Source organism: Tenrec ecaudatus, chromosome 10 (assembly GCF_050624435.1).
Source record: "Tenrec ecaudatus isolate mTenEca1 chromosome 10, mTenEca1.hap1, whole genome shotgun sequence".
Lineage (NCBI taxonomy): Eukaryota > Metazoa > Chordata > Mammalia > Afrosoricida > Tenrecidae > Tenrec > Tenrec ecaudatus.
In genome coordinates, this window is record NC_134539.1 from 14,249,144 (window position 1) to 14,393,322 (window position 144,179).

Sequence of the window (144,179 nt, forward strand, 5' to 3'; positions counted from 1 at the left end):
TGTCCCAAATTTCTACTGGAACAGAAAGAGACAGAGTCTCGAGTCAGGGCAAATTAGGTCTACCAGCCTTCACAAAGTCTAAAATAAATCTTCATCAAGGTCTGCAAACTATGTCTGAGGCAGGAGTTGGAGGTGCGGGGAGGAAACCCAGCTAGCCATCTGTTTTTGTACGTAAGTGTTGTTGGATCTCAGCCACACCCAATGGTTTGTGTAGTGTCTACGACTACTTTCACACTATTGGGGCAGAGTTGAGTACTTGCAGGCCCAGTAAGACTGAAATATTTACTGTTGGACACGTTTTCCAATCATGTGTCTACAGGATCTAGGAGCTCCATTGAGGGTTTATTTGCCAGCGGGAGAAGTAATGTGCATTTGAATTAACTTGCATCTCTAAGCGCCTCTACAATTTCTCATCCACATTGACATTCCCTCAAAAATTATATAAAGTGTGTTAAAAATAGGGGGGAAAACTGCCAAGAAACCAAGAAAAACAATTAACAAGAGACAGATCTTGTTTCTGTTTTGATTTAGATATTTTAAGTAGAAGACAAGAACTTTATTTTTAAAGACTTTTTAAAATATCATACATTTAGAAAAAAGTTATAAAGACTTCAAAATTTTCATATCTTTTTCACTCTTCTTTCCACATTGTGCCCATCTTATATAATCAGAGTACATTGTTTATTTTTTTTCTACATCAGAAAATTATCTTCGAAGGAGTAATACTAACTGATCTCAGAACTTATTTGAAGGTCACCTTGGTGGCGCTGTTGGGTTAATGTTGGACTGCTAGCTTCATGTTTGGAGGTTCAAACCTGCTGCTTTGCAGGAGAATTATGAAGCTACTTGGCTCATCTGGGAGGGTCTGGGAAATCCTAAATAAGGACACTTTGATTTAGAATTGATGTGTGGCAGGGAGTTTGGTTTAGAACTGTTCTTATTTTCTGGTACACAATTCAACCAGGGTTTTTCATTGCATGTACTTTCCTCTAATTTCCTCGAACCTGGGACAATTTTGTCAGTATTTGACACCTTTGTGTTTCAAGAAATTAATTTTTTTAACTGGCTTATTTATTTAGTAATATGCCCTTCCATTTGTTTTTCTGATATTTCCTCATGGCTGAAGTGAGGTTATTCATTTCTGGCAAAAAAATACCGTAGAGGGGTGCGTCCCCCTTCATGTGCATCACATCAGTAGGGATATGATGTCAGTTTGCCTTTTATTTTTCTATGTTAACTTTGATCACTTGATTAGGACAGTGTCTTCCAGGTTTCTCCACTGTGAAATGACTGCATCTTTTCCTTTGTCATTAATGAGTATCAGGTGGGGAAATGCTTTGACAGTATGCATATGCCCGTTTATTATGATACTTTGACTTACTAATTTTAACATCCATTGATGATATGTTTTATGGTAGTGTTTGCCAAATGGGGATTTCCTGTTCCTATCATTTAATCTCAGCACTCATCTGTCAGGCTTGTCATAGTGTGGTTGCTTGCCTGTGGACGTGATGCTGGAAACCCATACCACTGATGTTTTAAACCAGTAGGTTCACCCATGGAGAATGGGATTCAGTGGAGCATCCAGGTAAGAAAGAGTAAAAAGAAGAATTGGTCCATTTCTTAAGGAATAACCAGTGAAAACTGAAGCCACTGGACATTGTCTGAGACAGTGCCTAAAGATGACCCCTCGTGTAGGACGGGATTCCAAATACCACTGAGAAAGCTGCCTCCTCAGAGCAGTGTGGACACTAATGATGTACAGAGAGCAAACCTTTCAGAATGGTGATCTGTTGATGGGGCATGGCTAACATCAGAGGGTGCATCTGCAATCGGCCCTGAATAATCAGGAAGTGGAATGGGTCAAGTGTGAATCTATGAAGTTGTAAAAAATGAAATGGAACCCCTACAGATGTCTATTCTAGGCATTAGTGAGCGGTAGTAGATTTAGATTGGCAATTTTGAATAGGGCACTCATATGGATTACCATACTGGGGATGATGAATTCAGGGAAATGCCATCATATTGATCATTAAAAAGAATACTTCAATATCAATCGTGGTATACAAGGGAAATCAGTTAATACAACTATTATTTAATTGTATGTACCAATCACAAAAAATAATGAAGAAATGTGCAGAATTTTACCAACATCTCTATTCTGATATTGAGCAAACATATAATCTAGAAGCACTGACAATTCCTAGCAATTATAATGTAAAATATGGACGCAAAAGAGAAGAATCAGTGGGCGGACAATATTGCCTGGGTGATAGAAATGAAGCTGGAGATCTTGTGGCAGAATTTTGCAAGAACAACAAATTCTTCCTAGTAAATGTATTTTTTAATAACATAAATGGTGAGTATACACGTGAATCTCTACAGAAGGCATGCCTAGGAATAGAACTAATTATTTCTATAGGAAGAGACCATGGAGAAGCTCAATATTATCCGATAAAAGCAGAACAGGACTGAATATGGAACAGAACATCAGTTTATTTTGAAATTCAGTTTGAAGCTTAAGAAAATTAAGACAAGTCCATGAGAACCAAAATCCCACCTTGACTATATAACACCTGAATTTAAAAATCATCTCAAGAACAGATTTGACATATTAAACACTTATGAATGAGACAAGGTGTGGGATATTATCATGAATATCATACCTGAAGAAAGCAAAAGGGCTTTCAAGACAGGAGAGAGAAAGAAGCAAATGGGAAAGGGGACTTTGAAAGTTGGTCTTGAATAAGTAGTGTAGCTAAGATGAATGGAAGATTATGAAATAAAGGATTAAACAGAATTTTTCAAATGGCAAAAATACTTTACACAGTAAAGTATCACAATGAAATGTGACAAGACTTGGAGAAAACCAATAGGGGAGAACATCATACTCAACCTGAAAGAACAGAAGAAAAATCCAAGTCTCTAGTTGTAATACTGAAGGATTCTGTTGGAAAAATATTGAATATTGTAGGAAGCACCAAAAAACATATAGAAAAGTACACAGAATCACTGTACCAATAAGAATTGGTCAATATTCAACCATTTTAATTGGTATCATATGATCATGGTAAAGGGACCCAACAGAATGTGGAAATCATCCAAAAAATCATTAATATCACATGCAAGTGAATTTTTGCTGATGATCATTTATAAATGGGTACAATAGTACATTGACAGGAAGCTCCCAGACATGCCAGCTGTTTTCAGATGAGGACATGGAATGAGGAGTATCATTGGAGACACCTGATGGATTTGGGCTGAAAGTAGAGGAAATCAGAAATATGTTTACTTGTGCTTTATTGATTATGCAAAGACATTCAACTACATGGATCATAACAAACTATGGAAATCATTTCAAAGAAAAGTAATAGAACACCTCATTATTCTCCTGAGGAAGCAATGTCTAGACCAAGAGATACTTGTTCCAACATGGAAAGGGAATGTTGTGGTTGAAATCAGAAAAGATGCCTATCAGTATGACCTCCTGTCACAATATTTTTTCACTATGGATGTTGAGCAAATAATCCAGGTCAGTAGACTATCCAAAGTAGGATGAAATATTAGAATTGGAAGACACCTCACCTGTAACCTGTGGGATGCAGATGACATAATCTTATTTGCAGAAAATAACAAGGATCTGCAGTGCTGATCGATAAAGATCACAGCCTACAGCCTTCAGTGTGAGTTACAACTCCGTGTGGAAAAAAAAAAAAATCTTAACACCTGAACCAATAGGCAGAATCATGGTAAACAGAAAAAAGATTGACATTTTCAAGGATTTCACTCAACTTGTTTCAATAGTAAGCACTCTTGGAAGCAGCAGTCAAGAAATCAAATATTGAACAAATCCAATGGACAAGACCTCTGTAAAATATTAAGGAGCAAAGATGGTCACTTTAAGGACTAAGGTGTGCCTAACTCAAGACATAGTATTTTCAATCGTCACATATGTGCTTGCATCCTGGACAATGAATAAAGGAGGTCAGATAATAATCAATACTTTCTAATTATTATTTTGGTGAAAAACATTGAAAGTACTATGGACTCCCATAGGGACAAACACATCTCGTATAGCCAGATTCTCCTTCTAAGCAAGGATGATTAGTCTTAGTGCTGCTCACTTTGAGCATGTTATTAAGACAGAGCAGGCTCTGTAAAAGGACTTCATGCTTCATAAAGTAAAGAACAGCAAAAAAAATAGGAAGATCCTTGCAAGATGAATTTTGACACATGGTTGCAATGATGGACTCAAACATAATTACGAAGATGGTTTAGGACAAGCAGTGCTCCTCCCTGTTGTACAATTGGGTCACTCTGAGGCAGAACCTCTTGATGGTACCCGGCAAGAGCAGCAGAATTCTTCAAAGTTGGTTCAGTATAGTTGTCCTCTAGGACTAAGCAGTATTTCTTTCTGTTGTCCGTGGAGTCAGTATGGGTTGGAATAGACTTGATGATACCTAATAACAGTATCAAGAATAAGAGCAAGTAATATCTGGATCATTATTTGTTTATCTAATGAGCTATTTATTTATATCCACATAATCTCTAGAATACACATTTGATTTATTAGTTGTAATCCATCATTGTCATTACATATTTTGTTGTTTAAATGATCTCATACTTGGTCACTGGGAGTTCATGATGATTTGAGATGTCACACCAATTTTAACACTTCCTTACTTTCTGGAATACAGTATAGCCCAAACACAACTGAATTCAAGTACCGAGAAAATAGCCAAATTGAGAGACAAGAAAACAAAACAAAGAGCCCAGCAGTACATAGTGTAAGAGACATGGAAGTAGGCACAAATGACATGGCTATGGAACTTGAAATCTAAAAAAAGAGGCCAGAAGATGGAGCAGAAGCAATATTTAAAAGCAATAGTAGCTACAGATTTTCCTAAACAGATGACAGAAATCAGACTACAGATTCGGGAGAGTTTATGTGGTTGCCGCTGTAGAGTTGGTTCTGACTCGTAGTGACAATGGAACAGAACACTACCCGGTCCTGCCTCATCCTCACGATTTTTCTTATGTTTGAGCCTATTGTTGCGGCCATGGCGTCAATGCAACTTGCCAAAGACCTTCCTCTTTTCGGTTGCCCCTCTACTCAGCATGATGTCCCTCTCCAAGGACTGGTCTCTCCTGACAACATGTCCAAAGTATGGGAGACTCCTTACCTCTAAGGAACATTCTAGCTGTACCTCTTCCAAGACAGATTAGAGAGTCTAACCCTAAGGTTTTGTTGTTTATGTTCCTTCAAAATATTTGATGACTCACACTCACATTACTGAGGGTAATATGCTTTACTTATGGCCAACTGATTTTATCAGACAAGAATGTAGAGGATTGTTTGGCTAAACAACTGGGCACCATAGTCTAGCCAAGTTGACACATAAAATACACCCTCACAAAAACATGGGAAGACATTTTATAACCTTAGGAAATTAAATATATTTTAAATAGCTTATAAAAAGCACCGATTATAGAAGTTTTAAAAATGATGAATTGGGTTTACACATATCAAGTTACATGAAAAATTTCATTACGAAATGAAAATATAAACAACAAACCACAAGCGACATTAACAATTCATATGTATATCAAAGGACTAATAACTGAAGGACAGAAATTATACAATTCAATTAGAAACTATGTGAATAAGTAAACTTTTAAGGTGCAAGAACTTGAATAGAAAATCAACATGAGTGATGTCCAAGTAGCCAATAAAAACAAAAAAATATGTCTTGAGCATCATTACTCCTCAGAGAGGCTAAATTAAATCATAATGTGATAGAATTTCTAACATATTGACCAGTATGTGAGTTAACTGGAGTTCTCATTCATCCTTCTACACGTGAGAAATGGTAGAAGGACTTTAGAAATCTCACCAAGCCAAACTAAACCCAGTGCTGTCGAGTCAATTCTGACTTACAATGACGCTGTGGGACAGGACAGAACTGCCCCTGTGAATTTTGAGACTATAACTATGAATGCGAGTAGAAAGTCTCTCCTTTCTCACGGAGGGGGGGTGGGGGCTGGCAGCCCAGTGTGTAACCACAACACTACCAGCACTCCCAGGAAATCTGGCAATTTCTATTAAATGCAATTGTGGATGTTTTCTATGGCTCAGAAATTCATTTCTCAGGTATATACCCAAGATAAATAAGCATTTGTATCCATCAAAGACACGTAGAAAAATGCCCATAGCAGTTTGATTCTGAAAGGCCCTGTATTGGAAACAACCCAAATTCCCATCAATAACACAATGAACAAATACATTGTGGTATAGCCATACAGTGAAATACTACAAAGTATTTTAACAAAACAAACTACAGGTACATGGCACGACATGGTAAAATCCCACAGATATTATATTGAATGAAGTAAATGGAGTAAAACAGAACAATATGAACTGTGTAGTGTTACATACATGAATTTAAGAGCGGTGAAACTAATTGATGATGCTAGCTATTGGATTAGTGGTTAGCACTAGAGGGAGGCATAGGCTTGGATTAGGTGAAAGAAATGTTCCATGTCTTTGGAATTTCAAAGTAGAGTTATAGGTTACATAATTAAAATTCATCAAACTTTACACTGAAAATGACATGCCATATCCCAGTTTTTAAAAAAGGAACAGATAATCACAATAAATGTACATGGATAAAATTTATCAGTTAACATCTATTCTTAAGTTGAAATGTAACAGAGAGGTAAAGATTCATCATACAAAAGAGTCGAGATAAAAGGCAGTCTTCACAAAGAAGGTAGAAGATATGGAGGAACCAGGAGTATTTGATCTATCACACGATTTACTATAAAGTTATGGTACTATAGTTATTAAGATACTATGGTATAGGTACAGGGAAAAATAGCTTCATTGCCCAGAATCAGAAACCTATATACACATATATGCAAAATTTAAATTATATGAGAACCTCCTATATACCCAGGAGCTTAAATTTTCTGTATTAAGTTGATCGTCTGTATTAAAAGTATATATGCTATTTCTAACTCACACTATATAACTATATATGTAGATTAAAAGCAAAATTTCACAGTTCATGAAAGGAAAAATACATATTTAAATATCCTAGACATATATTAAATAAGCTATAAAGAGCAGAAATCACAAAGAAAAAAATTATGAATGAGTATCTTAAAAATTACAATAGGATTAAATGAATGATACTAATGAAATTTTCAGTCACAATGGGGAAATATATTTGAAACCATTATACCTAACAAAGGATTAATTTCTAAGTTTTATATATATTGAAAACAAATCAGTAACAATAAGTCCAACCGCAACATTACTGTGTTTGGGTCGATTCTAACTCATAACAACCCTACAGAACAGAGTAACCTTGTTCCCTAAGATGGCTGAGGCTGTACATCGGTACTGAGCAGACAGGCCCAACTTTCTCCAGCCTAACAGCTGGTGGGTTTGAACTGATAACCTTTCATTATAGCAGTCCACAACCCAACCCCCTACACTACCCTCCTCCAAAGGAACGGCAAATTCATGACAAAAATCCAAAGATGATAATAAAATTAATATATATGAAAATAAGGTAACTTCACTAGCAGAATAAAATGTAAATTAAAGTAGTGAGAATTCATTTACATGTATTAACTAGGCAAAATTAGAGATTTTGTTAATGTGGAGTGTGGGAAGAGCACATATGCATTTTTAGAGTGAGAATAATTAGAACAACAGTTTGTAAAGAAAGTTAGCCATGTTCAGTAAAGTTGAATATGTACATATGCTATGAGCAATGTGGGAGGTGGAACAATAGAATCTCAAAATGCCCATGCCCTCACCCTTGGAATTTGTAAATATGTTAATTTTATAGGCTTATGAGGAGTCTTGGGGATGCAACTGTAAATACTATTATTTCAAAATAGAGGGGGACTCCCTAGAGTTCATGGGAAAACTGGAATGGAAAAATAATAACATTTTAAAATAAATTTTTGAAGCCCCTTGGTTTAACTGCTATGACATGCCTCCTGATCTTTATTGACACTCATTTTAGATTGGGGTGGAGAATCTGTCTTTGTCAACTCTTTCAGGCCAAACTGTATGGCGCACTACCATTTTGGGTTGTAGGTGACCATGTAAAAGCACCACGTAGACAAAGCACTGTTTTGTCATAGATTTCAGTGTGTATATTTCTGAGAGTTATTTCTGAAATGAAACACAAATAAGTCAACTTCCATATTCTGAATTTTTTTCTTTGAGGTTCTCTAATGTTCTTGTGGTAGTATGCAAAACACAACTGACAATTAAACTTGGTACTTGACCTCGATGTAACAAGTAGCACCAACTCCCAGCCTAGGATACTCAAACCTAGCTCTCACTGAGTGGATTCCAACTCACAGCACTCCTGTAGGACAAGGTACAACCGCCCCTGTGGCTTTCTGATACTATAACTCTTTACGGGACCAGGAAGTCTCCTCTTCCTTCCACAAAGCGGGTGGTAGTTTTGAACTGCTGACATTGTTGTTAGCAACTCAACTATAACCACTACCCCACCAGGACTAGGATACTAGACCCCTCAATATAGTCTAACCCCATCTCCAGGTCAAACAGCCAAGTTTACACATTACTTGTCCCAAGTCCTCTTCTGAATCCAACCTGAACCTCTGGCTGCTCCCTGTTAGGTACTGCTGCAATCATGTTAAACCATCTTCAGCAAAATTTTAGTTGCCTGTGTTATCAGTGATGTTGTTCTATAATTTAAGGATGATCTTGTGTCACCTTTCTTTGGTGACACATGGGTACAAATATGGACCTCTTCCAGGCAGTTCGTCGTCCAAGTGGCTGTCTTCCAAATTCCCTGACATAGACGACGAGTGAGTGCTTCCAGTACACATCAGCTTGTTGAAAATTGTCAATTAGTATTCCATCAATTCCTGGAGCCTTGTTTTTGGCTAATGCTTTCAGTGTAGCTTGGGCTTCTTGCCTGAGTACAATTGGTTCTTGCTCATAAGCTCCCTCCTGAAACTGTTGAATGTAGAAAAATTCTTTTTAAAATAGTGATTCTATATATTCTTTCCATCTTCTTTTGATGCCTCGTATATAATTCAATATTTGCCCATAGAATCTTTCAGTATTGCCATTCAAGGCTTGGATTTTTCTTGAGTTCCTTCAGTATAAGATATGCTGAATGTGTTCTTCTCTTTTAGTTGTCTAACTCTAGATCTTTGAATAGTTCACTACAATATTTTAGTTTGTTTCCTTGAGCTGTCCTTTGAAATTTTCTGCTCCGCTGTTTGACTTCATCATTTCTTCCATGCGCCTTAGTTACACTAGGAGTAAGAGCAAGTTTCAGAGACTCTTTTGACATCCACTTTGATCTTTTCTATCTTTTCAGTGACCTTTTGCTTTCTTCAGGAATAACATATCTGATTTCACCCCACAGCTCATTAGGTTTTTTCTCATTAGTATATAATTCATCAAATGAATTCTTCATATGATCTTGAAAATCTCATAGGGTTTAGTCAAGGTTGTATTTTGGCTCTAGTGGACTTGTTTTTGTTTTCTTCAAATTCAGCCTAAACTTACATATGAGCAATTGATGGTTTGTTTCACGGTTGGCCGCTGGTCTAGTTTTAGCTGCTGTTATTGAGCTTCTCCATTGCCTCTTCCCACAGATGTACTCAATTTGATTTCTGTGTCTTTGATCTGGAGAAGTCCAGGTGTATAGTTGACTTTTGTGTTATTAGAAAAAGTATTTGCTATGAATGGGTTGTTGGTCTTGTGAAATCCTATCATATGATCTCCAGCTTCATTTCTATTACCAAGGCTATATTTTTCCAGTACTGTTTTTTCTTCTTTGTTTCCAACTTTTGCATTAATTATCAATGCACCTTGATTGCATGTTTGATCAATTTCCAACCAAAGGCATTGGTAGAATTTTTCAATTTCTTAATCACTGGCTTTAGTGGTTGGTACATAAATTTGAATAATGGTTGTATTGATTGAATTTCCTTGCATGTCTGCAGGCATCCTATAATAGACAGTGTTCAAGATAGATCTTGAAATGCCTCTTTTGACAATGAGTGCAGTGTTACTTCTCTTGAGTGTGTCATTTTCAGGATAGTAAACAATAGTGTTTTCTGATTCAAAATTCTCAATATCAGTCCATTTCAGCTCACTGATGCCTAGAATATGAGTCTTTGTGCATTCCATTCCATTTGGGGCAAGTTCCTACTTTCTTAGACCATATTTTTGTACCTGACAAGTTCCAATTACGAACAGATGTTCGCAACTGCTTCTTCTCACTCTGAGTTCTGCCCGATCAGCACATGAAGGTCCCCACGACTTTCCGCCATAAAGACTTTCCTCTATCCACGCCATTATGGTCTCCTTGACTTTGAGCAGTCAGCTCTTCCTCAGTCATATTTTGAGTGTCCTGAGGGGCTTATCTTCTGGGGCTCTCTCCGACCATGTCTGGTTCTGTTCAGTAGGCTTTCAGTACCTGGCAATGTAAAGATGAAATTGATAGAATTTTTAATGGCTAATTCCTCAGCAGTGCACAGCTTCTTCCTTCTCCAGAGACTGCTCTTTGTCTAGAGCAGGCATCCTCAAACTATGGCCCCTGGGCCACATATGACCCACCGAGGACATTTATCTGGCCCGCCGGGTGATTTTGCCCCGTTTTGTTTTTTCACTTCAAAATAAGATATGTACAGTGTGCATAGGAATTTGTTCATAGTTTTTTTTAAAACTAGAGTCCAGCCCTCCAATGGGTCTGAGGGACAGTGAACTGGCCCCCTGTTTAAAGTCTGAGAACCCCTGGACTCTAGAGCATCTGTTGAAACCTGTTCACTTTGAGTGACCCAGGTGTCACAGCTTTCAGCATCACAGCAACACACAAGCCACCACAGCATGACAAACTGACCCACCAAAACACCACGGAGAAGCCACACAAGCCACCATGGCATGACAAACTGACCCACCAAAATACCACGGAGAATCCACACAAGCCACCACAGCATGACAAACGGACCCACCAAAATACCATGGAGAATCCACATAAGCCATCATGGCATGACAAACTGACCAACCCACCAAAACACCATGGAGAAGCCACACAAGCCACCATGACATGACAAACTGACTGACCCACCAAAACACCATGGAGAAGCCACACAAGCCACCGCGGCATGACAAACTGACCGACCCAGCAAAATACCACCGAGAATCTGCATTGTCGATGAAAAGTCAAGGGACCATGCAATGACAGGTATTGATTAGGTCATTGGCATAATCTTTCAGTTGATTTTGTCAGGAACATTTATGGAGAATGAAAGTGTTATTCAGACGTTAAAGCCTTCAATGCATTGGGCTAAGGAGGAAATAAAGTTAGACAGATGGAAGCGCCATCCATTGATTCACAGACTACCAGACTGAAAGGTCACTTTGGGTGATAAATCTCTGAGCCCAGCTTTGACTGCACCAAGTCTGAGGTGCTTGGGCCACGTCCAAAGAAGACAGAAGCCACATAAATTGGAAATTCAGAAAAATAACCTATACATTAAGAAAATATTTTGAGACTGATGATGGCAACAAATGTACAAATGTGCTTGCCACAATGGATGGATGTGTGGATTGTGATGAGAGTTGTACAAGCCCCCAATAAAATGATTTTTAAAAGAAATTATAATTAGTGATATAAGTGAAGGAACCCTGGCGTCTCAGTGGTTAAATGCTAGGCTGCAGGGGAAAACCATGGCCGTGGTTCAAACCATCCATCACCACTCAGGAAACACCCGGCAGTCTGCTCCCATGGCAATGTGTAATTTTGAAAATCCCATAGAGCAGTCTGCTCTGTCCTACAGGGTCACTGTGATTTGAAATTGAGCCAAGTCATCACATTTTACTGTAAATACAAGAACTAGAGTGAGGTAAACCAAGTGGATTGTACTGATTGTTTAAATTCAGTAAGAAAACCTCTAAGTATCAAGGTTTCTTAAATTTATAGAACTTGATGTGTGCTCATCACTTATCTTTTCCTTATGTGTTATAGACACATTCATGGAAATATATCCAACTCCTTCAACTGAATGATAAGTTGGGAGTTTTTTTGGTTTTTAAAGTTCAGCCCATATTTTATCATTGATTTTGTTACTATAGTGCTTAGTAGAAGACTGTGGACATCATACTCCACTTTTTTCACCTACTCAACGTGTGTAGCTGTTTCATGTTTTGAAAGTTGGTAACATTTGCTGTGCGATTTCATTCTTTCCTCTCCTTCCATCTCTCTCATTGAGCTATAGTCTGAGGCAATTGGCATATGCACCTTGTCTATAAGTGCACTCCCTTTCCTCTTCTTACTGAATGAAAGAAAAAGCAAGACCAGTTGGGAATGTGATTCTGACTTAGGATGATGGCAGTACTGAATTCTACCAGGCTTCCAAGGCTGTAACCTTTTAAATTGTCAGGGTTTTGTGAATCTCCTCTAGATAGGTTCAAACTTCCAACCTTTCCATGGTCAAGTCCTTAAATGCTTGAGCCACCACACATTCCTCTCCTGCATCCCAGTGGAGCATGAATTATTCTGTTGGTCATATAATACATGTGGATCAACAAGCAGGCTTATGAAGTCAGCAATGTCATTAGCAAGGAGGGATGATGAGCTGATCCATTTGTGTTTAGAAATGGACTTTCAAACTTACGTGTCCTGACCTTTGACTAAGTAAATAAGAATGAGCCTGAATTTCCACAAGCATGATGAAATCAGTATATTCATTTTCTCACTGTACGTAAGAGCCATGCCTATGGAACCAGCAATGAACTTGAACTCAGAAAAACTTGTTATCAAGTAGCAGTACTTCATAGTTACATGATTTCTGTCAAATCCCTGCCTTCTTACTTTGAAAAAAAAGAAAATAAAGAAAGAAAATGAAATTAAGTGAAAAATACTAAACTAGATTACTTGGCTTACTAAGATGTTTACTTGCATTCATTTACACTGTGAAGGCATTTGAGATTGTGGAGACCCTTGAAAAGAATGGACTTCCGGAACACTTCCTTGTTATCACTCCAAACTTGTATCTAGATCAAGAGGCAGTTGTGAGGACAGAGCCAGGGAATTCCACAGGGGTTGAAATCAGGAAATTTGTGCACGAGGGTTTTATCCTCTCAACAGACTTGTTCAATCTGTATATTGAGCAAATCATCAGAGAAGCTAGCTTATATGAAGAAGAGTGTGGCATCAGGATTGGAGGAAGACTTATTAGCACCCTGAGATATGCAAATGATGCAAGATTGCTTTCTGGAAGGAAGGAGGATTTGAAGCACTTGCTGAGGAAGATCAAGGTTGCAGCCTTCAGGATGGATTGCAACTCAGATAAAGAAGACCCAAATCCTCACAACTGGACCAATAGATGACATCATGATAAATGGTGAAAAGGTTGAAGTTGTCCAAAGTTGTGTCTTACTGGGATCCACAATGGATGCTCATCGAAGCAGCCATCAAGCAATCAAAAGACGTGTTGCAAATCTGGAGCACAAGCCCTCATTAGGGTTTTTAAGAGCCATGGCGTGATTTTGAGAGCTGAGGTTCACTTGACTCAAGCCATGGGATTCTCCATTGCATCATTTGAATGTGGAAGTTGGGCATTGAAGAAGGAAAACTGTAGAACTGATTCATTTGCATTGTGGTGCCGGAGAAGAATATTGAAAATACCATGGACTGCTAAAAGGATTCACCAATTTGTTTGGAAAGAAATAAGGCCAGAGTACACTTTAAGGTAAAGGATTACAAGGCATGATCTTATATATTTTGGACATAGTGTCAGGCGAGACCAGTCCCTGGAGAAGGACATCATGTTTGGTAAAGTGAAAGGGTGGTGTCAACGAGGAAGGTGCTCAAGGAGTGGACTCAGGCAGGGGAACGCTTTTGAGGAGGGAACAAAACTGAGCAAGGTTTTGTTCTGTTGTGCAGAGGGTTGGTATGGGTCAGATCTCACTTGCTGGTGACTAACAACAAAAACAGGTTGCGTGGGGAATTGTTTTGCTAGAGGGTAAGCATGGTTAGAATGAAGGAGCGCAGAACAGTAAGTTTCTTCTGTGTCCTCACAACTGAATGGTGATCTTCATCAACATGTGAGTGCATGTTAAAGATCTTCGTTGCTTCCAGGAGCACTGACAGCCAAGCAAAATTCACCATCGCTGAGTCATTTCTGACGTATAGCCACCCTATAAAACAGCTATGCCCCATTGGGTTGTTAAGAGTTAAATCTTTGTGGGAACAGACTGATTCAACTGTCTCCCTCCGATCAATTGATGGATTTGAACCACTGATCTTATTATTAGCAGTTCAATGTATAGCATGCTATGCCATCAAGTTGATTCCAACTTATTGTGATAGATACCTTAGATATGTTAATAAGAGACTCCAGCAGTGAGAAAGCTAACAGCTCACTCAATAAACCAGCAGGAAGAGAGAATGTTCAGTAAGTGTCCTTCCCCATCAGTGTTTAAAATAAGCTCCGCGCCTCAAATAGCGGCCACTCAACGCTTGTTGTGGTGAGCTGAGATAATTAGTGACCCGGCTCTTCTTACAAAACACTCTGGGTCTCATTGCCCTAAAAATTAGTCCTGCTCTTTCTCTAGTGTTTGGTCAAGACTAGGTCTGCTCTTAGCTTGAAGTCTGCTACATGCAAATGGTTTTAGCATTGCTAATTTAGGAGCAAAAAACTTGAAGTGGAACCTTTGAGAAAACTTCAATACCCACACCTGAATTCCCACATCAACACCAAAAGCAAACAAGCTCATTGTCATCAAGCAGATTTTGATTCATAGCAACCCTACAAGACTGAGTGAAACTGCCCCTGTGCGTTTTCATGTTGGTAAATCTTTACCGGAGCAGAGAAGCTCACCTTCCTCTCCTGAGCAGCCATGGGTTCTCACTGCTGATGTCACTGTCAGCAGTCCGACTTGTAGCCCCTTGTGTCATCAAGGGTCCTTGAATTCCTACGTGGCTTGTCTGTGACTGACTGCAGTGCATTTTCTAAATCAAGGGGTTGTTACAAGCAGGATGGATCCATAATTCTGGGCCAGAAGGACTGATATAAAAATGCATACAGTTTTTCACTCATTTATGACAGTCATATTTATCAAAGCGGTTCTAAAACGTGGGAGCCCCTGAAATACGAGCTATGCAGATCAGCGTGAGATCTAACAAGAAAACCTGTGCCTTCATTTTTATTCATTTTTAAAGTTTCATTTATTTTGAGTTAATGCAACAATTCATATCAAGATTTTGAAACGTTTTCTAAGGGGAGAACTTACTTAATTGGAACATCCAACAATTTGTGATGGGCATAGCTCTATTCAAGATCCCTCGCCAATCTAAAGTTCTACGTAAGGGAAGACCTCATAGAATAAGTCTATTCCCTTTGGCATTTCAGACAGTCTCCTTCTGATTTTAAGTATTTGTCTGATTTTGTTATTTTATCCAAAGGAGTGCACATTCGTTAAAAAATATTTTAAAGTCAACCTGGGTAATATTCATATAAGCTTCAATTTGATATTTCTAAGTCAGAGAACATCAAAGATTTGTTTCCTTCAACATTAAGAGTCATAATTTCCCCATAAGCTTTAAAGGCCTCTAATTAGTCTATATTACACCTACTGGTCTGCTCAAGCTAAGTTTCTCATTTGTCTACTCTTCTTTATTTATTTATTTATTTTAAAATTGTAGTGGGCATATAGTTCACATATCCTACAACTTAATCATTCAATTATACTAAAGAGAATTGTGCAATCATCACCGCAATAAATTTCAGACCAGTTTGTTCTCATAGTCATTGTTACAGCACCCAATTTCCCCCCAACTTCCCCTGCCATGCACCTAGGTAAGTATTAACCCAGTTACTAGCCTTATAGATTCACCTATCTTGGATTTCATATTGAGAAAACCATGCAAAATGCAGAGAGTGAACTGAACCCAACCAAACAACAACAACAAGTCAACAATGACTAGACCAGAGAAAAATCTCAAGCAAAAGGAAAGAAGAAAATATTTAAAACTAAAACAATTTTAAGATGGGTCAAAAGGAGATCACATGAGAAGGCATTACCTTTGAACCTAACTACATCTGCCCCGTTCACTTCATCATGCCCTCTGTCTGAGAGCACAGCTGTGTGCTTCCCTGGGCTATTGTCAGAGGGAATTCACAGACGCCTTAATTGTGGGTGGACTCTATGGATGGACTTTGGCCGTTGACGATCATTCCCTGCTTTCTGCAAGCTGGGTGCTCATCATTTAAACTCTCGTCCCATTCCCTCCTTTGGCTTTGGAGTTTGGGTCACACAGGTCAGTGTGCTTCTTGATCATGGACTTGGTTGATGCCTCCCTTAGATAGATACTTGTTTTAGGACAAGTCTCTAAGACTAAGATGCTGCTTTATTTTGTAAATGGTCATACAAACCTGTGCCTTTAAGTGAAGGGTTTAGGTTGATTTCGTTAGAGGGTTTGTGAGTGGTTAGATTTCCCAGAGGGGCCAGGGGCTTTGTTTTCCTGTTTGGATAACAACGGGAAGAAGCTTGTTTTCCCCACGCTGAAGGTACTCCGGATATAAGAAGTGCTCTGTGTTCTGGAGGCGGGCAAGGACGGGGAGAGGGAGGCAAGCGGGGGAGTTTTGCCGGTGTGCTCTTCAGGAAGTTGCACTTCACATAGATGCAGGCTTTACTGTGTTCCTTACTTTTAGCTTGGGACACGTCTTTCGAGCAGAGAGGGTGAAATTACGCTCCCCCTTCCACAACACCCCGCTTCCCCTACAGGTTACAATCATTGTTGTTCATTAAATTAGACAAAAATTGTTTGCAGACTCCTATGGATGACCCAAGGAGCCATGCTGGCCCAATGGTCAAACAGTTGACTGGTAATCGAAAGGCTTGTGGTTGCAACCCACCTAGTGGCTCCAGGGGAGAAACTCCTGAGGAGCGGCATTCCTGAAACTGACAGCCCGGGAAACTGTATGGGTCCAGTTCGGCCCTGCCACACAGTCTTCATGTGCGGGAATCAACAATGGCAACGGGGATTCACTTCCGGAGAAAATATCCGTCCTTTGAGTGTTCTGATTGAGTTGAAAAAGGCTCAGTGTTACAGTGTATATCGATATTTGTTTCTGGATTGGATAAAGACATCGATTGAAACTTCAAGATTGAGAAATGTTCCCTTTAGCATGCAGTGGAGTTGGAGGGAACATTGATTGTCTCGGCTTTGACAGTGATGTGGACAGGTGAGACATAGGACAGTAGAAGAGATACTGAAAAATTGAAAGGGGCAGTATGCTATTCTCAGTTCTTCTCAATAATCGTATCAGCAGAAGCCACTCATGTATCTGCATACAATTGAATTACTTGCTTATACAATTCCACAGTAATGTGCATTATGCTAGTGTGGCACCTTGGAAAAGTCACTTGACCATCCTAAACCTGTACGCTCAAATTCATAAGATGATACTCATAATACCACTCTGCTGGGAGTATGAGGAGATTGAATGAGGATGTGTATGAATGCATGTGTGTGTGTGTGTGTATATAGAGAGAGAACGTTAAATGAGGATCACATGTATATAGATATATATGTAGAAAGCCTTTCATAAGAACCTGGTACAAGGTAACTGTCATTTGAAGATTGTTAATTGTAATGATAAATAATGCAATATAAGTCTTTATGATATGAATGTTCTAGTAGCTATTTCAATCTCAAATTAATTTATTAGTGGGTCACAGAAACTATTTAACTATGTCACAAAACAAAATGTGTGTGAATGGTTAAATGGGAAGTGAATTTACTTGGTACACTTTCACCAAAACTATAAGAAAATGTGTGTGTGTGTTTTAAGGAACGATGGGGAGAAGGAAGAAATAAGTGGGAATCAAAATTAAATAAAATGCTACTTCTCAATGGATCTGCCTAGTTTAACTGTCAACCATATCAGACTTTTCTTTCTCAACTAAAAGTTGCTAGCGTGATTTGCATGGGGAAGTAGAAAGCATTAACACGAAGCATTTACGGCACTCATGATGTTGCACTTCCTTTTGAGCACAAGTCCTGGATGTAGCACGGACCCAAGGAAATTAGTGCAGGCAGGATTGAATTAAATGATTCACCGCAGATAATCTTTTCACTTTTCTATTGTGTGTGGAAAGAGAAAATTCAGTATTAGAAAGAACATGGCTTTCAGGGGGCGACAATACAAACATGGGAGTGCTTCTTTTTCAGTTAAATGCAGATGACACCTTGGTCAGCACACGGTGGAGAAGATCATGTTGTACCCCAGTCCCAGTGCTTGTCTTGACGCATTTAATTTGTAGGGAGTTCCTGCCCCACGCCACCCTTCTTTCACCAGGTGTGTTTTTGGCACATGAAAGAAAAGAAACAGAGAGAAAAGCACTTTTCCTAAAGCTGAGAAGTTATGTGCCTTTGGGGTAATTAGGCCATGATACTGTGACTCTCTCAATATGGATTATTAAACTTGAAGTCTTTCAAGCCTGTACCAGAGGCTTTGAAAGGCAAAGCTAATATTTCACTGTTTTCCTACCTGGAGACGTCCCTACCTCAAAAGAGAGAAAGAAGGAAGAAGCACTTCCACTTCAATTGTTGATGAGCCTCTTCATATGGTCTATCTGGAAAGCAAAACATACACACTGCTAAAGAATGAAACACAGGCAGTGTGGGAAGGCCCCATCTAGCTCACACAGGCATATTTTTACATATTTGTTTCCAAATGTACAAACAGGATCTGCTCTACAAAATGCTCCGGGATAGTATCTGTTTCCAGTTCCCATAATCAGCCAGGCTGCAAGATGGCATTCAAAGAGAAACCTAAAGAGGTGTGCGATTCGACTCTCCTAACTAACATCCTCTCTCTCTCCCTATGGGCCGATGAATAATAGAGATGAAAAACGCCTCACGTCAGACAATGCAGCAAGATGCGGAAATGTCTTCGTGTTTGAAAGCATGGTCATGACTAAAAGATAAGCCCCAGCTTGGGAAAGAACCTTTTTGTATTAAGAGGAGCGCACAGCTAAAGTGCACGAGTTTCTTTCTGGCTGTTGTGTAGAGCTTCAAACCTGTAAGCAGGTTTCCACATGGTGACTCACGCAAACTATCACTGGGGTTCCATTCCTTAAAGTCCACTTGTTGATCAGGATCAATTTCTCAAAACCACCTCACTCGTACGTATTCATTTCTATGGTCGGTTGGCAGGCTGGGTCTTGTCCTAAATACAGGCGTCACCCTTCAACACGTGACTATTTGAATCCCAAACTGGCACGTGCAAGCCAAGAAATGTGTCTTTGTGGGAAACCAGTGCTTGCCAAATGAGTGGCTGGCATGGTCGCCCACTTGCAATCAGACCACAGTTCTTTTATTTACAAAACAGAGCTGGGGGAAATAAAATAAGATCCCCCCAAACTAGATTATTACAGGACTTCCACTCTCATAGTGTAGTGCAAAGGGTCCCAGCAATTCTAAACATAAATGTGTCTCATTAATATGATTTAACATTTCCAAAGATAGAGATTCTTCCAAAATAATAAAACTCCTTGGCTGGGCTGAGGACCACTGACTCATCTTTTATTAGGGAGCTCTAGTCTTTCCTGAGTTACTGAAGTTGTTACATATAGTCACAATTAGCACCGTTGCTGGCTCCAGTCTCAGAGAGGTAAGAGCAAACACCTGACAGAGCAAGACAGATGGGATATAGTGATAGAGCAAATTATCCTGGTGGGGTGGTGCATTTATAGCTAAGGTGTGAATGCACTGCCTTCCTACCTGTGCCGACCAATTACTTTTCTCTTTGTTCTTCCTGGCAGAGAGGGAGTTTTCCTGTTTAGTTTTTTGTGGTTGTCTTGTTTTAAAACATTTGATTGCAAGTTGACACTGTAGATCAGTGTCCCATATGCATTTTGTTTTGTGACCCTCTCGATGCAACAGCACCTGTCCCACTTCCTCCCATTTTTCCCAACCCTTCTTGCTTTCTGAACTTCGTTTTTGGGCAAATGTTGCCCTTTGTAATCTTGCGTAGCTGGTTGGTCTGAGAAGCACATTTTTCACGGCTATTGTTCACCTTCTAGGCCTCTATAGTTTGGCAGAACCGTCATCCCCAGGAATGAGTTCCTTTCCAGGCTTGAAGAGTGTCTACGGGTCCTAGTCTTGGGCGTTCCGCTAGTCTGTATCAGATCACAAGTCTGGTTTCTCTGAATTTGGAGTTGGTTCTACATTTCACTCCCCCTCTGTCTGGGCCCTTCTATGTGTTCCTGAGCAGAGCCATCGGCAGTAGTAGCTGGGTACCATCTAGTGATTCTGATCTCAAGCTAGTCAAGCGTGTGATGGTTCGTGTGGCCTATTAGTTCTTTGGCCACATTTTCTCTCGTGTTTGGTTCCAGACTGGGAGAGATCAATCGTTATGTCTTAGATAACCACTTGCAAACATTTAAGAAACATAAAGAGGTGGGATATCATCTTTATGGACTATGCCCTCTGAGACTATGCTCTTAAATGCCAAACCTAGTGACACAGCCTCTCTGTGGTTCTGGCCTTCATCTGTCCCCAGTGTGTTTGACTGAGTATATTTGCAGCATATACAGATATATGTGTAGACATATACTCTGACAAATTTATATATGCTCCTGAGTGTTCTTCCATACCTGTTCAATTTGCCTATGTGTGCATTCATAGATGATTGGTTGTTATTAGTATTTGTAATGTAATTATATTTACCAACGTCACCTTTTATTTTTACATACCTGCTAGTATTTTCCTTTGCCCAGTTCGTATTGTACTCATTGGGAATTGACTTTCCTTTCATCTAAATCAATGCATGCTCAGCTAAAATTTGGACTGCTAACTCCAAGGTTAGTGATTCAAAGCCATCAACGCCTCAGGAGAAATATGAGGCTAGCAGCTTGCATGAAGGCTATGCAGGCTCACTATGAGTCAGAATAGACACTGGCAATGGGCTGGTTATTTTGTAGTTAGTGATTTTCCCTCTCTCGTTTTGAATTCTTGGTAACTATCAAAAGATGTTCTTTTCTGTGGCTAAATATTTTCATGACTTTTAATTACAATGGTTTATACACTATTCTTTGGTGATTGACTTAGTTTACTTGCATAACATCTGCCAAGTACATCCCAAGTTCATTTACAGATTCATCATTATTCTCTATCGCTGTATATTATTCCATCTTTGTATGGATGGGTTTTGTATGTATTTCTCTATGCTTGTTCATCCTTCCATCCACTGATGGTCACTTCATCTGTTGGCATATTCATAGTTTTAATAGGCTTCTTGCTCACATGTAAAAATCCCTTGCTGATATGACTTTCATGAGAAAATTACTAAGATTTCTTCACATCAAAGGACAATGCAATATGGGATATCTTTCAAAGAGAATAATTAATAAAATAAGAAAGGTCATGCTAATAATGGAGGAAATATATTAAATACCCAAATTATTTTACATTAGTTTTCATGTTTGGTGAAAATTCTGCTCTATAATTGTCTGCTTTCTGATCACAACCTAGTCTCCAAATATCCATCATGGGGTAGTATTTGTCTTTTCTTTTTTTTAATTAAATACTTTTATTGGGGGCTCTTACATCTCTTATCACAATCCATACAATTATTCATTGTGTCAAGCACATTTGTACATATGTTGCTATCATCATTTTCAAAGCATTTTGTTTCTACTTGAGTTCTTGGTATCAGCTCCTCATTTCTCCCCCCCTCCCCCACCTTCCCTCCCTCATATACACTTGATAAATTATAGATTATTATTTTCATATCTTACATCATCCTCTGTCACCCTTCACCCATTTTTCTGTTGTTTGTCCCCCTTAGAGTGGGTTATATGTCAATCCTTGTGATAGATTCCCCCTTTCTCCCCCCACCTTCCCCTTATCCTCCTGGTATCTCTATTCTCATTATTGGTCCTGCGAAGTTTATCTATCCTGGATTCCCTGTGTTGGGGCTCTTATCAGTAGCAGTGTACATGTTCTGGTCTAGTCTGATTTGTAAAGTAGAATTGAGGTCATGATAGTGGGGGAGAGGGGGAAGGAAGCATGAAAGAACTAGAAGAAAGTTGTATGTTTCATCGATGTTATACTGCACCCTGACTGGCTCTTCTCTTCCTTGTGACCCTTCTTTAAGGGGATGTCCAATTGTCTACAGATGAGCTTTGGGTCTCCACTCTGAACCCCCACCCACCCCCTTCACATTTTGCTCTGGGCCTTAGATGCCTGATACCTGATCCATCAATACCTCATGATCACACAGGCTGCTGTGCTTCTTCCATGTGGTCCTTGTTGCATCTCAGCCAGATGACCGCTTGTTTATCTTCAAGCTTTTAAGACCCCAGATGCTGTATCTTTTGATAGCTGGGCACCATCAGCTTTCTTCACCACATTTGCTTATGCACCCATTTTGTTTTCAGTGATTGTGCCATGAAGGTGAGCACCACAGAATGCCGAATTATTAGAACAAAGTGTTCTTGTGTTGAGGGAGTACTTGAGTCGAGGCCCAATGTCCATCTGCTACCTTAATTCTTAACATATATAGATATAGGTACATACATCTATTTCCCTCTCATTATGTATAAATATATTTACATATGTACATGCCTGTATTTAGACCTTTATAAATGTCCTTTGCCTCCTGGATCTTTCCTCTATTTCCTTTTACTTTCCTCTTATCTCACCATCATGTTTGGAACTTCATTTGCGTTTAGTTATTCCTCGCTGTTATATTGCCTTTGTTTAAGCCCCACTAGGCATTTTATGCCCTTCTCTCCATTGATTTTAGTTCACTTGTTGTTCCCTTATCCCTGGGTTGGTTGCCCTACCCCACACCCTGCCTTTCTCCCACCTCCCTTTTTCCTGTATTCCCTGGAACCATAGGTTCTGTTGCTTTTGTCTCCAACTTCTTTATCTGACCTATCTTATCTTGATAGACATGCAGAGATATTAATAAACACAAAACCTAGGCAAAGCCAATAAAACAACAAAGGAATACAAAACAATACCAACAACAACAAAATCAAAAGAACAACAACAAAGAGAAAACCAGTGACAAAAAAAGGAAAAACATAAATAGATCCGATTTGTTTTTTGACCTTTAGGAGTGTTTTCCAGTCGAGCTTAATATGGTGTCACACTCTGTCTCCAAAGTCTCTTTTTGGTATTCCCCAGGGATTTCATCGCTTTGCTCCCTTTGTTGCTCTGTTGCATGCCCTTAGTGTTTCACCCCAGTGTGATGGAGTCAGACTGGGCACAGTTCCCACAATGTGTCTCCTCCTGTGTTGTCCCTTGTAGCTCTATGGTTCAGTGAGAGATGTCATGTCTTGTGGTGGGGCTGGCCCTATGTGTACTGTCTTCTCTGAGCAGGAATATTGTTCTTGGGGTATTGTTTTTCACAACTCTGAAACCTTTCTTTCATGCTTAGATAGCTTTTAAAATTCCTATGACTTGAATTATGAGACAGGATTTTCTCAAATGTATTTGAAAAAGAATAAGACAAAATTTAATTGGCCTAGAAAGAGATATAGTATATAAAATCCATTCTACCAGCAAAATAGATAAGCTAGCATTACAGTCTCAGAAATCTACAACAGCAGTTCTAGTCGGTCTCATAGCGTCATTGTGAGTTAAGACTGAATCGATGGCAGTGAGTAGCGAGTAAGCATCACTGTAAACAAGAGATTAAAAAAATATATATGAACCATGACCTATTTTGTGTTGTCATTAAGCCAAGTGTAGTTCTTATATTTGTACAAGGTTGTCACAAAACAAAGCACAAAGCCAAAGAAGTATGCAACAGAGACCATATGTGACCCACAAGTCTCAAATATGTATTATCTGTTCCTTTGCAGACACGGTTTGCAATCTCATGTCTAAGAATTTCATAGGCAGCGAGTATCTGAACTCCTCTTACTTCAGAGAGAGGAAAAATCAAACTCAATGTCAGATGAAGGCTGATTCCTATGAAGCAGAGATGAGATATGCCGCCACCATCTAACCTCCTTTACCACTTCTGATACCCTCCATCCTGGATAGGCTATCCTATCTTGTATCTTATATAAGATAAGATAGCCTATCTTATCCATGTATTATACTGACCATACAGAACACACACACCATACTCACAATCATAGGGTTCATTAGAGATGTTAACAGGTTGTAATTCGGGATCATAAATGCCCAGAATATAATTCTTCATGGGTCAGGACATCCTCTTCTCAGCTATGCTAGCAGGCATACTTCTTTCTGGTTATCCACTTCTTAGCCCTGAGACCTCTTGGTCTCTACCCTGTTTAGGCAAGGTGGCAAAACTCTTTTAGTACTTGAGATAAATGCCCAATGGGTACAACTTCCCTATAAGCATCAAGTTAAAAAATAATCAAAGTTCACCGATGACTTTAAAAAGTAACCATATGAGGGGAGGGAATCTAAAATATTAAAAAGCTCTGTCAGATATGATTGAACTATAGAATGATATGTCTGTTTTGGGGGGGAAAGCATCGTGAATGCATCTCCTAATAGAATTTGTAATGTGCCTACATTGCCAATTAAAGCAAAATGTAATATCATTTTAAAAGTTATGTTACAGCCCAACTATGTTTTCTGATGATCTGGCATTCAGGATTTCTGATGGATTTTGATGAGCTAAAATTTTTGGTTTCCTGCAAACAACATCACTCTTCTAATGATCCAAGTGACTTTTAACAAGACCTTACTTTCTTATGCCTCACTGACGATATTTTCTGTCCACCTTTAGTTTCCTACAAAACCCACCAAAAGAGAAAGCAAATTATTCTCCCTTGCAGGCAATTTCGAAATAAATCTTTGACATGTGCTCACAAGCAATCCATCTGAGAAGCTGCTTTAAAAACAGGCATGTATCTATTTTTCATTGTAAGAAAACATACGGCAGGATTTATTTTATGATTGAAGCTACCTTCTTGTAGTCAAATCCAACTCTCTAATTAGAAAAGGTAACAGAGCACTGGAGAAGTAGGAGGGGATAGATGGCTAAGCCTACAGCCATGGAAGACTAGAATTTCACTTGAGTAGTTGGTCTTCGCAGACCTGTCTGTGAGATTTCAAGTCTCAGCCTGTCCACTAGTTAACATAGGCAGGGAAGGTCTACAGCCAACTTGGTGATGGAAAGTTTTGTGGGGTCCTCTGAAAATGGGGAATGTCAACCCCATATTTGAAGAGCCCCTTGCACACAATCAAAAACCACCTAAAATATTTTAAGGATATCAAACCTAAATAAAAAGATTTTCTTTAGAGTTTATCAACTGCAGGAGTGTTCAGCTGAGAGTAAGTTGACACCCACCAGGGGACATTTGGTCCTGTCTGCAGACATTTTAAAAAATGATTATTATGAAGAGTCTGGACACCCTACTGACATGCAGTGAGTGGAGGCCAGCCGTGCTCGTAAAGTGCTACAAGACAGGACAGCTCTTCAGAAACACGAATTCCCTAGATCACATGTAAGAAGGACCCAGGTCAAAGAACCCTGAACTGAAAAATTAGAGGCACTGTTTACTGATCACAGTGACAGAGCTGGCTTGGTTGAGTGTGTGGAATAGGATGAGTGTGGCTAAAAGGAGTGACTCATAAAAGAACTAATTTATGAATTTTAAGGATGTGCCAAGAAAAGCCTTAAGGAAATTATGTCATCCAAACTCAAACGGGACTTCAAAAATATCTCCGTTAATTAGTGATGCTGCAGCAAACATACAAGTGTGTGGCTTTAAAGAACAGGAATTTATTGGCTCACTGCTTCACAGGCTGGAAGGCCAAATCAAGACAGTAGCTCTAGGAAAGGATTGTTCCTTATCAGGAGCCCTGGGAGATTCTTGGTGGTCTTTGGCAACCCTTGGCAATGTGTGTGTATGTGTGTGTGTGTGTGTGTGTGTGTGTGTGTGTGTGTGTCGGGGTGGGGTGGGAGAGTGTGGGGGGTGTTTGTATAGGTGGGTATTTTCGATGGTTTTCTACAAAGCACTTCTCAGATGTGATTAAGTTCAGGAACCTCCCTAGTCTGTTATAGACTCATTAATATACAAAAAATCCCATCCCCCCCAAAGGTCACATGTATAGATACAGAGGTAGGATTTCAACAAATATATGGGGGTATAAGGGGGGGGGGGTAGTGTAATGTTTAACAAAAAGACCTAATTGTCAGATCATGTTTGTTAGCCAACGAGGGAGTCAAACCCTCAACTTAGCATCAAATGGACCCCCAAAGAGGTATCACATTTGGTTCAAGAGGATGAATTGCTAAAGCCCCCCCACCCCCACATTTTAAGGATTACGAAGTGTCGAAGGACTCACAGAGAGTTTGAGCAGGACTGGGATTAAGTCAAGTGGTTAAACGATAGAGTGAGAGGGAGAAACTCGAACAAATAATAATACACAGAGGAGTTCGGCAGGTCGATTCTGGCTGTCTGGGGGAAAAGGCCTTTCCCTAGTGGAGGAGACCAGTGAGCAGGTTCAGGAGAGTGTCGAATGAAAGTTGGATTTGACACTGGAGGGGCTGTGAGTGGGAGCCAGGGTATCAGTTTAAGGAAGTTGAGGGCAGAGATGCCAAGATAGCTGGCTGACAGTAAAAGATGCTAAAGCAAAGCCAGGATAAGCAGAGAGTCACATGGAAAGATTCAGCACAGGAACCAAGTGGTACATTTGGCAAGGGTGTGAGAATCCCAGGAGAAACTCTCTGTGGCTAAGTCTGTGGGCACAGCCACATTCTGGAGCTTGTGCCCAGGGCCCTCAACCACTCTCCCCTGGCTCATCAGCGCTAGTCTAATTTTATCCCAATGAAAATGGAAAGATCTCCTTTGACATTCCCTTGGACGTCCTTGTGTAATGTGTAATGAACCCAGACAGGAATAAACCTTGTTAAGGTTCAGTTCTCCCTGGAAACAGCTACCTGCTATACTCATTCTGAGCCCCAGCTTTTTAATGCAAATATATGGTGGGTCCTTCAGTGCAGCCCTTTCTCTACTGCAGTACCTTGAGAATTGTTTTATCCAGGTACTTATTAAAGCAACACAAGGATTGATTGAAAATGACGGGACCAGAGGATTTCACTCTTCATTGATTTCCCTCCTAGAATCATCCAGGCTACCCTTATAAGGAAAAGGAAAACGAAACAAAACTCCAAGAAAGTTTAAGAAAATAACTGCCATTAGTAAACCTCAAATCTAAACAGAACAATGGGCATTTTGGTTGTACTAGATCTTTAACAGATAAAATTGAATTGAAGCAGTAGCATGGGCCTTGAAGGGTGCACATTATAGGCCTTTTCTATTTTAATTGACCTTCCAAACCATCAAGGTCAGAAAAATAAATAATTTTTTTTCCGTGAGCAAACAAAATTACAAATCCTGTAAGTGGGCACTAGGGCAGCAAAGCACCCGGCAGAGCAGTGTATTCCATGTACAGGTGTTATCATTTGGGGGCAGGGAGAGAACTTCCGGTGGGTGTCAGCTTTAAATAAAAGGATGAGTATTTTGCTGTGATGCTGAGATAATTGAACAATGCAGAGAGGATAAGCTACCTTCTCAGTTCAAAGGCTCTGTTTAGTACAAACACTTAAGGCACGCATTTCCTGCCCTTGCGAGGGACTAGAACTTTTTTCTTGGACCTTTGTTAGGTGCTATTCAGTTGGTTCTGACCCAGAGCCACCCCATTCCCCAACAGAATGAAACACTCCCTCGTCCTGTACCATCCTCACAATTGTTTCCATGCCTGAACCCATTGTTTCAGCCACAGTGTCAATCCATCTCCTTGAGGGCTTTTTGCTGCCCCTCTACTTTACCAAACAGGATGTCTTCCTCCAGAGATGCGTCTCTCCTAACAACATGTCCAAAGTAGCGAAGTCCTGTCACCTTTGCCTCCAACGGGCACTCTGGCTGGAATCCACAGTGCCCTCCATATTCTCCGGAACCACCATTGAAGTGCCTCAATTCTTCTTCAGGTTTCCGAAGCCATTAAAAACACCCTGGCTTGGGCCAGTTTCACCTTAGTCCTCAAACTAACAGCTTTCCTAGGGTGACTGTGAGTCAGCGTAGACTCAATGGCAGTGACAGTTGCGAAGGAATGTCTTGAGCAGCACATTTAACTAATACAAGGTGTCTTTTGATCTCTTGACTGCTGCTTCCAGGAGTATTGATTATGGATCCAAGCAAGACCAAATCCTTGACAACTTCAACTTGTTCTCCATGATTGTGATATGTTTCATTGATGCAAGAGGCCGGGTGGCATAGTGGTTATGGAAAACACCAGCTGCTCCTCTGGAGAAAGACTTGGTTTTCTTCTCCCATAGTTACAATCTCTTAGAAACCTATTCAGGGGCAGTGAGTCTTCCCCCGCCCCCCCTCCCTTATTGGTCCAGTTGTGAGGATTTTGGTTTTCTTTACATTGAATTGTAATATAATACATACTGAAGTCTGCAATCCTCGATCTTCATCTGCAAGTGCTTCATATTCTTTTCCCACTCAGTAAGCAAGTGTGTGTCATGTGCATATTGCAGGCTCTGTTAAGAAGCTTTCCTCGGATCCTGAAACCACGTGTATCATTATATCACCCAGCTTCTTGGCCTCTTCTGTAATGAAAAAGTTGAATTTGTTCTTTAAGGCACTTAATTTGGGAGATCAATTTAATATAAACAATAGTAACTTCACCTTCCCTAACTAATACATTTCTCACCTACCAAATCGATAAACTTACTTCTACCTAGCAATTTAATAAACTTACTGCTTTATTCATGCAAGGGGACAAGGTAGTTGAATAAATTAAGAAAGAGAAGGACCCAGATGAGAAAACACACGAACAAAACCAAGACTGGGAGAAACACGGGTGAAGATAATTCAGGAGAAAGGCTGAGTGGCATGTGTTGCTGGGCTGAAGACTAAATAATGGCTGAGAAATCCTCCTGAGAGGAATCTGTGAAATGATGATTACTACAAAATCCAGCAATTGTCTCTAATAGGCTTTTTTTGGGAGGGGAGGTGTTTACAGAACTTACTGAATTAGCAATTATTGCTTATTTGTATGAATTTATTAAATAGCTGTCTCCTCTTCAGATTTATAAATGGCGTGAAGGCAGGAAACAAGTCATTGCCTAATGCAGGACCTGGTGACTTATAAGGAAATTTGTTTCAAAGCAGAATTCTGGGGGACAGAAGGGAAAACAAAGGCAAGGGCCTAGACCAGAAATCTGCTGGCTGACTCTTATGACTTGTTCTATTTGATTACATTCATCTCTTCTCAACCGCATTGGTAGACTTAGGTACGGCTATATTTTTCTGCTAAAACCATGAATTGTGTATCCCCCATCCTGCAGAATCTGTTGCTAAACATTGGCAGAGCACTACTGAAAATTGTACACCTGGCTAGGAAGGCTGGATATTATTTTTTATTTCTAAGTTCATTTTCAGGCTTCAATTCAACATTAAAAAGTCCAGAAAGTTTTATTTAATATTATGATTATCTTTCTAAAGCAACACTTCCAGAGTCATTGATAAGAATAATCAAGGGATTTTTTTTTAAGAATCATTGTGTACAGGAATAACCTACCCCATAACCTATTGAGTCAATTCCGACTCTTAACAATCCTATGGGATAAAGTAGAACTACCCCATCTTGTTTCCAAAGACTGCAATCTTTATGAGATGCAACCTCTTTCTCTTCGGGGATAGCTGGTGAATGAGTTAATCACTGCACCACTGGGGGCACTTGAAGATACCTAAGTACTAGCTATTTCAAAAATAATATGGGATGCTAAATAAATATAGACCTGGTTACATATGTTGAAACAAGAGCATTAAGTAGAAGCTCAAGTACTACTATATTTGCTGAATTCTTGATAAGTAGAATAATGTTATTGAGACTCTCAATCCTTAGTCACAGAGGCCATCATGCCATTATGTTTGTCGAAAATTCTTACCACTGCAAACTATTCCCAGGCCCTTCCTCAAAAGTGCAGACTCTTCTGAAGTACCCTGTCACGGGAGGTTAGCTATGTGAGAATCTGCCCAAACATGACTATTCTTGCCTCTGCTATTTGGCTTTTGTGACATATGGGCTTATGATTGTACTTTTGTAAATACATCCTTGTGAGTTTGGCAATGAGGGAGAGGTAGGGAGGGGGAATTACCCAGAAAGAGCATTTGCTTAAGCTAGATGTCTTATTTGTCCAAATTATATTACAACTCAATGTAATGTTGACGGGTGCCATCCCATTGTTTCCAACTCATAGTGACCCTACTTACAATAGAATGAAACACTTCCTGTTCCTGTGCCATTCCCTCCATTGTATCTTGTGTGCGCCAATTTTGAAGCCGCTGTGTAATTAGATATTACTAGATGCCGTCAACTCAGTTATAAGTCACAGTGACCCAGGAGGAGACATTGCTCCAGCCTGTCTATCTGCAGAAGTGTTGGGAAACTGAAGCCCGTGTTGTGGACAAAGCCAATTCACTGTATTAATGAGCTTCCTCTTTTTGGCCGACCCTATACTTTAACAAAAGAGATGAGATGATATCACATATCAGATAATACATATGGTCTATGACATAACACCATACCTTCTCACACTTTTATTTTAAATCCATTGCTTTCCTGTTAATGAAGTTAATTTTCAGGCAGACAAAATTCTCATGCAAATGTACATAAGCCAGTCAGAAGAAACTTAAATTCATAAAACATATTATATATTTTATTTTTTTAATCATTTTATTAGAGGCTCACACATCTCTTATCACAATCCATACATACATCAGTTGTGTAAAGCACATTTGTACATTCATTGCCCTCATCATTCTCAAAACACGTGCTCTCCACTTAAGCCCCTGGCATCAGGTCCTCATTTTTCTGCTCCCCACCACCCTCATGAATGCTCGATAATTTATAAATTATTATTTTGTCATATCTTGCCCTGTCTGATATCTCCCTTCAAACACGTTTATTTTGTCCATCCCCCAGGAAAGAGGTCACATGTAGATCCTTGTAATCGGTTCCCCCTTTCCAACCCACCTTCCCTCTACCTCCCAATATCACCGATCACACTACTGGTCCTGAAGGGATCATCGGCCCTGGGTTCCCTGTGTTTCCAGTTCCTATCTGTACCAGTGTATATCTTCTGGTCTAGCCAGACTTGCAAGGTAGAATTGGGATCATGGTAGTATTGGGAGCGGGGGAGGGAAGGAGGGGAGCAGGAGGAAGCATTTAGGAACTAGAGTAAAGTATTTTTCATCATTGCAATATCGCACCCTGACTGACTCATTTCCTCCCCGAGACCCTTCTGTAAGGAGGCGTCCAGTGGCCTACAAATGGGCTTTGGGTTGCCACTCCGCACTCCCCCCCTCATTCACTATAGTAAGACTTTTTGGTTCTGATGATGCCTGATACCTAATCCCTTTGACACCTCCTGTTCGCACAGGCTGGTGTGCTTCCTCCATGTGGGCTTTGTTGCTTAGGAGCTAGATGGCCACTTGTTTACCTTCAAGTCTTTAAAACCCCAGACACTATCTCTCTCTTTTTTTTTTTGACTGAAAACAGTGCCACGTGGGTTTATTTGTACAACAAACAGCACAAGAAGACACTATCTCTTTTGATAGCTGGGCACCATCAGCTTTCTTCGCCACATTTTCTTATGCACCCATTTGTGTTCAGGGATCATATCAGGGAGGTGAGCACACAATGATATGATTTTTTGTTCTTTGATGCCTGATAACTGATCCCTTCGGCACCTTATGATCACAAAGGCTGGTGTGCTTCTTCCATGTGGGCTTTTTTGTTTCTGAGCTAGATGGCCGCTTGTTTACCTTCAATCTTTAAGACCCCAGATGCTATCTCTTTTGATAGCCAGGCACCATCAACTTTCTTCACCACATTTGTTTATTCACTCGTTTTGTCTTCAGCCATTGTGTCGGGAAGGTGAGCATCATAGAATGCCAATTTAAAGGAAGAAAGTATTCTTGCATTGAGGAAGTACTTGAGTAGAAGCCCAATGTCCTTCTGCTACCTTAATACTAAACCTATAAATATATGCACATAGATCTATTTCCCAATCCTCATATATAAATATATTTACATATGTACATGTTTTTATCTAGACCTCTATAAATGCCCTTTGCCTCTCAGCTCTTTGCTCTATTTCCTTTGACTTTCCTCCTGTCCCACTATCATGCTCAGTCCCCACCAGGGTTTCAGCAATTCTTCTTGGTTACAGTACCCTTGATCATGCCCTACTAGTCCTCCCACACCCTCCTCACAACCGATTTGGGTCCCTTATTATTCCCTTGTTGCTGGGTTTGTGAACACCACTATCTTTCCCACTACCTCCCCTCTCCCATGTCCCCCTGAAACTGTCGGTCCTGTTGTTTTCTCCTCCAGGTTGTTCATCCAGCCTATCTTATTTAGACAGACCTGAGGAGATAACATGCACAAAAACAAGACAGAGCAAAACCAAGCAATAACATACAACAAAACAGCAACAAACTAATGACAAAAAAACACACACAATAGGAAAAAGAGCTTATAGTTATTTCAAGGACTGTTTGTTGGCCTTTAGGAGTGTTTTAAAGTCCAGTATTTCTCTCTTTTTCCATTTCTTAATTATTATTGTTATTATTTTTCCTTCCCCACCTCCTTTTCAGTTGTCTACCGTGTGTATCCCTGTATGTGGTCTGGTCCCTGCCATATTACCTGGTCCTCATCCCAGGAATGTTTGTATACAGTAGCTTTTTCCCTGTGCCACTTTTGCATTTTTTTTAAGCTTACCTCAACAGACTCATGTTGTACTTGTCCTTTTGTGCTTGTCTTACTTCGCTTAGCATGATTTTCTCCAGTTCTTCCCATGCAGCAATGTGCTTCATACGTTCATCACTGCTTTTTAACTATGCGTAGTACTCCATTGTATGTATATACCACAGCATTTTAATCCAATCCTCAGTTGATGGAAATTTTGGTTGTTTCCAACTCTTTGCAATTGTGAACTATGCTGCAATGAACTTTAGAGCACAAATGTCTGGCCGTGGTTTGTTTCTTGCCTCTTCTGAGTGTATGTCCAGTAGGAGGATTGCTGGGTCATATGGTAACTCAATTTCCGTCTGTTTTAGATATCGCCAGACCGATTTCCATAGTGGCTGTACATACTTATTGGTCCACCAGCAGTGGATGAGAGTTCCTGTCTCCCACAGTCCCTCCAACATTTGTGGCTTTCTGAGTTTTTGAATTGGACTACTTTTGAGGGTGTTATGTGGTACCTCATTGTTGCTTTAATTTGCATTTCTCTTATGGCTGAAGATCGGGAACATTTTCTCATGTTTGTTGACCATTCAGATTTCTGGCCCTGTGAAACCTCTGTTCAGGTCCTTTGTCCACTTCCTCGGAGGGCAATTAGTTTTTTTCTTTTTGGAAGCTAGCAGAGTATTGTAGATTTTAGTAAATAAGGCCTTTTTCTGATGTGTCATTGCTAAAGATGTTTTCTCAGTCCGTGGACTCCCTTATTACTCTCTTGGTGAATTCTTTCAATGTACACAGGTTCTTTGTCTTCAGTATATCCCATTTGTCAATTTGTGTCTCATCTGTGTTCATGTCCTTCCCTATTTCTGATAGCCTATGTATTCCCTGTGCCAAAGTTATCAAGTTGGTCCCAATTCCCTCATTGATGACCTTAATAGTTTGGGGTTTAACTTCAAGATCTGTGATCCACCTTGAGTTTATTTTTGTGTAATGGAGTGAGTTAAGGGTCTTGCTTTATTTTTCTGCAGATAAATATCCATTTTTTTTCCAGTACCACCTGTTAAAGAGGGCATCTGCTTCCCATTGGATATTTTTGGGGGCCTTATCAAAGATCAGTTGTCTGTATGCTGATTATTTTATTTCTGGGTTTTCAGTTCTTTTCCATTGGTCTGAGTTTCTGTCATTGTACCAATACCATGCAGTTTTGACAACTGTGGCTGTATAGTATGTGCTCAATCCAGGTAAAGCAAGCCCTCCCATTGTGTCCTTCTTGAGTAGTTCTCTGTTAATTCTGGGCATCCTCCCTCTCCATATGAAGTTGATAATCAGTTTTTCCATTTCCTTGAAAAAATATGAGGGTAATTGTATCGGGATTGCATTATTTTTATATAGTGCCTTTGGCAGAACTGACATCTTGACTTTATTGAGTCTTCCAATCCACAAGCTTGGGATATCCTTCCATTTGTTGAGGTCACTCTTGGTTTCTTGTAATAGTGTTCTGTAGTTTTCCCCATATAGATCTTTTGTTCTTTTAATCAGGTATATCCCTAGATATTTTAATTTGTGCTTGGCTATTGAGAAGGGTACCACCTTTTTTATTTCTTCTTCTGTGATCTTATCCGATGTGTATAACAGTCTGATAGACTACTGTTTGTTGATCTTGTATCCTGCCACTCTGCCAAACTCCTCTATTGGTTCCAGTACTTCTCCTATAGAGATTTTGGGATTTTCCATATATAAAATCATATCATCTGCAAATAGCTAGAGTTTCACCTCTTCCTTCCCCAGATGAATACCTTTGATGTCTTTTCTTTGCCTTATGTAGTTAGCTAAAACCTCCAGCACGATATTAAGTAAAAGAGGGGATGAGGGGCATCCTTGTCTGATCTCCTTGTTCAGTGGGATTGTGTTAGTCTTTTCTCCATTGACTACCACGTTGGCTGTTGGTTTTTCATATATAACTTGTATTGTCTTGAGCAATTTTCCTTCCAGTCCTATTTTCTCACATGTCTTAAACAGGAATTGGTGTTGGATGCTGTCGAATGCTTTTTCTGCATCTATTGATATTATCATGTAGTTCGTATAGATTTTCATGTCAATGTGATGAATAATACTAATTGTCTTTCCTATGTTGAACCATTTCTGCATCCCTGGTATGAATCCCACTTGGTCATGGTGAATTATTTGTTTTATATACTTTTATATTCTTTTGGCTAATATTTTGTTAAGGATTTGTGCATCGATGTTCATTAGGGATATTTGCCTGTAGCTCTTGATTCTTGCGGGATCCTTGCCAGGTTTTGGTATCAGAGTTATACTAGCTTTATAGAAGGAGTTCGCGAGTTTGCCATCTTTTTCTATGTTCTGGAAAAGTTTGTGTAGGATTGGTGTTAGTTCTTCCCTAAATGCTTAGTAGAATTCTCCAGTGAAGCCATCTGGTCGAGGGGATTTTTTTCTTGGTAATCCCTTGATAACCTTGTATATTTCTTCTATTGCTATGTGTTTGCTGAGATTCTTGACGTTCATTGAGGATAGTCTAGGGAGGGATTATTTTTCCAAGAATTTGTCCATGTCTTCCAAGTTGTTGAATTCATTGGAGTACAATCCTTCATAGTTCTATGTAATTATCCTTTTCCTATCCTTAGAGTCTGTTGTAATGTCCCCTCTTTCATCCCTTATTCTTGCTATTGAAATTTGTTCCTTTCTTTGGTTAGGTTTGCCAGTGGTCTGTCGATTCTGTTTATCCTTTCAAAGAATAAACTTTTAGTAGCATTACTTTTTTCCATAGTTTTATTTTCCCTTTCCTGAATCTCAGCCCTTGTTTTTATAATTTCTTTTGCTATTAGTAGGATTGTCCTGCTGACTCTGTCCTAGTTGTTGTAAATTGTGTGCCAGTGTATCAATCATGAGTCTATCTTCCTTTCTCAGGTATGCATGTATTGCTATGATACTTCCTCTGATAACTGCCTTTGCTCTGTCCATAAGTTTTAGTACGTTGTGTGTTCATTCTCATTGGTTTCTAGAAAATTCCTAATTTCATCACTGATCTGTGCCGGTATGCACGCCTCTTGCAGTAGAGAGTTATTCATCTTCCAATTGTTTGCTCTTGTTTTATTCCTCTTCTTTATATTGATTTCTAGCCTTATGGCACAGTGGTCAGAGAGAGAGGTCTGTATGATATCAATGTGCTTAAATGAATGTAAATTCACCTTATGCCCCAGCATGTGGTCTATTTTTGAATATGTGTGATATGAGCTTGAGAAGAATGTGAATTTTTTGTATTTGGATGAAAAGCTCTGTAAATATCTATCAGGTCAAATTGTCTAATTGTCGTGTTTAGATATCTAGCCTCCTTGGTGAGTTTCTTTTCCTGTGCTCTATTTTTCTCAGAGAGTGGTATGTTGAAGTCACCCACTATAATAGTTAGGCTGTGATTTCTTTTTCATCTTTTGGAGTGTTTGGTATTCAGCGGGTCTCTCATTTGGGGAATATATGTTTACAATGCTTAGTGGTTAGTGGTTCTTTATCTACCATTCCCTTGAACATTATATAGTGTCCCTCCTTATCTCTTTTTATGGTTTGCACTTTGAGGTCAATTTTATCTGAGATTAAGAGAGAAACTCCTGCTTTGTTTGAATTGTTATTTCCTTGATATACCTTTCTCCAGACTTTGATTCTCAACCTATTTTTGTCTATAGCCTTGAGATGTGTCTCCTGTAGGCAGCAGATTGATGGGTTGTGTTTTCTAAGCCAGTCTGCTAGCCTCAGTCTTAATGTTCAGGTGATTGATATTCAGGGTTATTATCTCCATCTGTGAACTCTGTGATGTCATCTTACACCTTTTGTTTGGGTGTTTGCCTTCTTTTCTTTCTCATTAGTGTGTTGTGCATGTGTGTGAGTGTATCATTCTTCACTTCTTTCCATCCTTAAGTCAATGCTATCTTGGTGTCTGTTTTCTCTTTGTTGCCCTCTGAGTGAGGTTGTTCTATGTGGTGGTCTCTTATGGTGAATGTTGTTCTTCTCCCGATACTGGGTCAGCAAGGATAAGTTTGTAGGGCTGGGTTTCTTCTAATGTATTCTTAGAGTGTTTCCTTGTCAGGGAAGACTCTTACTTCTCCATCTATCTTGAGCGATAATTTGGCTGGGTAGAGTATTCTTGGGTTTGCATTGTTTTCCTTCTATTTTTGGAATGTTACTCCACTCTCTCCTCTTCTTCATAGTTTCTGCTGATAGGTCTGAGCATATTCTTATTTGGGAACCTCTATATGTGATTGCTTGTTTTTCCCTAGCTGCTCTCATGATTTTCTCCTTTTCCTCAAAGTTGGATAGTTTAACTTTTATGTGCCTTTGTCACTTCTTCTTGGGATTCAGTATAGCTGGTGTTCTTTTAGCCTCCTGAATGGATGCTGGTTTTCATTCATTAAGCTGGGGAAATTTTCCCCCAAGAATTCTCTCACTATTGTTGCAGATGACTTCTTTGTTGTATCTTCCTCCGGTAAGCCAAAAGTTCTAATGTTGTTCTGCGTCATAGCATCAGACATTTCTCTTAAGTTTTCTTCAGCTTCTCAGATAATCTTATTAGATTTTTGTTCACGTTTGTTAAAGTCTGCTTGGTTGTCCTCCAAGTTACCGATGCGGTTCTCTCCTTCCTCCAGTTGATTCTTGATGTCTGTGTTTATGCTACTAGTTTTTGTTATCTCCTCCCTAAGCTCTTGTATTTCCCTTTGGTGTGTGGCTTTAACTCCTCTGTCATTTCACCCTCTTTCTGCATTGTTTCCCTCATATCCTGTATGACTCCAAGCAGCATTCTGAAAAATTCTTTCTGTGGTAGCTCAATGTCTGCTCCTTCAATGTATGTCGTTATGTTCAGGACATCTTCTGCCATTGCCTTTTGTTCTCCTGTGTTTTCGTTGAGGTCTTTGGGCCTGATGGCTGTTTGCGATGCGTTGTTTTAAAGGAGTCAGGTGCCATCTTCCAGGGAGTCGAAGAGCACTGGCTCTCTCTGGGAGACTTGTAGGAATGCTTCGTCGGACTGCCTACAGCTAATTTCACTATGGAATTAACCTACTACTTTATCCTTCTGTGGCTTCCCTCGCAGGGGAGTGCCACAGAAGGCTGGTGGCTTGCCTGTTTTGGTGTTATGGAGGTTGGGTAGAGGTTCCTGCAGCAGCCTGGAATGTTGATGAGTGTAGGCCAAGCTGCCATAGAGCCCCAGGCACACAGGCAGGAATTCCCCAGTTAGAATTTGGGCAGAGTATTCCCTGGTGGAGGTCAGCTGGGTTTCTCCCAACCTCAGGCTATCTATACAGGGTGGAGCTCACCTAGCTAGGTGTGGCACAGGCATAAATGTCCTAGGCTATAGGGAGTGGTCTGGAGGTCAGCAGTGGAGTGTGAGAGAACTTGAAAGAGACAAAGATGAGAAAATAAAATTAAAAAGTAAACCCGCTGATCCTGTGCAGGGATATAGTGAAGAGAGGGAAACAAAAGCAACAATGTAGTTGAGTCCTGATCCCTGCCCATGGAGCTGAAAGGGTTTAGTCCCTTCCCAAGGAGGTGGTGGTGACAAGGCAGGCAGGGGCAAACTGGCTGTGTTGAGACCAAGTCCCCCTACGGGCTCCAAATGGTTCCAGTTTCTGCAATGACAGTGGTGGGGCCAAGGTCAAGCTCTAGCCGGCCTCCACTGAGCTAAGCCAAAAGCCCCCAGCCCCGCAAAACCCCATGGATCTGTGCCTACTTATCTTTATGATGCTCCTCCTGCATTCCAATAGTGTTAAATTTCCCTCCAAGCAACTCTCCTGGGCTGAATTCTGTGGAATCCCTCTGGTATGTGTCACTCTGTCGTCATCTTCCCGGAAGTCAACATATTATATATTTTCATAGATGCAATTGCACATTGTTGCTGTGTGCTGTTGAGTCTATTTCATATGTAATCATGCTACACATACGTTTTAGAATAGCTGTTATCTCTGGGGAATAACATGGGGGAAAGATGGAGTCAGTTTTAGTTCTATCTGCATTATTTTATTTTATTTTCAAAAATAGGATCTGAAGCAAATATAACAAAATGTTAACATCTGCTAAATCTGGGTGGTCAGCATTTTGTCTGCGATATCATGCTCTGACCTTTTCAGTGTAGGCCAAATAGTTTATAATTCAAAATAAAGGGGGAAAATTAAAAGAGCTCTTATCAGAGAATTTTGGCCAATGTTGTTTAGGCAGCTAAATAAATTTAATTTGCTGATTTTCCCCCCTCAGGATTTATTTTCCCAGTCATACAATCCAGTAGATTAATCTGAGATGATTTCTATTATTTTAAAATTTCTCCCCTTTTTCATGCACATAAGTTGTAGGAGTATGTTGAGAATTTTACAATAGATGACACATATCTAAATTTCAAACCCCTCATCAAGGGAGTGGAGGCATATTGGGCAATTAAAAACCAATGAGTCAAGTTCTTGGTTCCTGACAGCTGCCATTTATCCTCTCCCTCCTCTAGTTAGCATATATTTCCATCACACCTATTCCTTGCCATCACTGGGACACTCCCAGTTTGTGAGGACAGACTTGTCTGCTCCAGTGATCCTGTTAGCCAATCATAGGCTCCCTCACATTGACTCAACAGTTAACCTTCCTCTGCATCTTGTAGCCAGCCAGCCACCCGATCTTCCCATTCGCGATTTGACATGCCATTTATAGAGACCATGCAGGGTCAGAAGTTGAGTTCAGTGTTTCATTGCAGTTCTGACTTGCAAAAATAGTGAATAAGTCTTCAGGGCAATAACCTCAGAACTTGTAGCCCACAAATTTAGCTTGTGAAACCTGGGGAAGAGAGGAAGTAATCTGAGATAGTTACGGTTTATTTTGCCAACTTGGCCCATAAACACATGTAAGGTTAATTGAAGGGAAGAGAGATAAATGGCTCTCTGAGCCACCCCTTTCTAGTTCTTGGGTCTCTTGCTTTCTGATGGTTAGAGCAGGGTGCATGCAGCTGCCTTAGCCAGTTCCCTGCTTCAGCCGGCAAGGCTCACTTTCTGCAAGACACCCCTGAGGAGAAGTCACATGGACCTACCTCTGATGTAGCCCTGGGCACTGGAGCAGCTGAGTGGAGACCCCTGCCCGAGCTGAAATGCTTACATGCTCAGTGATTCACATTTCCTCCTGCAGTTGGCGTTATTGTGTGTGTTTTGTGAGATTGAGGAGGACTTTGTAGATCAGTGTTGGACATATGGGCTAATGCTGGACTTAGGGCTTGGGCAACACTGCGTTGGGGTGCTTTCTTAATGTATACTTACCCTTTATCTAAAACTCTCTCTTGTACATATGCGTTTCTGTGGAATTGTTTCCCTAGTTTACCCAGACTAGCACACAGCCCTCAGAGTAGTCTTCTATATTGACCTGAACATAAACCTTAGTCAATGATGCTGTCATATTTAGATGAATGCTGTTTGGCCTAACACCTTGCTAAGGAACCCTACAACTCAAACAATCAGCTGCTTATAGGTGGGTAGTTCAAACCCAACCTGGTAGTAGCATGGTAGAAAGACCTAGGTTGGTTTTTTTTTACCATTAAGATGATTGCCAAGGAAACCCTATGAGGAGTTGTACTGTGTTACATGGTCTTCCAGCCACAAGGCATGCAACAACAGCAGCATCACCTGGATTAGCTTCCACCAATTTTCCAGATACAAAAAATAAATAAATAAAATTCTGAATTACCATTGTGTAAGTCTTACCTCTGACTTTCTTCAAAATGATCCAGCATGCTGTTGTACAAATGATCTAAGCACAGTTTGCCCATTCACTTCGGCACATCTTGCGCTTTTGGCATGATTTGTCTTCTTCCATTTCACCTGACTCTGCCAAAAGTCTATGTTCAAGTGAAGGATGTCTTAAAGTCTTCCGAAAGAATGACTGAGGCCAAGAATTGATTGAGTCTCTGTGCTAACTTCTTCATCATTGTGTGATGGATCTCTTTCACCATTTCCATATCATTGGTATTTAGCTGAATTCCTCACTTTAAATTCTTGAAAGGACGGCATATCATGGTTTTTGCTGTGGCTTGACAAGTACCTCTAGAATTCTTTTTGAAACAATTTAATTTTGAGTTTTCATCTCACCCTCCAGGTTCCCTGGGCTCTCTTGGGAAATCCTTTTGCATTTGAAAAGATCATTCCTCAGAATAACTTCTTGAGTCCTTCTAGGAAAGCACACCGCCTGTTGTTTGATAGCTGCACCTTGAAATGCAAGGTGGCATCTCTCTTTCTCATCCTGCTAATGCCTAAGAGGTATTCTAAGAATCCTCCACATTTTCTGCAGGTGTTTGAATTATAATGTAGATTACCAAAACAATATTCTCTATATTATTATAATTATATAGGTAATATATTACTATGTTAGTCTGGATAGACTAGAGAAACAAATCCATGGACACACCTATGTGTATAAGAAAGATATATTATACACACACACACACAAGAGAAATTGAACATTGAGAAAACATCCCAGCCCATTCCAGATCAAGTCCATAAGTCTGACATTAGCTCATATATCTGACAGCAATTCATAAAGTCCTCCTCAGACTTATGAAACACATGCAATGATGCCTAACACAGGACAATCACAAGCCAGTGGGCAGAAAGTCTTTGGGTCCAGTGGCATTGTAAGCATCTCAGTGCTGGCAGGGGTCTCTCTGTGGCTTCTCCGGCTTCAAAGGTCAGGTTGCATCCATGTGACTTGTCTTCTGCAGATATCTCCCAGGGAGTGGCAGAGAAAGAGAAGTGTCTTTCACTTCCAAGGAGGAAGTACCAGATTTCCCAGAATTCTCAGGAGAAGGTCATGCCCACACAGAAGTCTCATTGGCTATCTCCAGACTGACAGCCTAGACTCCACCTCTACTCTCTTAATCCTTAACTTGACACCAAATTAGGTGACTCCCACAATTACCATTCAAACATACACACAGATTATTAAATTTCTATGATAGCTTCTACTTCTAAAACTGAGCAAACATTCAATGGTTTCACTGTTGTAGTTTTTTTTCCCTCTCTCTGACATATTGAAGAATTTGTGAGAACCTTTAGAAGCCCATCCCAGCAGTTTGTGAACTGTTCTTTTTCAGTACTTAGACCCTAATCTGGTTGAGGGACCAGTTAGTTGTTGATGAGGCTTCAAATAATACTCAGAGGCTTCAAATAATAAGCCTACTTAATACTCAGAGGCTTCAAATAATAAGATTACGAGTCTCAGGCCAACTGAATACTTTTGGTCTATGGTCAACTGCATATTGAGTAGGTAGCACTAGGTACGGCTCTGTCAGTTATTTGGAGGTAAACCAGTTGTCAACTGGTCTAGGATGATCTTGGCTAAGACAATTGGAAGTGTGTTATGCGGTCTCTCTTCCACCAGCAAGCTAACCTCAGCTTACTTAAATAGTGGTCAGAGAGTTTCAAGAGAGAAGAAAGAATGAAATGTATTTTGTGGCTTTGTGACTCAGAACTGGCAAAGAGTCACTTCAGCCACATTCTGTTGGTGAAAGCAACCTCAAGGCCAGCCAAAATTCCGGAGGTAGGTACATAGCCTCCGGAGAAATGTTATAAGAGCATATTGTAAGACGTGAAGCTACGCAACCATAGCTAATTTATTTTCTTCTTGATTCTAAAATTCAAAGTCAACCAACCAATATTTATTGACACTTACTATGAGCAAGACACCTTACCGAGCACTAGTAAGGTCCCTATCCTCAGATAGAATATAGATAGAATATAAGAAGATGAAAAGTTAAGCAATATCAGCAGTCTTGATTTATGGGTAGACTGTGATTAAAATTTTCTTTGTCCAAGTTGATTATTTCTTTTCCAAGCTGAGTATCTGGAATGTATTTTCCCATAAAACTATACATGGTAATTGGAGATGAAGAAAAAGCCATTTGTAAGCCTTAATTTATGATATATAATATAGTACTCCATGATACCATAAATATTATAGAAAATAATTACCTTTGTGAGAGGTTATATTTAAACATTTGTTCCTTAATTAGAGCTGAGAAAACCACACTGAGTGTCAGCATCCTGCTCATTCCATAATTGGGGGGTGAAGTCAAAAAATGACTCACTCTGAAGGTAGAAGAACTTTATTGCATATCTTCTGCTGAGAACTTTTATGTCTTATTTTCTAACTGTTAACACTATGCTTTGCAGTATTAGCATACACCTTTTTAAAAAATAATTTCATTGGGGGCTCACACAACTCTTACCACAATCCACCCATCCATTCTAGGCTTTCAATTCCTATAGAGTTAACAGTCTTAGAAACCCAATTCTAACCTGTTGTTTATAGTGCTGGTGCTGTCCACTTACGAGTGGCACATTGAGCAGAGTCATCAGTCAACCAAGCATGAATTTTCTGTCCCTCAGTCAGCTTGCCATAAGGAACTCCCCAGGGGCCGTAGGTGCAGACTGGGAGCAGGAAGGTACTGTGACAGGACTGGAGACTGTGGACATTTGGTCACTTCTTCACGCTGCTCACTTGTCCCTTCAGGTCCTGCTCTAGCCTGATCTCGGATATCCCACTTCCATTTAACAATGGAGTGTTGCTGTGCATGTCCAACTTTATGACTCTGTGGGCCAGACAATGCCCAGTTCATGATGGGCAGCTCAGGCCTCGTGGTGACATGGTGGCCCATAGTGAGACGTTCAGTTTCCACTAAGGCCCAGTAACAGGCCAACAGCTGTTTTTCACAAGGGAAGTAGCTGTCTACCGAGGAAGGCAGACTTTACTCCAAATTCCCAAGGGTCTATACTGTGATTTGTCAATAGGGGCTTACCAAAGACTTAACACTGTGTCTCTATCTATGACTGACACCTCTCACACCATCGGGTCAGCTGGATCATATGATCCCAGTGGCAAAGCAGCTTGCAAGGCAGCCTTAACCTGTTGCTGAGCCTTTTCTTGTTCTGGGCCCCACTAAAATTGAAGGCCTTTCATGTCACTTGATAAGTAGGTTGAAGTACAATACCCAAATGAAGGCTATGTTGCCTCCAAAATCCAAGGAAGGTCCACTAGGTTTTGTGCCTCCTGTTTAGTTGTTGGTCGGGGCCAGATGCAATTGATTATCCTTCACTTTAGTAGGAATGTCTCAACATACTCCACATCATCTGCCCCCTAAACATTTTACTGAAGTTGAGGGTTCCTGAGTCTTCATTGGGTTGACTTCCCACCCTCTTGCATGCAGATGTTGTTCCAATGAATCTAGAATCTCTGACACATCTTCCTTAGTGGGCCCAATCAGCATAATGTCAGCAATATAATGGACAACCAGTGTGACATTTTGTGGAAGAGACAGGAGATCCAGGTCCCTTCAGACTACATTAGCACAGGGTGGAAGGGTTGATGTACCTCTAGAGCAGTTGTAAAAGTGTATTGTTGCCCCTGCCAGCTGAAGGCAAACTGCTTCCAATGGTCTTTTGAGACTGGTATCGAGAAGAAGGCATTGGTCAGATCAATAGCTGTATATCAAGTCCCAGGAGAAGTATTCCTTTTCTCAAGCAGCAGGGTGGGTCAGCTCATGAGCTGAGCAAATCAGGCCTGGATGGGAGATGAAACTCAAGCAATGGAAGGGGACAGGACCCACCAGCCTCAAGGTCAAGCAATGGATGCATCAGTAGGGTGGTGAAGCAGGTCTCAAAGGAGCCTCATGTTCTAGCAACAAGATCCATGGGTTGGCTTGTCCCACAGGTGGTGTATCACACAGGTAATAGGCAGAGAACTAGCTAAAGCAACAGCATGCTCGTCCAATCACCAGAGAGCAAGAGAGATGGGAGCGGGCTTTGTAGAGCCATTTTATCTCTTTGCCCTCCATTCAAACTGTGACGTCATTGATCCCACATGTTGTTATTAGCCAGGTTGGCACAATAAACCTAACTATCACAGCACCTAACAACAATTCAGAATTAAAAGTCAGTTCTTGCAAAATTGAACGTCATGGTCAAAATGAGTGATCTCAGCAAGGTGCTTTTCTCATCTTTATGACTGTAACTGCCCTGACAGCACTGGAAAGCAAACTGGAAGTGGAAGGCAACCGTTTCCTTGTAAAGAGACGAAAGAGAAATTCTACAATTCAGTTTCACTCCTATTTCATTAACAAGCATTTAGTCACGTGGTCATGTTTGGCTGCAATCTAGCAAATACGTTTTAAATGAGTAGTCAGAGCCCCAGTTAAAATTCCAGAGGTTTAATTATGAAACGAACATTGGATGTTGGAAGACGTTTCCCAGTCTTCTGCATACCATTCCAGTGAGGCCAGCAACACCCCTTCCCTTCTAAAGATGTCTGCAGAAATCCTCTGCCCAGACTTACAGCGTTCACACTTGGTGCTGAACGTCCCAGTCTCCAGGCAGTAGCTGGCGTTGCACTTGAAGAGCATAGCTTACCCCGAGGCAGCCTATGTGGGAAAGAACAAGTTCCGATTGGTTTTACTGAATGAGGTTATTTATTATTAAGATCCCTCAAATTTCACTGACTTTTGGAGCTATGGTATATATATATATATATGAATTTTTCAAAGTTTCCTTCCCAAATTTCAAATTATTTGGTATTATCCAAACATACCCATAATTGGTGCCATAATAATTAGATTTTATTTGTGTACTTTCATTTTTTAATCCATTTCTATATCTTTCTGTCAAGGCAACTCATAAAGGCCAGAGTAGAACTGCTTCCTGGTGTTTCCTTCTGGCTGAAGCCCGCTGTATCTTTCTCCCACAGACCAGCTAATGCCTTCAAACTATTGGCCTTTCAGTTCATCAGCACAGTGCTCCACCACAATACCACCAGAACTCATTTCTGGGTTTTTGTTTTTGTTATGCAGCTGTTACCCACTGGACTACTAACCTCAGGTCACTGGTTCGCAACTACCAACCACGCTGTGGGAGAGAGATGGGCTTTCTACTTCTGTAAGGATTTAGAGTCTCAGAAACCCCCAGGGACAATTTTACCATGTCCTGGGAGTTGGACTTGACTCGATAGCAGAGAGTTTATCTTGAATTTAGAATTTAGATGCTGAAACTGTTACAATTGTGTTTCCAGATCCTGTTATTTAAATGTTTATTAGCAGATTTGAAATGGCACTGGAAATCATTTAAATTTTACAAATAACATTCTTCATTGCACAAGATTTTATGAAAGTATATTTAGAACTAGCTACAGAGCCAGTTGGAAGAATGTTGGAGGAACAAGCGCGGAGGTGGGGAGTAGATTCTTTCAGTACATGATTGGACTAGGGGTCTATTTTCATATGCCGTGGGTGTACCAGTTAAAAGACTAATTGTTAGCAAGGGAGAAAAAATGGAGACAAGTTGAAAAACAACAAGATGAGAATCATTGATTAGTTCTCTTTTTCAGTAGCAGCAAGTGTGATTTAGGTGTTCAAACCTTGAAGCAGAGAACACACTTATTAAAAGTTCTCAGTAGATATTCTTTTACCTCTACTATATTTAGTATAAAATCAGTCACTATTCTTAGCATAATTGTTCCATTCTGCTCCATATAATTTCATTGCTCTTGGTCTGAACAGTGACAAACTAATTTCTACCCAGATTTTCGAGGCTTATCCACTCAATGGATGAACATCTTTTTTACAGGTTACAGCCCATCACCCAATATTGAGAAGTATAGACTCTCCAGGATTGAGGGACAAGCAGGCTTCAGTTTAAGCTGCTTTAGTCTATGGGTGAAAATGGAGTCGAACTGATCTCCAGATCTCTATATTTGAATCTCAGGCTCATTTGGCCCAAATTTTAGAACTATAAGACCTAAGCAGCTCTCTGAAGGTGCCTTCTTACAGATGTGTGACTCTCCAGATCACATCCGGCATGAGCTATTTTTCAGTGGTGTCATGGCTCAGCTGATGCTGGGTTTCTGGGTTCAACGGTTAAACCGCAGTTCTGTTCAAACAGTTGGTAGTTGAATGACTACTGTGTGAAAGCCCTACAAATACAACTGGGGATATGCAATTGTTGTCCAACAAATAAGTAATATAATTATAAAGGATGTTCAGTACCTTGACTATGGGTCAAGGGAAGGGAAAGTGAATAAGGGTAATCAGGTCACCTTGAGGTAGTGACATTTTGACCTTGACCAGAAGGAGAAAGGAAAGCAGAGCATTTCTTATACCAGGCAGATGGCATAGTACATGCAAAGACCCTCAGGTCGGGAAGAGCGTGGTCTATGGACTGAGTTGAAGTGTGTTTCCCCTGGAAACAAGTTCAACTCCTAATGCCTGATACTCACGAATGTGAGCTTTTTTGGAAATAGGCCTTTGCAGATGCAATTAAGCTAATGATCTAAAGAGGAGATCATTCTAGATTTGGAAATAATATGCGTTGCTTATGGTGTTCTAGCTGTCATCCATAATTCATCTAGTCTTCTGTCTTTAATGTTCAGTGTGGCAGATGATTGACCTAAGCTGCTGAGCAGAGAACACACCATCCCTCCCATTAAACTTGGGAGCCATCAGCACTTTTTGCAGCTCTTTCTAGGGCTATTTTATCTCACATCTCTCGGTCTTGCTCATGGTGTTACCTTGTGCTGGGTTCAGTTTTCGTAAAGTCTTGCAAATCCTTTAAAAGACCATTGAAGTGCTTCCTCTTCTATGACGCTTTTCCAGCACCTCTTGGCTGGGCTGCATACCGTCTCTGGCGTTCCCATCGGCAGATCATATACCCGGCGTCAGCATCTTGCTCAGTTTATGGGTTGTCTTGAAGGTAGAAACTGTTTTCTTCATTTTATACTTGCCCAGTGCCATGCCTGAGTCACAGAGGATGTTCAACAAGTTTACACTAAGTATGGGGATGAATGCCACTTCCAAGATTCCTTAAACATAAACCTTCTACATTCGTAGCTATCATGGGTCTGTCAGTGAATTGAGCCTCCATTTTCTTCTGGTTCATTTTCTTTTGTACTTAAAATTTGTTTCTATACCAGTACCTCCTAAGACTCAGAAGTCATTCCAATCTAACTCGACTTTCTGGATCCACCAGTCTAGAAGATTTAAATTTCAATCTGTCAATCATTGATCACTGACTTCCAACTCAGCTTGTACCCAGCTATTTTACCTAAAATGGCTCAAGGAAATCAGAACCTTTCTCAATCTCTAGCAGATAGTTTGTACCAAATAGTACACCGAAGCTTTGTTTTAGCCTGGATGCCTTAGATTGATGCCCAAGTGTATCTTCCTGAAGCACCACAGTAATATCCAGGTGTCTTTAGTTATAAGGTTCCGTGATTATGGTTCCTAATATAGTTTACAATATGTAAAACAGGTGTTGTCTATACTGTGCACACCTCTGCCTCTCTCTATTCAGTTCTGTGCAAGCAATGACATTGGGAATGTATAAATAGACTTGGTCAAACTAGCAGGCTCAGGAATCTATTCGTGTTTGGAGTCTGTGACAGGAGCTTTCTTCCCAGCACAGCATATGTTCAGGATGATGTGCTTGGAGAGAAGAGGCGGCTCCTTAGACTAAAGGATGACACTGTACAGCCTGTTCTGTTCTGAGATAGGACCCAGCAAGGTGTGTCCATTCCTCTGCTACCCTCTGTGGATATTTGGGGGACAAGAGTCAGGGCAGGCTTCATCAACAAAGGGTAGTCTCTTTGTGCCAGTATTTGAAGAGGAACAAAAATAGGTGTTGGAAGAAAAATAACTAAGTAAAAATGAGATTCTTAAACCAACTTCAGAAAGGCTTTTTTGGATGTCTCTCTGAACACAGCCAAGCAATGCTACCAAGTCAGGTTTACTGAGAACATGGGATTTCAAACACAGATCAGTCCTCTTGTGGTTGGGAGGTGCTTTGGAACTGGTTCCAATTCAGAGTGACATTAGCAGAAACTTAACAAAGTAATTCCTGGCCCTGCACTCTCTTCACAGTCATTGCCAGGTGAGTGTCCATGGGGGCTGTCATTGTATCCATCCTTCTAGTGGATGGATTTCCTCTTTTTCACCGACCCTGTGTTTCACCAAATACACTATCCTTTTGCAGGGACCAGTTCCTCTTGACATCCTGTGCAGAGTATGGGAGATGAAGTCGTGCCAACCTCACTTCCAGGCGATTCTGTAAGTACTTCTTCTAAATGCAGTCTTACTTCTAGCAGTCCCGTTTAGATTGGAATCAGGTCATGGAACAAGTTGGTCTTCAGGTGACTTGTTAAACATGGAAATGATCTTGCTTACTAAGCTTACAGGAACGTGTGTTTAGGGTGGAGGGTAGATCCTGATTTCATTTTGAAAGATGAAAGACAAAGATCACTAGTACTGGGCTTGGATTCTTCATGCTGTATAATCACGAGAAGGGGGTCTTTCCTAGAGCTGTGAGTGGTGAGCATCTTCCTAGTGGACTGCGGTTCTGCGTCTCTCCATTGCTTTTATTTCTTCTATCTGCATAGTCACTGTATGACTTCTTAGATTACTAAAAATATCATTTCTTTTAGAAGGATTGGGATAAGCCTGGTCCCAATAGGTGGAAGTTAAAGATGCCCCAAATGTCGGATTTTTCCTAAATGCTATACCATTCCATTATTTTTTATAGCAAACACTACTTATTCTCTCACGTATCTCCCTCATATCCCAGGATTATTCTATTTGCTTCCACATCTCACAGAACTTACACATCATCCTGGAAGTGGGTCACATGATTGTAAAGACTCTCAAGGCCCTAATCTGAAGTACGGGTGTCCTTCTGGTGAATTCTCCTCATTCCAGGGGCAGGATTTTGACTCATAAGCCTGTGAAAGCTGGTGATCCAGTCAGGCAATACATAGGGGACTGGCTCAAGTCCTGAAAACACAGAGGTCAGCTGGAGGCAAACCAGGCACAAGAGCCAGAGAAAGAAAGCAAACTTTTTCAAAGTTGCTCAGCACACATCAAGATGGCAACCTAGGTCTATGAGCAGTAGGTTTCTGAGTAGAGTAACTGGCATTTGATTGGTGTTCACCACTGGGTGTGTCAGCAATCGTCTCCTGAGCATGTTCAGTTGGGAGCTGGAAGCCAGGGGGTGGTCAGAAAGTTGCCATCTTGTCCACATCCAGGACTTTGATAATCCTTTCAGACTCACTGCCATCAATTAGATGGGGACTCACAGTGAACATAGAGGACTGAGTAGAACTGTCTCTGTGAGTTTCCTAGACTATACCTCCCACAGAGCTGTCGGTGAGTTCAAACCACTGACTGTGTGGTTAGCAGCCCCGTGATGCACCAGGACTTCGGGAGAGGGGTGAATCTTGCTTTCTGGCATCAAAAACGTATTTAGGTAGAGGACAGACACGCCAATCACTTGTGTGCATCTTACTTACGTAAGCCACGTCTGGTCTCAGCTAGTGAGATGTTTCCAATCTCCTGCATTTTCTCAATTAAGCAGACAGCTGGTAGTTTGTCTATTAAATGCACAACTAAAAACTGGAAGTTAGTTCTGAATTTTTAACTCAGATATCAAAGATGAAGGCTAATCTACATACCATGTCTTCCAGACAACAAAGGGTATGGCTGAAATCCTACTTTCCAGTAAGGCAGTAGCTCAAAACATAGTTAACTTTAACCCTGCATCACTCGCTTATTAGACAGCTCATTCCCAAGGGGACTGCCGCCAAAGGTGTTCAGGCCATGGAAGACTGGGACTAGAAAACCCAGAACAAGTACTTAGCTACCCTGCTGCCCGTGTCAACGCTCTTATGACTGCGAACATTAACCTGGTGATCCACATGGCTGCCCACACTGATAGGGTCGTTTTCATTGAGCTTTCTGCAAGATGGGGAAAGGCTTCGTCGCTATAAAACTATAAATCTAAGGATTTTATCCTCATAAAAATATAGGGTTATTTAATTCATGTTAGAAGACTCTTGATATTTCTTGTATTGCCAGGGTGGAAATTGGGCATGAAGGAGATGGCCCTGTCTGGTATGACAGGTACAAACTTTCCATCTTCAGGGAGAAGGTTGTAGAGCTGACTTAAGAATGGGTTTGGGGAGGAAGGATCCTGCACCCCTTGAAAGATCCAAAGTAACATTCTGAGACCTTCTGCCAGTTTATACTCTGATATATTTTAAAACATATAATTTTCATATGATAAAATACATATCAATATAGAGGTTAAGTTGTAAAAGTATTGCTACAAATCCAGACACATTTATTAAATTAAAAAATGTTTCTTGACATTGTCCATCTAGGCCTCTACACTTCTGAAGACAATATTTCCATCTTTCTAAGCCTCCCTTGAATACTACTTTGATTTATACCACATCAAAGCGAAAGCTTGGACATTCTCAAAGAATTCAAATGATAATTCTTCCCAATGTTATTTAAGCTTGGGAAACAAAAGAACTTGGAAGGGACAATATCTGGGCTGAAAGGCTGATGGGGTAAGGCTTCCCAACAAAATGATCAGAGGACAGCTCTTACCGTCCTAGAATAATAAGCGGTATCTTGTCAGAATGAGAAGAAACATGCCGCAGTATAACCTTCCTGTCTCTTTGCTCACCAGGGCAGTTTTTAATTTTCCCGAACTTCTTCCTATTAACTCCAGCATCCTGTGAACTGACCTACCTGCCTTAAAAGTAACTGGTCCACCAATGCCCTCAGGAGCCACTGTTTTGATTGGGCCTTTCTTTGAAAGTACCTTAATGAGAGAAGTGTTTAGCTGAGAGAAAGTATCTGTAGTCATCCACAGATCTTAGAGACATGCTTAACCCATTTTCTTTGGAATCAGTCCATGCATGCATGAACTAGAACCCTAGCAGTAATACCTTTTAGTTACCTTTGAATAATACATATATGCATTTTATAAATTCATATACTTATAGTCATTTTAACCTGTCCTTTGATTTGCCTTTTTATTAAATAAAAAAAGGGCCTTACCATCAAAATTGCGGGAGAAGCCAGAAGCGTAGTTCACACATAAATGGGAATTGCAGAGTTTAAATCCTAACCACTAGGCTTTTGCACACAGAAGGAGCACTGGAGAGTGTGACAATGGCTGTTACTGCATGCCAGTGGACAATGCATTATGTCATCCAAAGCATGAGTCCTAAAAGACTGTCTTGGAACATGTTTATGAATGCATTAAAAACAGGATGAACAGTGAAATAACTCGGGGAAATTCTTGGTCAAATTACACTAAACATTTTTTAATCACCTTTTTGGGGGCTCGTACAACTCTTATCACAACCCATATATCCATCCATGTGTTGAGCACATTTGTACATCTGTTGCCATCATCATTCTTAAAACATTTGCTTTCTACTTGAGCCCTTGGTATCAGCTCCTCATTTTGTCCCCTCCTTCCCTGCTCCCCTAAACATTTTTAATCTGAAAATATCCATAGAACTTTTATTTTGATGATATGTGTTAGAACTTTCTAAGAAAATAATATATTTTAAGGTCTTTATATCATATTTATAAACAAATTGTTTCATGGAGACCTGTAGCAGTTACACACTGGGCTCCAATCGTCAAGGTCAGCAGTTCGAAATCACCAGCCACTCCTCAGGAGGAAAATGAGCTTTTGACTCCTATAAAGAGATAGAGTCTCAGAATTCTACCCTGTCCTGAGGGTCTCTAGGAGTCAACATTGACTTGATGGCAGTGAATTTAGGGGATTTTGTTTTAGTAGTAGTAACAGTTTTTTTTATAAAGAAGGAAAAAAACAATTTGGAGAAGTGCTGTCAGAGAAAACTAGTTTTGGTGGAGAGGTAAGTAGGGAGGGAGGGAGGCATAGTCAAATTGGCCCACGCTTGACAGGTCTTGGGGCCAGCATAACATGATTTGGTTATCTCAAAAGCAAAGAACAAATAAAAACAAAGGGAGACAAGAAGTGGACTTAGTTCACGAAAGTGTGCCCAAGGTCAAAGCCAGAGAAAAACAATATGTCATCAGGCTCAAAGATTCGGGGTCTGAACCTAAAAAATGAGGAGTTAGCCAAGATAAGGACAGTAACAAGTGCTGCATAAGGTAGAAATTAAATGAATGGGTCAAAGCTTTTTACCATAAACAGAGGTACAGGCACAACATTTCCTTATATTTAGTCATAGTCATTTGGTATATGAATGCATTGCCTTGAATGAAAGGAACCAGGTGAAAGAAAGGATGTCTTGATCTCTTCCCAGCGTAGAAGTTGTATTTTACCCAGATCAGAAGCTGTTTTCTATCCCACTTACAACCAGGGTGGTGTAGAAAGCCCCACCCGCCATAGCCTTCACTGAGATAGGACATCACTCCAGGGGATGGGCAGGCAGCTGCCATCAGTCATTGGCACAGAACCACACCTTCTTAAGTTCCAGAACACATGGAACTAAGCTTGAGCAATTAGAAACCGAAATAGCCAGAATTATATAAACACAGACGTTGTACTTTAAAATCTGAACTTTAAGCGACTGCCGCCAAGGAGAGAGTAAACTTTCTGCTTCTGGTGGAAGGGGACCAGGGTTGACAAGCGAAGGGAACCAGGCCCAGGAAAGAGGCATTTCCCTTTGCTGTTCTTGGCTAAGGATTGTACCCGTTCCCAAGTAAGGAAGGACTGGCGTTAACAACAGAACCTTTCTCTACTGAGATAAATTTATGCTTAACCACTTAAGGAAGACAGAGATTATTCCAGAGAGTGAAGTCAGTCATTTCCAAGTATTTCCTCCATTTTATAGGATTCATGTCCACAGACACAATTACCATGCCAGTTGACTTCAGGTCAATGTTAAATACTCTCAATTGCCATCGGGATTCTGACAAGAGTTGAGAAGCCAAGTTAATTAATTAGAATGAGAAACCCAGACAAGGTCTCCCTCTTGCTTTACTTCATGACAGTGGACTTGGCTTTGGTGGTCTTTGCACATACTATTCTTCTACCGGGAGCACTTTTTTGTAGCCAGTTCACACGGGCCATTTCTTAGGTCTCACATCTTCAAGGATCTTTGATCTTAGATCACCTTTCCTATAGTCTCCTCTCATAATATCATTTTTATGTTTCCTTCACCTGGCTTATCAGGATTTCTAGCAATATCTCTATGTTGTCGAGTAACTCATTTGAAGTCTTTTTTCCTTGGAAGCAGGGCCTCTATTTCCATTACTCACCAGTCCATACCTCATGGTAGTCTCGGGTTAGTGCAACAAGTTAACGCATTCAGCTGCCAGCTGAAGGATTGAAATTACAAGTCCATCCAGAGGTGCCTTGAAAGAGAGGTTCATTGACCCACTTTTCATGAGCATCATCCATAGAAAACACTGTGGGCCCTGTTGCAGTCTGTCACCTCTGTGGTGGCCATGGGTTGGCGTTTATTGGACAATAACCTGTGATCTGGTAGCACATTTGGAGTCCTGCGTAGTCCCTGGTGCACGCAGGGCTTTAAAGCACTTTGTGCAATCAATGTGTACACTGCTACTTATCCCACACTCACATCAAGAGCCACATGAAGAAAATCTATGGGGACGTGACCAAGCATTGGTAAGACTGGAAAGGGTACATCATGTAAGAGTTTGAGTTCATTTCCTTGCCATGACTGTAGTGGTTGTTCAACAAATGTTGACTTGTTCTTTCATCTGTTATTTATTTATCTATTTATTTAACTTATCCTCCCAAGTGCAATGTTCATAGGATTAATTTTTTTAAAGACACTATATTTCTCATAATAAAATGTTAGCCAAGGAGCAAAAACTTTCCCATTGGCAATTGGAAGCGTTCTCAAAGAACAAGAATATCGTATTATATAAATAACCTATGCACTCAAGTATAAGGCAGACCGAATATAAGCCGAGGCACCTAATTTTCCCTCCCAAACTGGGAAAAAGTATTGACTCGAATATAAGTCTAGGGTGGGAAATGCAGCAGCAACTGGTAAATTTCAAACTAAAAATGCATATCAATAAAATTACATTAACTGAGGCATCAGTAGGTCAAATGTTTTTGAATATTTATCTCAAAGAAAAACAGAAAACTAGCTCTATAAGTGGAAAACAGGGTCAACAAAAACAATATGGTATCAACAATAACTTTAAAAGTATAAAAACCTTAGCTCAATCAGCAACCAAGCTGAAACACAAGAGTTAAAATCCTTCAAAACTGGATTCCTCCTCCTCATCTGTCTGTCCAAACAGAACTTCAGCCTTAGCTGGTGTGAGGTTATCAGCACAGACATGGTCATCCTCACCGAGACCACAGTCACCACCATCCCTGCTGTCCTTATTCACTGCCATCCATAGCCTTACTGATGCCGCATTTCTTGAAGGCGCGTTGCATCATGTCCTCTGGAATCTCTTCCTAAGCATCACAAACCTACTTTGTTATCAGTTCTATGTTGGGCTTCATCAGATTTCCAACTTTTGTCATTTGGGCTTGGCCAGATGACATCCATGCATGCCACATCTTTCACACACGGTCTTTGAAAGGTTTATTTAAATGCAATCTAGGGACTGCAATACAGATGTAAGCCCACCTAGAATAATGGCCAAAGTCAGAAGCAAGCGGGAGAAGAAGAGCGGCTGTATCCGATATTCATCTGAAAGGATGCGGTGCGCCCCAGGTGCCAGCACACAGAAGTGGGCAGGTTCTTGCCCAGGATGGCACGGGCAACACAGAGGCCGCTGGTGTGCAGGAGAAAAGAAGAGTGGTGATATCAGCAGTCGTGGGACCACCCAGAGGCTGCAGGGCCCACAGATGAGCGGGGGAGACCAGAGAATACCTGTACTGCACAGGAGAATAGATGAGTGGGACCCTCACTGGAGTTTAAGCCAAGGGGGGCTTTTTTAGCATAAAAATGTGCTGAAAAACTCAGCTTATACACAAGTATATATGGTACATAATAATCCCCCCAAACAAGCCTTGGTCCAATGTTGGCATTAGTGCCAGCTACCAGGCCATCTTTGTAATGTAAAAATCAGATGAGGAACAGAAGCCAAGGTATCTTGTACTAAGAAAACCATTAACCGCGCGCTCTGACAAACTAAGAATTAGAGTCAGCTCTCTGACTCTCCAGTCCAAGCTAGTGATTGTTTTACCTAATGAAAATATAAAATTAATTTTGTTCAGATGAATTTTAATTCCACTGGACCTGAGACACAAATTTTGCTTCCCTCACCTCCTTTTAGGATATGTCCTACAAAATGCCATTTTTTTCTCCAACTTACTACCAACAAACGTTCTGCCAAGGAAGATCTTGACTAGGATCTTTCTGTGCCGGTGGGACCTCCTGCTACCCGATCAGTTATAAGAATTGCAGGACAAACTATTAGTATTACTAATGTCCTTGGTAGCCGTCCATAAATCTAGAAGAGTTGTCTTGTCCTTAAGGGGAAAAATGTGATAATAAATTACAATATTGTTAATTATGCGGTTATCCTATCATCAGAGAAATAAATACAAAATAAAAAATCAGAGATGTTTCTTTTGAAAAAGCCAGAAGCGACCACAAGGATATTGTACAATCCCTCAATTTGCAATAGAGGAAACTGAGGTGTCAAGAAATAATGTGAATTTCTCCAAAATCAAACAACAGTTGAGCAACTACTCCTGTCCAACCCAAAGTCGCCAAATCTACAGGTCTTCTGCCTACACGATTTCTTCTCTTCCCTGTCACCTACGTTTCCACGTGAATGACTTTCCCAAACTCCTTGCCATCTAGTTTCTTCTCTGGGACCAGAGTCATTACCAGATGGTCCGGGGAGTAAAGACTAAAATAAATGAAAATCATTCTTGAAAAGTGGGTATTATTCATTTCCATTATTGCAAATAGTGCCTTTTCTTTCTGATGTACATGCTATGGGGACAGTCACGCTAAAATCAATCCTCAATCAAGACTATTCTCACAGCGTCCAGGAATAAGAAGCCTCGAGGCACAGAGAGAGAGAGAGTCTTCTCATTTCCTGCACAGATTTCTTTTTAGCAAGAAGGTCAAGTTAGATGGAAAATAATGAGATTGTGGAACCTTGGGCTGTCAAGTGGTCCCTCGTTACCCAGCGCAACGTATTCCTCCACAAATTCTCCCATAAAGTCAAGAATCAAAGAGCAACCCACAAGGAATTCTGTGGTGGGAAAGCTTATAATTGAGACCAAATTTATCAACTTTTAGTGAAACCGCTCTGTAGGGCAGTTTCTTATTTTTTCCTGCTCTTTTACAAGGCAGAGAAAGAGTAGCAATGGAATCCTAGTCAAAGAAATGATGTCCAATGATATTAGGGCAATTTTGCTAGCCTGATTTCCAAACTTAATTCCAAGTTGATATTCCATCAAGTTGAGATTGTGATGGATCTGAAAAGACTTCAGCTGCTAAGTCAACAGATACATGTTTAGTACCCATAATACATTTGGTCCGTACAGGGACTCAAGACCCAGAGATCAATAGGAGAGACAACTTTAACCTCTACCTGAGGACTCCCCATGGCTGCAAGCACGTTCTCTCAGCATTACACTTGTGCTAGTCTCCTTGAAGTGGCGCCATCAGTGAGAAGCCTTTCCTCGCCCACCCTACACCCCTTCAAACTTCTTTTCATTCCCCACATTCAAAGAATAGTTCAAGGGTACACTGTTTGAGTCTCTGGAGGCTGCTAAAGTTTTGGTTTGATATGGTGTGAACAGAAGAGCACAGAATACTCATTCTCATACATTTATAAGTATTCAAATTACATGTGAGCAGACTGGAAAAATTAACATAAAATATATTATTTTACTAAGTGCTCGAAGTGCCCTGGCACTTAACATTTGTGTAATTTTTAATTAATGAAAAGTATCATATGTTTAATGTATACACACACACACACACACACACACACGGAGAAACTTCAAAAACGTTCCTGCAAAAATTCCATTTATTCAGAACTGTTTTGAAGTTTCTCTGTTAGTGTGTGTGTGTGTGTGTGCGTGTGTGTGTACATACTGGAGAAAAATGAGACTTTCTTCCTCTGTAAAGACTTAGAGCCTCAGAAACACATAGGGGCAATTCTACTCTGCCCTCTGAGTTGGAATTGCCTCGATGTCATTGAGTGATATAGACATAGAGTATATATGTGTGTGTATATGTGTATTTATATATATATAAAATGTTTTTATAAAGATGTGTTAAACAACCAGATTATAACATAAATAAAGGGGGAAATAATAGAGGGAGAAAAATAAAGACATTAAGTAAAACAAGGAAATCAAAGCTAAGATACTATTTTCCAAGCACAGGCGATTTAAATCTTGTTAGTTGCAGTGGGCTACAATTCTGGCTCAGAGCCTACAAAAAGACGGAGACATGAGTCATAATGACCACAAGATAAAAACAAACTAACAGCCCAGGAGAAGTCCAGCTATTCTTGGTTTTGGGCACTGAGAGATATTTTTCCCATGGGTCCATATGTAAAAGACCCAGAGAAGTATGCTGAACCCTATCTCTAATAATACCATACAGTAAACTAGACTCTGCTTTGTGTTGGGTGGTTGCTTATGTTTTTCATGTGGGGATAATAAGAAAGCACAGTTCTGTAGAAGCGATTATAAAAGGGTCCAGCATGATATAGACCAGACGAGGCAATGTCATATGAGTAGAATAGATATTCTCATCATTTCAAAGCAGAGGAACAGGGCTGTGGTCTGGAAGAATTCAGAAAGACTTCATGGAGAAGGGTATTTAGCTGGGCTTGAACAAAGATCAGAGAGCATCAGTTCAATTGGCAGGAATAGGAAGCTAGTCCTTGTTGTAAAGGGACCAGTGCAAGCCAAGGAGTAGAAAGGAAGTACGTGAAAGGAAATTTTATGGAAACTGTAAATAAGCCAGGCTGGTTCGAGATGAAAGAATGAGCAAGGAAGCTGAAATAGACTAGCAGAAGGCAGACCATGGAAGTATGAAAAATGTAAGCTAGGAAGTTAGGTCTTTATCTTAGAGACAAAGTGCAGGGGGTGGGGGGGCAGTGGTGGAGGGTGAGACGCTGAAAACAGAGGAGCATTATGATCAAAGATAGGCTTTAGGGAAATTAACCTGGCTGTTTGGAGACTGAAATATTCGCAAAGAAGGAAAACCAGTTTCAAGCTTCTTCCAGAAGGGCTCTGTAGACAATGGCTCATTTTACCTGTACACAACATTAACGACTGACTGAAGGTAGGCAACAACGAAACCACACCCAGAACCACAAGTCCATTTCCTCAACTGGGCGAGGTTGAAAATGGAGGCTGTGGTGAGAAACAGCAACAAAAAAGCAGCAGCAAGGGACACTGGGGAGGAAGTTTTGGACTTTTCTCAAAGGAACATGGAAACGAAGAGCGAGATGGAAAACAAAATATTTTGGAAGAGCGTGGAAATGATTACCCACTTGTGTGGCTACACGCAAGAAAGGCTTGGACGTAAAAACCTGAGAACAGGACTGCCTGGCTCGCCAACATGCTGAAAGGTGAGATATTGTGCAAACTAGTAAAAAAGGCAAGTCCCTCCCTCACATAGCTTAAATTTCTGCTTACCAGAAGAACACTCAAGATCTCGATTATCTTCCTACAGAGAAAAAGCCTCCCTCCGTGTACTTCTGAATCTAATGCCAGTTGCCAGCAGTCATAAGCACATAGCACCCCAGGTCCTCTTTGGTCTTTTGCCATGTTGACAAAGACAGTTTGCCTCGCTGAGCATATTCCCGGGACTATACCTTGAACTGGACCATACGCCACTACCCAGTGGTTATTCGGTCATACTGTGATAAATTACATGTTTCTGTGATGCTATAAGTGATGCTGCTGGAATTTCAGGGTCACCCCAATGGACACATTTCAGTCAAGTTTCCAGACTAAGAAGGAGTAGGGTGAGTGACTGATGATGCAATTCCAAAATGTTGTCCAGAAAAACCCCATGCAGAAAAACAGAGTACTGTGTGATATAAGATGAGGAGAAAGCCCAGTAGGTTGGCAAACGTGCAGAAAACAAAATGGCCTGAACACAGACCTGGATGATCGCTGATGGTGCAGGAACCGCTAGTGTTTCCTTGTGGGCCCACGAGGCTCACCAGGAGTTGCAGCTGACTCAACAACAAAGAACAACAGATTCAACACAAGATTCTTGGAGAAAGGTAGGCAATAAGGAAATGATTATTGAAATCATCACATAATTGTATCACACGTACTCTGTGAATACTCCAACTCCAAGGCCAGTGATCATGACCTTCCCACTTAGCGATTGAGGAAAGGTGAGACCAGGAGTAGGGCCTTAAAAGAAGCCTTACTTCTGCTCTTTTTACTCTGAGTTGTTGATTAATAATATTTATATTGCAAAAAGAAAGACCAAAAAAAAAAGCTTTTCTCACTTTTGGAAATGGCCATGACAAGAGGCTTCACTGGGTGTGGTATAGGGACTTTTCAAAAGCTGAGATCCATCACGGAAGACAGGAAGGACCATCCATTCCAAATCTTCCTGGCTGTAAGTTTTCTGCCCCCTAAGCCACCTACTACTAAGTCAATTCACACTCACAATGACCCTGTAGAATGGAGTCGAATCACCCTACGATGTCTCAGAGTCTCTACATCTTCATGGGAGTAAGCTGCTTCATCTTTCTCCCTACAAACGAGGGGTGGGTTTAGCTTCACAGCCCAGTGTATAACCTGCTATGCTATCAAAGGGGGTCTGGATGGCACAACGGGGTAAGTGACCAGCTGCCAGTTGAAGAGTTGGTGATTTGAACCCACCTGGGCACCCCAGGGATGAAGGCCTAGTGACCTGCTCCTGTGAAGACTACAGCCAAGAACACCCAATAGAGTATGAAGCAGGTTTCCCCTGAAAGATAACATGTGCCATGGTACCCAAAACATGGCTTAGTTTCTCTAGTTCTCCACCTGGTCGAATGGTTTAAAGGCCAGATACTTCTGGTTCTATGGAAAGAGCTCTTGACTAAGAATCCAGACCATTAATTCTCTCAAACTATCTCTTCCCATTGGGCAAATGCTTTCAAGTTTTTCAACTTTACGTTGGGAGTTACAGTCCTTTTCATTTGCACCTTGCAAGCTGGTGTTAGGATTTACCAGGACCATGATGAAGAATACGCATGGATTCCTGACTAACCATGAAGCCCAAACACACCAACCAGAGAAGCAGACTTTTAGCCACATGGAGTTTGGTTTTGGAGAGGGAGTTTTAGGAAGATCTCTTATTAGAGGTAAGTTCTATAGGGTTTGGGAACTTTGTCTACATACAGAGATTCGTCAAGTCACGGCCTCAGTGCGCCTTGAACCCCATTCTCAATGGAGGCGATTCCGACTCATGGTGACCCTACAGGACAGAGTAGAATGATTCTTACTGCTCTTGTGGGTTCTGGGGCTGTAACTGTGTAGAGCAGTCAAGAGCCTCACTTTTCCCCTGATGAGCAGTTGGTGGTTTTGAACTGCTGACCCTGTGGTGACCGCCACACATCAGCACTCCTCACTGTGAGCACTAGCAGGGAGAAATGAGCTGAGGATTTGCTGCTGAAGAAACCCTCCAGGAAATTCTCCCTGTGGGTTTTCAGTCCTTTGTTGAGATAAAGGAAGAAAAGGGACCCATTCTCCTAAAGTTGTATATTGACCTTTTCCCATCGGGCCTGTCATGCAGATCTGAGAATTTAGAGGGCATTTAGAGGTGTTGGAAGATTGAGGCTGACTTAAAGGATGAGCCGAGAGCAGTTCTGAGTTTAAAGACCTCCCTCACAGTTGCAAAGATGGCCAATTGAACTAGTAGAGTTCTAGCGGTCAAAGACATCTCGATCTAAACTTAGCTGCACTCGGGGGACTCTGGGTAGTTCTGAGAAGTTACTCACCTTCCAATGACTTTGTTTACTCATCCAAAAATAGATATGAAAAATGATCCTACCTCAAAGGACTCTCGGGTAGTCTGGGGAAAAAGAGAAAGTGCTTTGCCAATATATCTCTCATTGAAATAAAACATTAATTTCTCTAAAAGGAAGAAGGCACTTTTGCATTAAAGCCAATGTTTTTAGATAGTTACTTTTAGTAATATATTTAATTTAATAATATATTAATGTGCTATAGTGCAAGTATAATACACTTACAAAATATCATAATTAGTGTTATGTATATTGGTATCTGAGGATATAAGGAGACCTGGGGTGCAGTGGGTAAGCATGGCTGCTACCTAAAAGGTCCCAGTTTTAACCCACCGGCCACTCGGTGGACAAAAGATGAGACAACCTGCTTCTGTAACCCTTGGCAGCCTCAGAACTCATCTGTAACTATTGACAGCCTCAGCAATTCTCTCGTCGGTCTGCAGGGGCGCTGGGAGCTGGAACCAACTCAGCGGCAGTAGGTTTCTTTGGTTTATCTGACTATGTAGCCTACGTATATGAAAATTGAATGTTTTTGAGAAATCCTTTATAGGAGTACACACTTAGGTGTATCTATATAAACTTGAACCTATGGACAATGTGCAATAGGCATGAAATACAAGACTATTTACTAATAGTTCACCACCAACTCAGACAGGACTGATTTTCAATAATGATGAAGCATGCTAGGAGCTCCCAGAAATCATTGCTTTTGAGAAGGAAGTTCCAGTAGCTCCTATTATTTCAGCTCCAAAAGCATCAATGGTGCAAAGTGGCGGGTAATGGAAATTGCATTTGCTTCTCTAGTCACAACCTACCAATAGATATTCTATGAACATTACAGTGCTCTGCTTGCCCATATTCCTAAGGGTCCAGTTCCTGGACATTTTCAAGTCTGATCAGATCCATGATTCAGCATGTCAAGAAATGGCTAGACAACTCTGCCCATCATGAACCAGTACTCACAGGGATGGTTCCTTCATCTCTACTCCAACCTTGAACTTTTGTATCTCATATTAGAGTGCCCTCAGTCCCCAAATACTATATAATCATTGGTATTTGATTAAACGGTGCTTCAATACTATGTAATCATTGGTAGTTGATTGGTCGGTGCTTCCCATCCACTCCTGAGGTCTTCGACAATGAATCTATTCATCCTCAAGTCTCTAGCATTCAACCCGGTGAAACTCAAAGTTCGGTTTAAATCTCAAAACAGTATAAAGTGTGAATTACTCTTCCTAATCTACCAGCCAGGACACCAAGATTCAGAGGGTTTGTTGTGTCCACAAAGATTGGGGGAAGAGGGGGATTTGAAGTTGGGTCTGTCTGGTTCAGTGGCGGCCTAGTAACTGGTGTGCCACCAGTTCTCCGGGAAGCAGAAGACCTGCTCGATGACATCTACTGATTCTCATCTCATTGGTTCATATTCTCACTTGTATGTCCATTTTAATTTACCAGCAACCCAGCAACGAACGTAATATCACCCAGCTCACAATGAAACAGCGACGTGCTCAAAATTCCTAAACGTTAAAATATTATCCTTTTCAAGTTGGCATCAGCACACAACTGTTTTGACTGCAACTAAGTCTTGGTGTCTGGATCTCTGGTTTGGTATCTGAGACTGTACACTGAAGTGCAATTGGCCTGTGTAACCTCTAACTGTCGGCGACCCTCTACTCCAGACTTCAGCCACTGGTCTGTCTTCCTTCCCCAAAGGTCAGCCACCCACTGCTACTTGAAGACATCCATTAAGCACAAGGCTTGCAAATAATGATCCCCAAATAGTTGATTCTCTGGATTTTTCCTTACTTAAAAAAACAAACGAGCATACAAATAAGCTATCAAAAGTGACACCCATTTGAGAATTGACCAGGGAGGCCTTTGTTGGCCTGCACCATCATTTTGTGATGGGAACAGCCTGTAAGAAGTTGTGTTCATAGTCAAACAGCAATGCTATTTTGTGAAGTCATTTATCTTTCACGTCTTCAGTCTGCGGGGGAAACCGGTTTAGAACACCTCCGCGAGTCCCCCAAGTTTTCTCGGGACTGTCTGGGGCGCCTTGGAATGCTCATGGAATCCATGCAGGATGATTAGTGGGGAAGCTGTCGGCACTCTGAAAAACTCTCACGTTATTTTCTCCCTGGGGATGCAGCTGGAGAACATGCCGTCTGGGGAGTGCAAAGCCGCGAGGTCAGTGGAATCATTTCTCTGTGACTTGGGGGTTTCACAGCGCCAGAAATGTTCTCTGAGCTTCATCTCTGTGACTGAGGAAAATTGCATCAGCTGCTCACGGGATCACAGACCTCAGGGTGCGATCCGTTTCAGCAGTGCCCTGGATGGCAGATGTTGACGCCCGAGTACAGGATGTACGTGTGGCTAAGTGTACTGAAGCCGGGGTACTAGCAAACATTTCCAAAAGTATTTGGGGAATGGCCATCTGAGAATAATATGATTTTCAGGAGGAAAGTAGCACTATATAAGTATGCCTGTGAATATACAAGCTAGTACCTGTGCCATCTGGGTAAACATGTATGTGACTTAAAAGCAACCAAGATAGGCAAGGGGTGATGTGGAGCTTTCCATTTAAGATCAGAGACCCCGTTTATTCTTGAGCTGCTCGCCTAGCCAACTCTATGTCCCGGAATTATTACTTATCGTTTCTTGTTCTTCATTTTCTTGTATGGAAAGGGGGAGATTTTGGCAAGTATGAAATGGTTGTGGTTCTTTTTTCTAATTCCTACATTCCCGTAGAAAAAAATGAAATATGCCTTTGTTATCCAAGGTAGATTAGACAAGAAATATTGCAAATGAAACAAGCAAGCCAAGGATTTTTGAGTCATATCATTTTACAAAAAGCCACGAATGCAGTATTTAAGGAAAAAAAACGATGATAATTTTTCTTTGACCAAAGCTGTGTCGTCATACATCTGGATAAAAGTGGGGAACACATGCCAGTCATCAGGTGGCGCCGAGGGTTTGATATCTGTCATCATACAGGCCAAACACCTGGATGCTTGCATTAATTTTCACTCTGTAGCCAGATGTTTGGGAACCATGAAGGTATGGCCTACGTAACAATGGAATGCTTTTCAAATCAACTAGGCCGAATGGGATACAGTCAGAGGTAGATGGGGAAGAAAATGAATAATTTTTTGAGTCTTATTATCTGCCAGACAATATCCCTCCTCATACTTTTAATTTAATCTTCAGAAGAACTCCATGATATGCTGTCCCCAATTTACAGATATGGGAGCTGAGACTTGGGTCCCTTAGCTTCTTTGCAAGTGTTACATAACGAAGAAGTAGAAACAGTAGGATCTAAACTTACCTCTGATGGAAAGAACTATTAGACACAAATGTCACTAAGTTACAAGTAGTGAAAGCTAAGACCTGAAGAAGATGGGATTTCTACCAAATGAATAGAAACATAAATGTCGGTATGGGAAGCACCATAACTACTGCTGCTGTTGTTTATATTAAAGATTTTTTAACTCAAACCTGGATTGGGCTCTGGGAGTAAGTGAAAAACAGCAACAAAAACAGCATCCAGGAGAATCAGTCCATTGCGGCATAGATGTCTTGGACGTGCCATATATTTCTTTGGCTCTGACCACGTGATAGACTGCACCCAATAGTCTCATTAGCTGCTTTACCTCCTTGGAGTTAGGGATTTTGGATGATTTTATAGAAATAATGTATTTCTGTATACAAAATTAATGCAAAATATCATGCAAATGTGAGAATTATTTACAAAGGGGCAACATTTTTTAAGATTGAATTGCATGCCTCTTTATAAATATCCTGGGGGGTAAACTTTCCCTGCACACAGTAGAAGGCAAGTTGGCCCATCCCAAGGTTCTTAACAATGGCTTGATCTTTGGGGAAACAATGAATCAGATTATTTCCCCTTTAGATGCCAAGGAACATACATCTCTGAGCCCACGTGGAAAGAGAATCCAGGGCACCTTGTTTAAGACTCCACTCTGCTGTGAGGTGGAATTGGTGACTCATAGCTACTGGCAGCTTATTCTGATCAGAGAGGCATTGCTCAGAGACCAAGTCATTAACCTCTTAGAGAAGTGTCCATGGCAAATATGCCCTACTCTTTCCCACACAGTAAGCACAGTCGAGAAGATACTACCTGGCGAGCTTACTTCCCTATGGCAGGGAGAAAAGATGATTGTGAAATTCGACAAGGGTGGGCTGGTCCTGAATTTGAAATACCCTAGTTGTGGATCTGCAGGTTAGAGCTCTGGTAAGAATATCCACTTTCCAAATACATTGTAAAAGGAGATTTTACAGAGAAAGGCAATGGGGGTGGTAAAGGACAGATGAAAGACAAGTGTATAAATGTTCGTTCCAGAAAATGATTGAATAGGCTGGAGATAATGCATCCTTTGGAAATAACAAATACTGAAGAAGGGTTTCAGAGAAGGAAATAAATCATTAAAGAACTTGGAATGCTTTTCATGTGCTGAAATAGAAAGAAATTGAATATCTTCAATAAAATGCTGGGGAAATTTTTTGTGTAATTGCATTACTTCATTGTTAGGGTAAAAATAATCAAATCAACCAAAATTCAAAATGGAGCTATCCCTTTGGAAAACTTACTACAAATGTATTTACAAATACTTCATGGACAACTAAAGACTGTGGAGAAAGAACCTATGTGAATTATTTAATATGGTTTTTCTAGCCATAGCCTTTGTTAGCTGCTCCCACCGAGCAGCCATCATTTTCCTGAAGGGTCTGGGAAAGAAGATGGAAGATCCTGATTGAATGTTGTGATTCAATCAGGGAAGATACTGAACAAACGATGTGAACCAGCTGTAAGTGTGATCAGGGTTCATTGTGATTGCTGTTCTGCTGACCAAATGAGCCAGCTCTGAAGGACTTCACTACTAGCAAGGGCGAAGAGGCTGGAGTGGAGTGTGTCCTCTGGATCCCAAGGCTTTCTTGATCCAAAGGAACAGCAGAGGAGGAGCATCAGCAGAACTGGAAGACAGAGTGACGGAGCAAATCGAGTGAGTCTTTTGGTGCAAGTGGTTGACTTGTGGAATGGGGTGTCTCTGGGCACTTCACTAGTGGAGCGGGGTTTGCTCGCCCTTGGAGTTGAATGTTTGGGGGTGGATGTGTGAGTCAAGTGCCACGCCCTTTGAAGATTTATTGGCAACCCAAAAAGAGCTCTGTCACATAGTCTGAGTAGCACAGGGGGCAGGCCAAAAAAGGAAGAGTACTGCAAAGAAGACACTGCCTGAAGGAATAACTGTATGCTGTGCAGTTCCCACGTGAAGTCTACCCTGTTAACTTACAAGTAACTTACAAGTAAGGTCCCTAATTGTAAGCATTTGTCTGTCAGTTCCATGTGGCTATAAAAACAAGTCACTGAAACCCTGTCTAGAAGGACAGTGTCATTAAGAAGGATGGAGGGTGGAGGCATGTCTGACCTGAACCTCATAATATCAGCCTTGAACTTCCTTCTCCTTTGTGTAGTTGGAAAAGGTGAGAGCCATGCCCAAGCTATTTTTAGGTTTTCTTTATGACCTAGCTCCCCTCTGAGACACATGCTGACATTTTTTTTAACATCCAAGCCCGTCTCTGGCTTGAATCAATGCAAACAAAACCCGTGTGCCATTCTGTGGCTGCTCTAACATCAGTATCTGATATTTCGGGAGTTGTCCTAAGTATTAAAACTGGCTGAGGGTGTAAGGCACTCAGCGTGTGTCAGGTATTTCGCTAAGTACGCATTATCTCATTGGAACGCCTCGCACAATGCCTTCATCTCTCTTACAGAGGAATAAAGTGTGACACCAACTAATTTAGGCAACTTGTTCCAGGACAACCAGGGACAGAAGCTCCAAGTCACCACCACACAGGACTGCAGACATGGCTGCACATGCCATGACCACACTACACACACTCAGAATTTTCTAGCTATTTATGGCTTAGTCTACCAAAAAGTTTGAAACTCAGTCCTGACGTGGCTCTTCTACAATAGGGCTCTTTGATCTTGTCATGGTACTACTTAACCACCCACTGCTTACAAGCCCAGAGTCCATTAAGTGGGCTTGGATTCCGAGAGACCTGATAGGACAGAGAAGAACTGCCCCAGAGGGGGTTCGAGGCTGTACATCTTCATGTGTTCGAACTGCCAGGCTTTCTGTCAGCAGCTGTGCACTTACCCGCTACACCAACCAGGAAATGATGCAATGCGAACACTTTATTTATTTTAGCTTTTTTCAGCCAACATAAAGTTTCTGTGATTCATCCATTGATCTTGTAGGTCACTATAGTACCATTTAGCATTTTCTGAAGAGTAGTATATCTGACTATATAGTTTGTTTATAAATTCTATTGTAGTTGGGTCTTCATTCATTTCAGAATGCTGGATATACAATAGAATTAAAAAAATCAGCTTAGGAGAAATATAACCAGAATTTTCCTTCGAAGTGAGGGTGGCAAGACTTCAGCTCACTTACTTTTGTCAGAAACACCAATCATTAGAAAAGTAAATCATGTTTGGCATAGAGCTAACAAAAACTAGGGAAGCCTGAGGTTATATGGACTGGCAAAATAACCACACACTAGACTCAGACACACCAACAACCATGAACATGATGCAGGACTGGGTCACATTTCCTGCTGGGATGAAACAGTTGCCACGAGTCAATGTCCATGGTGGTAGCAAATGGCAGCAGCACTGTTGACGGGCCCTTGATTGTTCATAATGATAACTCCCATCTATGCACAATAAATGTTCCCGTCTTTATCGAACATATATATCAATTATATGTAATCTATATATAATAGGTATGTTATACATGTTATAGAACATAGATGGATCGATAGATTGTGCTATTTTTCCCAGTAAATTATGCTCACACAATTAGTTATAAAATTTCTTCTCATTTGCTTTGAATTGTGCATCCAATAATGATATGACAATTTTGTGTGGTATCTTAACTCTGAACATTGTAGCACTGGCGACTTTTTTAGTCTGCTTTATCTACAACTTTAAAAATAAATTTCCTCAGTTTTCTGTCAAATCACTCTGGAACATTAAATATTTTTATGTCTACTATAAAATATTATATTAGCTTAGTCCACCCTCTCGCCCTAGGAGGAATGTGGGAGGTACTAAACATCGTCCTTACTGCCAAGAGGCCAGCACTGTAGGAGCAACCCTTTCCCAGTGGTCAGTTCTTAGCTGTACTCGTTCAATCCCCTTTGCATCATTTCCTTAAGCTCACCCAGATTCTTTGTTTTAGGAGAAAAGTAGATATGGCATATTCTAGTGAGTTTGGTTTATATCTTACCCCTCTTGGGCAAATTTGCATTAAAAAAACAAACTGCGGTTCAAGAAACTCTCCCAAAAAGTAATTCATTGTTGGTGGAAATTTCAGCCACAGTGATGTGCATTAAGTAGATGTGGGGGTGCAGCAGAGACTTCCCAGACACGCCAACTCCGTGAGGCTGGCACGTAAGTTACATTTATAACCACCCTGGAACTGCTCCATTGTGTATGATTTTTAAAACAACTCCATACATACTTGAGAGTTATTCAAGATTTATGACAAATGACTTTCAATTTGAAGATTTCCTAGGAATAGTTTTACTGGAGCTGGGGGGACCAGTGGCTGAAGGAATAACCGAGGGAGGGAAACAGACTAGAAAAACGAGTCTGTGTCTTTCTCCCTCTCTAAAGGCTGGATCCTTGCCCTGGACAATGGGTCCCTTTATATCATATTACCATTCCGTGATGTCATTTGAATGAGAACGTCTAGCACAAACTAAGACTTCAAATCAGGCAGAGAAGTCTTCTTGTATCCTTCCCCTATTGTTTCTCCATCCAAAAAACAAAACACTGCCACTGAATCAATTCTTACTCATAGCAACTCTGTAGGGCAGGGTGGAATGGTCCTTTGGGGATTTCTAAGACTTTAAGTCTTTTCAGGAGCAGACAACCTTGTCTTACTCTGGCAGAGTGGCTGGTGAATTTGAACTGCTGACCTGATAGTTAACAGCTCAGCCCATTATCCCTAAACAAACTAAGGTCATTTAATAGATGAAATTTCCCCCCTGTGATACAAGAAGATGGATTAGGTTAAGTTGATAGCATACAGAAATAAAGTCAAACATTAGTACATCTTTTAAACGTTGGCTAAGTTTGTGACTTATTTGCTAAAATCTTCAATGGTAGTGAATTTATTTTTGTTTAGTGGCTGATAGATAAGACTCTCATTAGGAGGTGGCATTTGGCATTTTATCCCTTCAATACCAGGAATCTCATAGTTTATCTGTCATATAATTTCTTCCCCATGAGCTCAGGCATGTTCTTAGAATCCTTCTTATTGCAGCTCTATCGGTGACCCCAATAATGAGTGGAAGTAGGTCCATAAAACAAAATTTATTGTCCATTCTTATTCAAGCTAACCCAGGAACCCTAAACACAGGTGATAAAAACAGTCCTGGTACCCTAGACGACTCAGTGTATATATAAAGTTCATATGTGTGTCCTCTTTAATTGGTGCTATCAGATCTATTTGAGAAGAGGAGATTGTGGGAACCCAAAGTTGACGATTGGTGCTCTCGACAACAAGGGAGATATTGTGGACAGGGAAAAACTAAGAGCAGTTAGTGATTAAAGTGAACAGCTATGATGTGGTGAAGAGGTTATTACCCTCTGCATATATAGCAAAGCAGATAAATTAGATACCTTGGAAAGGACTCGGGACAGTCTTAGTTGAAAGGAAAGTACTTGAGCCAGCAGTAAGGAGAGCAAAATTAAAAGAACTAAATTGTTTTCATTGGTTGTATGGGATATTTTCCTTCCTTTAACATCTTTATTAATACTTGAATTTCAAAGCTATACATGAAAACACATAATATATATGTGTTACATTTGGTTGGTGACTTACAGTGTCAAGATAGAACACCAGATAAATATCAAACTTTAATCTAAAGGAATTGTCTGAAAGCAATAGCTTTCCAAATAATTTGTGCATGTACCCTGGACTCAAGGAGGTGGAGTGTGAACTTCCCGCCTTACACGTGAGCTTTTGTAGACTTCCTCCCCACAAGTTCAGCATGAAAAGGGAAAAACAGAGAAACTTTACTTGGGAGAAACCTGCAAACACAGTGATAAGCCAGGAGATCAAGGCAGATATCAACAGTGCCCATCACGTTGGGAGTAATTACTTTGAAATGGTACTTCATCAAAGACAATGGTAGTTGTCTTTCCCCAAACCCTAAAGCACATTCTAGTCCTGAGAAAAGCATCCCAGTTGAGAGACATTGTACAAGCACCTGGCCAGTAATACTCAGCACTGTCAAGGTCATCACAAATCAAGGAAAATCTGAGAGGTCTAAGGAGACATAATGACCAGATGGAAAATGGAATCTTGGAACAGAAAAAGGGGCCTTAGCTACAAACTAAAGAAATCTGAATAAATATGAACTTCACTTAAAGTAATATGTCACTATTGCTCCATTAATTGTGAGAACAGACCATACAATGTAACATGAACAGAGGAGAAACTCATGCCATGATATATGAGAACTTTCTGTACTATTGTCCCCAGTTTACACCAGTTTCAAGTTGTTTTTTTTGTTGTTGTTAAATAAAGCTTTATTAAAACAAGAAACATGACTCAATAGAAAGCACTTTTTGGGCAATGTAAACATCATAGTTGCATGTGAGGACAACAAAATAGGGAGCTATGAATTATTGGAAAAGCTTAATGTAGATTCTTGTATTCTCTTTCTTCTTAAAAAAATCTCAAAGATAATTAAGCCATCTTGCCTCTAGGAATTGTCTGGATAGAATGGAATCAATAAGCTCTGGCTTCCCCCGCCTTCATTGTTGTAGGATTCTCTCATGTAGCATGAGAGATCAGTTACCTATGAGCCATCTTTTCCATTCTGGCTAACGTTATCACAGAACCTTAATTTCTTTCCGACTTGGGCCGAGTCATACATTTGCATGAAAATAGCATAAGGAGCATGAGTCTCATCTTGGCAAACCAAAATTTAACTTCCCCCGACAATACAAGAATTTGACTTCACCCGACAATACAAGAATTTGACTTCACCCGACAATACAAGAATTTGAGTTCGCCCGACAATACAAGAATTTGACTTCACCCGACAATACAAGAATTTGACTTCACCCGACAATACAAGAATTTGACTTCATACAACAATACAAGAATTTAACTTCACCCAACAATACAAGAATTTGCTGAAGCTTACTTAGGTTTCTTTCTTTATATCGACTGCTTCACATTACTCAGTTGTTTTTTAAGTGCCAGAAAATTAATATTAATGTTTTCACAAAGTTCTTCTCAGCAAAAGTATGGTTATACCAATATGAGGGAAGAATGATGAGTGTTTACATATATATGTACATATGTATGTATACATATAGGTATGTATATATATGTTTTCCCTAAATTTAGAAGGTCTGGTGTTTATCAATAACTGTCGCTAGTGTAACATTCTTTTGTTAAGTCTCTGAACAAGATTTTTTAAGTGGACGGAAAAATTATCTATCTCTTTTGGAGCCTTAAATGAAAGATGGGAACTCAGTTATAAAAATAAATCAAAGCAGGCATTTTTCCCAGTATCTGGAACTTAATGGGCTTTTCCTCCATATCAACTTCTGCATTTGTTCCTTCCCACACCCTCAATAGCTCCACTTCATTTTTCAATGTACATGTGTGTCACTGCATATCTATAATATATAAAATCATATATATATAATCATATATATATAATCATATTAACCCTTGTCTTCAAACAAAAGTCCTCAGTCTTTAAAACCATGCTGCTTCTAGGGAAAAGTCATGATTCATACCTTCATACTGTGTTGAATCCATCTTGAATGCTTAATAAATTTTACATAATAAGGGCAGTCTAATTCACCCAAGGAATTAGTAGGTGAACTATGAAAAGATTTCTCTAACTGCAGTAAACTAAGGTCCCCATGGTCCTCATACTTCTTCCTGTGTTTTCTTTGACCACTGTTACGCTTCCTTTTTGAGTGGACTGGCCAGACTGGTTTTCAAGGCTGTAAATGAATCCTTTCCTTGCCCTTGAACCTGTTAAACTCCTCAGCTTCTACTACTTTGTCTGGCAAGCTGCTCCCCATCCTAATGACTTTGTGCAAGAAACAGAACTTCCTGATATCTAGCATGCTGTCCTGTCAGCTGCTATTAGGAAAACCTGCTTCTGCAGCTAATGGCTCGAGACTTCTCCGACTACTTCTCTTTTGCTAGACCTTTCAGCCCATTGTAAGTGGAAGATGGTGGGAGGTCGGGGAGGGGAAAGAGAAAATTGAGGGAAGGAAGGAGAGTCAGAGACAGGAGAAACCCTGTCAAGATGGGCCAGTACCTAATTATAATTCAAGACACCAGCAATTGAATAAAAACAGCTCCAGAATGCAGCCATAAGAAAAGCGTTACCACAATCTGTTCATCTGCATAATTAGTGATTGAGGACCTGGGAACAGTTGGAACATTGCTGAGGAAGGCCCAGGTCACATTATTGATAACATAAATAACAAAGATACAGATTTGCCCGAACTACAAACATCAGAATGTAACTAACAACAACCTAATAGGAGCGCCGAAAACAAACAGAAAGCAGATAAACTCTGGAGCCGGGCAGGCAGAAGCCTGGAGTCAGCCACGTCACCCATCCATCCAAATACCCTCAGCTTCCTGAGAGATGCCTAAAAATAAGAAAAAGGGAAATCCTCACTGGTGGTCCTATCTGCAAGGATGCATGAGGATCACCCATTATGCGCACGGCCAGCGAGGAAGACATCATCTTTATGTATTTACCCACAGGAACATCCCTCATTTTGAAAGCTAATTTGCATTGCTAAACTTCGTTATTTAATACTAACAGGGCAGCATGGCGAGGAAGCGCTGAAGCCATGGCCTGCCGGTGAGAACTCAGACGTATTCTGTGTCAGGAACTGATGCGTATATTTAATCCCTTGGGCACCGAGTGCTCATCTCCATTATAAAATGGTGTGCATACATGGCCAGTTTGGAAAGAAGCACAAATCGCCGGGGTCTCTGGGTGATGCAAATGCTTCAGCGCGTGGCTACTTCCGGAAAGGTTGGCATGCTAGATCCATCCATATGTGTCTCTGGTCCAGAAGACCAGCGCCATTCAGAACCCAATGGTGCCCAGTTCTACGCCAAAACACCTGGAGTCAAGCCAGCGATACAACAGACCCAATGACAACTGGCTTTTTTTTGGATTTATCAGTACCACAAAAGCAGGAATCACGTGTCGTGTCATGTTATTGTGTTCCCAGCTCTAGGCATAGGGCTGAAAAGATACTATACTCAGTACACATGGGTTGGCAGACTGGCTACAGACAAGGCAAATTAAAAATGATAGGAGGCAAGGAACTGCCACTCAAAAAAATATCGTTGTTTTGCAAGTCTTGAGCGTAACCTCTTTTGCAGATGGAGCCAAGACTTCCAAATCATGGTTTTCAACTCAAGTATCAGCTACAAATAGGTGGTCGCTACACAGACTGTGCAAGATCTACCAGCCCCAGCTAAAACAGGAGTTTGATGTGTGGGTACGTAAGCCATCAACTCTGGCAAGTCGGAACCCTCTGCATATGGGACCAGGAAAGAGTTTCCATTACATGTTCCTGTTCAGGGGGTAAATACCTGAAGAGTTTCAACTTTTAACAATGGGAAGAAAAATAGTGATGATTTTCAAAAGTATATGTGGCTTGGTTTGGGAATATCTTTAAGATACCGGAGAGAACGATCCTGGGTGACTGAGACAACAAGAAGGCCTGTTGCCCCAATGGGAAATTTATGTATTCTTGCCCAGCTGTCAGCATGGTCCACTTGGTCATAGGACTGAAGGACCTTGATATCCAGGTCCACAATTATTAAAAAGAGAAACCAAAATCAGCTGCTGTTGGGTTGGTGTTGGCTCATGGAGACCTCACATGTGTTAAAGTAAAACTATATGTCCATAAGGTATTCAATGGATTTTTGGGGGTGGGAGTTGGGGGGGATAGATAGCCAGCCCCGCCACCCCCCGCAAAATTCTTTCTTAAGGGTGGGTTGAACCATCAACCTTTCACTTAGTAATTGAGTGCGTTAACCATTTTGACCAGACTGTTATTCAAAGTTAGGAAAGCAATTATCATATACTGAAATAAAGAATTCACTCTTATAAATCCAGTATATCATTAGCAACACATTAGACACATAGATTTCATTTGCTTGTCCAGCCAATATGTACTGAGTTCTTATTCGTGTATCACATACTATACCGAGTCCTGGAGTCAGGACTCAGTCAACCAGGCAGACTCAAAGTTTTATGTACTTATTGAGCTAAAATCCCTACCAGAGAAAAACACACAGACAACTGTTATTCCTAAGGAAAATTTTCGTACCTTCAAGATGAGTTCCCTGATTTTCACATCATGGCTCTCCCTGGCTGGGCCCCTTTCCCTGCTGGCTGACTCAGCACAATTGGCAGAAACCATTGTGTGAACTCTCGCAGGTGCTGAGAAGTGAAATGCAGGACCGCTCCTAGGACTGTCCAAAAGCGAAGCCTTTTTATTGCCTAGAGCGCAGGAGAAGGTTAGATGTCATAGATGCCCACAACCATTCATTATGGAAGCATTTGGCTGTAATGGACTAAGGTCAGTGTATCGAGGAAACCTGGGCCTGACTTTGCCTTATCCTGATATGCCATGGAACCTGGCTTCAAGTAGTGGCTCTAGTCTTCTGAAATTTCACAGACTAATAGCATTTAAAACCAAGACCAACTAAGAAAGGAAGGCAAATGCCACAGAGATGCCACCTTTAGAACTGAAGCAAGGACGTCCAAAGATATTTAAATTCTTTTTTAAAGAGGAGAAATACCTAATTAAATTAAAACAATTCCTAACAAAGTACAGCTCACATTTCTATCAGCACGCATCACCAGTGAGGTTAGGTTCAGTGTAACAAAGGTCCTAAGGTAACTCCCTAAATCTCAGCAGATTTAAACCCACAGAGGCTTAGTTCTCACCCACGTAGTAGTCCTTTAGAGACCCAGATTGACAAGACGGTTCAAACACTACCAAACCCAAACCAAATTGACTCACTGCCATTGAGTCCATTCTGGTTTCATAGCAACCCCATGGGACGGGGTAGAACTTCGTTGTGGGGTTCCTAGACTGTAACTCTTTATAGGAGTAGAGACCCCCCTCTTTCTTCCATGGAGGGGCTGGTGGTTTAGGACTGCTGATCTTGCCCCAATACTACAGGGCTCCAAAAATTTCATGGAACAATACCATTGTCTTTTCACCCTATTTTCCCACAAACTTTTCGAAGCCCCTTTGTTTGGCTCTGAACCATCTACCTCAGCAATGCATGATCCAGGTCAGAAACAACACGCCATTTCACGCGTACACACGAGTCATTGGTGGCCAGAATCAGTCACATGACCCCGTCGATCAAAGGAAACCCTGAAAGGGTCAATGTACCATGTGCCAGGGGAGTTGGGTGAATTTGCCATGCAATACCTATCTGGCAAGCTAGATATGGAATGGTTGATTGTTGTTGTGATTGTTTTAATTTCAGTATGAACTGTTGAGAGCTAACATTGTATAGATTTAAGAGCACTTGATAACAAAGTTAAAAATAAATAAAAAGCAGTAGGGAGAGAGGGAAGAGGGATAGAAGGAAGGAAGAGAGGAGGTAAAGAAGGAATAAACAAAACTAAAAGCATCTCCAAGACAAATTTTTCTCCAGAAATTGAGAATTTTCTTGCTATTGGTGCAAATCATCCCTGCGACTTCACAATAGAGGGATTACTAGCAAATGTGACCCTTATGGTCAGTGGTGAGCAGTCCTGAGAGCCAGTTAGGAGCAACAGCGAACACACAGCCTGCCCAGCAACACAGGGTTCATGCTCTGGAACTGAAAGACAGTTTGCTTTAGCTGTCAACAACTTCATGCTTTAAAACTCATTCTTAATCCACCCCCTCTAGGATGATTAGTTCACTGCTAACTCTGCTTCCAAACACCTGGACAGGTCTGAGTCGGCCCAGCAGAACCCAGCACCATCATGTCGACCCTAGAGGTTATGTGAGTGATAAGAAAGAAGCTTAGTTTCCTGGTTGGGGTGCTGTTCAGTTGTGGTTGTTTTGCTCTTTGTGGTCGCCTTTGTCACTGGTAATACACGCGGCAAAAACAACCATTCAAATTGAGTCCAGTCTTGTTGCTCAGCCATTCTACTGAGCTACCAGGCAGAGATGTTTTATGCTACTTTATAGAAAATCTGATTTTCAAAGTCATAGACAAATCTCAAAGGACCCGAAAGGAGTTCCTGGAGCCGTGCCGCACGCTCTGTGTGGGCTCAAGAAACTGGTTTTGACGACGGCAAATTTCCTTTTCCAAACTACCCCAAACAAAGCTTAAGCCCCAGAAATGTTTCCTTGGCCAGACTTGTAGTGAATTTCCCTCGGAGGACCTTATGCAAGACGGACAAATGGAACTACGATTCATACAACAGTGAGGGCACCGGGTCATTTACACGAACGTGTCTGATTACTAGAAGACACTGCGAGCCTTTGGTACGATGATTGATCTAAACTGCAATCCATTTGGTGTGTTTGTGGGGATCAGTGTTGCCATAGATGTTTCTTGAACAAAGTAAGTTAACTTTTTTTAATTCATGAAAAAAATTCTAAAACCCAAGATCATATAAAATGAAGTGTTGATCTCTTTTCTCATGAGCTCTGAGTTCCACCCAACTGTAGCGTTCACAGTTTCTAATATATCCTTCCTGGAAATTGCCGACACTAGCATGTCTGTTCATCTACTCTTTCTCATCTAGCAGTGTTCCCAGTACCATACTCAATGCAGCCTGAGCAGATGTTTATTCTCCCTCCTATTAGAACTTCAGAAACACCAAGCTGCTTTGCCTTGGAAACCACTGAGAAGCTGTAAATGAGGGACCCAAGCATTTTGTGTAGGGTTTTACCCTGGGGACAAAAGATCCCATAGAATGGAAATATTTTAGAATTCAATTTTAGTTAGACCTTAACAAGGTTATGACGTGCTGCTGAAACAAATGCTTTCAGGCATGACACGTAGCATTGTGATTGTGATCAGCCCTAAGAACTATCTGTTAACTTCCCTCTCTTAAAGGCTTCCGCCCCGCCCTTCCTCTTCCATGGAGTCTCTTCTGACTCATGTCTACCCTGCGCAGGCACTCCGAGGCTGGTGGGTTTGAATGGCCAACCACGAGGTTAGCAGGCCAACAGTGACCCTCCAGCAATACCCGAGCTCCTTTGTAAAGAGAAGGAAGTGCAATTTTTGTTCATCCTATCCGAATCCTCCCTTGGATTCCTGAAAAGATGTCAATTATGTAAAACCATGAAACCCAGAAACTTCCTCTTCATCAAAGTATTTGGAACATTCCTCGGAATGGGAAAGAGGACCACCATGAAACAAATTTGATGAGGAATCTTGAAAGTGCCCTGGAGTTCCAGAACCGCCAGCAAGTCCGTACAGCCAGAACCACTGGAGGAAGCACGGTGAGAGCACATCTTGCTCACATTGGACACGCCGTCGTGGAAAACGCTTTTCTAGAAAAGCTCGTCATGCGTGGTGAAGTCCAGTACTAGCGAATAAAAAGGGGACCCCAAGTGACATGTGACGATGGTCGCAACAAGGTCCTCAAACCTATCAAAAATTGCCAGGATGGCCCAAGACCTAGCCATGCTGTGTGCTGTTGCACATAACGTCACCACAAGTTATAATCAACTCCAGGGCAACGGACAAGAGCAGGCGAGAAACACCAGTGCAGTCCTCCCTCTGGCTGCCCAGCAGTCCCAGCACAGCAACTTCAAGGTCACTCTCCGTGCACAGGGTCAATGTAGAGCATTTAGTAGGGTTGGCTCTGCTATTTACAGCTGCATGTATCTATTACTGAGACAAATTATTAGAATGTAGCCAGCCAGAGAGGCATGAGTATAATGAAAATTACTTAAAGGGAGGGAAATAACTTATTGAGCACCTATTTTATGTCAGATACTACCCAACTCTTGACCTAAACATTCTGATTTAATAAATATATCTAGAAAGTTCTCTTCCAACCAATAGAGGGAAGCAGATAGATAAATGACTGATAGATATATGTATACATAGAGACATCTGTTCACATTCTTACATCAAAGAAGATAAGTCACTCACCCAAGTCACAAACAATGAATCTGGGCAAGGATTCAAATATAAGTCTCTGACTACAAAGACAGCCTTCTTCCCACTGTACCACAAATCCTCTTCCAAAATTATCTGTTCACTAAAAAATGCACCAGGCCCAGATGGTTTTACAGCTGACTTCTATCTAACTTTCAATGAGTGGATAATCCGTACGCTATTCAAAAAATTTCTGACCATAGCAAAAGATGGAAAACTTCACAATTCAATTTAGAAAGCTAGCATAACCTTACTTCCCAGGCCTGGTGGAACTAGGGGTGGGGGAAGAACTACAGAGTTCACTTCTGGATACAGATTCAGTGCACTATGTCTATTGTGTATAAAAATGAGCAAATTACATCCAGGTACATGTTGAAAGAACAGGAGACTGTGACCAAGCAGTTTGTACTGCAGGAATGCAGGGATAGTTTAACATTAGGGAACACAACAACACAATTCATCAGATCGTTAACTTGAAATTGAAATATGATTTAAATACAATAATGAATGCTAAGAAACACCTTTTTTAAAGTAGATGACAGCTATAATATAGAAATTAAAATGTGAAGTTCAAAATAACACAATGGACCTGAAAAAACTATTTAGTTAACACCCGTAATAAATGTCATGTTGAAAAGAAATAGCAAAACCATTGGCATTGAGAAGCAGAGGCGTATGGGACCAGTGATCACAATTTAAACTCAGTGCTGCTTGAAGAATTATAAGCTAATGAAATAACAGTTAAAGTAACTTGTAGAAATATAATTTATTCTAAAATTAAATCCTCTCATTGTAACAGAGACACAATGAATTTCAACCATAAGTTCAATTAGGTTTTTTTTTCTTAGAACTATACAACATAATGAAAGGTTGACTCAGAAAAGAAATGTATGATAGTTTTCAAGAAACTGAAAAAAGCAGGAACTCTTTCCATACAACCTACTAAATCTTTTCGAATATGAGGCTCCAGGAGGGTAACTATGTGTGTCTGGTTGTTTTTCTGAACCTCCATGATTCTGGAAATATAATTTACACTCCATAATTACTGTTTAATACGTGAATTTGTAAAGCCGATGTGATCTAAAGATCATGATTTTTGCCCATGAGTATGCAGATAGGTCAAGAAACTGATTTATCACATGATGAAAGTAAAGTTTGAATTTGTGGGAAGAAGTCTGATGCTTAATCAATGGCATTAAGAGTCTTGACTGTACTTCCAAAGGGCAAGTAAAGGTGGATCTCCAGTTTAGCAAACACAGAACAAAAAACTAAGAGTAACTAAGTTTAGAATTTAAATATATTTCACCTAGGTACATTATGTGCTATATCTATAAACATAATCATAACTGTGTATTTACCTAGCTCTGTGTCCCCCTATTCAAATGTATATTACCTACAACTTTCCTTCTTGTAAATATCCCTGACTCTCCTGCCTGAATTCCTTGGTCCCTAACGTTCACAGGCCTGCGGGATTTCTTTGTCTAGATTAAACTTGGCTCTCTTTCGCCCTCTCTTCACCATCCAGCACCTGCTCCTGCTTTCTGGTGTGGGTGATTATTATCCAGTTCCCCACTCCAGTGGGATTAAATGTTCTTAGAAGGAATTTGCTTTCCAGATGTGTCCTCATGACAGTGTATTTGCATCCTGGTTTGGAAGCTGGAATTTGACAGGATATTAAGTGAGAACAAATTGGTGTGATTGTAGCATTAAGCTTTTATTGTATAATTGTGTCTTGAAATCATCTGGGCAGGATAGGTGATTATTAGCGAAGCTGAAAAAGAATAAACTTCCAGTTCATGAGCTATTGCAAACAATGCTGCAAGGTAGGCTTCGAGAGCATAGAGAGTTAGCTAATGATTCATAAAGAAGGCAAGGAAAATTGGAATAAATTTGTTATGCAATTTTGAAACAAACAAACAACCATTTCAGAAGCAAATGTCTTTTAGTAGTGTAAACTCACTGGGATTTTGGATAAAGCCCTGAGAACCATGCCTCCTTTACATATCTACGGCAGGGAGCTGTGAAGCTGACTTGGGTGTGGGAGCAAACATCACTTAGGGAGGAGTGTTTTGTGTTTCCTTATCATTTCTGGCAACAAAGAAACTTCCAAAGTTGTAAACAATATCTTCACTATAAGAGCAATAGACGGACCAGTCCCCCACATCCTTTGACTGATGAATAGGACCTGTTGTCCAGAGCAAGATTCTTGTTTTTGTTATTAGTTGTTCCAGAGCCATTGTCAGAGGACCAGCCTCTCCCTCGTGGTGACCCCGCACACAATGGAACAAAATCCAGCCAGGTCCTGCACCATCCCCAAGATCAGTTCCAAATCAGACCATTGGGATCCACAGATTTTCCTTGACTGACTTTCAGAAGGTCACCAGGAATCCTGCCTGGTCTATCTTATTCTGGAAGCTCCACTGACATCTATTCAGCTCCATAGCAACATACAAATCTGCCTTTACCAATGGATGGGGAACGTACATGAGGTACGCGGGCCATGGATGAAGCCCTGGCCCCCTGAGTGGGAGCTGAGAACCTTGGGCCAACAGAATGAGGAAACTAGACACCAAAGGGACGTAACAAGCAAGAAGAAGCGAGTATGGTGGAAGAAGTATGGACTTGGAAGCCAGGTCGGAGTTTGGGTACTTGCTTCATCTCCTGGGGAATTCACCTAATTTCCCAGAGATTCTGTTTTTCATCTGTAAAACAGGGGTAATGAATAACCTGCTCACTGTGAGGCCAGTGCCTAGGACTGTTTGCCTTGGGTTCTTTCAAATCTCTTATCCAATTTCAGAATAGTTCAGAAAGAATATTTCCAAAAACCCATCTCTAATTGAAAGAAAATGCATATCCAATTTGCTGTTAGATAAGGCTCATTCAAAGCACCAGCTTCATCCAAAGGCAAGTATCCCAACGACCGCAGACTGGTTTTATTCTACTCAGGCTCTCAGAGGATTCAAGCATTTGTTGAGATGTGGGATTGCATGTTTGGCATGAGTTTGGTTTGATGAAATGTTGCATTCATAGTTTGCATGACTGTTGCGTCTCCACGGAGGAGCAGATGCAAAGCCTTGGCTCTCTTCTTGCCCTTTTCCTGATGTGGCCACAGCTTGGAGGCGACTGTACAAGCCCCTCACAAAACTGACAGCTATACGAGAATACAGTAAGTGTATCCTCCATCTCTCAGCATGGTGAGCATTCAATGCCCACCTTCATAAAACAAATATATATATATATATATATATATATATATATATATATGAGAGAGAGAGAGAGATTCACTATTAGTTCATTATTGTCCTCTTTACTATGAGATCAGCACTGGCATTCTGGTGAGCTTACTGAACTTCACCAGAAATGACTTGTCTGTATGCTGTTAATGGTGAGTAGGCACCTAGTTTCCCCTTCGGAAGCCAGCATCTACATCGTACAGTATGGTATGGTAGGGGGAAAAGGCTCTTTAGGCAAAACCCTTTATTTAGTGAGATCTCCCATACAGGCTGGTGATTCTTATTTAGTAACTGGTCAAAGATTATTTTATTTGATAGTAATATTATTAGGAGAGCATGAATGGAGGATACTTGGATACCACAACCATGATTGTATTATTCCATAATTCCCAACATGCCTAATAACTTAATATAACCTCGCCATTCTAATCATTCTTGCAATAGATACTTGTCGTGATGTGCCTGGGCTTCCAATCCGAAATCGGTGCTAATGCGGAAAACAATAAGGACCATAGCACAGCTGCTGCCTCGGGGGAATGATGCAGCAGAACACAGGCCACTGCCACCTCGCATGGCAAGAACTGCAGTAGCCCTCAAAGCAAGCTGCCGTGTGAGCACCGGCACGGGACGCTAAAGGCCAGCCTTGGCTGGGAAAGTCATCAAGTTTCCCCTCTCTATTCCTCAAGGAGGAAGTGAGATGATGTCTTTTTGGAGATGACTGTTATGTTCAAATATAAAGCATTTAATAACTCATTATACATGAGCGTTTGCCATGAGCTAGGCATTATGTTAAGCACTGTGAATGGATTATCTCATGGGTAATCGAGCCTGAGTCCCCCTGTTTACTATATGAGGAAACCGAGATGTAGATTCTGTAACTTGCTCCACCAACGTCACACAGCCAGCAATAGGGAGGCTGAGGGTCAAAGTCAGTCTGTGCTTTCATCCATTTAGCTGCTTCCAAATAGTGTTTCCAAATATCCACTTAGTCTAAGTAGGCTTGGTTTCTGAAGACTCCATCCAAAATGCTTTCATACGACTCCATCTTATCGTATTATTTTTCGTTCATTTTCTCTTATTGAATTCCAAAAGGACCAGAAGTATCATTAAAAAGACAAAAGGATCTAGTGCACGCATAGACGATTTTTTAATATTGAATTTATAGAGACGTGGGTATATAGAAGAACATGGATGTGCATGTATTGTAAGGGCTGAGGGGCACAGTGGCTCGGTGCTTGGCAGCTAACTGAAAAGTGGCTTCGACCCAGCAGCAGCACTGCAGGAGAAAGATGTCACAATCTGCTTCCATAAGGAAATGAAAAACCTCCGGGGCAGTTCCACTCTATCCAATCGGGTCACTATGCGTTGCAACTGATTTGACAGAAAGTCAAACAAACAAATACATCTATGAGTCAGCTTCCACTCATGGTGACCTGACACAGAGTTTCAGAGACTCTTTTTTTTTTTTTTTTGAAGCAGACAGCCTCGTCTTTCTCTGATAGAGCAGCTGGTGAATTTGAACAGGCAACTTTGAGGTTAGCAGCCTAACACCCCACCCACTGGGTGCCCCTGGGACTCCTTAAACATACATTGGAAGGCTTAAAATGTTTGTGGGAACAGGAATTTAAAAGGTAACAGAAGAAATATTCCCCCCACAAAATTTTTGAAGCCCCCTCTTATATGTGTGTGGGTGGGGGAGATACATATCTATATATATAGTTTTTAGAGTGTGATATAGTGCTTAATCTTTATATGTATATATATATATATCTTTCATATATATTTTAGACAAAATATATACTTTTAATAGTTGCCAAAAACAGAGGAGGAACCATCTCATCAAAATCATCCCAAATCAGAGAGGGAAAACTTTTGATTTCTCATGCGTATTCCCAGTTCCATTCCTTCCCCGCCTTGGGACCCAAGGAGAGGGCATAGGAGATGTTCAGGTTCTTCCGAGCGCTGAGTCCACTCAGTCTCTTGATGCCTGCCCCGAGGGAACCTGTGCTAGGGACAGATATTCTGCTCCAGAATGCCCAAGGAGTGGCAAACAGGGCAGTGACTGGTAGAACATCTCTACCATGGCCACCGGGCTCTCTCTCACTGCTGTCCGGGTGGTTTATTGCGTGATAAAATGAGAACTTTCACAACATATTTGCTATGTGTATCCTGGTAAGATTCTGACCATCGGATTGGGGAAGACGGGGGGGCAGAGTCATTGCTGTTTGTCCATGCAGCAGTGACAATGTACACATTCCCTCTGATTCTCTTTTCTTGTCTGTAGACAAAACAGACTCAGAAATGTCTGAGGTGAGGATAGCTTTGTGAGTCGCTGTGTTTGGTCCCCAACACAGCAAGAGCTGAATAAAAAATACACATTATTATTATCAGTGGGTTTGCAATTCTAAACCCTGGAGGGCGGGGAGTGACAGTCTAAGTGATTTATGAATTACAAAATTTCAGAACTGATACATCCATCCTCTATAATATCGGTCGCTTGCTTCAGTTGTTTTCAGATGGAAATGTTTTTAAGATCTCTTCATAGTTTTATTCTTGAGATCATACTAACTTCCATGCTTTATCCACAAAAAGAATCTCTGCTATTTGGTCAAATATATCCGACTTGGGAATCGGAGTGGTAAAAGAATTGGGGGCTAAGTGGAAGAAAGGCACAGCCCAGAACCTAAACCGATTTGTGCAACCAAATAACAGCCTCTCCTTCTCCCTCTGCTCATTCAGGGGATGAATTGCTCCTTCTCTTCCTCCTTCATCCCCCACATCCTAAACAGATTTCCTGAAAGACCTTCTGGTTAAGTTCTCATCCCCTTGGCAAGGCAACTTGTCTGCTGAGCCAGTCAGCTGTCTCACGGAGACTCACTGCCAGGTGGACAGCTTTGATGGCAAGGAGGTGGCGTTTCGCCCAGTTAAGCAGCTTTCAAGCCTCAAGCCATAAAGATGAGCTCCTGGCCCTCCTTCCTCCAGGAGGATTCTGTAGACATATTGCCTGCCCTTGGAAGTATGGTTTTCCTGTGGTGCAAGTTATTGAGCTGTGCAGAGCGCTTTACTTACTGCTCTTCCCTCAGAGCATTTGAGACACAGGCCTTGTCCAGTTTTCTGTGTCAGCTTTTCTCCATTAAAGGTGCTGTTCAGGTCATTGGCTTGAGTTGGAAGCAAGAAGTGGGTTAGCTGGGTAGGTGGTTTTCACTAGAAAAAGAAAATGTCTTGCTATCAGAAATGGAGGTAATGAGAGATCCCAGGCTTCTGAATGAGACTGCTTCTGCGCAGTAGACCTTGCGCTCGAAGCACACCAAGAGCTCTCGTACCTGGAGTCTGTGTTCTACCCCCCAGTTTTTGTAATAATGTGCACATTGGAAACAAAAGGCAGCCCAGGACCCAAAGAAACGCCCATTTAAAAACCATATCAGAATCATTCAAGTATTCTCCTTATGGTGTATTTAATAGTGGAGCAGTGAGAGCGAGGGAAACGGAGTGAGAAAGGTTGACAGGCTGGTCCACAATGGACTTGAACACACAACACCGCGAAGATGAGACAGGACTAGGTAAGATTCATTCTGTTAGAACCAACTCAATAACAACGCACCACGATTTCAGTGATGAGGAAGTTACTCCCATTAAAGCACTAACCAAGGAGAAACAAGCTGCACGGGCCCTGTGTTGCTGACGACATACAAAGAAAAGAGGCTTGAGAGCCTGTGAGGGGACTTCGTTTGGATGGGGCTGGGCCCCCGGCTCTCAAGTGTTGTTGAAGGAAAGAATTTCGCTCATGCTATGTAATTGTGAGAGTTAGTCTAGGACCTTCCAGGAGGCCTTAGCTCCGTCACGCAGGAGTTTGGTGGCTGAAGTACATCGAAGTTCAGTATCACCCAGAAAATCAGAAAGGCAGAGATGAGGCATCTGGCTGTTCATCTAGTGGCACACAAAAGGAATTGCTGTCACACTGGGGTCCACAGCACCCTAGGGAGTCAAACTGAATGGTGCATAAATGTGGACTGTAGGACAGGCGAGGGATGAAGCCAACCTTGAAACATTTTAAATCTTGCCCAAAGAAACAAGGACTATGAAACAGAGAGAGAGAGAGATTGTGTGAAAGCAAGAGGGGCAGCAGCTAAAGGAAAGAAATCATCTCCATCACAAGATGCACCATTAGATTTGGGCTCTGGGAGCACACAAAACAGGAACACAAACGTGTCTGACTGTAAGTTTACCAAGCCATTTACCAGAGCACCAGTCAAGCGCAAATGTTTATTTTCTTCATTTCCAATCTTCCCGTACTCTGCATCTCTTTTATCCCCCACTCTTTCCAGAGTTGACTAGGAATCGGAGGCTCTGGACTTCATTTTGACCAGGGCGTTCCTATAGAACCGTGTTCGATAGAGTTTTCAATGGCTGGCTTTTCAGAAGTTGATCCCACGTCTTTCTTCCAATGAACATCTGGAGGGACCTGAACCTCCAAACTTTGGGTTAGCAGCCAAGGGTGCTAACTGTATATACCTCCAAGTTCCTCCTCCTCAGGGCTGTCACGATAGAAAGGAAGGGTGGAGATCAAAAGTTGAGCAAGAGGAATGAATGGCGCTTTCAGCTAATGCCACTCATAAGCAACTCAGCTACGATGATCCTAGCTGTTTGGGTGAATCAGAGAGGGAATATTATTCTTTTGCGTGTACAATGGTGTATCGATTGGTCTTATTTTTTTAAGTATACACTATGTATTGTGATTTAAAGGCACTATAAGACTTTATCCGCATAATGGGCAAAACTATCATGGGAATCCAGAAGCAGAGAAAAAACTTAAATAAATAGTAAAAGGATAGCTGAGAGGGAAAAAAAATGACCCTACATTTTCTGTCACTCTTGCTCAACTGTGTGCTGTGGCTCCAAAGCAGGGATAAGACATATGCACATCTGCTTGGGATGGTGGGTCACAGTCTATCTTCAAACCTTGTGGGGAAAAAATGCTGCAAATTGTCCTCAAAAACATTGTACCATTTCCCCCTTTCAGTGGCGTGAGAGAGAAGTGGAAAACTCTGCACACACATTCCATGCATTTCAAAACGAAGGCGTGGAAGCTAGGAGAGAGTATGTGTCTACAGGACTTTGTAGCTACAACCTTTGGTCTAGAAGACAGTGAGGTGGACTTCTCCCTACTGCATGGGGCTGCTTCTTAGAGCCCCACTGAGAACAGATCGTTTTTCACCTCTCAGTTCTCTGGCTACTGATCGGCCCCACGTCTCCTTGATGCTGCTTTCCTAGGCTGACCCTATTCCAAGCAGTGTGAACCAGTTAACCAATAAGAGAGTGGGCACACGCAGTCAATGGACACCTCAGACGATTTCTTCTAAGAAGAATGTGGCAGCGCCCTCCCGGGAGAGGCAGAGACTATCAGATTCCACTCCTCCCTCCAAATATCAAGCGTCAGAGAAAAGAGTTCTTGACATTTTGGAGGGAACTGATCATCCCTGGTGGTGCATCCCAAGTGGTGAAGCACTTGGCTAGTCCCTGAAAGGGGAATGTTTAGAATCCAGCAGCCGCTCTGGGGAAATGACCTGGCAGTCTACTTCCATAAAGATTGACAACCTTGGAAACCCTCAAAGGCAGGTGTCCTCTGGCCTGTAGAAGCATTATGAGCCGGAATCGACTGGATGCTAATGAGTGTTTGGTGTGTTTCATAGGACGAGAAGAGGGGCACAGATTGTCCATGTAGAGATCAAACAAAACAAGTCAGGGAATCTGACTGACTTACTGCTTTTTATATAATTTGGGGCATCAACCCAGTTGCTGAATCTGATCATGACCTAAGAAAATCTCCTTCATTCTACCAGACAATCTACAAGAATAGACTCCTCCCCTGCTTCTCATTGCTTAGAGGAACCAGTCCACAGAGGAACACACATTAGCATCCTGCAAAGAGCTGCTACAGGCGCTAGTGCTGTGCTGCCAGAATTACCCAAGCCGCCTCCATATTTTACTTGCTGCTTCTTGCTCTTCCTTTACCCTCTGACAGCCATTTGGCTTCCCACCCCAGCTTCTAGTTGGCTACTCTAACTCTTCTGTTGGCATCTGTGCCAGTACAGATTACGCCATGACTCCTTTCTCCTACTTTTGTCACTCTTCCTTAGGCCCCACCCACTGTAACCTTCCACTCAACTTCACAGGGAGGCCTCTCCCTCAACTTCTCCCCACTAAATTGTCATGTTGTATGTGGCCTGACAACCACCTCCATTGATGACACTACAGCTTGGGGACTATTGCCTTTAAAACAACCTCTTTAGGAAACTGCAATTAAATTATCATCTTTATAATATCTGGAATAAACCCAGGCAGTTTGATCCCATCCCTCTACCGGACCTATCCATTTAATGATTTCTCAATATCCTTAGGGATTCTCCAAAGTCACCACCTGAGTTCATGTTATGATTTTGGTTATTTCAATAGCCTCCCACCGGAAATAACATCACACAATTTCCACATACCCCAATCCATGTGCTAGACACATTTAGTCATCTCATACCATTTTTCTGAAATGCTCAGTGACTCCCTAGCCCTATCATTTATTAAAGAAATGCCATTCTCTTTAACAAAAGGTTAAATACCCTCAAAAAGTGATACCAGTCCTTCACAGAAAAAGCTTCAAACATGGCCAATGAAAACACAAAAATAGGTTCAAAGCATAAGTCATTAGAATATGCGCATTGGAACCACACAAACGGGTTGACAATACCATGACCTTAAATAGTTTTGCTATGTCCGCCACAAAATGCATCTCTTCATAATTTATAAAACTTGAGTCAAACTATATTGCTCAAACTTCTGAGGATCGCTCTACCTTGTTCATTTCTATCTGAAATGCCTTCGTGTTGCGCAGAGTAGTGTGCACCCTGCCACAAGGGATGTTTGTGTCCTCCTTCTGATGGCGGATTACATTATATGGCTAAAGGGACTTGAGGGACCAGACAGAATTAAAGTTGTTAAACCAGCCAACCTTGAAGTAAGGAGATTATTCTGATAGGCACAGTACAATTATCTGGGTCCTTAAATGTGAAATGGGAAGAAAATGAAGCTGTCAGAATTCGATATAATAAGAACTCAACATGGCTGCTGCTAGATTTGAAGATGGAGCCCTGAATCAAGGATGTGAATGGACCCTAGAAGCTGGGAAAAGTAAGGAAATGGGTCCCTCCATAGAGTCTCAAGAAACATATGCAGCCTTGCTGATGCCTTGGTTTTATTCTGGGGAGTGCTGTTTCAGAACTTAACTTGCAGAGCTGGAAGATCAAAAATAGGAGTGTTTTAAGACACTACCTTGGGTTATTTGTTACAATAGTAATAAGAAATGAATATATGTTATTGTTAGGTGCTGGAGAGCCAGTTTTGATATGTCACTGCACTATGGCACACTGCCCAGTCCTGTGCCACCTTAACAACTGTTGTTATGGTTGAGCCCATTGTTGCAGCCACTGTGTCAATCCAGGGCATTGAGGAGCTTCCTCATTTTCGCTAATGCTCTCCTTTACTGATGCTGTTCTTCTCCAGAGACTGGTCTCTACTGACACATGCCCAAAGTACATGACTCAAAGACTCACCGTCTTTGAGTCTAAGGAGAATTCTGCCTGTACTTCTTCCAAGACATATTTTTCTGGAAATGCAAGGCACGTCACTATTCTTTGCTAACGTCATGTTCAACTGCATCAATTCTTATCTGGTCCTCTTTTTTCATTGTCCAACTTTCCCATGTATATGATGGGATAGAAAATACCATAGTTTAGGTCAGCTGCACCTTAGACCTCCAAATGGCATCCTGGCTCTCCAATACTTTAGCTAAACCTTGTGCAAATCCACCAAGTGCAATATGTTCTTCCATATTACTAACATAACTCTCCTCATAAACAGCTGCCCATGGAAACACTTTTAAGAAAGTTCTCCCACCAGATGTGACTTCTCTCTGTCTGTCAAACACATAATTTGCCCAGGATTCCTTCTCTCTTTTATATGATCAATCCCTTCCTAGTGTACTTTTTCTCTAGCTATATTTCATAGGTGTGTGTGCTTCCAGAGCCCCTTTCTGTCTCTACATCGCTACTCTGTACCACGTGACTACTTTACTTCCCCAATCAGTTAGAGGTGAGCACCCTGAGAGAAGACACCTGACTCAAAGGCAGCCAACCTGCAGGCTGCCGAGGGCAAGTCTAATGTGGAAAGTTAAAGTGAACCAATGAGATGAGCTTCCCTGTGGAACGTGGGAGTTACACATCTGTTAGTTACAACCATCAGTGTAGACAAGTCTCACCAAGCTGGGCTGTCAGTCATTCTGGATAATGTGCAAATTGAATGAGGGAAATACCAAGAGAAAGAGGAGAGCGAAATAAAGAGAGGTAGAGGTGTCATGAGCTAGAAAGAAAGAGAAGACAAAGACAGAAAAAACAATAGCATCCTCCAGTCCCAACGCTTTGCTGAAGTTCCTATATTTTTCTTATGGAAGTCAGTCCAATTGAAATTAATGTTCTTACGTTTTTTGGTGGATTTATCCTTAGGTATCCGAGTGAGGATTGTTCTTGCAATCGTACTAACCTACCACAAACAACAGCGCACTTTCAAAATATCTCCTGAATATTCAGTGAGACTGAATATTCCTCTTCAGCCTCACTGAAGCCAATGCCAGTGTCAGTGATCCATACTCTTTTATTTTGACGCTCATATCACTTACTCAGAATGCCTCTGTGGGACAGGTTAGAACAGCACCTCTGGGCTTTTGAGACTATAACTCTTTATAGGAGTAGAAACCCCTGCTTTCTCTGAGGAGCGGCTGGCCATTTTGAACTGTGGACTTTGCAGCCCAACTTGTAACCACTATGCCAATTCATTTTTATTTAAGAATAAGAAATAGATTGGATGTCAATAGAAGTATGTTATAGAAAAAAAAGTGATAAGAAATGAGTGTCTGCAATTGGAAGACTTGAGGAACCAGGTAGTTTGTCTCTTTATCAAGCAGACTAGACCACCCTTGTACTTTCTTAAACCTCCCCCATCATTCTCTTCGATGAACCAAGATTACTCCCACCTCAGTTTCTCAACCTGATCATCTCTTGCACATGTTGTTTCAAATCCTCTGTGCAGCCTCAGTCTCTTCTCATTTATATTCTGTATTTCTACTTCACCAGGCTGTTTTTGTAAAATGTGAATCAGAAAATCTCAAATTATCCAGTGGTAAACAAAATTCCAAATTGGTTTCCAACAGTTTTTCTCCTTGGTGTATATGAGCTGGATCATTCCCTTATCTTGAGGATGAATAGGACCTTCTAACCTAGTGGAATAGCACCCCAGTAAAAACAAAAACAACCAATAAAACTCCCATTGCATTGTAAGGGAAAGGTCAGGAGAGACTAGGCTTACTGTGGGTGCCAGTCAACTCAGTGGTAGTGGGTAGTAATAGAAGTCACTAATCAGTTGATTTTGAGTTAATCAAAATGGAGATGATCCTGGATGGGCCTGACCTTCTCAGGTGAGCTCTTGCAGCAGGTTTTACGGGCAGACACAGATGGCATTGGAGAGATGTGCTCTTGTTGCTCTCAAAGTAGATAAGTGACCCCGTGTTCCACAGTTCCAAAGGACTGGATGCTGCCAGCAACCTGAAGGAGCTTTGAAAAGGGCTTCAAGTATCAGATAAAAATGGATAGTGTTCTCACTGATGGCTCGATTGTGGCTTTGGGAGAGCTAAGCAGAGAAGTACCAGTTCCCTGATCCGAGGATACGCTGAGAGAATAAATGACTGTTTTAAGGAAAAGAAAACCAAAGTTGCTGGTCTAAAACCTCTCAGTGGCTGCCCAGGCCTTCCGGGGCAAGTCCAATTTCCCTGGCAGCCCAATCAGCTCTGCCGTCTTTATCGAATCATCTTGTTTTACCTGCGTGCATTTCACTCATCCTTCTCTTTTAGTTGCCGCCTCCGTTCCAAGTGCCACTTAGCCCACATTCTAGATCTTGGCCAGAAATTTTGAATCCAGTTTGTGTTTCAGAAACACCTGGGAGTGTTTTAAAATCTGTAAGGTCACGAGGTGCCACCCACCCCTGAAGGTTTTTGGAAGGTGATTGTGATTCCAGCTGGATAGTGACGCTTCTCTGTGTCCAGGGTTGAGACCACTGCTTGGCCCATGTTGACAGGTTAAGGACGCCCTCTGAGATACAGAGAAATCCCTGCTTCCATGATGTGGCTCAAACGCCAGCTTCTGGCATCTGGCTTTTCATACACCAAGATTTAGTTCAGACGTTGCTCTTTTGTGAAATCCTCCCTCCATTCCAGATGGAACACGTGATTCTTTCCACACCATTCTCCTCTCTGTCTGGAGGCACTTCTTCCATGGGCTATGTCACAGTGTGACATTGGTTTCCCTCACGCATCCCCTAGATGTGCCTCTGCGTGTCGGAGGAGAAGCAGTGTCTCCTTTCTCTCTGCAGTCTACACTGTTGGAGACCAATGCCACGTGAGCTGTAGACCTTATAATCTTCCAGTGAGAGATACCCAATATCTTTTTAGTGAATAATTAAATATTAATTATTTATTGAGTATAATATTCATTTAATAAATAAATAGATGCATGGAAAATAGTTAAGAATTTGGATGTGTTGGTTCAGTTCTCAGAGCAATAGAATCCTCTCTAGGCCAACGTTTTCAACAAGTAGAAACAGGTATGTGCATCACTCATTTTACCCAAGAGTGAAGTAATTTGTTTTCCATTTAGCTTGTTTCAAACGAGAACAGTGGTTTGTTCCCTCCCATTTACTAAAAGAGCATCAATGCTCCAGTCTCTGATGTTAAGAATATAATCAGTCTTCCCAAAGCGTTTCATCTATTTTGAACTAATATAATTCAAAATTCTTCAGAATCATGCTTTAGAACCTTCGCCCCAGCCCACTCATGAGTTCTCTAATTTATAAAATTTGTACAAGTTGCATATTACCTGTATCACAGGATCTCTGATCATTCTTGACCACTACCTTCTGTTTAATTGAAAATTCTGAGCACAACTAATTTATCTTCGTCTTTCTCGTGGGAGTCACCTTCCTTGGGGGGTGCTTGGTCACAAACCTTAAAAATTTCAGAATGTTTGTGTAAGTGTTGTCGTTCATAGTTCACAAGAAGCCAGCAGTTGAGCCAGCTGAGGCAGAATCAACTGCTACGATAGCCGTGACTGAATGTTCTCCTGGAACCAGCTCTGGAGTTTCCATCACCCTTCCAATTGACTTCCAATGCTTCTGCTATCTAGCAAGTGATCAGAGTAGAACTACATCAGTAAACTTTAATCCATACAAGAACACTGTGAGAGGTACATCATCTGGTGTCACTTTGAGGATTCAGAGTGAAGGGGTGGAGTCTAGCCTGTCATTCAGGTAGTATCTTGATGACCTCATTTGGAGGCACTAAGGAGATAAATAGCTCGCTGGAGGTGAGGCAGGGCACATGCTCACTCCCGGAAAGACATCCCTGTGGAGAAGACACATCGAAAGAGGCTGATGGAGCCAGACCTCTGGAGCCAGAGAATCCACATGCAGACCCCTGCCAGCGCTGAGATGCTTACACCACCATTAGATTCATAACACTTCCCACCTACTGGCCTGTGATCTTCCTGCATTCGGCCTCACTTCATGCGTTTCATGAGTCGGAAGAGGACTTTATAGATTGGTATCAGACATATGGGCTAATATCAGACTTATGGACTTGATCTGGACTGGGCTGGGATGTTTTCTCAATATTCAATTGCTCTTGTATAGAAAGCTCTTTCTTATACACACAGGCATATGTTTATGAATTTGTTTCTCTAGTCTACCTAGATTAACACACCACCAAGCACCCACCACAAAAACTGGAAGATGAACGGAGCCACAAGAGAACAGTAGGGAAAAGTAGGTCTGTCTTTTCAATGCCTAGAGATATGACTTAATCCAACATGGAACAAGTTCAGAAAGTTGTCACCGATCTCTGGAGGTCCATAAAGTGCACACTTATTGAACAGATGCTTTTTAAACTCCAATACTAATATTTTATTATTGTAAAGCATTTGGATTTATAAATAATTTCCCTTTCCATCATCTTATTTGATCATGAAACCAGCCCTGTGCAGGAGGTCGGAGGAGGGTAAGTCAGCAAGCCTGGCAGCTAGACTTCCAGTTTGAGCATGTATGCGTTTGTTCCCAACAAAATGTGTCTAATCATATCCCTGATCAGGGTAGCTGTCCTCAAGTCAATTCTGACGGAGAGAGACCCTCTGTATAACCTATGTAGACATGAAGAAAACACTGTCTGGTCCTGTGGCATCCTCACAGCCTCACAATTGTTTTTATGTTTGAGCCCATTGTTGCAGTCAGTGTCAAGTCCTCTGGCTGAAAAGCTCCCTCTTTTTCACTTCCTGATACTTTGCCAACCAGGATGCCCTTCTCCAGGGATTGGTATCTCCTGACATGTCCAAAGTACACGAGACAGAGTCTCACCATTCTTGTCATTAATATGTCATTCTTGACATATTCTGAGTATATGTCTTCCAAAGCAGATTTCTCAATCTCCTTATAATGTCTTTGTTTATTGATTTATTTTTATGATATATTGGTGGGGGGGTGGGGAAGAGACACATTTAAAACAGTGGTTTCCAAGGAGATATGCTGTGTCAGGAAAATTCAAGGTGGAGCGCTCAGCTCACCAGGTGAGAGCACTTATATGTTGGGATTTCAGTGGGTGGTGATCTTGACAGATCCACCTGCAGGACACAGGAGGATCACAGGGGTTCCTTGAGAAGGAGTTTTAAGAACAGGGAAGACTATTTTGGTGAGAACAGGGCTGCACCAAGGAGTTTGGTTTTCCATCGTGACAAATGGACTCTCATTCTTTGAGGGCAGCAAAGGCTGCCGTAGGAGAAATCTGCTGGAAAACTTTATCCCGATCCCTATGCAGTGCAGCTCTTTCTCCTTTAGACTTCTTTTTATCCCCAAACTCAAAGAAGGTTGAAAAGGAGCACAGTGCGAGCAAAATGGAAGCGTAGAGAATTCTTCCAGGAAGGGTTAGAGATGAAGAAACCCCACCTGCAGAAGTGTCTAGAGGCAGATGAAGGATTGTCAAGAAACAATAGCTTCATCTTTAGTTAAGAAAAGGGTTCGACAAATATGTAGATTATCCTACATGGATTTAACTCAATGTAAAGAAGACTGAAATCTTCACAACTGGGCCAATAGGTAGCATCATGATACATGGAGAAAAGGTTGATCTTGTCATAGACGTTCTCTTACTTGGATCCACAATCAATGCTCATGGAAGCAGCAGTCAAGAGATCAAAAGATATATTGCATTAGGTAAATGCGCTGTTCAGAACTTCTTTAGAGTGTTGAAGGGTGTTACTTTGAGGACCAAGAGGCACCTGACCTAAGCCGTAGTATTCCCAATTGCGTCATAAGCCTGTAAAAGTTGGACATTGAGTAAAGAAGACCGTAGAGGAATTGATGCATTTGAATTGTGGTGCTGGAGAAGAATATTGAGAATACCATGGGCTGCTAAAAGGACACACCACTGAGAAATCTACGGCATATTTATGGCATGGTTTGCTGATGATGTGTCTGCTATGCCAGGCCGGGGTGTCCTAGTGTTTGTTCAAACAGTTGTCTAGGTGTTGCTATGCAAGTATTCATGTGTGATCAACACTGAAATCAGTGAATCATGGGTAAAGCAGATTACCTTCCATAAAATGAGTGACCCTCAAAAAAAAAAGTGAGTGAGTGAGCCTTATTCAATCCATGGAAGGTCTTAAAAACAAATAATTGAAGTTTCTTGAAAATGAAATATTTTGCCAGAATTTCTACCCTGTCTATTGACCTTGGGGGTTTAGACATAGAATAATGGATTTTACAGGCTTTCACCTGGCCTGCAAATTGTGGGGTTTCCAGCTGTTGTGGTTTAGCTATTCTGTCCATGATCTTTGTAAACCCCATTAAATGACTGGGACTCTTATTTGGGGATTAGGTAGTTTGGCCCTTCCCCTGGGTTTAAAGAAGCAGGAAGAGAGAATCTCAGGACCATCAAGAAAGAAGAGCCCCCAGTGGAGAGCGTTGGAGGTCTTGTGTGAAGGCCACAGGACCTAGACCCAGAGATGAGCAGTTGACTTCCTGGCCTATTGAGTGAGGGCAGCGGAATGCCCTCAGGGCCTCCAGGCACCAGGGAACAATAAAGGGGCTTGGATAGATGCAAACTGTACCAAAGTATCTAATCCCATAATTCCCCTTAAGCTGCCCTAAAGGGTATACGGCAGTGGGTCAACGTGGCACAAAGAGCCACGGACAGGGAAGGGGATTCAGTTGTGACATGGAGACAGCACCGTGGAAAACTGTTTGCCTCTTGCAGTAGCCTAATGTCTTGAAAGCAGCAGAGAAGTCTCAGAAGATGCCACCCACTTGGCAGGACCATGCATTTTGCTCCACTTCAACACACACCAATAAACATAGATTAGAGAGAGCGCCTACCACAACCACAATGACTTCGTAAGACAACTCAGGCAGCCATCCGGAACATGGGAGGCCTAGCGGGCAGAGAAGGAATGCAGTGGGGAAAGAAGTTCCGAAGTGACTGCATTGACCTCCAAGGACTAAATTGGCCCACGTTGGGCTAAAAGCATGTTTTCTGCTTTTATGTAGGATCAAGATCAAAACTGCAATTGGGTAAGTGAAAAATAAAGTCATCTTTTTGCAGACTTTAATCCACCCCCTAGTGTATTCACAGCGATCAGACATCTCATCGTGAACGTGGCTCTGTGGGAACAAACGCACATGCAGCCATGGCGAGTTGTGGAACCGCAATCCGTCCCACGGGCCATCACGGAAGATTGCTCTGGTTTAAAAATCACTGAGAACAATTTCATCTCACTGACAGGTTTTTAAAGGTTATTATAAAATGAGTTTGACCATTAGGGTAAAGATAACTTGATGGAATGTGAAGTAGGACACAAAATTCAGAAATAATGAACGACTGATCCCTTCAACTACATGAAACAAAAGCATTTCTTCTCTGGGGAAAAAAACAACCAAAAAAGGCTACTTAAAAAGAGAAAATTCAAATGCCAATCTAAAAAAACCTTGTAATTCATATCAAAGAAAATAACTGATCTTCTTAAGATATAGAACCTCTGCAAATAGACAAGACAAAGGCAACCCAATAAGAAAACGAACAAAGGGCAGAAAAGACAGAATGTGGGAAAGAAAAAGCAGCTAGTTCTTAAACATATGACCAAGTACACAGGGTTCTTTATCATTTTAAAAGGTAAATTAAAGCTCAAATGAAGTATTTTTCATCTGTTAGGTAGGCAAAAATCAAAATGTTTGATAACATCCTGTATTGAAGGAGGTCTGCGGAATCAAGTGCTATTTTGTGTTGCGGGTGGGACTGTGATTCATGGAAATCTTTCTGATGTGCACATGCAGCATTTCCCCCAACTTAACATCCACCTGCTTTGCAGAAATTACCAAAAAGAGTCCCTGTTTACCATAGACCAGCATTGCTTTTATATGTATATCTATTAAAATGGAAACAACCTACATGTTAGTCATTAAAGATTTAGTTACATATATTAAGGACCATCCCGGGTGCTGTGGGTTACATGTTGGGTGGCTGACCACCAGCTCCATGGTTCATTAACCAGCTGCTCTTGTCTGTCTGTCTGTCCCTCTATAGGTCTGTCATCTCAGAAACCCTCTGGGCCGCTCTGAGTTGGAACCCATTCAATGGCATTGGGTGAGTGCTTTATATTTTGGTTTGTATTTGTTTTTGTTTTAAGAAGAGCTATGGAATGATCCCATACATATGCATGCAAGTGATCAAGAGCACGGTAGAGCAGTGTGTATGCCGGGTAATAAGCGTTTCTACACCAGAAGATTAAGTATAGACCTAGGAATACAGAGCATCTCTTGAAAGACACATGAGCAAGCGGTCGCCGTGGTTGTCCCTGAAAGGGCAACTGGTGTAGGAAGGACCCTAAGGGGAGAGATTTGATTTTCAAAACCTCAATTTTTGGAAACTTTGAATTTCACAATCTACAAACATAGGAAGAATTGGCCCACAGACAGCAACTTGCCAATCAATAGTATGACTTTATGCCTGCGATGATCCAATTTGCATTATATCAGCACAGTTTGACTGTTCTTCCTTGAGGAGAACCTTGGACTTTCTGCAGGTTTCCGTCGGCTCTCTCATCTTCATAGGATGCTATCAAGACTTCTTTGGATACCGTTGACTGTTATAGGGACGAATGGCAACCTCAACGTCATTGCTTATTAATTGTTGTCAATGTTCAAATCTCAGTTGCATATATTGTCTTAAGGATTTAAAGCATTTAAAATATATTAATACGATGGCTCAAACTATTGCTAAAGTAACTCAGCCCAAGATATATGAGATCACATTAATCTAAAAATCCCTCCTTCTTCTCCCTCCCCTGCTTCTCCCTGCTGATTCTAACCTTCACACACAACACTCCTTCCTCCATAAAATGCTTTTAGAGTACTTATGCCTTTGTAAGATGCTATAAAACTATACTGAGAGATTAAAAAAAGACTCCTTCATTATCAATCTGCTAGTGAATAAATGGTGTTGAGGACAGTGTGCATTAAATCATACTCCATCCTTGTATGAAGATGATCCTTGTTTCAGTCATAGAAATAATTCAATTTAGCCTTTTTTTGGCTCGTGTGTGTGTGTGTATGTGTGCATGTGTGTGTGTGTTTGAGAGAGAGAGAGAGAGTGAGCACTCCAAACCTGCTATGTTCCCTCATTACCTCTTTCTTTGCTTTCTCTTTGATTAGCTTTACATATATTTTTGTTTGGCTCCATTCGGTCAATTCCACCTCACAGAGGACTCATGAGATGGTGTGGAGCTTTCTTGGTTGCAATATTTACAGAAGAGATTTACAAGTCTTCATCCCACAGAACCCTTGTATTTCAGTTAAGTGCAGAGAGCTTAACCAATGAGCCACTTAACTCTCCTTGTACATAGGTTATTTATTTCTCCATGGGACATCATTGTATGTTGCTTTTTAAGCTGATCTTTTCCTCTTACTTGCTCTCTATCATTTTACATTTTTTAATTGTAAGTTGGGTAAAGATCTCCAAAGATGTTAACCCATTTTATATTCAGTACCTATGCATGTCAGTTTATCCCATTTATTTCAGTCCTTTCAATGTACCACGGCTTACCTCTCTTCCTCCTTGTACTTCCTGTTTCCGTCCCTCCTTCTTCCCTAAACACTCTGAGCTTCATCCCTGAGTAAATGTTGCCTGATGACCTTAACTGGCTGATTACTCTAAGGTGTGTGTAACACATCAGTGGTCTTGTTCCCTTAAAGCTCAACCATTTGTCTAAAAGTTGAGCCACGGGGAAGTTCAGTCCTAGATCTGAGGGTGCTAAGGGTCATAGTCTTGGGGGTTCCTCCAGTCTCTATCTGACGTCAGTGAGTCTCCTTCCACATTCTTGTCTCACAGTATCCAGGGCTTTCTCATGTGATCCTTCCCAGAGCATGGGATCGTGGTAGCAGGCCACCGTCTGTGCTTTTGCTCTCAGGCTGTGGAGCCTGCGGGTCGCATGGCCCATCAGATCAGTGAACTCCTTGTTTTCCAGGTGTCCTCCTACTTCTCAGAGGAGAGTTGAATTTTTTTGAAAATTAAAAATGGAGGTTTGCTTGAGGAGTCCCTGAGTGTGGCAAACATTTAATCAGCTCAGTTGCTAACCAAAGGTTTGGAGGGTTGAGTCTGTCAACCCACAGGCACCTCCGTAGATAGGTCTGGCAATCCACTTCTGAAAAACTAGTCACTGCAAACCCTATGGAGTAGTACATCAGAGGTTGCCATGCGTCAGAATGGCCGGCCTATGCATCACCAGCCTCTATTTCAGGGGTCCTCAAACTTTTTAAACAGGGGGCCAGTTCACTGTCCCTCAGACCCATTGGAGGGCCGGACTATAGTTTAAAAAAAAACAATGAACAAATTCCTATGTACACTGTACATATCTTATTATGAAGTAAATAAACAAACGGGGCAAAAACACCCGATGGGCAGGATAAATGTCCTCGGTGGGCCGCATGTGGCCCCGGCCATAGTTTGAGGATGCCTGCTCTCTGCTCTATTTGATGAATGTGGGTTAGGGGTGGGCTTCAGCCTCCCAGGGAGCCATTCTGCTTGCTTTTCTAGGCCTGGAGTCTCCTTCCTGGGTGTAATACAGCAGGGCCAATCCGAAGAAAATTCAACGCTGAGATTGGACTTTGTTCCGCTTTGTGCCTCCTGCTTATTTTAAGGAACCCCTCTGCCCCGGAGCCCAGGCGTGGATTCTCCACATGGTCTGGCCCCTCGACCAGGAAGTTCTGAGGTCAGAGCTGGGCCAGGAGGTTGGCCAGTGAGGCTGCCTTGGGGGCTTATCTGCTGGCTTGTCAGGAGTGACAGCAAAGAGCCAGGCTGCTTGATGAATCCAACGAGCAGAAAAATCTGTCAAAACACACAGAACATTCGTTGCAGGGATCATGGCAACATTGCCTATTTGTTTGGAGCGCGTTTAATTATTTTTAAACATATGCAGTCTGTAGTTCAGTGAACATGTCAGAGATAATAGAGGAAGAAAAGCAAATGAGGGGAGGGGGGCAGTCATCCTGGAGCGACCCCTCTCTGCAGCTGGCTGATGGGCGAAGCAGTTGATTGCTGCAAACGTGTGGCTCCCTGTCTGTCACCTAATGAAACTCAGTAGGGGGATTAATGTCATTAAGCGCCAGGCCAGCATGCTGCGCAGTAAACAGATATACATCCTGCCTCGTTGGGGCAGTGTTTCTCGGCCCCTGCCCGCTAGCCTGCAAAGGTCACTCTCCCAGCCGGTCATTATTTAAATGGAGAAGCAGTGACAGTGGCCTCTGGGAGTCTAGCATGTAACTTCCCGCCTCTTTCCCTACAGTTGTCCTAATGGGGTCTTCGATGTCTTCTTTGGGAGACATCTCAGCACCCAGAGAAGATAAAAGCTCCACACACGGCTACTCTAGAGAAGAGAACAGCTTTTTAAGTTAAGAACCAAATGGAAATTGATAGAAGTGTGGGAGAAATTGGGGGGCTACTGTCAGATACCATAACTCATCAATCTGGAGCCCCTGGAGCTCTCCCCCACCTCCCAGCCAGAAATGCTGTATCCACTTTCCCCTGACCCATGGCTTGTGGACAACAAACAGCTCCACGTGAGGAAAAAAAAAGGAGTTTGGGAATCATAGGAAACACAGAAATCCTGATTTTAAAGTAAATGATGGAAAATAATAGCAGGTGGGAGGAAAAGGTCAAGAAGGATGCAGGAGTGAGGGGTTGGGGGGCATGGAAGAAAACATCTGGAGAAAAACAATGGTCAATATTCAGACACAAACAGAAAACTAATCAAATATCAGAGTAACCACAAGAAGAGAGAATTTGGGGGAAGAATAGAAGCAAAGATCAAAGACCAGGAGACAGAGAGAGAGAGAGAGAGAGAGAATGAACCAGAAGAATATATAAGGGAAATGTGGCAAGGGTAATCCAGAGTTGGCTTCACCTTACACAAATACTAGTTAAAGTCAAGACAAACAGAAGTGATGCCTTATAAGAATTCCCATCAATTTTCCTTAACAAGGAAACCCCTCTGTTTTATACTAAAAGTGGTAAGTTGGGCTGTCATGTGGTATGTGGTAAAATATTTTGTACCAACAACTATGACTGTCCAAGATTGACAAAGGATAAGACACTTCGAGAGCATTTCTGTTTGTATGGCAAAATCTTGGCCTTTGTCCCCAACTCTCCAGCCTTCTGAGAGTAACATGGAGAAATATTTCTGGAAGGCAGTTATGGCTGAGTTTATTTTCTCTCCAGTTATTAACAGGCTAGTAAAGATAAGAAGGGATGAAGAGGGAGAGTATTAAGTAAATAAATTTCAAATAAATAAATAAGATCCTGGAAAGAGTTGAGGTCAAATTTAAACAATTTTATCTTTTAAAACTATCTCCAAACAGAAGGCCTCCCCAGCATAAGAGGAGAAATGGAATCTAAGAACATCACTCTGATTTTCAGTCTTAGACTCACTCATCAATATAGGGCCTCAAGCCCTCCCTTGCCTCAATGTCTGTACCATAAATATTCTAAAAGGAGGGAGTCACTCCTCTGGTCTATTTGAAGAGTCGGCTCCCTAGGACATCTCCAGCCCCGGTGGGCTGGCTCACAGTCTCCCACTGTACATGGTGATCCCAATGCAGAGAGATCACCATCCCAGCCAACTTTCAGTTTCCTGACCCTCTAAAGGTCCTTGCACTTCTCCCCGAGGCATGCTTTATCCAGAAAGAGAGAGTCGCCATTGATCATGGTGGGCAGAGTTGAGTCACAACCCACACTGGGGAGCTTTATCCTGGATTCAGCTCCTTCACTTGTCTCTTCTGCTCCCAGATTCAGTGCCTGGTAGTGCTTTCTGGTGGGGTCCTATCAGTGGATGCTGCTGGTGGAGACGAGGTCAGTTTTCATTGACTGGGGACGGTGAGGTCCGCCCTCTCCAAAGTGTGAATGGCAAAGCTTAGAGACCACCTTGAGAAGAAACCCTGGTGCACTTGGGTACCAACCGAAAGCTTGATGGTTGGAACCCACCTTCAACTCTGGGAGAAAAGACCTGGGGATCTGTTCCCAGGAAGACTGCACCCTGGGAAAATCCAGGGGTTGCTCAGCCATATGGGGTGCTCAGTGGCACGCAGCCACAGCAACAAGAGGGATTAAGAGGATTGAAGTGAAAGGTTTCTTTTTGAGCGAGGTACAAATGAGACAAAGTATCTAGCATCCAGATGGTTACAGAAATGGAGTTGCACCCAATAGGGAAGAGGTGTCCCTGAAGTTTAATTATCACCAGGATCGGGCCTCTGGTTCAATATAACTGACTGGTGACTGAGACTTTGTGGCTCTTTTTGGTTTTTGCTTTTTGGCTAAAAAATATGTCCTAGGAGACTACCTCTTGCCCGGCCAAATCTAACAGTTCTCACGTCGGATCACATAAGCTCTCCCAGCTGTAGGATCCTGGGGTTATCTCTTTTATCTCTCGCGTCTGGTGACTATATAAACTATAAGAACAAAGCTTGAGTGATTTATACGTGTCATTAGACACTTAAGATTTTTTTAAGGGTTCATAAACATGCGCAGTATGGAACATATTAGATATAGTGCTTACATAACAGGAAACATTCAGAACAATGTCTCATAGTTACACATTTGATCCCAAGAATAATGTGGCAATGGCTTCCTGTCATCCTTTGTGGACGCCTTATGGACACTGAATCTCGTGTGGCTGCTGGGTCGCATGGCTTATGGTACGACAGAAGAAGAAATCCCTGGTGTGTGGTGTTGGACATGGTTTGGGAGCAGACAAAAGGAACAGAGTGCTGCCCTTTGGATGTTAGTGTCATCTGGAGTGACCCAGAGAGCTGGTTAAAAACAGAACCACCAGATTCACCCCCAGAGAGTCTGATGTCCTCAGTATTTTATGTAGCCCATGAATCTTCAGTTTAATAAGTGCCTCCCCACCCCACTATCATGAAGAATTGTAGTTTTGAAACATTAATTTCGATCTCACCATCACAGTAACACTCTCAAGAGCAGTGCATTTGGGGCACCATCAATTAGGAAGATGTGAAGCGCAGCACTTAGGGTGCATTCAGAGGTCAGAACATCTTTGGTCAAACCAGCCACTGTTGAGTAAAAGTCGACTTCTGGGACGCTCTGTGTGTCAGAGCCTGGCTTTCAAGGGGTGATTTGTCTTAGAAATGGATTGCCAGACATTTCTTCTGTGGAGACTCAGGTGGTCTTGAACCTCCAAATTCTCCATTAGGAGTTTGCTGAGAGTTTGCACCACCCAGCGATTCCTTATATGCCATAAGCATGGCATTGGGGATGCTATTGTCATCTTGGTCATAGTGTTTTGTGTACATCAGAGCTGGATGACTTACTCTATCCCCTCCAGCACCGTCTGTAGCTGGAACCAACCGACCACAAAATATTACAGCAAATTTGGAAGTGATTCACTTTAGCTCCTCATTTAGGGCCCCATAACAAGGGAAAATCGTGTGGGGCTTTTATGGCCATGTGTGTATGATTACCTTCATATGTGCAACTCAGAGATGGGTCTTGAACAAGAAAGGGCATCTTTTTCATAGAAACCAACCTAGTGGGCAGTACCTTGTAAGTAGCTTAACATAAAACACATACACACACAATGGGGAACCAAAAGCTTCCTGGAAAAGTAGAATGAAAAGATATGGAATCATCCCCCAAATTATATAATTTTTGTTCTCACAAAATTATATGTATATACAATTGTTGTTATATATCTTTAATAAAACATACCGACACATCTACATGTTGTATTAAAGATATATAACAACATTTCATGGGGTTGATTCCTATTCATAGTGACTACTTGGACATAGCAGAACAGTCCCATCAGGTTTCCAAAGCTGTCAGCATTTACAAAGCAAGGTGCCACATCTTTCTACAGCAGATTGGCTAGTAAGTTCAAAGTGCTGAACTTTGGGTTAGTATTTGAGCCACCCAGGCTCCTCCAGACAGACAGACAGACAGGGAGATGATAGATAGATAGATAGATAGATAGATAGATAGATAGATAGATAGATAGATAGACAGAAAGTGGATAAATACCGAGAAATACTACTTTCTTTCTTTCTTTAATGCTGGTTGTGTCATTTGGCACTTAACAGTTTGGATCCATCCCAAAGTCAAAACAACTGGAAAAGCCATCTTGCCATTTCAAGGACCCCATAAGGTGACACAATCTCCTCTAGAAAACCTTCTCCAGCCAGCTGGTCACTGGTTCCAACCCAACAAACCGCACATTCACAAACACATCTAGGAAAAAGGAGGGGATGAGTAATACCAAGCTGTGCCCGTACGAAGACCAGGACTAAGTCTTTGAAATTGTACACAATAGAATAGATGCCTTTTATCCATTCACCCCACTAAGCAAGCAACACCAGGAAAATCATTTTCCAATTAGTCAGCAGGTTTCTGCGTCATTACCTCTGAGATCAGATTTGCTACCATTCAAAAGTGCAGCAGAGGCAGATAGGAGGAGCTGGGCATCCTTCCTGGCACCGGCAGTGTGGGAGGAGGTGAAATGAGATTGGCTGCAGGGAAAAGGGGAGGGCTTACATTTCCAGAGGGGCTCTACCTGGCTCCAGGCTTCACAGTGAACAACGCTTTCAGCATATGGCACGACAATGGATTAGTGATCAAGTACGATTAATCCTGATAGATCGTCTTTTGAACCTCCGTGGCTTGTTAGGTGAGAAAAAAATTGTCCCCAAAGTGTCAGGTGAAACTCTCATTTGAGGTAAGACTAGCATGTGGAGATGGGTCTCCATCTGGTGGCTTCCTTTTGTGAAACTCCACCAGAAGGTGTTTTAATGAGGCTTTTATAGCAGGCGCCACCTGCCACTAATCTTCCCCTCTAAAAGGTGTAATTGAGGGTTGGTTTTACAGTATGGCTCACAGCCTAACCTTGGGAATTCATCAAGAAATGCAAATCTGGGTGGGATGGTGTAATCATGAAATGCCATTTTGGCTTTGGGTTTAGACTGAAGTGGTTAGAGAAATTTGTGGTTGGTTAATTACAACCAGCTATATAGTAGCTTCCCCTTTTCAGTTGATTAATACGTGTGTCATCTCAGAATTAAATCACCAACTTGATGGTGACCATATGTCTTCATTCAATTCTTTGCACATGTAAAGAGTTGCAAGGCTGCTAGTGGTCCGCACGACTTAAAGGTTTCATTTACACTATGGAGGTTGAGCTGACTCGGATTCACTGCACGTGCCCCTCGTCCGAGACCCGGCCGTTCCATGAGGGATTGCTTCAGAGACAGAGGAACAGATGATAAAATCACCAAAATGTTTTCTATTTGTGGGACTGGAAGGAAAGTCTCGCTCACTCTCTCTCTTTCTTAATTAAAGACAGATTGTATCACTCTTCTACCCAGACAGATTGGTAATTGATTACACCGACATTTTTACCCAGGACTCCTTTTGAGATGAAGGATGCAGGAGAGAGTATGAGAGAGTAACATTTTTTTAAAATCAATGAACTTGTATCGTGCTCTGTACAAAGTGTGTTGTCATAGAGTAGAAGAAAATAACAAGAGCAAAAACAATTCATTGTGGGCTCGGACACTCAGCATTTTACCATTCTCTCCTGTGCCATGCAGAATATGTGTGAAAGACAGGGTCCTTGGCTGCTGTCCCCCAGAATATTATGTGAAAACCTATAAAGGAAATCCATAAAATAATACATATAGATAGGTAAAGTATAGTTTTTGTTTTTTTAATTTCAGTTTAGAAGTCAAAGAAAAGCATAATTCCTGGTTTGCTGGTCTCGCCATACCTAGTTTAATCTTGGAGTACCCCAAGAAGGGTAGTCAGCTGACTGAAACACACTGACTGCCAGCAAGTCAATAGAGGACGATTTCCCTGCTGGGTGTTTGAGGTTGTAACTCTTGATGGGATAAAACCCACCAGCCGCTGACTTCAGAATTTCAACTGGGATGAAGACTGGGTTTAAAGCTATGCTTATAATTATGAAACATGACTTTAAAGCGGGTGTCATAAACTAGTGCCCCAAACATTATCCTCAACCTATTGAAAGCGAAACCAAATCAGTTTGCCTTCCAGTCATTGCCTGCTCATAAAAGCCCTGTAGGACAGAGTAGGACTGCCGCATAAAGGGGCCCGGGACCATAGTCCTTGCAAAAGCAGATTGCCACGCAGGCTCCCTAGGAGGAGCTGGTGGGCTGGACCCAACCGGCGGTCTTCTGGTTAGCAGCTGAGTTCTTAACCGCAGTAAGACTCACAACACAAACCGGACTCACTGCCAGCAAATTGATTCCGACTCACAGCCATGCTAGAGACAGGGTGGAATCGTCCATGTGGGTTTGTGAAGTTGTAATTTTTCCTTCTCCCGTGGAGCTGCTGATGGTTTCAAACTGCTGCCCTTGAAGTTAGGGACCCCACTCATAACCACTCTGCTACCAGGGATCCTTACAGTTCCACTAGACTCCTACTGATTTGGGCACAGAATTTCATATGTGAGGCTCTGGTGCCGTTATTGTGACTCTTTTCATTTGGAGGTCTGATCTTTCCTGTGCAGGTTTCTTTTTTAATAAAAGGGGATTTCACAAATTCTCTAGAAAAAATCTATTTCTCCCATGAACTTTTTGAAGCCCCTGGGTACAAATACGAAAGCATTAAGAACAATATATATTCTGTCCAGTACTGACCATATTCACAAAACTCAATCCCAAGTGTAAAGTAATGGGACTGATTTTTGCACGTGTTTGTAGACATCTGTCCCGTTACTTCAGACTCAGCCCTTTAGCATCTATCCCCATATGTGTGTGTCAAAGCCCTTTGGGATGGATCAATGAGGAAGAAGGCACACACCCACCTAATTAGCAGGATTGAAGGAGCCAAGTCTTCTCTCCATAGAGCTAAATAATTTAAAACCATTTTTGCTTCCCCATTCAATTGCCCTCAGTGAACAAATGTGAGCCAGAGACTGGAGAGATCAGATAGGTGGGGGGAAGACAACCTGAATATATTATTTAACCTATTTTCCACTTAGCGAACAGGTTTCTAATCCAAGTTTAAAAATCTGTGATTATAACTTGAACTTTCATGATGATTTTCCCCAGGAAATTCAGTTATCACGAACATGATTCTTGAGAACTAGCCCTGCCAAAGAAAATGAGAGTAGAATTTTGTTCTCTCAGGGATAGGTAAGAGAAGAAGGTCATTTGTGATTTCCTCTAGCCTTTGACAAATTAAATTCATGGTTCTTCCCTTGTCACCTCTCCCCTAAATAATCCATCCATGTTGGGTTCATGTAGAGAACATAACAACTGACTAAGTGCCCACCACACCCACCTGCATCATCTCACTGTGGCTGGTGTTGCCCGGGCCTTGTATTAAACACGCACCTACTTTGTTGTTAGTTGCTATTGTGTTGGCTCCGGTTCATGGGGACCTTTTGAGTCAGTGTAATGAGCCTGATCGTTTGCCACCTTCACAATCAGTAGTCTATTTAAGCCCATTGTTGTGGCTGGAGTTTGAGTTCCTTCCAAGCTGGGGAACACATTGTCCAGCACTAGATTGGACAAGGTTTGTTGTGACGCTTTCATTGTCTGATTCTTGACAGTGGAGGGCCAAGACTCTCTCGTCTGTCTGTACATGGAAACTTTGCTGAAACCTGGCCCTGCTAGGTGACCCTGCTGGTATTTGAAATACCGGTAACGTAGCTTCCAGCATTACAGCAACCTAGAAGTTATCACAGCCCGCCAAGCTGAAAAGTGGTGTTTGACATCTGTTTTACTCATCCCCAGAACTCATCCCAACTCATTCTGAATCACAGTGACCCCATAGAGGGTTTCTGAGGCTGTCAATCTTCACAGGAGCACATAGCCTTGACTTTGTCCTGTGGAGCAGCTGCTGGATTTGAACAGTTGACCTTGTGGTTTGCAGTCCATTGCTCATTTGAAAAATGCCATTTGGCTCGGTTTTGAGCTCACCAACAAGGAATTATCATGGGGTCAGAAAATATCTTTGGTGTTTCTTCACTTGTGGATTCCTGACCCTTTCGTTTGTGGACTCATGGTGCCTCCTGAGTATTACAGCACCCCCCTCCCCCACCTAAGGCATCTCCTGTGCCCTTCTCAAATCCCATCCCAGTGCTCCATCGCTCATCTTCCAAATCAAACTCTCTGCGCCATAACATTTTCCCCGCCTCTCATGTCCCCCAGGAACTTTCGGTCCATTGTTTTCTTCTCCAGATTTTTTATCTCACCTATTTTATGTACATAGACATGCAGAGACAAAATTATGCACAAAAACAAGACAGAGCAAAACAAAGCAACAAAAGAAAAGAAAACAACAACCAAAAAGAAAAGCCTATAGATAGTTCAAGGTCTATTTGTTGACCTTTAGGAATGTTTTCCAGTCAAGTCTGCTGGAGTGCCATAACCTAGCCCCAAAGTCTATTTTTGGTATTCCATGGGGACTTCATTGCTCTGTTCTCCTTGCTGTTCTGTTGCACACCCTTAGTGTTTCTCCTCGATGTGGTGGGGTCAGATTGGGCACAATTCCTGCACTGTGTCTCCAGTGTTGTCGCCCATAGTACTATGGGTCAGTGAGGGACGTGTCTCATAGTGGCGCTGGTCCTATGGTCCTCTCTGCATTGGCTGCTCAGAACAGGAATATTGTCCTCAAGGATTGGTGGGCCAGGATGTGCTCCACTCTTTCTTATTCCCCTTTCATTTGCTCCTGTGTGCTTTGATCAGACATGTCCCTCTCCCTGAGCTGTAGCTTCAGTGCTATCCTCTGAAGTGAATTCTTCTGGGGGAGGGCCCAGCCCTATTTCTATGTAGAATTTGCATACCCAGTTAGCTCCAGTTCACTGCCACTTGCCCTCACATCTGTTTCTTGCTTCAGCATCCTGTGCTCCGCCTCTCCTATGATCTCCCTGAGAACCTTGGGGTGTGCTATCCTCCCCCTGGAGAATCCACCTGTAAATCACCTTCTTCCTCTCAGCCTTTCTACTTGCATCTCAGAAAGAAGGTTGGCTCATCTTGGCATTTTATTATCATCTGGCATCATGCTCTGTATCTTCCTTGGTGTGCCACATATGCTTATCATGGAGACCAGGGAAGGCGTAGGAGAAGAGAAGAAGGACTGAGTAAGCAGAGTGAGGAGACAGGAAGGAAGAGACAAATCCATGTTCCTATTTTAGATACATCATCAAATGATGACCCATATCCCCAGAATAATGTACGTGATCCTTGTGGGTTGGTGTTTTCTAGTCCATTTGGACTCCTGGTGACCCGTGCGACAGAGCAGAACTGTCCCCTGGGTTTACTCGGCTGTAAGCTTCATGGGAGTCAGATCTTTCTTTCGTGGTGTTACTGGGTGGGTTTAAAACGCAAGCGTTTTGTTTTACAGCTGGGTGCTTAACCATTGCAGTACTCTCTCTAAAAAAAAAAGAAACAAAAACCACACTGCCAGCAAGTTGATTTCAACTCAGTGACCTGATAGCGTCATCATGGTTACTCACTGGGCTGCTAACCACAAGGTCAGCATATTGAAACCACCAGCTGCCCTGCAGGAGAAAGAAGAGGCTTTCTACTCCCGTAATGAGTTTCAGTCTCACAACAGGGGACAGTTGTACATTGTTTTATAGGGTCACTCGGAGTCAGAATGAATTGCAATATGAAGACTCCCATATCAAAGGCAGGAAATCACCCGATCCACACTACTAGGTAGAGCATACATCCTGAAGACAAGTTAGGGTCTTCTGGCAAAGTCCTAGATCAGTGCTTATCAGACTGTGTGCACAGCATATTTCTGACTCCATGCTAGGGACTCTGATTCACTATACTTCCGTGGAATTCCAGGGATCTCCATTTTTAACAGTCATCCAAAGCAATTCTGCCACTGCTAAAGGGAAGGGATATTTCAAAGTTGTGGTCAAGCTCATCACAATCTGCATTACTCAGCTTGCTCCTTGGGGAATCCCAAGTGAGAAGTTTCAGAGATGAATTTGTCCACAAAAAAAGACATGGCTGCATAGAGAAACAGTAAATCTTATGACAGATTTTTTTTAATTTAAGCAAGAGCTATCTTGGACTAGTCAAACACCATAAATAAAGCACACTTCAAGAATTAAAACAACAAGAAGAGAATCCAGCCTCTTAAGTAGTTATTGTCCACACACCAAAGGAACTGAAATGATTATAGGCAGTCCTGGCCAGATATGCAATGTGGGTGTTAAGACTCTGTTTACAAAACCAATGTGGGAAGGCATGGAATTTCCAGGCTGGGAGCCATTTGTGTATACAGATCCTCAATTTGCATTCTAGAGAAACCAGAAGTTTGTTTGCTACAGGTGCAAATTTTACATTGCAGCAAACTAGTACATTCCATGGCCCTCAACCCTATGGATGGCCTTGCTGGACACAAGCCTCCTTCATTTTCTAATGTTAGCCCTTGAGAAGTGTGTGATTCAGATGAGTTGTAACTGTTTAGACCATTGTTGCATATAGACCTCGTGCTATGATTGTCCTTTGTTACTTGAGTATAGCATCCACAAATAGTCCATATGTAAAACATCTTTGTGTTTGTGGGCGGGGCAAAAATTCTTTTTTCTTCTTCTTCCCAGAATATTCTCTGATTTAGCTTCCTAAGGATGCTTCAGTAAAACAAACTGTACTGTCTTGACGTCTGAAACATTAACTAATTGAGAGTGTCGGTATGGCTGGTGCTTCTCCTTTAAGGGAATGTCTTTCCTCATCATTTCTAGCTTATCATAGCCTGAGACTTCTCTTGGAGTTTTGAACTAGTAGATGTATCCTGATGTGGCATCTTCTCCAGATATGATTCTGCCTCCCTGTCTGCTTTCTAAGTGATAGTAACTCCACTCAGAAGGGATTAGGATATACTCTACTACAGTAGTACCTCATGAATGTAACTGATAACATCTTCAATGAACTAATTTCCAAGCAAGATCACATTCACAAGAACACAAGTTAGGACTTCAACATATCTTTACTCACTACTCACTCACTCACTCACTCACTCACTCACTCACTCACTCACTCACTTACTCACTCACTCATTGTCATCTATCCAGTTATGACTCATAGCGACCCTATAGGACAGATTAGAACTCCTCCTTTGAGTTTCCAAGACTGTAAATCTTTACAGAAGCAGAAAGCCCCATCTCCCTTCTACAGAGCCAATGGTGGGTTCAAACTCCCGTCTGGTGGTTCCTAGCCAAACATGTAACCCACTACCCCATCAGAGTACCCCAACTTTGGGAGGACACAATGCATTCTCTTTCCATTTTCTTCGTGTCTATGGCCAATGTAGCTCATACCCTCAATATTTCTAAGTGGCCTAAGCAAAAGTATTCATACAAGAGCTGCAATGCCCATGGCACAGCCTTTGGCCAACAGAAAGACTCAAGCAAGTCATCTGGGGCTGGGCCAACCAGCCCTTGGACTTTAAATTTCAATACAACCTATCTTCCTATCCTGGTGAGAAACTGTTGCCAGCAGAAAGGAACTGCTGATATATAATACAAATTGGCAATTTTGTCCCAGAGGTTCAAGTTCCAGAGTTTTGCTTCCGAACATCAGCCATTGAAATCCTGATGAAACATGGTTCTACTCGGCCATGTGTTCCCCTGAAGCACGTGCGTTACCATGAGTCAGAATCAACTCAACAACTATTTTTTTTTACTCTTTGAACTTAGATATAAATTCCTCCTGAAGCTTATATTTTATGGATGAAGCCTGCCAACTTGATGCCATATTAACCTTTAGCAACCCGGTCTGGTCGGGAGGGAGAAAGAACGACCCTTCCTGTCCTTTCATATATAGGACTTCCTAGTCTGACTGTATTTGACTTCATTCCTGGTGGATCTTGAGTTGGAGTGGATTTAAAGTTCCTCCCCAAGTGAGAAGGTCATAGAAAGAGGCATCTTTTATCTATGGAGGCAAAGGGGCCCGTGCCCAATGGGGTGTCTATTCCTTTGATCAGCATTTACTTGCTCAGATTCAGACACTGAGTCGGCGTACCAGGCATAGCAGTACAAGAGAGCAGCCAGTATCCCAATGGAACCAACACTAAGCCATGATTGGGAATTCCCATCAGAGCATCTTAATCCACTCGCTTGAGTTGTCACCATGAGCTCCACAAGCCCCATTAAAATGACTTCAGGTCACCTCCTCTGAGCCTGCCCATTCACTCCAAAACAATTATCCTAATCCCCTTAGCCAACCCAATCCCTTAACACTTATGAAGTGCCCTTCTATGCAGGGTGCTGACATTTCCCAACAACACTGGCCTCTTTGAAATGCCAATCAAAAGTCCTTCTTGTTAAAATACACGACCTTCTCTGCAAGTATAAACAGACCTTCATACATCATCACCACCACCATCATTAAAAACCACTTAAGGAACACCCACCTGTGCATGATGCTGTGCTGCCGGGCCCAGACCGGGCAAGTGCAGCAAGTGCTGACCTCAGGAAGGAGTAGTTACAAACCTGCCACTTCAAGGTTCTTCTGCTGCTTATTTAGTGCTGACAGTGCCCGGGGGCACGGGCCTACAGCAGACCATTTCTAGTGCCTGCATAATTGCCCCAGGAGAATTAATTAGCTGTAGAAAGGAGCAGATCTTGGAACAATAGTAAATGTCAAAGCTCACCATTAAAGTTTTACCAAAATGCTACTTCCCAAACTTTAGTTACTGCACCCTAGTACTCTCTGGCTCTTTGAGTCCGAATTGACCGGACACTGTGCAACAACTTCAACAACAAAAGTAGTGTCAGGAGTCACCGGCGATACAAATGGTTAAAGGGCTCAGCTGCTAACCCAAAGGTTGGAGGTTCAAGTCCCAGAGATCAGTTTCTGAAGATGAGTCATTGAAAAAATACATGAAACTCAGTCTACGCTGACACACACGAGGTTACCAGGAGTCCCGATCAGCTCAGCAACCACCTTTGCACTGGTAGTACGCAACTACTTGACTCTGCAGGGGATCTCAGCACCTTTGCATGGTTTCGCCCATCAGTGCATTCTATCTTGGTTAGACCGCTCAGCGTTAAGAAGGAAAACAGTGAATACAGTTGAGGTGGCCTAACTTCATGTCGCTACCTCCACACTCAGTTTAGAGGTCTTTAGGCTTGTTGACCACTCTGCCTTGAGTAGCTGAGCTACCTTACAGAGGTTATTCAAGGCTCTGAGCTTCAATTCCCCCCAGTTTCAAAATAGAATCCATACTAGAAATCAAGGGTTGATTTGGAGGTTAAGTGAAATCATATATAATGAAAACACAATATTAGAATGCAGTTGTATGAAATAAACCTTGCGTAAGTCATAGATGAGATTAACACTATTTACTAAATCTGGGTAGGCTTCTGAAAAGTGGAGCTTTGAAAACATCTCGGTGGAATCAGAATCCTGGATGGGAAGAGAGAGACCCAGGAGAGGAACTATCATGAGAGGAGGCATGTAAAGCTAACACAATAATGCAGGGAAAATGGAAAGAAAAGAAAAAGAGAGAGAGGCAGAAGCACAGGAGCTTTCTGGGGAAGTAGTAAGAATGCAGAGGCATGAGACAGTGTGCGAGAACCAGTGACAGAAGGCATCTGTTCCATCATGCAGCCATTCCTTTGTTGCCTGGACCACGTGCTGATACTTTTTTACCCTATTCTGTGTCTGACACTATGCTTGGCAACTTTACATGATTCCTCGTCTGAAAAGCAATATGGCAAGCTTAGAGAGCAATGACAACGTAGATGTGAGCATGAATCCTGGCTCTTACCTATCTGATTTTAGGCCTCAGTTGAGAAACGTGTTCATTCTTTGTTAGCTGCATCCATCTTACGGGTCCAAGGGAAAGAGAGCCATCTATCTCGAGTAAATACGAAACGGCACGAAGGCAGGAGATGGGGAGATCTTCAAAGCTAGCTCAAAACAAATCTAGGTGGACAAAGATTTATATGATTTCATTTCTTTCTCCCTCACAATTCAAGTTTAATGTATATCATATACCTAAACTATGTAGATCATGACAAATGATAAGTGTTTATAGATACATGAAAAGAATGGATATGAACATGTGTGTTTTAGTACAATTAAAAATGTTTTTCTGAAGCAGTTGCTCTAAAAATAGTTCTTGATGTTAGCCTCCCCCCCTTTCTGAAATAGATCCCCCTCTCAGAAGTGCTAGAAATATCTGAGGCTTGAAGTGGGTACAGATCTACTCATACATAAGATTCAGTCATGGATGTTTTATATTTACTGTGTCTTCCCCAGTATTCAGCAAGGATTGGGGCAAAAAACGAGCCCACATCCAGCAAGGTGGTTTCCACTGAGGGTGACTGTATTGGTAATAAATCTTTATGGGAACAGTGAAACTTATCTTTCTCCCTCAGAGAGGCTCCTGGGCTTGAACTGGCAACCTTTCAGTGAGCAGTCCAAAGAGATATTTTAATTATTTTCACAGAGCAGGAAATTGTATTATCTTGAACACTGGTGTGTAACAAATAAAAAGTTTAATTTTAGAAGGAAGCAGAGAAGGAAATGATCAGATACTGATGTTTAACATCTCTAGGAAGACTTTTAACAAGTTGATAGCATAATTATTCAGAGTGTGTTTTAGATGTTTAGCTTTCCTTTCATGCGACAATTTTCATAAACAGTTTCATAATATGAAGTTCAAGTAAAGTGAAAACAGAGGAGCCAAGTTCCCCGGTCTATGACTATATTAAATATTGTTCTCAATCATTTTATCTATTTGTAAAGTATGGACCATTACAATGTTCTATGACACTGCTTCTCAGCCTTCCTAATGCCGCGACCCTTTCATACAGTTCCTCATGTTGTGGTGACCCAGCCCCCCCACCATAAAACTATTTTTGTTGCTACTTCATCACTGTCATTTTGCTCCTGGTATGAATTGGTGACCCCTGTGAAAGGGTCATTCGACCCCCAAAGGGGTCTTAACCCACAGGTGGAGAACCACTGTTATATGGTGTTATTGGTTTCTTGTCACGGAGCTAGAGAGGGGCAATCTTAGAACTGAAGTCACATACTTTGATTCCAAGGTTGTTTCCTCGGTGACAGCACACCTGCAGATCCGTCTTCAAAGTACCACAGGCTTAAGCCACATTTCATCAACTCTCTGGCAGCCAGAGGTCCAAAATCAAGATCAGGCAGAGCCATGCCTTCGTGGAAGGTTCTAAGGGGGGATTTCAATTTGCCCCTTTTAGCTCCTGGCGGTCACTGACATTCCTTCGTTTGTGGCCGTGTGACTCCAATCACTGTCTCTCATCCCCTTTTCTTATAAGGATATCGGTCTTAGTAGATTAAATAAAAATGCCAATGTGTCCATTTCAATCCATAGCAATTCAATCGAGTAGGATGGCTTCTGAGTTCCTCCGGCTGTAAATCTTTACAAATGCCTACTTCCTCATCTTACTCTCGAAGAGCAGATGGCAGGTTTGAACTTTAAACCTTTCACTAACAACATAACATTTAACCAGCTCCACCACAGGGCGCTTTCTTATTGGAGAAGAGCCCATCACACCCCCGTCTAACTCTTAAAAATATTATCTGTGAGGACTATTTCCAAGTAAGTTCGTATGCGAAGGTCCTGGGGGTTAGGACTTGCGTACATGCTATCAGTGAACACAACTCAGCTCATAGCACTTGGCATTCCACTATCACGCTCTTCTTCTTGAGAAACGGTTTCTATTTTTCTTGCCAGACCCTGTCTTACAGCCTCTCCTATTGGTAGGTTCCGGTGAATCAGTTCCAATTTATGGCAACCCTGTACACAACAGCGTGAAGCGTGGTTCCATCTGGTACCATCCCCACAATCGTCCCTATCACACGTTGCGTCCTTTAGAGCCGCCATCGCATCAATTCATGTCATTGAAGATGTCCTTCTCCAGGGATTGGCCCCTTTGGAGGATGGTCCAAAAGCAGAGCAGACAAAGTCTTGGCATCCTTGCTTCTAAGGAGTATCCAGGTTGTGCTTCTTCCCAGATGTATGTGTTCTTCGGATAGATCTTGGTATCGTCAATATTTCTCACCAACAACTTAACCAAAGGCATCCGGCCTCCTCTGGTCCTCCTCATGCGCTCGCCAGCTTTTGCATGCCTAATAGGCGAGTGGAAATTCCACAGCTAGGCTCAGGCCCAGCTTTGTCCTCAAAGTGTTATCTGTGCCTGTTAATGACTGAAAAGAATCTTTTTTTTTTTTTTTGCATTAGATTTGCCCAGTGCAATACACTGGTGTAGATTCTTTACTTCTTTTTTTTACCCAGCTTTTCGGCAACCCCACAGCCCCCTCTCCAGCCCACAGTTGGTCAAGTCCATATGTCCATGCCAGAGGCAGCCATATGTGATCCTCCAGCTTTGACCTTGTTAAACAACAATCTCAATGCTATCACTTCTCAAAAGTGCCTGCTCAGCATCCTGAGTCCCTCGCTCTAATTGCTGACTTAAAAAGCAGCTACTCAAGGCCTGCAGAGTAACAAGGCTAAAGCCCCCCTGCTCCGAAGGAGAAGGGCTATGGATTTCCTTATACGCCACGGAAGAATCTGAGCACGCCTCTGCGCCAACCACTGATGGGCTCACACCCCAGCTGTGTCGTTGAAGGGTGACTGTACCTGGGCAACTGCTTCCAAATCGAGCTGCTGAAATGTGGCCTCACACGGCTCTGACAGTGTTAATTACGGACTCCTCCTGGCCTGCCAGCCAGCCTGCTCCACGGAAGGCCCCGCCATGTGGAACTTGCTCCCGGTGGCACTCCCTTGGAGCTCGAATTTGGCAGCAAACAGGCGGCATTTTAAAAGATGTTTTTATTTGCTTTAGCATTTGCTTCATTCTTCCCCCACTGCCCTGGTCTCTCTGACTCTCTGAGGTTGAAATATGTTTCTTTGGCAGTTGTGACAGAGTTCCACCAGGTTCCCGAATCCTGAGTCTAATTAGACAGTAGCCAGAGGGTCGCTCAAGTTGCCTGGACCTTGACCTGGGTTTTCTATCCAGGGCGCACTGTGCACACAGACCTCCCTAGTGAGATGGGACAGGGCAGGTATGAGGCAGTCTCTCTCTCTCTCTCTCTCTCTCTCTCTCTCTCTCTCTCTCTTTCTCCAGTCTCTGGATAACTTCAGTTCTAGAATCATGGCAGTCAGTGCATGCTCCACATCGGTATATAATACTTGACTTTCCTTTTAGAATCCATACAAAAGGGAGCTTTTGGGGGGACAAGCGTACTCTGGTGAAAGGGTCCCTGAAAGGAAAGACTCCATATCACTTTTATGCCTGACTTGACTTGATCCTTCGTAGCTAGCGAGGCAATGAAGCAATCGCGACCTCATTCACAAGGTCTGTAATGCGCCATTCATTACGATGGCTCACTTGGCTTCCTCTGTGGGTGTCCTCGTGCTCCGCCCTAAGACCCAAGGGGATGAAAAAAGAGCCAAGCCACGGAAATAGCTGCAGTAGAAAGCACTGTGGTCGTAGGGCCAACGCCAACCCCAAAGGCATGTACCCACCAAAGTGCAGATGTTCCATTTGGCAAGGCGCACGGCATGTGGGTCTTTCAGAGTCACTGAACCAAACAGGATGATGAGGTTTTTCATCTTCCAGAACCACTGCTCATAAGTCTGATTGTTAGATTTAATTCCCCCTCGCCAAAAGATTAACTCTGACCAGTTTCGACGGAATCATGCAAAGAGGACACTTGATTCTTTTTTTTTGGTGCTGGTACCATAAAGTTTTCAGATAGATCAAAGAGGGCAGCTACCCTCCAGGATATATGTAGAGTTCTTTGTGTTTGGGGAATTTGTCTAAGGTGTCATCCCTGAGGGGAAATTTCCCCAGCTGGCAAAAAGAACATAATTTTGTCTTGCAAATAGTGATCTATATTTCTCATTTTCAAACGTATCCTGACAAGGCCATTATTTCTAGACTTTACATTCACTACCATTTTACTTCTATACGAAATTCACCTCTCGTTCCAAAACGGAGCAATCCTCTTTGCAAAACTCCTCAATGGTTTCTTTTGTATGTACATGTGACCTTCAAAATAAAAATGTTTATGCAGAATTCGTTTATTTTTACCAGTTTTCCACTAGAGGTCTGCCTTAGTAATTGAAAGTGCATGTTCAAGATGAAAAGTTCTACTCTATGTTGTTTGAGTCATCATATTCTTGTGAGGGGGGGGACCTGCACCCGACACATTATCCATCACCTCACGTCCACGGGAAAGCTGGGCATCATCTAAGGAAGCCCAAGGAATAATCATTGATGCATTTGAATTAAGGTGCCGGTGAAGAACAGTCAAAGTACCAAGCACCACCAAAAGATCAGACGCAGGTCTTGGGAGAAGGACAGCCAAAATATTCCTGAAGAATCAAAGCTCACCAGACTTCATTTCACAGTCTTTGGACACATGACCAGGAGAGAGCAGTCCCTGGTGAAGGGCAGCATGCTTGGTAAAGCAGAGAGTCAGAGCAAAAGAGGAAGCCCTCAAAGCAGTGGATTGGCACAGTGTCTGCAATAGATACGTGAAGCATAACAATCATGAAGAGGGCGCAGGACTAGGTAGTGTTTGGTTTTGTTGTTCCCCGGGTCTTTATGAGTCGGTACCGAACTGACATCACTTCACAAAAATACACTTCCTAGAAGTCACCGGGAAGTTCTGTTCTATCATCAAGGTGTTCCGGCCGTTCTGAGGAAAGGTGAAACTGAGATGTGGTTTCCCTGGAAACCAGGGTCTGTGGTAGAGATTTGCATTGGGAGTTGATCTCAGAAATACTACTAGTCAGGAGAGAACAGAGCAGGAATGGGCAGGACAAGAGGTGGACCATAATATACTTACAGTAATATCCTCATCACACACCAGTCATTCCCAGGGGACCACACTGAGATGACAGGGCTAAGCTTGTCCTGACCTCCCTCGACTGGACACTGGCTATGGGCTGTCTCCTGGGATAAGTGCTTTCTTGTGGGAGCTAGTTCTCTTCAACTGAAGGCAACACTGAGAGAGACTCAGCTATGAGCTGCCAGCAGCTGTCAGTCCCTGTGACTGACTGACTGACTGACTGTCAATATTCTAAAGACGGATTGGTTGACAAGTCCTGTGTCGCCCAAAATCTGCTCCTTGCCATGTTTGTATGCCTATTCTTTATGGAAGTTTCACCTACCTAGGAAGAGCTCCTTCAGAATTCAAGTTGGTTTCTTTTCTTAAGAGAAATTGCAAACAGAAAATGAATGACATAAACGGATTGCCTGTGGCTGCTGCTAGTTTTGGAACTGCATCTGGTCTTCATTTTATCAGTCTGATTTTATCTCCTTTGGGTGCACCTCGCAAGTCACCATGGGCACCCAGTTGTTTCTTTATGAGGGATCAGAGCACTTCGCATCTCCAAGTTTCTATGAAAACTGCATTATGTTAATTCAGAACTCTTGTTGGGTTATGTTGTAGCTTAAAAGTAATTACTGTTTTGGTGACCAGTGGGAAAATATAGTAGATTCTGAGAGGAGTATGCGCAGAAAGGGCCTCTGCAGCTCTTCAAAATACGTGAGCTCAGCTACTAAAATACTAGTGGGAATATATGTGTGTGTATATCTGTAAATAAAGTATCTCATATGTATAAGTATTATATGACTAATTATTATGTTTGCATATATAATTTAATAAATATAAATATAACACCCCCCAAAATTAGCTCACTGCCATCAAGTCAATGAAGACTCATAATGACTCTATGGGACAGGGTAGAACTGCCCTGTGGGTTTATGAGGCTGCAATGTATCCCTGGAGTAGAAAGCCTTCTCTTTCTCCCTGAGGGCAGCTGGTGGTTTTGAACTGCTGATGTTTTGGTTAGCAACCCAATGCATAATCACTATGCCATTGGCTTTACTTCACTGACCTAGATTTGCCTCTCAAATTTCAGGGTAATATCTGTTGCTAATTAAGGACTTGGTGTAAGATTGTAGACCCCTTTCCCAGGGGTCACCTGATTCATAACAGTAGCAAAATTACAGTTATGAAGTAGCAACGGAAATAATTTTATGGTTGGGGGGTCACCACAACATGAGGAACTGCATTAAAGGGTGACAGCATTGGGAAGGTTAAGGACCACTGAGCTAGAGGAAAGAACTAGGAGGCAGAGGGTATTTATAGAGGTCTAAATACAGGCACATACATATGTAAATATATTTATATTTAATGATAGGGAAGTAGATCTATGTACATATATTTATATGTTAAGTATCAAGGTAGCAGACAGACATTGGGCCTCTACTCAAGTATTCCCTCAACACAAGAAAACTTTGTTCTAATAACCTGGCATTCTGTGATGCTCACCTTCCTGACACAATCGCTGAAGACAAAATGCGTGCATAGCAAATGTGGTGACGAAAGCTGATGGTGCTGACTATCAAAAGATGGAGAGTCTGTGGTCTTAAAGGTCTGAAGATAAACAAGTGGCCATCTAGCTGAGAAGCAACAAAGTCCACATGTAAGAAGCACACAGCCTGTGTGCTCATGAAATGTCGATGGGATCAGTTATCAGGCATCAAAGACCCAGAGCAAAAAGTCATATCAATGTGAATGAGGGGGAATACAGAGTGGAGACCCAAAACATCTCTATACAATTGAACATTCCATTACAGAAGAGTCACAAGGAAAAGAAGAGACAGTCAGGGTGCAGTATACTATTGATGAAATATACAATTCCTCTAGGTCTTTAATGCTTCCTCCCTGCCGCCTTCCCCCCACGATCATGATCCCAATTCTACCTTACAAATCCAGCTAGACCAGAGCATGTATGTGGGTACAGGTAAGAGCTGTAAACACAGGGAATCCAGGACAGATAAGCCCCTCAGGACCAATAATGAGAGTAGCGATACCTGTAGGGTAAAGAGAAGGTGGGAGAACAAAGGGGGAACAGACCACAATGATCTACATATAACCCCCTCCCTGAAGGCCGGACAACCAGAAAAGTGGGTGAAGAGAGACATCGGTCAGTGTAGGACATGAAAAAAATTATCAAGGATTCATGAGGGCGGGGAAAAATGAGGAGCTGATACTACCAAGGGCTCAAGTAGAAAGAAAATGGTTTGAAATGATAATGGCAACAAATGTACAAATATGCTTGACGCAATGGATGGATGGATGGATGGATAGTGATGAGAGCTGAATGAGCCCCCAATAAAATGATTAAAAGCAAATGATTACAAAGGAGTTGTGCATCCAGCACCACAGTCAATTCCAGGACATTTCTTCTTCCTTGTACTCACTGTTGTTTGCTCCCTATTTCCCAGCAGCTTCTTCCACCATATCCTTTTGAATCTATTAATCTATTAATCCAGTAGTTGTCTCTATAGGTTGACCTAATCTGGGTTTCATATACAAATAACATACAAAATCAAGACAAAATACAAAGAGCCCAGCAACAATGAAAGAATGAATCAGAGAAAGATCTCAGTAGAAAACAAACAGAAAATGAGAGCAATTGTACACTGGAGGGAGACCCATGACAGGGTGTCACATTTTCACCCAACCACAACTGTAGTAACCCATCCTACAATGTACAAGGCCTTTCCCATCTTTAGTCCATAGTCATAGGCTTAATCCACATGGGGGATGCTGCTGATGGGTTTGGGACTTTCACAGTCATCCATAGCCTTCAGCCATTGGTGTTCAGAACTGAAAGTCTACTACTAGTCCCTCCTCCATGTTTGGATTTTACTAATTAAAATTTTTGGATCACACAGGTTTGGTGTGCTGCTTCCATTTGACTTAGCAAACATTTCATTTAGACAGCTACTCCTTGTTTGAAGACACACTTTCAAGACCACAGACACGATTCTTTCCGATAGCCAGGCACCATCTGATTTCCTTACCACACTTTGTTAGAGCACTCATCTCCTCAGGGATCACTTCGTGGAGGTAGGTATTGAGCAGGACCATGTCTTAAGAATTAATTGTTCTTAGGTTAGGGCTACAATTAAGTGCAAGCTCAAAACCCATTTATATATCCGTGGCTTACATGTGTCCCTGGTTGAGTTTAAAGACATCATCATTATTTTGTTAAAGAACACTATGTTATTAATCTGCGACATATGATAGTTCTCTTAGTATCACCCTTAATTCAGCCAGTGGTATAGGATTTAAAACACTCTTAACAAAAAGAAGTTATACTGAATGTTGAGTATTTTTCCCAATGGGATGCTACCTCACTTGGTTCATGATCGCTAGGCAAGCAGGCTACCATGTTGCCTGGGAAATGGGCATTAAAGATTACGTAACTGGAGAACAGAAACCCACCTCTGTCTTGGTTTCTGTGTTTGTAGTAGTGGCCTCATATAACATTAGTCCTTTGTGATTGACTCATTTCACTCAACATAATGGTTTCCAGTTTCATCCATGTCATGAGGTGCTTCATGGCTTCATCATTGTTTTTTAGGATGCATAGTCTTCCATTGCATGTATGCACCAGAGTTTTGTCTTCCATTCTTCTATTGATGGCGATTTGGACTGTTTCCACCTTCTTGCTATTAGGAATTGTGGTGCAATGAACATACTAGAGCACACATCTGTTTGCTTTCTCTTTCTTAGTTTGGGTGTATGCCTAGTAACAGTATTGCTGCATCATCTGGTATTTCTATTCTGAGTTGTTTTAGGTAGCACCATATCACCCCCCCACGTCCCCCCTCCGTGGTTGTACTGGTTGATGAGCCCACCAGCAGTGTCTATGAGTTCCAATTCCCGCACATACTCTCCAGTGTTTGTTGTTGTCTGTGTATTGGGCTTTCACTCTGGGTCTAAGGTAATATCACATCATAGCTTTGATTTGCAGTTCCCAGATGGCTAGTGATTGGGAGCATTTTTTCATATGTTTGGTAGCCACTTAAGTGTATTTTTTGTGAACTGTCGGTTCATGTCATTTTGATCACTTTTATAATTGGGTCATTTGTTATTTTCCTATTTAAGTGTAGAATTCTACACTAAGAATTTGGTAATTAAACCTTTCTCCATTGTTTCATGGATTTAAAAAAAAATCTGTAGGCTCTCATTTTACTCTTTTAATGGGGTCTTACTAATTTATCGTGATGGTCAAATTGTGAGGATTTCTGTTTCTCTCTTTTAAATTGTAATCCACACTGAAAGCTGCCATCCTGCTGCTTCAAGTCCTCCTTGTCTTCTACAAGCAAGGTTGTGTCGGCTCATCTGTAGCCGAATAATGAGTATCATTCACAAATACTTTTATCTTTTTAAAAAAATCACCTATAAGAGACCAAATGGTCAGAAATTACTTTAAAGCTAAGATAAGAATGTAAGGAACAGGGAAATCAGATGAATGACATGACCAGAATTGAAATAATAATATTCAAGTATTGTGAAGAATATAAGCCATATCACTGAACAAAGTGTGTAAAGAACATTAATGAGAACCTAGACTTCTTTGTAAGCATTTACCCCAAACAAAATCAATTGTTATTTTAGTATTTTAATTTTTTATTTCTAGAGCTATGCATTTGTCAAATGAAAGAACTACTGTATTCTTTTTACTCATTCGCCACAACTTTAAAATGCTCTTTCAGTAGGACATTCTACTTCCGCTCAAATATGAGATGTGCAAGCATTGTATATGCTATCATAAATATAGCTTACTGCTGACTCATTTAATGTGCCTGGGACCTTTACCAATAGCTTTAATTATACATATTAATCATTCCAAAGTGGGTCTTTAGGGGAGAATAGTTTTGTCTGTCTATAAGAAATCTCTATGAAACACAGCAGTAGTTTCATGACTTTATATTTTCAAAAAGAATAAGAAACTCAATATATAGCAAAACTATGCTGTAAATTAAAGCTCGCGAGCCAACCTTAGCCATAATTATTTAGCCAAAACTAAGTTGTCATTAAGTCTCTTGCATGGTTTTGTCTTTTTCCTAAACTGTGTTCTATTTTTTATCCAGTATTATGACACCATTCTTATAAATTTAGAAAAGAATTTGACTTCAGCCTCTTCTCCTAGCTTTTTTCTTATTCACACTCCTAGATCTATACTTGCAGCCCAGATTTCTTTTCTGAGTTTCTGATCCACATCTCTAACTGCCCATTGTGTCTGGCCTAGTCTCCTTTTATTTTACAAATCAAATAAGCATTAAGCCTTGATTAACTATCAGGAATTTGTGAAAAAATAATTTATTTTTAAAAGCATTTTTACTGGCATGCCGTTCACACATCGTATAATTCAGTGGGTCAGTAGCATCAAGAAGAGTTGTAACATCATCATCACAATCAGTTTTAGATCATTTCATCATTCTTGTACTTGTTATTAGCTCCTCATTCACCCCCACACCTCTCCTGCCATACCCCATGGAACTATTAATTCAATTACTGTAGCTATGGATTTACCTATCTTGGATTTCACATACTGAAAAACATCTTTTTTAAGTAACAACAATAACAGAGTAAAACAGATAAAAACTTCAGTCAAAAAGAAAGCATAAAATATTAAAATCAGGGCACATTGGAAATGGATCAAAAGGGAGATCAAATGATAAGGTGCTACAATTTAACCTTACAGCATCTGCAACAATCCACTTTCCAATGCGTTCTGCATGATGCCAAGGCTATGCATCTCTGTCTCCACGGCTTCACACATTTAGTGATCAAACAAGAGGCCCATAGCATCTGCTCTTTGGGTTATTATGACAGTTTCCAATCTCATCTGCCTAACTAAAGTTTAAATCTCTACTCCTCTGTTCTGTACATTACTGCTATGTGGTGTTGGTAAAGTGCAAATCTAACGAGGTCAACGTTTTGACTAAAAATAATTGCCCACAGGAAAAGCATAAGGTCCTATGGCAGAAAATACTAATCATCACCTGGTCTCTGATTTGTTCCACAAGCCTTACTAGCTTACCCCTCTACGACATGACACAGCCATAGCAGTGACATCAGATTGATCCCATTCTTCCACCATCTATAACAACTGACTTCTTGACTGATGCTGTACCTATGGGAAACCATATTATTGTTCTGCCTGAACCGGTACCCCTTGGAGAATGGGAATACACTTTCCCCAATGACACTACAGGAAAAACCATAAACCAGCACTTTTTTAGGCCCGTTGGGATGTATGATGCTTCTTCCACAGGTAGGATTGGCTATTCCCCTTCTTCGGTGTTTTCTTTCATCTTTACTCCTCTAAAAGTTATTCCTAACCCCCTACCTTTGTCAACTGGAAGAAGTGCTTCAACTATAAGGGGGTTTCAAAAAAGTTCATGGAGAAATGGAATGAAAAAATGTTCTCCACGAACTTCTAAGGCCCCTCATATCTGAGATAACCCCTAACTTAGCACTTCTTATATTGTATTGAAGTGGATTACATCTCCTGTGTCAATGACAGTGGGAGCTAGGCCCTTGAAGCTTAGATTTTGGACCTATTCTTGTTTTTTTGGTGTGTTTTTTCAATCATTTTATTAGGAGCTCATACAACTCTTATCACCATCTATATATGCATCCATGTATCAAGCACATTTGTACATTTGTTGCCCTCATCATTCTCAAAACATTTGCTTTCTACTTGAGCCCTTGGTATCAGCTCATTTAAAAAAATCATTTTATTAGGGGCTCATACAACTCCTATCACAATCCATACATACATCCATTGTGTAAACCACATTTGTACATTTGTTGCTCTCATCATTCTCAAAACATTTTCTTTCCACCCAAGCCCCTGACATCAGGTCCTCATTTTTCCCCTCCCTCCCCCCTCCCTCATGAACCCTTGATAATTTATAAATTATTTTGTCATACCTTTCCCTGTCTGATGTCTCCCTTCACCAACTTTTCTGTTGTCCGTCTCCCAGGGAGGAGGTCACATGTAAACCCTAGAAATTGGTTCTCCCTTTCCAATCCACCCTCCCTATGCCTTCCCAGTATCGGCACTCACTCCACTGGTCCTGAGGGGATCATCGCCCTGGCTTCCTGTGTTTCCAGTTCCCATCTGTACCAGTGTGCATTCGCTGGTCTAGTCAGACTTGCAAGGTAGGATTTGGATCATGACAATGGGAGGGGTGGGGGAGAGGAAGCATTTAGGAACTAGAGGAAAATTGTATTTTTCATCGTTGCTACATCGCAACCTGACTGTCTCATCTCCTCCCCAAGACCCTTCTGTAAGGGGATGTCCAGTGGCTAACAAATGGGCTTTGGGTCTCCACTCTGCTCTCTCCCACTCGTTCACTATGGTAAGATTTTTTGTCCTGATGATGCCTGATACCTGATCCCTTGACACTTTGTGATCGGTGATTGCAAAGGCTGATGTGCTTCTTCCATGTGGGCTTTGTTGCTTCTGAGCTACATGGTTCAGGGATTATTTCTATAGTTTGCTACTCTTGTTTTTTATACCCAATGGACACAGCAAGCTTGAGCAGGTCATCAATATTTGGAAGATAGTTTCTGGTGGTGGTTGTGTTGATTTCAACCCCATGTGCGTAAGGGTGGAATGGTGCATTAGAAAGTTTCCAAGGGCTGGGTTTTTTTGGGAAGTAGATCAGGTTTCCTTTGGAGGGACTCTAGATGACCTTGAACCCCTCACTTTTCAGGAAACAACCAAGTATGTTCATTGTTTGCACTACCAAGGGACTGCATGATATCTGGTAGAAGCTCTTTAGGTATATCAAACAAATAAAGGAATCGGTCAATCAAGCTGATGTGCCAATGCCAGACCCCTCAAATGTATATGGCTATTGAATTGGTGTTAAAGAAAGACATTTCATAGGCTCACTCAGGATCATGCATGGAACCAGGCTTTGGAGACAGTGTGAGCATCCAGAATCAGGAGCATGTAGGTATGTTTGACAAACACTGTGAAGATGAGATGGAAGTCTGATGCAGATGAATTAGGAATGAAGGCAACAAAGAGGTTCACAACTCTGAAGGGAGAGTCAAAACCAACCTCATGTCACACAGATGACACAGACATCTGAAACGTGTGTTGATGTAACCAGTCAGTCCGAATTTTCAGATGGAGCTTGGCTATGGAGCCAGGAATAAGAAAATACCTCAAATAAGTAGACTGAGTCAGCGCCAAATGATCTGACATGCATCCGGTACATTCATTCCTTAATGAAGTTCAAAGACACACACGTAAGCATTCATGAAAATGTTATCTTACCCATTTCAAAGTGTGGGTGACATGCTACTAATAATTCACTGCCATCTGTCGATTCTGACTCATAGTGATCTTTTATAAGATTTCCCAAACTTCAAATCTTTATGGCAACAGACAACCTCCTCTTTCTACTCTGGAGCAGCAGATGAGTTTGAACTACTGATCCTGAGGTTCGTACCCCAACACATCACCTACAGTGTGCCAGCAGGCTCCTTATGTAATGTATAAACAATATATCGCTTTCATTTTACTCATTGATTTAACTGCTATAGAATTTGGGTCCCATTAAATATGCAATATAAAAATTAGCTTGTTTCTATAAATTTATTAAGTCAAATACAGTGCATTCTATTTTTATTGTTAGGTAAAACTCTCTTTTAATTAATGAATTTATCTATTTAAAATTTTTTATTGTGAATTATGTGAATGTTTCCAGAGCAAAGCACTTTTCCACTGACCCATTCATGCACATTTTATAACATGTCATTGGTTGCACCCCTCACACTTTAACAGCATTCATGCCACACATCTACACCATGTGTCCTGTTCCCATTCCCTCTTCATTCCCAACCCTTCCTGCCTTTAGAATGCCCTTGGTTCTGCCTTTTTTGCTGCCTTTTCAATCTCCAATAGTTTATGGTTCTCAGGAATGTTTACTGTTCTCCTTGATGTTATTGTTCAAGGTATAGCCTTATCTTCTGTTCATCTTCAGCCTTTGCCTGAAGATCCAGTCAATTGGGTAAGCTCTAGGGTAGGCCTGCAGGGTGACTCATGCCATAGACCAAGGGATTCCACCAGTCTCTATCCAGTCAGTAATCCTAGTCTTTGGGTGGTTTTGAGGGTTGTGTTTTTCTCCCATAACTTTCTCCTACTCTCTCCAAGATGTCCTGGTTTGATCCTTATCAGAGCAGTTGGGCGGAGTAGGCAGAAACCATCTAGGTTTTTGGCACCAGAGATATAGAACGGCCAGGATGCCCTTGAATGCACTGACTCTGTTAAATAAATTATTTCCATTGTATCGTTTCCATTTAAAGATGTTTTTGTGTGTCGGTGATTCATTCTCTAAGAAACATTACTGGCTTTTCCCTGGGTATTTTGGCTTTTGGAAGCTTGGTCTGGCCATCCTTTCTCCCACTTCTGTCATTTCTTTGTTAATAGTGAAGCCACCATCTGCCTGACAATGAGCTTCCTTTAATGGGACTCTGGGTGCTAACAGTGCTGCCTGAGGCAAGGTCTGAAGTTAGAAGTTGGCGCTCAACCATCTTTGCTTTCAGCACCAGTGTAGCCTGCTCCCCTGGGTGCCCAGCATTCCCTTGGGGTCTCTGTTTATATTTATACACATCCCTGGTAGCTCTTGCTATGCAGACAGTATTGAGCTTCCCCTCGGTCAAAATCTACTCTGTCCCATTCCATCTAAGGCAGCTGTGTTCTGGAAATCAACACTGTGCAAAAATCCATGCTAAACATGCTGCTAATGTGCCCCATACATTGACAAGACTCTTCAACAGAGGGAGCAGGATCCATCTCTACAGTGCAATTTCTGGCCCTATATCACACATATTGATCACTCAACAAGTCAGGTCACATGAGTCACTGCCAACCCTACCTAGGTATGACTTGGGCTGAAGTGAAGTCATTATTTGACTTTAATTTTCACAGAATTGCTTCTTCACAATACTATTTTACAGCATGTCGCCAAATGTTTGTCAATATAACCTGCACATAAATAAATAGGCATGAGGCAGCAAACACCTAACTCCAGAGAGTATGGTTGGGTGCCATTGACAATTGAAGACAGCTAACATCCAAAGTGAGAAACTTTGGAGAAATACAGGGTGGGGCAGGGAGTGCTCTGCCTAAAAGATACATACTTTTCACTCTAATCCAGTTTGGTCTACCAAAACTCTCCCCTGGCAGCTGCAACAGGAGTTTGCAAATGGAATTCTATAAGAGGCATTTTGTGGAGGACATTTTGCAGTGCACATTAGCAGAATATATTTCCGTTTTCCATGAATTTGCAAATTAGCAGATTGAGATAATGGCAGCCCTCTCAGTAGAACTACAGTTAATGAAGAAATTCTAATTGAGGTAGAAAAGGCTCTGTTCTTTGAGAAATTGTACCCACAAACAATGCAGACTTTCTGAAATCAGTACAATGAAAGACTAAAGCCAACACGAATGAAGATGGCATGAAGTCAGAAACGAATCAGAGCAGGAAACACTGGAACCAGTGAGACAATAACGTGAAATTAGTATTATAATGGATTATAATTTCTTAGAAGAGAGTGAGCGGGTGGTGATGACCAGAGCCAGGCACTATAATTTCACTTACATAAGGAGGGAGATGTGTGTGCCTGCGTGAATCACAAAGGCGATTCGGTGACAGAATTTGTTTATTGAAAAAGAGGAAGACCCTCCATGAGAGGCATTGACACAGTAGCTGCAATGATGAGCGCAGACACGAGTACCGCTAGGACGACACAAATGGGTCAGCGCCAACACAATTGCACCTAACACAACACATACAGGAAGGCAATGTTCCATTTCTGGCCTTAATTTCTCATGTGCAACCCTCTTCTCATCCCCGAGACCCCCTACACCTCCCTCTCCTGCTAGCAATGTAAGCGTACATGCTGCTCCAGTGCTTGTCGGGTGTTGGTAAAACGTCCAGACTGAGTAAATGAAAACCCTAAGGGCCACAATATTCTGATATTGTGCATGGGATTCCCTTGAGCTGTGGGCGGATGTGACAACAATTAACAACACATCTGAGGGTACATCAAAATATATTACAATCATTCCACTGAAAACTTGATTGAACAAAAATATCAACAGGCTAAGCTATTGTTTCTCCACATCTTGCACCTAGGGCTGTACATTCCCAAAGTCTGGTGTTTCCATTGCTCTGACCTTTCCCTGCAGAATGTGTTCTATCTATCTATCTATCTATCTATCTATCTATCTATCTATCTATCTATCTATCTATCTATCTATCTATCTAGCTCCTTTGGGTACAAAAAGAAGTCTGAATTGACAAAACCGGGACTAGTGGATAGATAAGGTAAATTATCTCATGAAATTCTCTTAGGACATTCCTTGCTACCTCCCGGAGATGAGCAGGCACGTTGTTATGATTTGGGGAAAATATCCTGCCCACAACATTCTGGTGTTTTTTCACACCGATGCAGTTTTCAGTGTTGTTAACCCCTTTTCATAATAAGCCCCTGTTCTTGTCCTGGTCCTTTATGAAATTCTATCAAGATTATCACTTTGGAGTCCCCCCAAAAGGGTCACCATATCCTTCGGAGCGCACCTCGCGTCTTTGAACTTAATTGGCCCAGCAGATCCCTTCTGGATGACAGTTTTCACTGGAGATTTGTGTGAAGGCACTCTAGCTAGACAAGCTAGGGCGCTTGTCTATAGCCATCCACTGATCAAAGTCATATGTAAACCCGTTTTGTTTAGAAGAAACTCACATATGAATGAACTTTCAGAAATAGTTTACCTATCCTAGTATATATAAACACTGATGCTTATGTTAATTCAAAATACATATTATAAAATTTAATGCCATGTCCTTCCTCCTATACTTCTTTGACATCATGGGTTACCAGTTGGGCCGCTAACCACAAGAGCAGCAGTTTGAGGCCATCAGTCTGTTCCAAGAGCGAGCTGAGCCTTTCTGCCCTTGGAAGGATTTATAGTCTCAGACACCCAGAGAAGGTCATTCTGCTCTGTCCTCCAGGGCTGCGATGACTTGGAATTGACTTGATGGCAGAAGGTTTGGGTTGTTTTTTGTTGTTATTTTATTCTTAGTAGCAAGTAAATGGTATTATTCAAATTATTGAAAGGGAAACTGGAATTTGAATGGTAACCACTATTCTAGTGCATTCCATTGTAACACCTGGCCTTGAAGAATTGGAAAATGCAACCTTTTGAAGTAGTCTGCAAAGTCTGAACCATCTTACTCTCACATCTTCCCCAGCCTCAGGTCACTCACTCTTCTTGCTTATAATACTCTAACCAACCGCCTTTCCCACGAGTGCCCCCAAGCTGGCTTTGTGAACCTGCTGTGAACATGCTGACTACGTGTATTCTAGAGCGGAGGGTTCTCTTTTCTCTGCTCTTGTAGTAGCTGAACTCTTCGTGTTCTTGTCGCTCACATCTTCATACTTACCTTTATCTCACTGTTGCTCCCCCACCCCACCCCTGCTCCACTCCACTACTATTTTCTAAAGTCAGTCTCTTCTTTTATAGCACTTACACCAAATTATGGGAGCTCGAGTGGCGTAGCGATTACACATAACGATGCTGACTGCAAGGTCAGCAGTTTGAAACCACCAGCCTCTCTTTGGGAGAAAGATGAGGCTTGCTACTCCTACAAAGAGGTACAGTCTCAGACACCCATCTAGGCAGCTCTAACCTGTCCATTGGGGTCACTGTAAGTCAGAATTGACTATATGGCAGTGAGTTTGATTTTAGTTATCCTAAACTGTGTTGGTTTTATCTCTATTCTCGCTCAGCAGTCCATTTGGGGATTTCTGCCTCTGTACTGAAAGCTATATAAGGGCAGGGTCCATGCCTGCCTTGTGTCCCATGCCTAACATGTTATCTGATTTGTATTAACTGCTTGTCTTGGCTTGAGTGTGTTCCCTAGAAAAAAGGCCCAAGGCACCACATAAGTGTTAATAGGTTACTGGGGAAGTCCAATCCCAGGACAAGACTGAGGGAAAAAAGGAAGTAAAGTCAGGAAGAAGAATAAACAAAGAGAAGGTTATCGTCAGGGCTCGCTTACACGGAGCTAGCTGCAGCTTCTCAAGGGCCACTGTCGATGTGACCGCCGGGAAGGGGGTTTCCTGAAACACTCAGCAGCAACTCTCTTCTTTAGAAAGGTGTACTGGAGGGAAGGAGGAACCTAATCTCTGTGTTTGTTCCTCTATTGATTGACATGAGGAAATAATAACAACAACTAGAGAATTACTACCACGATGTCCCTCCCAACTCACAAAGACGCAATGGGACAGAATAGAACTGTCCTTTTAGATTTCTGAGGCTGTAAATCTTTACAGGGGTAGACAGCCTCATTTTCTGTTGCTTATTGATCAAAGTTCCCTAGTAATCAACAAACTATATCCTTGAGCCCTGCCCCCGGTTCCCTCATCTTGGGGAGACGCTGGGGGCACCAGATTGCATGTTCCAGATTATAGTGCTCCATTTTTGTTACAAAGTGGTAAGAGAAAGAGGAGCTCCAACGGGTCAGAACAAGCCTGAATTCCAGATCTGTGGGGCCTGTGTCACAGCCCAAGCCCATTACTCACCTGGGGAAGCTGACAAAGCCAGTGGTCCCTGTAACGGAGCTGTCACAGATGCAGTCGGGTCAGTTTCAGCATGAGCCAGAGCTCTCCATGACCAAGAGGCCCCAGGCCTGGGAAACTAGTGAGGCCAAGACCAGTGGAGGAGTTACATAAGTTGGTGCTCAGTCAAAGAAGGAGTGACTCTGAGTAGGTTGGCTTAAGAAGTGAGGAAATTCAGAGCCTGCTGAAAAACCATTCCTGAATGTGATATGTTTTCTCTTTCACATGCTGTGCTGTTGTTAGGTGACCTCGAGTTTTTTGGACTCATAGCAACCTGATATACAACAGCACAAAGCAGGGCCAGGTTTTGCTGTCCTCATAATAACCACTCTGCTTGACCTCACTGTCCCCTATCTCTATCTCTGATCCTCTGCTTTCCCAAGCATGATGCCCTTGTCTACAAACTTCTCTTTCTTAATAGCAGGTCTAAGCATATGATAAATGAAGTCCCTCTCTTCTCAATTCTAAACAATGTTCTGGTTAGGCTGCTTGCAAGATGGGTTTCCTTGTTCTTGGAATCTGGTTCCTTCAGTATTCTTTACCAACATCATAGTTCATGTGCATACATTTTTATTTGATCATCCTTATTCATTCAGCCCTTGTGGTGTAGTGGTTGTGCATTGAACTGCTAACTGCAAGGTCAGCAGTTCAAAACCACCATCCACTCTGAAGGAAAAAGAAACAAGCACCCCCCCCCCACCTGCATGAGCTTTCTACTCCCGTAAAGAGTTAAAGTCCCAGAAACCCACTGGAGAAGTTTTCCCCTGCCTTCAGGGTGACTGTGAGTATGTGTTGACTCGATAGCAGTGAGTTTGGATTTGGATATTCATTGTCAGGCTTCCATACATGTATGAGATAATTGAAAATACATATTGGATCAGGTGCACCTTCATACCTCAGAGTGACATATTTTGAAGAGGTCTTTTTACACCAAATTTGTCCAGTGCAATATGTTCTTTGAGTTCCTGACTACTGCTTCCAAAGGTGTTGACGGTAGACCCAAGTCAAAGAAAATCCTTGACAACTTCAATAGTATTTTCATTTAGTGTTGATTTTGCTGATTGGCCCAATTGGGAAGATTTTTGTTTTCTTTATGTTGAGATATAATCCATATTGAGTGCAATAGTGTGGGATATTTATCAGTGCATGCTTCAAATCTTCTCTGATTTCAGCAAGCAAGGTTGTGCCATCTACATACCAGGCTGTTCATGAGCCTTCCTCCAATCCTGATGCCTCCCTTCTGGAAGGATTTTATCTTTACCCATCATTTACTGGTACATTGTGAGAATTATACACGTAATTACCGTCCTCTAGGAGGAAATGAAAATACCCACAAAATTGTTATTCGCCACACTTGTTAGGATGTGGTGACTGTGTATGAGTTTGTCACATCCTGACATGATAGAAGGCAGATCCAGAGGGGTCATGGGAACGGGCAAGCAAGAACTGGGCTGCGAGGTGGAGGAAGGGATCTGGAGCAGAGGGTGGGCAGTGTCCATGGATATTGCAGGTTTTCCTTAGGACCACATAATATTTCCATGGCCTTGTCAGCCTCGCCTAATTTTTTGGGTATAGGAAATCAGACACAAGGAAACACACAGACATACAGAATATAACCCGCCATTACTTGTAATTTGTCTTCTTTGTCCACCTGCTCAAGTAAAGGGAAAGTTACTGCTTTTCCCGTCTCCCAACCCGGATGTCCCACTACTTAATAACACAGTGCTCCTCTCCTTGCCTTCCCCTCCTTCCTGTGTGCAAAGTAAAGGAAGGGAAGACTGAAAAGAAAACCTTTTCTTTTTTTTTCCTTCAAATTATATGTGTTCCGGTATCACATATTTAGAATATTTCCTGTTCTATTGATTTGAAACAAAAACAAAGAAATCAATAGCACATCAAGAAGGCAGAACCCACACTAAAGACAAAGAATTGAAGATGCACTAGAGTAATAGAAATAGCACTCGTAGCTGAGCAGGTAATTCTTAAAATGACACCCAGACTTCATACAGGAAACAAGGTTCCATTTACTCAGAAGTTTCCTACCCATGCTTATCTTAATCCTCAAAGTGGCAGCTTTATTGTTTAATACTTAGAACAAATCTTGGGCAGCAGATTTCCCATGCAAGTACAATATGGCATTTGATGATGTTACTACTGCTTCCATGAGCATTGACTATGGATCCAAGTGACATGGAATATTTGACAATGTCAACCTTTTCACACCATGCTTGGCAAAGTATGGTCACTTCCTTCGAGTCAGTTCTGACTCATAGCAACCCTGTAGACCTGCTCCTGTAGGTTACTGAGATAATACATTTTTAGGGGAGGAGAAACCCCACCTTTCTCCTGTAGAGCTGTTGGTGGATTTGAACTGCTGACCTTGCAGTTAACAGACCAACGAGCACTCCTCTGTGCCAATAGGTCTTCTGGATAAAGTATACAAAAACAGCAACCAAAAAAAAAGGAACGCATGACTTGTATGCAGGTCAGTAACTTGACGGTGCCTAACCATAGAAACAATATGTGCACACTCACACACATCTCTACAATCCCCTACCAGTTGCTGCCCAGTCTATTCCAATTTCTGGTGTTCCCAGGTGTGTCCGAGTAGAACTGCGCTCCGTAGGGGCTTCAACACCCTCTGGCACAGGAGAATGCCAGGCTTTTCTTCTGAGGCATCTCTAAGTGGATTTGAGTCTTGAGTCTTTTGGTTAACAGGCAAGACAGATAAGCTTGGGGTCACCCCAGGAATCACTAAGAGCCAATGTCTAAATATTGTTACAGAAAACATTCCAAACAAGAGCAGGTTAAATTGACTCAAGCCTCAAGCCATTCATTTAATGGAATGGTTTTATTTCTTGATTGACTATGCCTATGTGTGTGTGTGTGTGTGTGTGTGTGTGTGTGTATGTGTGTGTGTTTAAAAATATGCAAAACACATACTGTATATACTTGAGGGTAAACTGACCAAAATATCAGCCAAGGCATCGAATTTTACCACAAAACTGCATCAAAAATGTGCTGAAAAACTCAACTTGTGCACGAGTGTATACGGTAAATACCTAGCAACTTGCTGTCGTGTAAGCCTTATTACAGAGCTGATGCTCAAGAGGAGTTTTTATACTTTCTAGGCATATTTTACTGAACATCCTTTATTCGCTCCTATCATAAATAATACTTACGTTGCTGTTATTCAATGCCATCAGGTCGGTTCTGACCCATAGTGACCCTTTGAGCAACCAAACACCTCCTCGCCCTTCACTGCTGGCAGGGTTTGCCGTGAGTTGGAATTGACTCGCTAACAGTGGGAAAGCACGCACAGAGTACTGCATTTGTGCAACGCTGTCGCCTCAGGGCTTACTCGGGCCCTGATCTTGAAGTAGCCTTGATTGTGATCACCTTTGACTGTCCTCCACCCCTATTCATTTGCAGTTTTCAGAAGGTAGGGATTACGTCTCATCCATATGTAGAATCTTTGGTTCAAGTGACAGAGTTGCCCTTTGCTAGCTTGCCCTTTGGTGACTTCCTTTCCCATCTTGGTGACCTTGGTTGAGTAGAATCAACATGGTGTTATTTATTACTGAGATTAAAATGAGGGTTAATTGAACAGGAGGAGGCAGACTAAGTCCGGACCCAGTGAATATAAGGCTCTGAAGGGCAGTCAAGGATGTGTAATCAAAGCTTTAAATAGACATGTCCACTAAACTCCTAAGACCCTGGCAATAACCAGATGGAGGAAATATAGCTGAGAAAACACATCCTGTCCATGCTCACTCTTATGACCAGGCCTGCATCTTGCTGAAGGACAGGGATGGACTGAGAACCTCAACCTTTGTGTTTGCTAATCTGTACATCATAAATACTTAGCACTGAATCAACTTGGTGTCAGCAGCAGGGCAGCTGAGCCAGCATGAGGCTGGGGCTGAGTTTAATTTGGAATCCTAAGTGAGCCGCCTCAGCAGGATGCATGAGCTCACATCACCTGCCCTTGTCAATCATTTTGCCTTTCCTTCCAATTGTATTCCAGATGAGACTCCTAAGGAACCATGGGAAACTGTGCTGTCCTCTTGAAGCTGTTCAAGTTCAGCCTCATCTGAAGTCCAAATTCTCTTAAGAGCATCTTTAAAAAAAATAAGCTTTTGAAGATATTTGATACTTTCTTCTCTAATGATGTATTTTACAAGGGGATGGATGTTTATACACAATTAGCTGCCCATATGAAGATCTTATTCATAAGCATAAATTTACCGTATATGCTCAAGTATAAGCCAACCTGAATATCAGCCGAAGCACCTCAGTTTACCACAAAACCTACATGGGTAGATTGTCATGCAACCCGGGGTGTGTGGAAAAGACGAGAGGTTCACAAGCCACAGTGCAGACGGAGCCTGGGCAAGGTGTGCAGGCAGCATCTCTCCATTCATTCTCAGGTGAGACCTGGGATCATCTGTACAGCCCAGTGTTTTATGCCCCGATCAAGACTCTCCCAAACATCACGACTTGCTCACCATGCAGATGTCAATATCTATGAAAGTTATGAACCAATAAGGAAGCATGGGCAGGTAAGGCACAGGAAGCTGTCATGCAGAGTGCTGCAAGGAGCATCCCACGACTATACCTCTATGCACATCTCTAACTGTCCCCTTGCAGCAAGTGACCAAGAGCTATTTTAGGAGAATTAGAACCAGAGTTCTGATGAGAAGGACAGCCATGGAAACCAGACCAAGCCCTCTCTCCTACACCCATGAGTCTAAGTGTACTCTTGATCAGTGTTCTAAGACTTTATTGTACTCTATTTATAAAATAGTATAATGTACTCTTTTATTTCATTTTTATTTAAAGGAAAAGAAGTAGATCAGTATATAGATAGATAAATAAATAGGAAACTGTGTATATGTATCTACGGAACCTTGGTTGCGCTATCAGATCCGCATTGGAGTGCTAATCACAGGGCTAATGCCATGGGTTTGGTTTGGTTGATGTATATTTATGTTAATGGAAAGTGCATATAAAATTCCCCTTGTCTTTCTTTCAATTCCTTTCTTTACAAACACACACACACACACACACACACACACACGGGCTTTAAAACTCTCTTTAAATATATAGGTTTTTATCAGTTTCCTTAAACAAACAAAACAAAAAACACCTGTCCAGCTCACTCTCATTTCATAGGTGCTGACTCCTAGTAACCCTGTAGGCCAGAGCAGAACTGCCCCTGCGGGTTCTGAGGCCTTCATTCTTGATGGGAGCTAAAGGCCTCTCCCATGGAGCAGCTGGAGGATTCGAACCACCCACCTTGTGATGAGCAGACCACTGCTACACCAACTAAAGCAGATATGAGTTTCCTAGACATCTGGAAGTATAACATCAGAAACAGGGGTCATGTATTCTAGTGATCGATGCATCCCAGCCGTGATCTGCGAAAGGCAGTGTTCACTCCGCCTCATTGTTGCAGACTCCGTGCTCCATCTACAGGACCCAAGTCTGCCCGGACCTTGATGAGTTCTCACACGGAGCCTACTAGCCTTTAGTAACACATTGTTGTTGTTAACATTCACTCGGACATGAACTTTTAGCTGACTTCTACCTGGAACTTCTCCATCTGAACATAGCTCCTTCCCGTGATCTCAACTGAAGAACCAAAACTGGCCCCAGAGAGTCACAGAATGCCTTGGATTCCAAAGAGGAGCCCCGTGTGGTGTAATGGTTATGCGTTGGACTGCTAACTATGAGGTCAGCAGTTCAAACCTGCCAGCCACTCCATAAGTGAAAGATGAGGCTTTTAACTCCCATAAAGAGTTACAGGATCTCTGTGAGTCTGCATCGAACTCGATGAAGTGTGAGGGTTTGTTTTTTTTTTTTAATGTTTTAAAGAGGCACAAGAAGCAGTTCAGGGTTTTTCTGGAGCCAGCCCCCAAACCCTCGAGGGTAACACTCTGAGTGAATGCTGATGCAGCCAGCGAGGCTTTCGCTGGTGCTGGGCTGGTGGACAGTGCCGGGGTGCCTGCCTTGTATTTGCGCTCTTGTCTGCAGGTAGCAGCAATGTCTCATGCTAATAGCTGTTCGATTATTCGGACACAAGTCAATGGATTTCTTTTCCCAGAGAAAAATATTGTCCTGCTCCCCCCAGTGCCTGGTAGAGTACTTCCTTCGCCTATCACAGGCTCAAACCTGGTGGGGGCACCCCCACAGCTCCCCACAATGAAACGAGGAGCTTCCTCTGCGTGGCCTGCATGGTCTATTGTCACCATATGCTGCTGGGATGCCTCTTCTGAAAGTCAAGTGATAAACTTGCACTTCTGTTTCCAGTGGCACCGCTCCAGCCCCGGGCGAGACGGGCAGCTGTTAGGAGTGCCTCTCCACTGGGTCGCCAAGTACAGTCATGCAGCTGGAAAGTGTTCTCCCACTGCTGTGCCCCAAGACTGCGGTTAGGCTCAGATGCCCATGAATGTGACTCAAAAATGTTTGCGTTTGAGCCCACAATCACTAACAAATTATGCTCAGCTATTCGACGCAGAGACCAAAAGAGAGCCTGACCCCATTATCAAAACTCAAACCCAGATGGTGAGGAGTCCCCGCCTAATGAGGGCCTCTCAGTCATCTCAAACAAATTTCTTGTCAATCAGGCCGCATTGCACATGGGGGCCCCTTTCCGAGGCATCCGGAGTTGGGGGATTCAGAGGTCATCCAGAGCAAACCAATGCCTTCCTCCAAAAATCACTTGTTTTTAAAGGGCCTTGAGAAAATTTTCTTCCTTTCTCCTCCTCTTCTTCCTGCCCCTCGCCAAGTGGGGGTGGGAGGTGCTTGGGCAAATGTTAGGCTGTTTTTGTAAGTGAGACAACTGTTATGAGGCTAAAATCTTAAGTTGAAGCATTGAAGGAGTTTAGAACTAGATTCTTGGTTCATGACTGAGAAAGAAAGGGAGGGAGGGAAGGAAGGAAGGAAGGTAAAATATTTAAAGGGGAAGGAGAATATGAAAAAGCTTTATTAAATGGTTTGTATCTCTGTGTTCAGAAGGATTTCCCAGTAACTGTAATTCCTAGACCCTGCCTTCTCTTTGGTATCCTAGGATGGTGTAAATAGTTAACATGCTCAGTTTCTAACTGAAAGGTTGGAGCTTAGAGGCTACACAGAGGTGCCTCCAGAGAAAGGCCTGGTGATCCACTTCCCCCAAATTGGTGATGGAAAACCCTAGCGAGTGCAATTCTTTACTGGCACACAAGGTTCCTGTCATTGGAGTTCGCTCTGTTCAACTCTTGTATTTTAGCATTGATTAAGGTTTCCTGGTAGCACAACTGGTTAAGAATCAGGCTGCTAACCACAAGGTCAGTGGTTCAAGCTCACCAACCGTGCAGCCGGAAAAAAGACAAAGCTGTCTGCTCCAATACAGATGGGCTGCCTTGGAAACCATTTTCTCGTCACTACAAGTCAGAATCCATCCAACAGGAATGGGTTTGGTTTGAGGTTCATTTTTTTTCTTTGGGTCCATTGGTGCAGTGTTTAAAGTACTCAATGGCTCACCAAAGAGTAGAGAGTTCAAACCCACCAGCCTCTCTGCTGTGGGGGACACATATGTAGCAGTCTGCTCTGTAAAGGTTTATAACCCTCTAGAGCAGTTTGGGCCGCAGTCAACATGATGGGCAGTTCAGAACCACCAGCAGCTCCGCAGAAGAAAGATTGGGCTTTCTACTCCCATAAACAGTTACAGTCTCGGAAAGCTACAGGGGCTCACTGTTAGCCAGCATGGGCTGGATGACAGCGAGTTTGGTTTGGAGTTTTATACAATGTTTTTGGTTTTATAGAATTACAGATGACCCCCGGTGGCACCCACGTTTAAACATACCATAGTTAACCACAAGGTTGGCTGTTCAGAGCCATCAGCCGCTCCCATAAAGGTTTCCGGCCTCAGAAATCTTCCGCAGCATCTGTGAGTTAAAGTCAGCTAGATGACAGTGGGTTTAGGCTTGTTTTGCTTTGTTTTTATAGGACCTGAATGAGTCGGCATCACCTCTATTTCCACGGGACTTTTCTTTTTTTTGGAGGTGGAGGGTGTTGTGATAGCAAGAGCCTGGTGGTGGAGTAGGTGAGACTGCTAATCACCCTGAAACCACCAGCCACTCCTGTGAGAACGATCAGGCTCTGTGCAGGCCTGGAAACCCACAGAGGGCAGTTCTGCTCTGGCCCAAAAGCTCACAAGGAGGGAGAGAGAGTGGGTTGTCAGGAACAATTAGAGAGACAACCACACTGCTGCCTGCAAGGACATCCTTCAAGGTCCCCGCCGTCTAGGGAAGAGGACTCCTGCCCCAGAGGGCTGACCTCCCACAATGCCCGTGTCATGTCCACAGTCGCTGGCTGTTGCTTCGCCCTGGCCCCCTCCCTGCTGGCTTCCTCTCCTCTCTGCACCCCTCACACGCTCCCCTGACTCCCAAGTGTCGCCCCTGATGTGCTCTCGGGCATCCCTCCAGCCGGGCTGAACTCCACAGCAGCTGTGTGGCCAATGGAAGGACCCTGGCGCTGGCTGCACCCCTAGCAAGCAGAGGAAAACCGGTGGAAATTGCCGCCCTAATGGCCCCTGTGGGGGCTTTCCGGAGAAGGGAGTGGAAAAATGGGAAAGCTGTGAGCAGAAGCCGAGACCAGGGCGCCGGGGAAAGCCAGCCACCGCATCAGGAAGTGCTGAACACGGTCCTTGTCCCGCATGTGGCCGCTGGGGGGCGGGGGGGGGGGGCAGGAGGACTTTCGCGTGGGACACGAGGGCGATGGTGTGCGGCCTGTACTCCATTTTCTGTGCGAGTCGGAGGAAAGAGAAAGATAAACAGAACCTTTCACCAACAGGCATGTTTCAGAGTTCAAGTGTGACATGACGGGTCCAAAATAGATTCCACATGATTGGAGCCGATCCAGATTCCTGGTCCCTGAATAGCAATCAATGTTGGAAGCTAAGAGCCGGGATCCACTATCATTACATAAAACATGGCAGAAACGCAAATCCCGCACAGCTGTCGGTAAGCACGGACAATCCAGACGTGGGGTTTGCGGCTCCGGGCACATTTTCTTAAATGACCCAGCTTAGTTTAAATGGAGGGCCGCTTGGTTTTGTTTTGTTTTGTTGCGTTTTGCCTGTCTCTTATGGAATGCCCAGAACCTCACAATAACTTTTTCTTTTATCCGTTTTCCTTGCAAAGCAGTAGTGTCATGCTCTTCCCAACACTCAATCCAGCCAGAATGAATGACCCCAGGGCTTCACGGCAATTTATCGCCATGGAAAGTTCCTCAGAATTTGAGATCATATAGGCTCCTAAGCTGCTCACAAAGTCCCAGATGCTGGACTGCATGGTGAGTGAGGTGGATCCCTGGACCAGTGCTTCGGTCAGGACCAAGGGAGCGGTTCTATGGGCCAGATTACTGCACCCTGGCAGATCCAATCCAATTCAGACAGAGAGAGAGAGATTAGAGAAATGGAGACAGGGAGTGAGAAAATGAAAAACAAACATAGTTGGGGGTGTGGGGGCGGCAGAAAGAGACAAAGGGGGCGATAGGGTCTGGCGACCCCAGCCCTCTCTCTTCTGGGTAAGGACTCTGTAGGAGGGCTGGGTTTTCTTTTCACTTCCTTCCTCCCTGTTGCTCCACTATTAACCCAAAGCTTGGTGGTTCTAACCCGCCCAGTCTACATGGTGTTGCCGGCAGTTGGATTTGAGTTGACGTCAACGAGTTTCTTATACTCCTTTAAAACAGCCACCAGAAGGCCTTTAAGGATGAGACCTTCCCCATTTGGCTAATGATGAGCACGTTTAACATCACTTTAAAACTTTTATCATTGGTGAGGGTCAGCTGAAGTTCAATCTTCAGACCACAAACGCGATCCAAAGGGCGCCTGTTTGTTGCTCAGTGGATCTTGGCAAGATTCCCATCGATGAATACTCCCGTCTGCCCTTATGAAATCCCTGGGTGGGTTGGGCAGTTAACAGACTGGGCTGTTTGAGTCTACCCAAAGGCCTCTCAAAGAGAGACCCGGCGATCCACTTTCAAGAAAAGCCACGGGTCATCCCAGGAAACACAGTTTTACCTGCACACGTGGGTCACCCACGACCCACGAGTTGGCTGATGGTTCTGCATTTGGGGGAACCATATTGCTTTGAAAATAAGACAAAGGACAATACATGGAGTAGCAAGTACCTGTAGGAAGAGCTGGTCCTCTTTGTATCTAAGATTCTTTAACTCCAATTGCAGATCGGTTCCTCAGACATGTTCTGTCAGGGATACTAATAGAAATTGTCTTTCTGCAACTGACCGTCTTGCAGGTCAGCACTTCTGTCGTTTAGATTTCTAATGGACTCCTAGATGTCACAAAAGGTTTACATTCAGCTGCTGACCTGAAAGTGGGCTGTGGAAACCCGACCGATGGTGACACAGAAGAAAAATCTGTCTGCATCGGTAAAGCAACAACCTCTAGCGCTCAGTAACCTGTGGTACCGCCAGGGGTCAGAATGGACTCTATGGAACTGGATTTTGAGTTTTGTTTTTATTAGTCCAGCAGGGGTGGAGGTGGGGGGACAGAGGCGACAGAATGACAAGCCCCCTCTCTCCTCAGTTCAGAGCATTACCAAAAAAGACCTTAATAACGCAAAGAAAGAGTACAGTCAGAAATACGTCTCTCCACTCGGTAGGGTTGCTTTTCCACTCTGCTTTAGAGTGTGGGCAAGCACAATAGTATATTTTCTTAAATGGAGGCCTGTGATGACCTGCTAGAGTTTAATTACTAAGGTTACAAAGAAATAACGCTTTGGTTAAGGTATTACAAAGCATCAATTCATGATTTTAAAAATACCATGAAATGACATAATCAACCAGCTTACAGGTCAATGCAACCTTTAGTGATCATCTGTTCGTGCCTTATGCCTTCATAGAAACCAAGTATGATTAAAAGCATTGA